The following is a 144179-nucleotide window of genomic DNA, read 5'->3' on the forward strand; positions in this document are numbered from 1 at the left end:
GGGGAGAATGTGCAGACTCCGCACAGACAGTGACCCAAGCTAGGAATTGAACCCGGGTCCCTGGCGCTGTGAGGCAGCAGTGCCAACCACTGTGCCGCCCACATTTTGGGTGGAATAAAAATTTGTGGGCTAAAGGGCCTTCTCAGGACAACTGAGGATGAGTAATAAATGCCAGCCAGCCTTGTCAGCATCTACATCCTGAGAATGATTAAAAAATAGTATTAATAAAGCAATTTTTCACCTTTATGTATTACATGCCCCTTAAATGATTTTTTTTACTCTATTTGCCACTGTCTCTAATTTTCATTACTCTTAGTTGTGTTTTTCAACAAGTCATTAAAAAAAACAGAAACATTCTTGCTGCCCCTGACTTTTCCCCTCCAGCAGCTCTGAGTGGTTGGGTGACTGGCATCATTGCTGGGTGCTGTACTGTGCTGTGCTTGTCCCCAAAGCCTTTCGCTTGGCGCGCTGAGGCGGTGTGCACGCGCATCGGAAACGCGGTGGCGGAGCAGTGCGCGCCCCCGAGACTTGGTGGCGAGCCGGAGGCTGAGAGACAGACAGACAGAGGGAGAGAGAGGAGAGGAGAGAGGCTCAAGATGGAAGGAGGTGCGTACGGAGCTGGCAAGGCTGGATCTACTGTCGATCCCATCTCTTTCCTGAGACAACCCCAGACCATTCTCCGGATCCTCAGCTGGGTAAGGCTCACACATGCAAACGGTGTTTATTTATTCAACAGGGAAAGGAAGTAGGTGTGATTTTTCTCTATTAAATTGTGGGATGGGAAATTGGAGGCAGCAGTTACCTGGTGGAGATGAGAAGCCAGGTATTTGTGTGTGATACCCATTCACCACGAACATTCATTTCCCCTCCTATTCTGTGTACCCGTGTCGTTCTGCAGGAGATAGATGTGTGAAATGTCGAGGTGATCTAATTATTATTAAAACATGCAGGGTCAGAAAAAAGCCAGGTATTGCTGTAATATCCAGTCATTGTTCGATGTGGAGGTAGACACAATGTCGATTTCTTTTCTTGCAATTTCCATTTGCCTGTGACAATGTTCATGTACTGTTTCATTGTCCAAATATAAATAGCAAGGTATCAGTTTATAATTGTTTGAGATTCAGAACATCTCAGTCTCCCAGACATGAAAAGCACCGCGTTTGCCAGTTGCTTTTATAACATTAAATCAATATTTTTGTTACATTGTGCAGATATATTCTTTTTCCACCTCTCCGGGAAATTCAGTTTCACTGCCGTATATTTCTGTGGCTGGCGACTTGTTTTTTATTTTTAAAACACGAACAGGATTTTTTTTAAAATGCCAGTTGCTTTGGGGCACTGTGCTGTGGCTTTGCGTTTCGACAAATATGTGTTACAAATCAAACGTTGGCTGAAGTCAGAACTGCATATGTTGCCATTCCATGTCCTTTTGTAGCAATGTGTGTGTTGCGTTTCCCCACCCCTTTTGGTACTCCCCACATTTGCACACATTGCTAACTATAACCTCTTCAGTGCTAGGGAAATATGATGGGAAAATCCTTATTTTTCATTCGTCTGTACAGAAAGTTATAAACCCCCAGGTTCAAACAGATGGCCTTCCAGGAAATTAGTTATAGGGTTGCTTTCTCACAGTTCAGACAGCACCATATAACTGATCAGAGATTAAGTAGCACCACTAACATTCATTTCCCCTCCTAATGCTTGTGTTCTCACAATATATCGTTTGGCTGCTTGCACAGATTGTATTTATTCAGGGGAACTTTTGAGCTATCTATCTGACATTTGATGACGTTTCCAGCCCCAATGATGTCAACAAAAAGGCTATTATTGAGATTGATTGAAGGGCACCAGGGTTTGACATTGATGGTGTGTTTTGCCACAGGTTCATTCTCAATGTTTTGTAATGCTATAAATATTTTAATTGCATCCAATGTGTTCTATTTTTCTCTGTGCCCAGTAGCTTTTTAAAAAATAAATGGACACTGTTACTAGAAAGAGAGAGGCACAAATACTTGTGATATTTTATTTGTTACAAATTCTGATATTGTTTAAGTTGTTCAAGAGTGGGCGTATCATCCAGTACATTCTTGAATACGATTTCATGCATCATTTACCGAGTATGTTCTTATTGAATGACACAAAGTTAAAATTGCTGACTGTAAAATACCAATTGGATGCCAGTTGGGCTAAAGCTAATGTGTGTCTGTATCCTGAGCAGATTGTTTGTTACCCAGACTGTGGTACACTTACACCATGTCTCACCTACTCACACAATCACTAAGCTTGCATTCAGCACAGAAATTTGGACACAGGTTTGAAACATAGAAACTAGAAGCAGGAGTAGGCCATTCGGCCCTTCGAGCCTGCTCCGCCATTCATTTTGATCATGGCTGATCATCGAATTCAATATCCTGATCCCCCATATTCCTTGATCCCTTTTGCTCGAGGGGCTATATCTAATTTATTTTTGAAATCAAACAACGTCTTGGCCTCAACTACATTCTGTGGCAGTGAATTCCGCACATTCACCACCCTCTGGGTGAAGAAATTTCTCCTCACCTCCGCTCTAAAAGGTTTACCTCTTATCCTCAAACTATGACCCCTAGTTCTGCCCCCCCCCCCCCCCCCCCGCCCCGCCACCACCATTGGGAACATCCTTTCTGAATCTATCCTGTCTAACCCTGTTAGAATTTTATAAGTCTCTATAAGATCCCCTCTCACTCTTCTAAACTCCAGTGAGTATAATCCTAACCGACTTAGTCTCTCCTCCTACGACAGACCTGCCATCGCAGGAATCAGCCTGGTAAACCTTTGCTGTACTCCCACTGTAGCAAGGACATTCTTCCTCAGAAAATGACAGATAAGAACACCAAAACTGCACACAATACTCGAGGTCTGGTCTTACCAACACCCTATACAATTGCAGTAAAACATCTCTATCCCTGTACTCAAATCCTCTCGCTATGAAGGCCAACATACCATTTCCCTTCTTTACTGCCTGCTGTACCTGCACTGTTTGATCCCCTTTCCCTTGTGTTGAAATCAATTCATTATTATTATTTAAAAGCCAAAAGTAAATCTTAATTTTCATTTATTGCTTGAAACAAAGCATGAAGTTGTACTTGATCTAACCAGCAGTAATGGGTATTTAATAAGTGAGGTGAATAGACTGTGAGGTGTGGGTTAAACAAGAAAATTAATTCTATTAAGGATACTGTTTCTACATCCAACACCCCAATCAATTAATTATATCTAACGGAGTAAACAGCAGATTGGACTGATTGAGGTTTTGTTCTTGTACCTGTTGCGATTAGTCATGGATTCTTCCTATTTCAGGGAGAACACCTAGCACAAGCTGTCACACTGTTGGCCACATTCTCTGCACGACATCCACAACAATAGGCAAAAACAACGTGTAAGGGAGAATTACTCAGAATTATTACTCACAGCTTCTGCGCACTAATTCAATTCTACACTTAAGGATTAATTTTGTTGAACAATACAGCCCCCCACGGAGAGGTACAATTTTGCAACAATCGACGGACTTACTGACATCGTCGATAAATCCCATTTTACAAAGCGTGTTTTGGAGGAAGAAAAGAGATCAGTGTACTCTCAATCTGGGATTCCGTTTGGACTCGGATCTTTTTTAATAGAATAGCGATCTTTGTTTTTGAATGGCATCCAGGATTAAGAGGTATTCTGCTCTGAGCTCATTTTGCTGCCAAGATTTGTAGGGTGATGTCAGCTGAGTGTATTTGCTCACTTGGATCCTCGCTAGCAGCCTTTCACTATAATGTTCCTACCCAGGTCCCGAAATCCAATACATTGAAAATGTTCCCCTTCCCGGGTACGGATAAAAGCAATGTTGCAGATTGTAAGGGGGCGTCGTGTGTTAGTTACACATTGGTAAAATAAAACCCAATCAAATGTGAATCCAAATACAAATTGCTGACTCCTGTTATGCACAAAGCAACAGGAACGTTTATTGGGCAAAGCTTTTATTTTGTCAAAAACTCACTGGCACGAATGCTGGGGAATTCACTTGGGGAATTATTTATAGTTTCAAAACATGACCTGAAAGAATCCCAATAGAATATCACTGTTAGTCTGAGCATAGGAACATAGGATTTATGAACGGGAGTAGGCCATTCGGTTCTTTGAGCCTGTTCCACCATTCGATAAAATCTCAGCTCCACTTTCCTGTCGTTCCCATAACCTCCGACCCCCTTGTCTATCAGTCTAACTGCTGTGAATAAATTCAATGATCCAACCTCCACTGTTTCTGGGGAAGAGAATTCCACAGATCAACGACCCTCAGAGAAAAAATATCTCCTCATCTCAGCCTTAATTTTAAACTGTCCTCTCCTTGTAGATTCCCCTACAAGTGGAAATATCCTCCTGGTATCCAACCTATCAAGACCTCTCAAGATCTTAAAAGATCACCTAAACTCCAAATTGTATCGGCCCAACCTGTTCAGTCTTCATGAAATAAATCCTCAGTCTAAGAATGAGTCAAGTAAATCTTCTCTGACCTGCTTCTAATGCAATGATATCCTTTTTTGGATAAGGAGACCAGAACTGTACACATTACTCCAAATGTGGTCTTACCAAGGCTCTGTACAGCTGCAGTAAAACTTCCATTGGAACTTTTATAGTCCATTCCCCTAGTAATAAATGTCCACATTTCATTTGCCTTCCTATTTACTTGCTGTTTTTTGTGATTCATGTACCAAGATACCTAAATCCCTCTGTACCACTGATTTCTGTAATCTCTCTCCTTTTAAATCGTAGACTGATGTCCACTTTAGCAGGAAGAATAGAACACATTTCCCACATTGTACTTGATCTGCCAAATTCTTGTCCACTCACTTAACCTATTTATCCCTTTGCAGACTTTTTACCTCTTCTTGACAAGTTAATTTCCCAGCTATCTTGGTATCAACAGCAAATTCAGTGACTGTACATTCAATCCTTTCATCCAAGTCATTGATATAGATTGTAAATAGTTTATGTCCCAGCCCCTATGACACTCCACCAGTAACAGCTTGCCAACCCAAAAGAAACCCATTTATCCATTCAATCTGCTTCCTGTTAGATAATCAATCCTTAATCCTTACCCCCTACACAGTGAACTCTTGTGTAATAACCTTTGATGTGGCACCTTATCAAATGTCTTTCAGAAATCCAGGTACACCACATCTACAGGTTCCCATTAACCACCTTCTCATTCCCTTTAACCACCTTGCTTGTTTCTTCCTGAAAGAACTCAAATACATGAGTTAAACACAATTCCCCTTCCACAAACCCATGTTCATTCTGCCTGATCCCAGGATGATTTTCTAATTATCCTCTATAACCTCCTAAAGTTTGGATTCCAAAAATATCTCTATGACAGATATTAGACCAATTGACCTATAGTTTCCTTCTTTCTGTTTCCCTCCTTTCTTGAATAAAGGTATTTTCACTGGGACGCTTCCAGAATCTCAGAACTTTTGGAAGATTATAATCAATGGCCTCTACTACATCTGCAGCCACTTCTTTTAAGACCCTAGGATTCAGGCCATCTTATCCTGGATACGTGTCAGCCTTTAGTTCTGGTGATGATAATTGTTTTAAGTTCCTGCTTCCCTTCACCTCTCAATTTTCAAGTATGTTTGGAAAGCTTTCTAAGCCTTCTACAGTGAAGACAGACCGTAAATACCAGTTCAATGTTTCCACCATTTTCTTGTTTTCCATTATTAATTCCCCAGATTCTGTCTAGAGGACCAACACTCACTTTAGTTACTTATAGAAACACGGACTATCTGTTTTTATATTTCTCACCATCTTTCTAATTTTTTCCTCTTAATGTTTTTTTGACCTTAAAATATGGCCAATATTCTGACCTTCCACTAATCTTTGTAGAATTGCAGGGTTTCCTTCAATCTGATACGATCCTTAACTTCCCTGTTTAGCCATGGATGATGCATGCTTCTCAAGACTCTTTCTTTCTCCCTGCAATAAATCTTTGCTCAGAGTTGTTAAATATCTCCTTACAATTCTGCTATTGCATTTCTACTGTCTGACCCTTTAACCTCATTTCCCAGTTGATTTTAGCCATCCCTGCCTTCATACCCATATAATTACCTTTATATAAGTTTAAAACACTAGTCTTAGACCTGCACCTGTCACCTTCAAACTGAACATGAAATTCTATTGTGTTATGATTGCTATTGCCTAGAAACTCCTTTACAGTAAGGTTATTGATTATTCCTGATGGTCCAATATCATGTATCCTTTATTCCATTCCATCCTTTCCTACTATCTCTCTTTCAATGTATTTTTTCCAGCAATTTAGAAAAAAATGTTTTTCAATGATAAACATTCTTTGAATGTTTTATAATATAGCTATGTTATATTATGTTATATTAAATGTTTGGTATGGTGTAATTTTGATTCCTGTAACAGCTTAAACTTTATTTAATTGCTTTATTTAATTTTGTTAATACCTTGAGCAAGCAATAATTAATAGTTTATATCATCATTCCTGTTTATTTTATTCCTGTTCTCTTGCTATTTGGCCCAGAGCCATGTAGCATTCTCCAGCTGAAGTCAAGCAAAGTTCCCTGTTCTCAGGCTTAATAGAATCATAGAATCGCTACAGTGCAGAAGGAGGCCATTCGGCCTATTGTGTCTGCACCAACTCTCTGAAAGGACATCTTAACCAGGCCCACACCCCCTGCCCTATCCTCGTAATCCTGTGCATTTACCATGACTAATCCACTTAACCGCCACATCTTTAGACGATGATCTTATTGATGGGCGGAGGAGGCTCGAGGAGCCAGATGCCTACTCCTGTTCAATCCACCTAACCTACACACCTTTGGAAAGTAAGGGACAATTTAGCATTGTCAATCCACCTAACCTACACATCTTTGGACACTAAGGGACAATTTAGCATGGCCAATCCACCTAACCTACACACCTTTGGATAATAAGGGACAATTTAGCATGGCCAATCCACCTAACCGAACATCTTTGGATAATAAGGGACAATTTAGCATGGCCAATCCACCTAACCGAACATCTTTGGATAATAAGGGACAATTTAGCATGGCCAATCCACCTAACCGAACATCTTTGGATAATAAGGGACAATTTAGCATGGCCAATCCACCTAACCTACACATCTTTGGACACTAAGGGACAATTTAGCATGGCCAATCCACCTAATCTACACATCTTTGGACATTAAGGGACAATTTAGTATGGCCAATCCATCTAACCTACACATCTTTGGACTTTGCTTTAGTTACTTATAGAAACACGGACTATCTGTTTTTATATTTCTCACCATCTTTCTAATTTTTTCCTCTTAATGTTTTTTTGACCTTAAAATATGGCCACTATGGGACAATTCAGCATGGTCAATCCACCTAACCGCACACCTTTGGGCACTGAGGGGCAATTTAGCATGGCCAATCCACCTAACCGCACACCTTTGGGCACTGAGGGGCAATTTAGCATGGCCAATCCGCCTAACCTACACATCTTTGGACATTAAGGGACAATTTAGCATGGCCAATCCACCTAACTGCACACCTTTGGGCACTGAGGAACAATTTAGCATGGCCAATCCATCTAACCTACATTTCTTTGGACATTAAGGGACAATTCAGCATGGTCTATCCACCTAAGTGCACACCTTTGGGCACTGAGGGGCAATTTAGCATGGCCAATTCACCTAACCTACACATCTTTGGACATTAAGGGGCAATTTAGCATGGCCAATCCACCTAACCTACACATCTTTGGACATTAAGGGACAATTTAGCATGGCCAATCCACCTAATCTACACATCTTTGGACATTAAGGGACAATTTAGCATGGCCAATCCACCTAACCTACATATCTTTGGACATTAAGGGGCAATTTAGCATGGCCAATCCATATAACCTACACATCTTTGGACTCTAAGGGGCAATTCAGCTTGGCCAGTCCACCTAAACTACACATCTTTGGACTGTGGGAGGAAACTGGAGCATCCAGATGAACCCATCTTTGGACTCTAAGGGGCAATTCAGCTCGGCCAGTCCACTTAAGCTACACATCTTTGGACTGTGGGAGGAAACTGGAGCACCCAGATGAAACCCATACAGACATGGGAGAATGTGCAAACTCCACACAGACAAGGCCAGAATTGAACCCAGATCCCTGGTGCTGTGAGTAGCAGTGCTAGCCACTGTGCCACTGTGGCATCGTCCCATGTCCCTGGAGCCATTAGCCTAGGTTTCTGGATATCAGTGAGTACAGTGACATTACTTCTATGTCTATCTTCCCCATATGAAGAACCATTACACAGCATTGTGTCACCCTTGGTACAGTAATAGTACTTTTGGATTTGAAAGGGCTGTGAGGTTCATGGCCCATTGCAAGCCTGGAGAACAATTTGGAACACCACTCAAGTAATAAATAGCTAAAGAAAGCACAACAGGTCAGTACTTGAGGGATAAAATGGACAATTTTTCTCTGCTTTGTTTTTCTTAAAGATGCTTTCTTTCTGATCACAAAACAGAGGGAAAGGTGATAGTGACCAATGATGCCAGAAATTTTCCCTCTTTGCACATGCATTTCTGTGGGTTTCACTGTGGTGTTGGAGTGTTCTGGGATAGGCATTAACAAAATAATGAGGTGGGATTGATGTTACCATAACTCCCACCTTGTTATTCTATTTTTTTTCACTTACTGGAGGCCCAACTACTGTGGCAAATTATGGGCGGCACTTTGGCACAATGGTTAGCAATGCTGCCTCATGGCTCCAGGGACCCGGATTCGAATCCGGCCTTGGGTAACTGTGTGGAGTTTGCACGTTCTCCTCACATCTGCGTGGTTTCCTCCGGGTGCTCCAATTTCTTCCCACAGTCCAAAGATGTGCAGGTTAGGCGGATTGGCCATGCTAAATTGTCCTTTAATGTCCCAAGATGTGTAGGTTAGATCGATTAGCAATGGTAAATACACAGGGTTACGGGGATAGGGTGGGGGAAGAGGGCCTAGATGAGATTCTCTGTCAGATGGGCCGAATGATCTCTTCTACACCGCAGAGATTCTATAGATTCAGCCTTCATGCTTGCCAGGCTTCCTACAAGTTCCTTCCACTTTGATGATAGCCTCTTCCTGTGTAGGGACATGTCAATGCCATTATAATGAGCTGAACCTGTAACCATGGGTGTTAGGTCCCCATGACTATCAAAGGCTAGGAATCCTGCGGTGAGTTACTCACTTCCTTTCCCCCCCCCACACCAAAGTCTGTCCACCATCTACAAGGCACAGGTCAGGAGTGTGATGGAATGCTCCCCAGTTGGAGTGCAGCTCCAACAACACTCAAGAAGCTCAACACCATCCAGGAGAAAGCAGCTGCTTGATTGGTACCCCTTCCATAAACATTCAATCCCTCCATCACCAACGAACAGTTGCAGCTGTGTGTACCACCTACAGGATACACTCACCTTCCAAACCCACCACCACTGCCATCCAAAAAGATGAGTCCTTGCATCCTTCTCTGTCCCCAGTCCCTGAATGGTATTTTTGTTGCTAATTAATGACCTGCTAATAGAAAATATATTTATGAATTAAAAAACTGCGCTTTAGAAATTTGAAATCAAATTTTTGAAATCAGAACTCTTTGCAATTTGAATTCTCTTTTATTGTGTGCATATTCGAGTTAGCAGTACTTCATCCACATTGGAAAGATATTGAGGGCGATTCTCCCAGCCCGCTGCGCTGACCAGGAGACATCAACAGAGCCCGTTTCGCGGGCATCCTGCTGGGTGCCACGGCGTCTGTTAGTCTCCGCAACTAAGCCCAGCTGATAACAATATGGAAATCTCCATTTGCATTTAATTAGCAGGCCCAGGAATGAGATTTCTGGGCCCGCTAGCGTCTCCACCCCCCGCCCCGGGTCAGGAGTGGTTCCCTCCAGTGTGATTTACTCCTGCTTTCCACTAACAGGGAACAGGTGACTCAATCCCACTGGAGGGAAGAGAGGCCATTGAGGCCGCCCCAGGAGGTCGGGGGTAAGATGGGTGGTGCCACTTGGGCAGTGCCAACCTGGCAACCTGGCACTGCCCAAGGGGCAAACTGGCAATGCCCAAGGGGCACCTTGACACTTCTCACTGGGCATCAGGCAGTGCCAAGGGGATGGGGCCAGATGGCCTATTGGAGGGGCTTGTTGGGGGAGGGAACTGCTGCCACTCTAAACTTGGGATGGCAGGGAGAGGGAGTAGATGATCGGGGCTGGCCATCTGGGTGGGGTGGGGGAGGGGGGCTTGGGGCTGCCGAGGGGGGTCAGGGCTGTTGCACGGGTAGCAGGGGGGGTCAGAACTGTTGGGGGGGAATCGGGAGGTCGGGACCTTCGGAGGGTGGGGTTGGGAAGATCAGGGCTGGCCGGGGTGGGGGGATATAGGGGCTGGCCCAGGGAGGCCCAGAAGGTCAGCGATCAGGGGGTGGGGGGGGGGGGGGTGGGGGGGGGGGGGTCGGTAGGCCAGCAATGGGGGGTTGCGGGGCTGGCCAGCAATCGAGCTGGCCAATGACCGGGAGGGTGGCAATGTGGGGCCAGTGCGCATGCGCCGATCTCCGCACTGACTGATCGACGCATGTATAGTGGCGCACTCAGCGCTATGCTGCCGGCCTCTCAGGTGGGAATAACCCCACCCCCTACTTTCCAGAGTGAATCACGCTAGGGCGCTCTGTGATGCACAGTGTATTGGTGATTCATTCTGGAAATCATGCTAAAAAAAACCAGCAGGATTTATTCCCATTTTCCGGCACATTGGGGACTTAGATTTTTTTTGGGAGAATCCTGGCCATTATGTCCCAGTGTTTCAGGAATGAGAATTCACACACACAAATGCAGTGACATTAAATAGCATTTTTGGCATTCTCATTGAGAACCAAGTAAAATTAGTTCATAATATGATAGATTAATTAATAAAATTGAGTGCTCTGAAAGTGTATCAATGCATCGGATTATGTACAGCATGACACAGAAACAGACCATTCATTCCAATAAGCCTATTACATGAACCTTCTGCCACTTTATTTCACCTAGCCATGCTTTATTCTTCTAACTATTTCTTCCTAAATGTGTTTATCTAGCTTCCCTTTAATGAATAAAATTCACTTCAACCTTGTGGTAGCAAATTCCCCGTTCTTGCCACACACTCTGGAAATAGGTTTCACCTGAATTCACCATTAGATTTATTGATGACTATTTTACATTCATGACCCCTAGTTTTGCCCTGCTGCACAAGTGAAAATATCTGAACATTCACAGCATCAGTCCTTCCATAATCTTTAATGCTCCTATCAGGTTACCCCCTCAACTGTCATTTTTCTGGAGAGAAGAGCTCCAACAAGTTCAATCTTTGCTTCTAGGTAGACCCTCCAGTAATAGCATCATATCTGTGAATCTTATTTCTGATGTGGAGATGCTGGCGTTGGACTGGGGTGAACACAGTAAGAGTTTTAACAACACCAGGTTAAAGTCCAACAGGTTTATTGGTAGCAAATACCATTAGCTTTCGGAGTGCTGCTCCTTCGTCAGATGGAGTGGAAATGTGCTCTCAAACAGGGCACAGAGACACAAAATCAAGTTACAGAATACTGATTAGAATGCGAATCCCTACAGCCAACCAGATCTTAAAGATACAGATAATGTGGGTGGGGGGAGCATTAAGCACAGGTTAAAGAGATGAGTATTGTCTCCAGACAGGACAGCCTGCAAGTCCAGGAGGCAAGCTGTGGGGGTTACTGATAATGTGACATAAATCCAACATCCTAAAATGTTGGGACAACTTCCTTTTGTGAATAAGGTATTGACACCCTTTCCAGCAGGTTTCAGTCATGTGATGGCAGTATTGATGCACACAACGGGTTACATAGAACATTACAGCGCAGTAGAGGCCCTTCGGCCCTCGATGTTGCGCCGACCAGTGGAACCAATCTAAAGCCCCTCTAATCTACACTATTCCAATATCATCCATATGTTTATCCAATAGCCATTTGAATGCTCTTAATGTTGACGAGTCCACTACTGCTGCAGGCAGGGCATTCCACGCCCTTACTACTCTCTGAGTAAAGACCCTACCTCTAACATCTGTCCTATATCTCTCACCCCTCAATTTAAAGCCATGTCCCCTCGTGCTAGCCATCACCATCTGAGGAAAAAGGCTCTCACTATCCACCCTATCTAATCCTCTGATCATCTTGTATGCCTCTATTAAGTCACCTCTTAACCTTCTTCTCTCTAACGAAAACAAACTCAAGCCCCTCAGCCTTTCCTCATACGATTTTCCCACCATACCAGGCAACATCCTGGTAAATCTCCTCTGCACCCTTTCCAACACTTCCACATCTTTCCTACAATACAGCGACCAGAACTGTACGCAATACTCCAAATGCGGCCGCACCATGACAGTTGCAGCATGACTTCCTGGCTCCGAAACTCAATCCCTCTACCAATAAAAGCTAACACTCAGTACGCCTTCTTAACAACCCTATCAACCTGGGTGCCAACTTTCAGGGATCTATGCACATGGACACCCAGATCCCTCTGTTCATCCACACTACCAAGTATCTTACCATTAGCCCAGTACTCTGTATTCCTGTTACTCCTTCCTAAGTGAATCACCTCACACTTTTCCGCATTAAACTCCATTTGCCACCTCTCAGCCCAGCTCTGCAGCTTATCTATGTCCCTCTGTAACCTGCCACTTCCCTCCGCACTGTCCACAACTCCACCGACTTTAGTGTCATCCGCAAATTTACTAATCCATCCTTCTATGCCCTCATCCAGGTCATTAATAAAAATGACAAACAGCAATGGCCCCAAAACAGATCCTTGCGGTACATCACTAGTAACTGAACTCCAGGATGAATATTTCCCATCAACCACCACCCTCTGTTTTCTTACAGCTAGCCAATTCCAGATCCAAACCACTAAATCACCCTCAATCCCATGTGTCCGTATTTTCTGCAAAAGCTGACCATGGGGAATCTTATCAAACGTTTTGCTGAAATCCATATACACCACATCAACCGCTTTACCCTCATCCACCTCTTTGGTCACCTTCTCAAAGAACTCAATAAGGTTTGTGAGGCACGACCTACCCTTCACAAAACTGTGCTGACTATCCCTAATCAAATTATTCCTTTCCAGGTGATTATAAATCCTATCTCTTGTAATCCTTTCCAATACTTTGCCCACAACAGAAGTAAGGCTCACCGGTCTATAATTACCAGGGTTGTCCCTACTCCCCTTCTTGAACGAGGGGACAACATTTGCTATCCTCCAGTCTTGCAGAGATGCTTCAGCGTGATTTGGACAGGATGAGGGTGTGGCATCTGCACGGCAGATGCAGTATAATGTGGATAAATGTGAGTGTTGGAACTGAATGATACACATTGAGAGTGGGATGGGACGGGGAGGGTTGGGGTGACAGGACGGAGATGGGGATGGGGGAGATGATTGATATCCAATCAACTTTGCACTATTTGCTCACAGATTTTACACACCTGATATTATAACCACCCCCCCCCCCCCGCCCCCCGGCCAGGTGAGGTTCCCCAATTTTCTTGATCTGGACAAGACCCCTCAATTCATCACCAACTCATCACCAATATATTTAAAAATTAACCAGGCATTCTTGAATTAAAGATAGAGCGAGTTTATTAACTATCAATATGGTAAGGAGAAAAATGGTATAACACATTCAAACAGATTAGAAGTGAGAATTGAGTCCAATAGTAAGTCAATGAAAATAAAAGGGCACTGGTGATTCACTGATGAAGCGTGTGACTGTTACCATTTGACTGCAGTAGATTTGACTGACAAATTGTTGGTTCTTCAATTCCAGTGTTTCTATGCTTTGGCAGAGAAACTCTCCAGTTCTCTTTTTTGGTGGTGAGCCTTTATCTGGCTGGGCCGACTTCCACAGACAGAGAAAGAGATTTGAAATATACATGCAAAAATGGCTATTTTGCAGAAGCACTACTGGCTGTTCCTGTCACTGTGTCACAAACCTTCGGTGTGTAAAACTTTCAGCTGTTTATTCTCACAGACCACACACAGACAGACAAACACTGGAGCAGCTTTCTTTGCTGGCTTTAAACCCATTCTTTGCATATTCCAAATGGATGGCGAATCCACAATTCCATCCAGGCATTATTCACGAGATCTCTTGAACTGTGATGGCCATTATGTCCCTTCGTCTGTACCAGAGATGGTAATCAGTCTCTGAATGCTTTTTAGAAGATCATGCTTTTAGAAGTACCTTGTCTGGAAGCAGGAAGGGGGATTGCCCAATGTAGAATCGCCCCGCTGCCATTCCTGTAAGTGGTTGACTGTACTTTCTCGGCCATCTTTGGGGTTTGTGTCCATTTAAAAAAATAAAAAGCTCAGGTCTTATTTAAATTCCAGCATTTTCTATTTAAAAGTACAATGTTCACATCCAAATTAGCTTCACAGGGCCGACGTGGTCATCACAATATTCACTAGGTTAATTTTTTTTACAAGTGATGTGTCAGAAAGTCGTGATTTCAAGCTGCACTGCAGAAACCTTGGCATCGAATCGATTCTGACACTTGAGTGTATAATCGAGGGAACACATCACTGTCAGAGGTGGCTTTTTTTCGATGAGATGTTAAAGAAAGATCCCATCTGTCCCATCAGCTGTATGTAAAAGAAAACCCCATGGCATTATTAGAGGAAGGGCAGAAGAATTCTCCTTTAGTCCAGCATTTATGCCTCAACCAAACATTTCTAAAATGGACAAATTGGCCATATGCATCAGTGCTGTTTAAAGCACCTCACTGTGCTCAAATTGGCCGCTGTGCTAACTTACGCTGCCAGCAATGTAAAAATATCTCCTTGGCTGTGAAGTGCTTAGTCACATCCTGAGATTATGAAAGACGTTATACCAATGAGAGTCTTTTCTTTCCGTGTAAGAGGAGGTGATGGCCTAATGGTATCATCGCTAGACTACTAATCCCGAAACTCAGCTAATGTTCTGGGGACCCGGATTTGAATCTCGCCATGGCAGGTCATGGAATTTGAATTCAATAAAAGAAATATCTGGAATTAAGAACCTACTAATGACCATGAAACCATTGTCGATTTTGGAGAAACCCATCTGTTTCACTTATGTCTTTTAGGGAAGGAAATCTGCTGTCCTTACCTGGTCTGGCCTACATGTGACTCCAGAGCCACAGCAATGTGGTTGACTCTCAACTGCCCTCAGACAGCTAGGGCAATAAATGCTGGCCAGCCAGCGACACACCCATGTCCCACAAATTAATAAAAAAAGGTTGCTGCATCATCTGCGTGGGAATATCAGATTAATTAATATGAAAATCCCAGAGCCCAATGAGTGGTGACCATGCAAGTCCAGCAGTTGGTTAATACTTCATTGGAATATAAGAAAGCACAGAAGGTGAAAAGTACATTCTCGCCAGTCCCGTTCACAAACCATATGCAATTTGCTCAATCGTGTCTCGATTCAATACATTTAGGTTCTTGATGGATGTTGTGCCGAAGTATCTTCCTATCTGATCTGTTAGTTGTTTATTTTACACGAAAATGAGTTTGCTGCTGCCTATCTCCCTAAGAAAGTGACTTTCCAACGTGATGTATGTTGGACTGCTTGCAAATTCTATCTTGTCGTTCTTGCGCTCATTGCGCTAGGCGACCAAAATGTCCCTTCACTTTGTTCAGCACTTCAATCACAGAGACTACATGGAATAAATGGATGGCCACTAGCAAAGGCTTGAATTTGCACTCTGGATTGAAAGGACTTCACAGAGGCTTGCTCTTGGTAAAAGAGTTCACTCAAAGTTGGTTCATAAAAGTGAAAATAAAATACAGTATTTATTAATGATAAACTAAAATCAGATTTTAATATTGTAGGATTCTTTTTTTGGCCGTTCCACTTTGAAATTATTGATTCATCTTTATGTGAAGTAGGGAACAATGTGCATTGAGGTGTTTATCGATATATTGCATTACATGCGTTAATAGATTGATGAACTATCCTGATCAATGTTCAATGGGAATGGTGCTTCAGAAAGCTAACGTTTGGATCAAGTGTAATAATAATGATGATACAGAAAATGCTGAAAAATCTCAGCAGGTCTGGGCAGCATCTGTAGAGAGAGAAAGCGAGTTAATATTTCGAGTTCGTATGACTTCTTCAGAGTGCTGAGTTTTTCCAGCATTTTCTGTTTTTTTATTTTCGATTTCCAGCATCTACAGTATTTTGCTTTTATCTTGGATCACGTATGCTTGATTTTTGCTTTTGATTTATTGTCACATGCAGCAGTGAAAAGTATTGTTTCTTGCGTGCTATACAGACAAAGCATACAGTTCATAGAAAAGGAAATGAGAGAGTGCAGAATGTAGTGTTACAGTCATAGCTAGAGTCATAGCTAGCTGGGCGGCACGGTAGCACAGTGGTTAGCACTGCTGCTTCACAGCTCCAGGGACCTGGGTTCGATTCCCGGCTTGGGTCACTGTCTGTGTGGAGTTTGCACATTCTCCTCGTGTCTGCGTGGGTTTCCTCCGGGTGCTCTGGTTTCCTCCCACAGTCCAAAGATGTGCAGGTTAGGTTGATTGGCCATGCTAAAATTGCCCCTTAGTGTCTTGAGATGTGTAGGTTAGAGGGAAATATGTAGGGATATGGGGGTAGGGCCTGGGTGGGATTGTGGTCGGTGCAGACTCGATGGGCCAAATGGCCTCCTTCTGCACTGTAGAGTTTCTATTCTAGAGTGTAGAGAAAGATCAGTTTAATATAAGGTAGATCCATTCAAAAGTCTGATGGCAGCAGGGAAGATGCTGTTCTTGACTTGGTTGGTATATGTCCTCAGACTTTTGTATCTCTTTCCCCGATGGAAGAAGGTGGAAGAGAGTATGTCTGGGATGCGTGGGGTCCTTGATTATGCTGGCTGCTTTTCTGAGGCAGTGTGAGGTATAGACAGTCTCAATCGATGGGAGGCTGGTTTGTGTGATGGACTGGGCTTCGTTCACAACAAAGTTCACCCTTTGTAGTTTCTTGCGGTTTTGGACAGAGCAGGAGCCATACCAAGCTGTGATACATCCAGAAAGAATGCTTTCTATGGTGCATCTGTAAAAGTTGGTGAGAATCGTAGCGGACACACCAAATTTCCTTAGCCTCCTGGGAAAGTAGAGACATTGGTGGGGCTTTCTTAACTATAGTGTTAGTATGGAGGGACCAGGACACTGACTGTGGTGTGCTGGTAATGTGGTGGCAAGTGACAGTGATCCAGATTAATTCTCTGAGAACATGGGTTCAAATCCCAGTTTGGCAGCTGGTGGAATTTTAAATTCAATTAATTAATCTGGAATATAAAGCTAGTCTTAGTCACGGTGACCATGACAACGATTGCTGTAATAACTCATCTAGCTCACTCATGCCCTTTAGGGAAATATGCCATCCTTACCTGGTCTGACCTACATATGACTCATGACCATGTGGTTGACTCTTAACTGCCTCGTTAAGTTGAGATGAGTGCACAGTTCAAAGGCAATGGCTAACAAATGCTGACCTCGTTAGTGGTGTCCACATCCCATGAAAGAATTACAGAGTAAATTGTGCAGTGAACTCATGCACTTTAGGCTCTGAATTTACATGGGCCTTCAGGCTGATATTTGTGAATATGTTAGTTCCCAGCCACCACCAGTTTCTGTGAGGTTCAGCGTTCGTCACTTCCTGTACAGAGAAAGATAATTCTAGACATTCACTCTTGATGACATTTTATTTTACAATCAAGCAACACAAAATGAGGTGTAGTCAGTGCAAATAGCTATACAGCTTACTTGAAGGGGCATAATGGAAATGGGGAAGCTATAGACTAGATCTTTCAGTCTCCAGATCATTGGACAATTCCCCTTCTCCCTGGGACCTGTTGCAAGTGTCTTTGACTCTGAGGTAGAGTTGGAGACTGTGGACAGTTTGTAGGACTTACCTGGATAGTTATCCAGGAAATGTTAGACAGCTTAAAACATAGTCTAACTATTGGGTAACTACGGAATTGATCCCTCCCACCACTTCCACCTACTCCAACTCGACTTGCTCCAACTACCCTCCCCCCCTTGACCTCCTACGATTACATCTGACCTCCAGACTACCCCTGACTTCACTGCCTACTCCCTGACCCAACTAATTCTCCAATTACACTGGACAGAACCTGAACATCGGCCCCACCCGACTACGTCTCCTGACTGAGCCCACTCACCCGCCGGCCCCCTCCCCACCTGCCACCTCACTTACCGGCCCCCTGACCCACCTGCCACCCTATCAACTTACCTCACCCACCCTGCCGCCCGCCCCACTCACTCATTGATCCACTCACCCATTAATCAACGTTCACACTAGACTTCTGAATTTAACATATGGCAGCAAGTGCGTGTTGTGTTTCCCCTCTGGCTCCAGTGCACTACGATGGAGCTCTCCGATGAACATGGCATTTCGTATTTCTGGAGAAGCTGGGCTCAGAAGATGTGGCTGGAAATGCGGAGCAGCATTGAGACGGGGCAAAGTTTGAGTGGAGCTGCGATCTGGGCTATTCTATTATTAGGAAATGGAGATAGATTAAGCATTGTGGGTATTAGAAATAAGACATATTTTTAAGTTTAATCTTAATTTGTGTTCTGTATTTGTGTGCTAAGAAAGAGTTAATAACTTCATCTTGGTTCAGTTTTAGTTTCACTTTAAACTTGCCTGCATTGTAACATGGCTTTACGACTGTTAAAGCAAACACAGGGTATTAAAAGCTAAGCTGTTGCTTAGCAACTGGAAGCCCATACTGGGACAGCAGGAACAATTCAAGACTCTTTGGAACAAGGCCACCTGAGGCAAGTAGCATTCCATAGGCACTGCTTGTACAGACAGGACAATGCAGAGGGACAGAAAGCAAATTGCAGAAGCCAAAGAATAGGAAGTCCCAGAAAGCAGGGAATGAGTGTTCCAGGAAGTCAAAGGAACAAAGAACAGAAATCTGGAAAAAGAGTTCTGTTCAGTGAAGTCAAGAGCAGAGAGAAAGGCTTCCAGAGAAAGATAGGGCTGCAGGATGCAGACCTGGAGACATTAGCTAGTGAGAAGCTAGATAGCCGAAGTGATCAAAAGGTTGGTGACACATTAATACAGTCTGTGAAGCAGCAGTGTTCTGGCTGGGTACCTGAGAGATTGCATGGAAGCTTGAATGGATGTGGTAATCCAAGGCAGAGGAATACCGAAAGGAGTGTTTGAAATCCTGGAGGTGGATCCTTGGTGAAGACACCCGAGTGAAAGTGTTGTTTGGGGGAAGATTTTGAAGCGTGTCCTTCAAGAGCGGAATTTGGAAACTCTCATGAGAAAGTCAGTGCATCCAGTTGGCTCACATTGTGACAAGCATCTGGGAATTGATGAGAGATCTGCAGCAGTTGTATTGGGGTGGCATCTGCCACTTGATTTCAGAGTGTGGGGGTGTCTGACCACACTTTGTCTATTGATTGATAAGGACTGTGTACCTACTGAGAACATTAGAGTAAAAGATAAAGTTTGTAACTTGTGTTATCCTTACAAATCTGTATCATAGAATCCATAGAATCCCTATAATGCAGAAGGGGGCCAGTTGTCCCATCAAGCCTGCACCGACAACAATCCCACGCAGGCCCCATCCCTATGACCCCATGTGTTTACCCTGCTAATCCCCCTGACACTCAGGGGCAATTTGCCATGGACAATCAACTAACCTGCACATCTTTGGACTGTGGGAGGAAACCGGAGTACTTGGAGGAAACCCACGCAGACACAGGGAGAACATGCAAACTCCACACAGAGTAACCCAAGGCTGGAATTGAACCGGGTCCCTGGAGCTGTGAGGCAGCAATGCTAACCACCGTGCCGCACCCCCCCCATATATATATATATATATACATATATATATGTGTGTGTATATAGCGGTAAAGGTATAGTTAGAGTGAAGGAGTCATATTATAGTTAATCTTTTCTTTAATGGTTTATTCTTTTGTTAAAAGTCCATCGGCAGTCATGTGACTCTGTTCATCCATGTATGTAAACAAAAAATAAAAGTTAGGATCCATCAAACCAGGTTTCATTCTGGGGTCCGACTTGTCCAATAGTGACATCATCTGAGATTGTAACAGTATAAAAAATGAGAAACAATTGAAACAATAGTTGTTCAGATGGGACTTGTAGAAGCAGTATGCTGTGTGTAGTATAATACTGCTTAACATTGACTCTTGTGAGTCAGCTAAATTGATAATAATGCAATATACTCAATGATAGAACCTGCAGCATTCAGCTGGGAGGCGCTAAGCAGTGACATTGACTCCCGGGAACTCTCACCTATTTAGTTCACTGGGAACCATCAGGTTATTTTGCAGTAACTTAATAATGAAATCCTTCTTATTTCACATTCATAGTTACAGCTAATTTCACTTGAGCCGCCTCCCATCTTTGCTAATCTAAATCTGCCATTGTAACCCTCTCTTCCCTTATTCCTCACATTCTCATCTAGCTTTCCCTTAAAAGCATCTATGTTATTTGCACCAAACACTCCCTCTGGTAGTTGGTAGTGAGTTCCACATTCTCACAAGTCTTTGGGTGAAGGTGTAAAACACAATAGTTCAATCGACAGTGAAATATTCTGATTATTTTTAATGAAATCTACTAATATTTCCGCTTCATGGGGATAGAATAACGGCAGGTAATTGCAACATTATATGGTAATAGTCATATTTTGTGGCAGATGTGCCTGTCTTAACCTCAGCTATGTAGTTATGGGGAGATGAAGAGTAGAGGCAGATTGTGAATGCTAAAACACCTGAGCAACAGGAAAATTATTGCTCAATTGACAGATCCGGCTCTCTGATCTAAACTGGCAATTGCACAATGTTTATTTGCACAGTATAGAGGTTTCAAGTGCTTGCAGTTTCAATTATTGTTACTTTAAAGGGTCTAGATAACTGACACTTCTATTGGCTATCGTAAAAAGGATGTTTTTATAAAAGAAAGTTCAAGAACTGACTTTTTAAAGCTTTTTTGTAGCACATCCTATTGTCACTATAAGGTTAATTGATTCTGTGCAGTTGATAGTGGGTGAATGAGCATGAAAGTGCCATAATTTTGCATGGGGACATGTAGGGTCATAGGGATTGTTATGAGGAAATACCTTGGCATGAGTGGCCAGAGGGGAGGTATAATGTGATGTGGCTGGCATGAGAGGTGGGTGGGTAGTATCTTACCTTTGAAGAGGTTCCCTCATCCAAAATATAGTTCACAGCACCTGTGAGATGCTATGAACCATGAAAACTGGTCTGACTCCAGGGAAAAAAGACAACTAGGAGATACCTGTTCCTGCAATGGAGCAGGCCACATCAGGACTGCAAGTTGCAAGCTTTTGACCTGAACTAAACCACACCCTTTAAAGGCACTTCTGAAAATCATAAACCCTGGGAATGGTCAGGAATCCCAGAATTGTGTCCTAGACTAGTTGTTCTTTTTAAAGGCTAACATAGTCTTCCTGACTCTGCAAAACTGCAGCCTGACATGTGCAGATTAAGCCTGGTATGAGCAGGTCTAAACTTAGTGGAATCCTTTGGAGAGTTAGGGTACTCTGTTGGAGAGGTAACGTATCCCTTTGGATATGGTCCCAGGACACCTTTGGGAGAGGTGAAGTGACCTTTGGGATTGTTAAAAGTGGACATGAATGTACATAAAAATGCATTAACTCATTAAAACTGTCAAGAGCAACTGTCAAGCTGTCAAGGCATTTAAAACCCTGCCCTTTAACTATGGAGTGTTTAAAAAAAGTCATTGCTCACTATTTCTCTCTGTCTGTTGACATAAGGCTGAGGGCCATCTTGACTGGATTAGTTCTGCATGACTGATTTCACAGTCTTTCATTATCACAGGGGGTGTGCCAGCCATTTTATAGCTTGATTGACAGTTACAAGTGGTTATAGCTTTTGAAGTGGGACTATGAATTCCAATGCTTATTTTTATAAGTGATTAAACACTTGAATTAATGTTTGTTTTTACAGGGGATTATGTAGTTGAAGGGATGTAAATGCAGTCAATAGATTTTTCTGAATGAGTTACTTTTTAAAAGAAACCTGCAACATACACTTAAGAGCTTTTACCTCATCTCAGCATGGGATATGAAGTTTGCCCATCGTGGACACTGGGTGAGTTGGCATGGGGTGGCACTTAGTTGCCAAAGGGGCTGTGAAAGGCCATGGGATGGATAGGAGGCAGAGGTTGGCATGGAGGGTATAAGGAGCCATGAGGGACATGTATTGGCATATATGGCATGAGAGGTCATGGGGTGTGTGGGGGGCACGAGTTAGTATGGATAAGGCACGGGGAGTGTGTGTGGGAGAGGGAGGGGTTGTGAAGGCAATTTATAATATATATATTTTCAAATTTCAATGCAGTCCCAATGCACAAAGGGCGTCCAGCCCGCCTCCGCAACTGGCAGCTTCCGTTCTTGTTCTGGGATTGCGTGCCATAACTCCCGGTTTCACCATTCACCTCGGCCATCCCACCCAGACAAGAAACCTGAGCTTCCCAGGCTATTTTCCCCAGGTTGGGTTTGCATAAACGTCCACTCCCTCCAGGGTACCGAGGCTCAGTAGCAGCAGTGTGTACTATTTACAAGATGCACTGCAGCAATTCACCAAAGATCCTTAGACAGCACCTTCCAAACCCACAACCACTTCCATCTGGAAGAACAATGGTAGCAGATACAGGGGAACACCATCACCTGCAAGTTCCCCTCCAAGCCACTCACCATCCTGACTTGGAAATATATCACCGTTCCTTCGCAGTCGCAAAGTAAAAGTCCTGGAATTTGCTCCCTAATGGAATTGTGGGCCAATCCACAGCACGTGGACTGCCATCGGGACTCGAAACATCGTCTCTTTTTTCTCCTGACAGATGCTGCCAGACCTGCTGAGATTTTCCAGCATTTTCTCTTTTGGCACGTGGACTGCAGCGATTCAAGAAGGCAGCTCACCACCACCTTCTCAAGGGCAACTAAAGATGGGCAATAAATGCTGGCCCAGCCAGTGACGCCCATCTCCCACGAATGAATAGAACAAAATATTGTCCCAACTCTGCTCCCCTGTTCCGGAAGTGAAAATTCAGGCCATATTTCTGTAAATCGGTTTCCGTCAGATTTACAGTGTGTACTAAAAACTGTCAGTATCGGAAATTGACTGAAGATCATTCCCATGTAGTTGAGGATTCAGTTACCTGCTCAGGGAATTCTCTAGTAAGCTCGTCTGCAGCAGGTGCCTGCTCTGAATTATCGGTGTGTTGCCTGTGGAGAGAGCTTATGTTGCAGTAAAGGTGTTATGCTTCCATGTGTACTTTTGGGATGTGGTTTTTTTTTTCCTGGCCTTGCTCATTTTTAAAATAAGCCTCCAGAGTTATACACTGTGAGGTAAATGACTGATAATCATATCACACGTACACTCAACTGCTGCAGATATTTGACCAAGACCTTTTGTTTCATGTCGACAGTATTTGGAAATATGTATCATGATAAAATTACAGTTTATTTGAGAACATCCCTCTCATTCCACATAACTGTGGCAAATTTTTAAGTGTTCTCCAGAAATATCTATTTTGCTTCACAATCGCCCGTGGTCCTGATCATGTGCTAGCTTGGCGCTGTCTCGTTTGCCGATTGAAAACATGAAAGAGAGAATGATTTGGTGTTATGCCAATTAGACCTCTCTTTAAGTGCTGCCAATAAATTTTGCAGGTATTAGTATTTCCAACAATAGCATTCTACAGTAAAGTTCCTGCTTTGTTTCACTGTCATTCTTATCAGAGGTGAAAAATGCACACTGAAAATTTGGTATATTCCTGCTTACCAGTGCAGCCAAAGTCCCAGGGAAGCTAGCAGATAGCCAAGTGTGTACAAAGAACAAAGAACAAAGAACAATACAGCACAGGAACAGGCCCTTCGGCCCTCCAAGCCCGCGCCGCTCCCCGGTCCAGGATTGAATCCTGAATCCAGGATCCCCGCCCAATTTTCCAGCCTATCTACATACCAATATCCTATCCACCAAGCTGTCCCTCACAGCTACGATGCTTTGTTCATTACAACCTATTAACTCACCCCCACCCCCCCATTCCAGACCATGTGATCTCCAGGGAGAGGCGAAAACCCAGAGTGAAAAACCCCAGGGCCAATATGGGGAAAAAAAAATCTGGGAAATTCCTCTCCGACCCCCTGAGGCGATCGAAACGAGTCCAGGAGATCACAATGGCCCTGATCGGAAAATGCTTCCCAACCCTAGTCATTTCCACTTCCACGAACACCATATGAATTCCCTGCCCCCGAGACAGGTTCCCAACTATCCGCAGTCACGCTCTGTACTGGCACCAGCAAGATGATCATAGAATGAAGCCTTGAAACGAGAAACCAGGAACAATTAGCCCGCGCCGCTCCCTGGTCCAAACTAGACCACTCTTTTGTATCCCTCCATTCCCACTCCGTTCATATAGCTGTCTAGATAAGTCTTAAACTTCCCAGTGTGTCCGCCTCCACCACCTTGCCCGGCAACACATTCCAGGCCCCCACGACCCTCTGTGTGAAATATGTCCTTCTGATATCTGTGTTAAACCTCCCCCCCTTCACCTTGAACCTATGACCCCTCGTGAACGTCACCACCGACCCGGGGAAAAGCTTCCCACCGTTCACCCTATCTATGCCTTTCATAATTTTATACACCTCTATTAAGTCTCCCCTCATCCTCCGTCTTTCCAAGGAGAACAACCCCAGTTTCCCCAATCTCTCCTCATAACTAAGCCCCTCCATACCAGGCAACATCCTGGTAAACCTCCTCTGTACTCTCTCCAAAGCCTCCACGTCCTTCTGGTAGTGTGGTGACCAGAACTGGACGCAGTATTCCAAATGCGGCCGAACCAACGTTCTATACATCTGCAACATCAGACCCCAACTTTTATACTCTATGCCCCGTCCTATAAAGGCAAGCATGCCATATGCCTTCTTCACCACCTTCTCCACCTGTGACGTCACCTTCAAAGATCTATGGACTTGCACACCCAGGTCCCTCTGCGTCTCTACACCCTTTATGGTTCTTCCATTTATCGTGTAGCTCCTCCCTACATTATTCCCACCAAAATGCATCACTTCGCATTTATCAGGATTGAACTCCATCTGCCATTTCCTTGCCCAATTTTTTTTTTTTTTTCTTTTTTTCCTGCACTGTAGGAATTCTGAGAACATTTCCCAAGAATGGGAAATCTGGAATGGGGAACATCATTTCTGAATAAGAAATGTACCTAACCATTTTGATTTGTACATACTATTGAGAGCAGAGCTATTGACTAGCAGAACACTGCTGGTCATCTGAAATAAAAAGAGAAAATGCTGGAAAAACCTGGCAGGTCTGCGGAGAGAGAAACAGAGTTAACGTTTCAGGGTTAATCGCTGGAAACCAGTTTTAAAACAAAACAGGTTTTTAAATGAGTGCAGAGGCGGGGGAAGGGAGGAAAGAATAAAAGGGAAGGCCTGTGATAGGGTAGAAGGCATGAGAGATTAAATGACAAATTATGGTGCAAATCAAAAGGAGATGGTAATAGGCCAAGGGATCTAGAGGAGGAGTAAATGGGAATAGCAGAACCAATGTGCTATGGGTTTTGTTAAACCTTAGAATCACCCAAGCAATAACCTATGTTGTTCTAATTTGCTAAATAAGTTACCTAGTTTCTAAGGTAATAGTTCTCTTAGCTCGCATTGCTGGTGGACATCCTTTTAATGATCAAGGGAGAACAGAATACTTTCATAAAAATATTAGTCTAAAATATTATTCTATGGGTGGCATGGTGGCACAGTGGTTAACACTGCTGCATCACAGCACCAGAGACCCGGGTTCAATTCTGGCCTCGGGTCACTGCCTGTGTGGAGTCTGCACATTCTCCCCGTGTCTGTGTGGGTTTCCTCTGGGTTCTCTGGTTTCCTCCCACAATCCAAAGATGTGCAGGTTAAGTGCATTGGCCATGCTAAATTGCCCCTTGGTGTCCTAAGATGTGTAGGTTAGATGGATGCGCGGGGTTATGGGGATAGGGAAGAGGGGTGGAATGCTCTTTCAGAGAATCGGTGCAGACTCGATGGGCCAAATGGCATCTTTCTGCACTGTAGGGATTCTATGCTTCTATGGTTAAAAATTGCATCATGTAAGTTTATTATATAAATGCTTCATAAGTTACTTTGCCCAGTATTTTATTGGAAGCATTATTCTACCTGCTAAAAACAAAGTAACCAATCCATTAAACTAGCAAAATAACTTTGTATGACTATTCTTGGGGACAACAACATTTTTGAAGTGTTGGAACAAAAAAATCTTGCTGTGCCATTGTGGACACACCTACAAAATCCTAACTGTTGATTACCTGTCCACTGACAGTAATGGCAGATTGGAGCACACAACTTTGTAGGGCGGCATGGTGGCACAATAGTTAGCACTGCTGCCTCACAGTGTCAGGGACCCGGGTTCAATTCCAGCCTCAGGTCATTGTGTGGAGTTTGCACATTCTCTCCGTGTCTGTGTGGGCTTTCTCTTGGTGCTCCGGTTTCTTCCCACAGTCCAAAGATGTGCAGGTTAGGTTAATTGGCCCTTCATGTCAGGGGGACTAGCAGGGTAAATATGTGGGGTTAAAGGAATAGGGCCTGAGTGGGATTGTTGTCAATGCAGACTCGATGGGCCAAATGGCCTCCTTCTGCACTGTAGGGATTCTATGATTCTTTGATTGTGGCTGTGAGTAATTACCAGTTAAGTGTTTTGGAACATCCTGAAGACATGAAAGCTATTTCTATGATTCTATTTAATCCACAGAGCTGTCTCGAGCACTCAATGGGTCTTAGGCCAACGTTATACCTTGCTCTGGTATAAAATTGTCAAGCATACTTTTAAAATTAGAAACTGTGAATGAATGAAAATGTAACAGCCTAACACATTTCAACATATGTTAAGTATAACATTAAATTATATATTGTGTATCTTCTCAAAAAGGAAAATCGCAAAAGGGTGCGTTCTCAACCATTCCGTTATCAGCAACATTTATGTGCACAATTCCCCTCCTTGTAACTAATTATTAGCTGAAGAAGCTTGCAAAGGTTCCATTTTTTTCAAATCAAATCCGCACAGTAGGTAGTGCTCAATTCATCCTCTTTTGGCCTCATTGACGGGTTGCTTCTTAGAAATTCATAGCTAAGAGCCTCGTTCAAAAAATGGCAAGGTGTCGCATTTGTGACTGAACGAACCACGAAGCCTGCTTGTACTTGAACCCATGTTTGATTTTCACTCAAGCCTGTTATCAACGAGTTAGTAACAGCAAACTTTATAATGTACGCAGTGACATGATATGAGGCCTTTGTAAAATTCACATGCATTCAGTTTGACTTGAAGAAACAGATACCCAGAAGACATAACTACTGCATTCTTGTCAAAGCGGTTTTGCGGATGGGATCAAAATTTGATTTGATTCGATTTATTATTGTCACATGTATTGGGATACAGTAAAAGCATTGTTTCTTGTACGCTATACAGACAAAGCATACCGTTCATAGAGAAGGAAAGGAGAGGGTGCAGAATGTTATGTTACAGTCATTTTAGTGTGTAGAGAAAGATCAACTTAAAGCAAGGTAGGTCCATTCAAAAGTCTGATGACAGCAGGGAAGAAGCTGCTCTTGAGTCGGTTACACCTTTGCATCTTTAAAACTGTTTGCAATCATTTGCACTTAAAATATTGCACGAGAATGCACTACTTTTGTCATTTTAATACTGTCAGTTAGATCATTTGATGATGGTTGGAGTATTATATTTCCAGTTTTGAGGCCTGCATGCATCAAAAGTTCTGGAAAGGGTGAAGCAGAGGTGGATTAGAGCTGTGAACTCTTAGTCACAAAGATGGGCTCCAAGAGTTAGGGCTATAGGGCAAGAAGATTCATGAGAATATGATCCATACATTGCTGGGGATTAGTTTCAAATGTAAAATATGTATTCCCCCAATTTTCAGGCCTAAAGCTCTAGGATTCAGGATCCATTGACACAGGTTGGAAAGGAAACTCGCATTTAAGGTTGGGAAGTGGTGTTTACGGCATTAGTAGCAAATTTCTACCAGATTTGAGATGGGAGTTCGTAGGTTAATCTCCACTGTTTTGGGGCCACATACCCAAGCCTTAGAGAGACTATTACATAGGTTCTCAAGGTGATGAAACAATTGAACACATTCATGTTAGGTTAGGTTAGGTGAGATATTAAGACTAGAGGGTTTGTATATCAAATGCATAGCCAAGGAGTTAAGTTAGATACCAGTTGGTTATTTTATTCACAGAAAGCCCCTCTAAGTTATTAATTCACTACAGACTCTTAATGGGGAATTCGACAGTTCCAGTTATAGAGGGGAAGTTCTGACTAAGGAGCCACTTTACTGTTGCCTCCTGGATATCTACTTGATGGTGCTGGGGGTTGTAAAGAAATTTTCCAAAGTTGGGTTGCAAGTTTTTTCTGTGTTTTAAAAAAAATTCCGTTCTGCTGGAGATTGTGAGATTAGGCGTTAGTGGTTATACGTGTAGGTAAGGTGGGTTTGATGATTTATTTTTCCATATTCCTTTTTCCATCTTCGTACATATGTTTGTGAGTGGTGGAAAGCACGTTTGGAAAGTTAGTTGAAGGTGATGCAATCTGTACTGCTGGCACACTGACGGTTGGCACATAAACATACATGGGTTGTGGGATAAACATGCCTTATACTGTCATTTAATGTTTTATTTCAAGAACTGTTTGCAATTTGTCACTGTATTGTTTCACAGTAAGCAGTGTGGCAATCAGGTCATATCTTTGGATCAGAAATAGGCCAACAATGATTCAAAACAATGACAGGGAAGCCTATAGCATTAGAAATGGATTTTCCAGGTCCTGAAGCTAGGCATGTTAGATCACTTTGGCGTACCTGATAGAGCAAAACTGCAATAGAGAGGAGGGAGTAAGCCCAGTTTTATGTCCACGGTAGCACAGTGGTTAGCACTGCTGCCTCACAGCGCCAGAGACCCAGGTTCGATTCCCAGCTTGGGTGATTGTCTGTGTGGAGTCCTCACGTTCTCCCCGTGTCTGCATGGGTTTCCTCCGGGTGCTCCAGTTTCCTCCCATAACTCAAAAGACGTGCTGGTTAGGTGCATTGGCTGTGCTAAATTCTCCCTCAGTGTACCTGAACAGGCATGGCGACTAGGGGATTTTTACAGGAACTTCAACGCAGTGTTAACGTAAGCCTACGTGTGACAATAATAAATAAACTTAAAACTATTTAAATATTGGGAAAACCAGCCATGGTTTCCAATGGGCCTGAACTCCTCCACACCAATGCCCAGCCAATCCAATATGCCCAGGGCCAGCAACACGAAAATCTGTCCAGACAACTATTATGGATTCTAATCCTGAGGAAAAAAATGCTTGGTCTCTGAAAATGGCCAAGCAAAACATCAAATATCAATCCATCCTCTCATTTCCACGGTTCAGTCCCTAAGTAACCTCTTGCTTCAGCCAACATTTTCTTTTGCTCTGTCCCCCCTCCCGCCCCAGCAGCCATTTTGCCCAGCCCAAAGCTCATAATTTATTCCGTGAAAGGTAAATTATAGATTCCTACAGTGCAGAAGGAGGCCATTCGGCCCATCGGATCTGCACTGACAACCCACCTTACCTATACATATATCCCATCTATCCCCGTTACCCCACATATTTATCCTGATTTCTATTTTTATCTTACTAGAATTTATGGCCACAAATCCATGAGGTAAAAGTATGTTGTGTAAAGCAAAACTATATATTAAAAAAAAATAGATGCCATCACAGAAGGGGGGAATTGATTTGAGAAACAAAAAGGGATGAATGTTGGACTTTGATTAAAGAACAGTGCGATCTGTGTAACTTCAGGCCTAGTTGATGACCAAATTGAAAGGATTAAAACTGCAAAGTCTGTTCAGCAACCAAATCTAAGTAACTAGAATTGGCAAAGATTTGGGAAAATTCTCAGTAATGCTTGTGTTTCTGCGGAGAATGTTGACACTAATTTGTTGAGGGCATAGGGGCTTATGTTGCCAATTCAATCGCAATTCCAAAGAGGGAGGAGAATTAATTCAGCACTGGTGAAGAAACACCAGGGCAAATTAAATGAAAAAAAAACAAAACTAATGATGAACAATTGACACCGAGGTGTAAATTTAGCACTCATTATTTTCCTTGTGACTGAGCCGGATGATAGGAACTGAAATTAAGTTGACTGGCAGAATCCATCTCTAACATTTACATTTCAGTATTCCAATTATAAAGAAATACATTGACTAGGTAGCACAGTGGTTAGCATTGCTGCCTCACAGTGCCCGGGTTCGATTCCCGGCTTGGGTCACTGTCTGTGTGGAGTTTGCACATTCTCCCCGTGTCTGTGTGGGTTTCCTCCGGGTTCTCCGGTTTCCCCCCACAGTCCAAAGATGTGTGGGTTAGGTGGATTGGCCATGCTAAATTGTCCCTTACTGTCCGGGGGACTAGCTAGGGTAAATACATGGGGTTAGGGGGAAAGGGCTTGGGTGGGATTCTGGTCAGTGCAGATTCAATGGGCCGAATGGCTTCCTTCTGCACTGTAGGGATTCTATGATTCTAGATCAGCACAGAAATGCTATTTAAGGTTGCAGAATAAAATCCTCCCATGATGTGCGTTCTGTTCTAAAAAAAAATAATTTATTTTGAGGCATTGAACAACAAGTGTTAGAGATTAGTTGCAGATTGGACGCGGGTCATGATGCAACATCGGGGCATTCTCATGTGAACATGTGACAAAACATTGCTGTTTGTAAATCTTTTGCAAACATCTGTCACAAGACAGCTTGGTGTGGTTAAAGTAATTTTCCTTTGATGAAACATGCGGTAATGGTGTGAAAATATCTTTGCCCTCTTATTCTCAGCTGTGATAGTCCTGAGCGCAATACCAGAAAAGGGGTGTGACAATGCCACTGACTGCTGGTTTGAATGTGTGCAGACCCACATGCCATCTTAAATCGAGTACTGCTCCACCTCCATTATGATTGTGGCTGCTGTTGTCATTGAGACTAACACTAAAACTGATAATTGTTCCACTGCGTGCTTGGCTCTCTCCTGTGGAACAAAATGGGCACACATTTGCACCATTATTGGAAGAAATGTTCTACTGAACTTTTGTTTCAACGTATTCTAAAGCTGACATATTTAAAGGTTGGAGGCTCATCCTGATTGCTGTGCATTTTCACACTGCAGTGCTGTACTTTCACACTGCCCACTCAGCTTCGAGGAAAAATCCCAGGGAACCAGGAATCTTTCACATATCTTGAGCTGACAAGAAAATTTGCAATCACTCAGACTGCCTGTGGGAAAGGCTGCGCAAGCCTTTTGCTCGATGAAATCTAGCCTAATAAAATTCTATTGTCCTTTGTTTAAGATTCTGCAGTGGTTTCACCTTTGTCATTACCATTATGCTTCATCCCACTCTGCATGCCACTGATATGAGCTGCTGGCTTCCTCTTCAAGATGGAAAAGATGATGTTTTGATTGGTTTACACTCGAGAAAATGCTTAATTGGACTTAATGACAATTTTCAAGCTAAAGAGTTCCGTTGCTATACATTATTAGTTTGTATTGTGTTTTCCCCTCACAATTGATATGGCATCCCTATCTTTCTCATGGTTACCATGGAAACAAAGATCCAATATTGTGCTTCTGGAGATACTCCAGGAACTTCTACTGAACCTTGTTCAGTAATATTTTTTTCAATTGATTAATGCAATCACAGTATTGAATTAAACAGTATCCTCGAACTCTAATTCAATATATGATGACAAATATTTTTTACCTTAAAGTACAAGTATTACTTTGATGTCTTTCCACTGTTATTAATATCCATTTGATATGATCTTTACATGAATTTTAATGTGACATGCAAGATAAAATACAATTTTCAACAAATAAAATCACACTAAATAATGAATAATAATATATCTGGGTTTAACATATTGTATTTGTGAAGTGACTGCCTGCCAATACTGCATGCGCCACATGCAATCATTCATTCAGGAAGCCTCCAAAATTTGCAGCATCTTGTTATTAATTCAATTAAATACAAATTTAAAGGTTTTTTTGGTCGCAGGAGGTTTTGCAAGATTTGCAATATACCCAAAATTAATGCAGATTTATTTAAATTTGGTCAATGATAGTCTCTGTAGGTTTTCCCACCATCTAAAATGGACAGTTGGCTATTTTGCTGCTTTTCATTAAAGAATGTTCCTTCTTGATGCTGGGTCTGACTAGGATTTTCGTGACTTGCTATTTCTGCATCATTGCTTGTACACTCTGTTTGCTGTTGGTTTTTCACAGGAAGCATCCTTTGCGTCGACCTGCAGCCACATTGCTGTTGTTGCCTTTAGCTGCCAACTGCAGCTCTAACCAAATCGATCAGCACAAACGTTTCGTTGAGCCTTCCTGAAGCCTGTCATGGGGATAAGCACAGTAAGAAGTCTCACAACACCAGGTTAAAGTCCAACAGGTTTATTTAGTAGCATGAGCTTTCAAAGCGCTGCTCCTTCATCAGATGAGTGGGAGTTCTGTTCACAAACAGGGCATATTTAGACACAATAATAATATATCTGGATTTAACAATCCAATTACAAGATAGTGGTTGGAAGGCGAGTCTTAACAGGTAATCAAGTCTTTACAGGTGGAGAGAGGGTTAAGCACAGGTTAAAGAGATGTGTGTTGTCTCCAGCCAGGACAGTTAGTGAGATTTTGCAAGCCCAGGCAAGTTGTGGGGGTTACAGATAGTGTGACATGAACCCACGATCCCGGTTGAGGCCGTCCTTGTGTGCAGAACTTGGCTATCAGTTTCTGCTCAGCGATTCTGCGAACGGCAGCTGCGTTTCATCTGGGGTGCATTGTACATACTCAGGGATAGCTCCAGCACTTGTTTCCCACACCCTGGCATACCTATTAGGCCCTCACTCAAAAGGCCAATCTTCATAAGGGAGGCTGTGCTGGAGTTATACCATCTACCGAAGCCTAACTTGCAGATAGGAATGATGCAGGTATGGATGCAATACCCCAGCATCCTCATTGTTGTCTAATTCATAGGGTCCCTACAATGCAGGAGGAGGCCATTTGGCCCATCATGTCTGCACCGACTCTCTAAAAGACCATCCCACTCAGGCCATCCCACGCCGCAACCCGTAACCCCATGCGTTTACCATGGCTAATCCACCTAACCTGGACACTAAGGAGAAATTTAGCATAGCCAATCCATCCAACCTACAATTCTTTGGCATTCTTTGGGAGGAAACCCACGCAGACATGGGGAGAACATGAAGACTCCACATAGACAGTGACTCGAGCCGGGAATTGAACCCAGTTTGCCGGCACTGTGAGGCAGCAGTGCTAACCACTGTGTCACTGTGCCGTCCTGATTGCCATGTTGATTCGCGTACGCAACATGCTTTTCGATCATAGAGATTGTAAATGTTGGAGTCCTGGTTAAGCCAGTCCCTAATGTTGTCCATCTGCTTCCTCCTTTTTTTTTAATTCATTCGTGGGACATGCTGGCTGATCCAGCATTTATTGCCCATCCCTAGTTACACTTGAAACTGAGTGGCATTTCAGAGGGCAGTTGAGAGTCAACCACATTGCTGTGGTTCTGGAGTCACATGTAGACCAGGCCAGGTAAGGATGGCAGATTTCCTTCCCTGAAGGACATTGGTGAACCAGATGGGTTTTTCTGACAATTGACAAGGTTTCACAGTCATCAATAGATTCTTAATTCCAGATACTTTCTTTGAATTCAAATTCCACCATCTGCTGTGGCGGGATTCGAACGCTGGTCCCCAGAACATTAGCTGAGTTTCTGGATTAATAGTCCACTGATAATACCACTAGGCCACCGCTCTCCCCTCCCCTTGGTCTGTTGCTCTTCTTCTGTTAATCCTTTCCAGTTGGTGATTAGACACTCCAACCCTTCCGTATGGACTCCAAAGAACTTTCATTTGTCTTCTTTTGATGTTAGTTAAGAGTTCTCTTGTTCTTCCAGCCTCAGTCGGTATTGCTTCATTAATTCTTCTCTCCACCCAGCTTATCTAGAGCAGCACATTTCAAAGCTGTTGATTATCTTTCCCAGTGCTCCAAGTTCGCATACACACTTTATTTCTGACAAGAACCGAACATTTGCATCCACAGGTTCTCGTTTCAAGTCTCAAGCTGATGTTTCTGAGAATGTTGCTTAATTTTGTAAAATCACTCTTGGCTTGAGCATTCCTTTTTGAGGTTTCCATACTGATTTTAACATCGGATGTTACCGTGCTTCCTAGACAGTTGAATTGATTGGCATGTTCTAACTGGGAAATGTCATAACTAGAAGGCATAATGTCAGAACTATTGATAGATGGGCAGATTGGGTGAATGCTCTGACTAGACCTGTCCACATTTTGCTGCCCTTCTGCTGCCACCGCTTTGCTCTTTTTACTTCACCCATGATACCCCCGACTCTGATTCCCCAAGGCCAGGATTTAATGGCCCTTTCCGCCCAGGAAGATATTATGGTCCCGCTGAAATAAATGATGAATAAAAAGGCCCAAATCCACCGGGGTGAGATACCGTGGCGAGGTCGTAAAACCCTGGCCCATAGGTGAATCTTTCCATGCTAGTGCAAGCATGTTGAGGATTGATTTATGGACATAATGGGACTTCCTTAAGTGCTAACTGCATCATTGTGGGACTGTTGCATACAGAGAATTGCACGCGAGGCCAATAGATGCTTTTGCTGGGCAAATTTACTTACTTATTTATTATTCATTTATTTATTAGTGTCACAAGTAGGCTTACATTAACACTGCAATGAAGTTTCTGTAAAACTCCCCTAGTCACCACACTCCGGCGCCTGTGTGCACTCAGTGTTCAGGTACACTGAGGGACACTTTAGCATGGCCAATGCACCTAACCAGCACGTCTTTCGGATTGTGGGAGGAAGCTGGAGCACCTAAAGGAAACCCACGCAGACATGGGGAGAACATGCAGACTCCGCACAGTCAGTCTGACCACAATCAGTAAGGATAGGCAACAACACGTCCTCCACGATCATCCTCAACATCGGTGTCCCACAAGGCTGTGTTCTCAGCCCCCTACTATACTCCTTATACACCTATGACTGTGCGGCCAAATTCCCCTCCAATTCGATCTTCAAGTTTGCTGACGACACCACCGTAGCGGATCGGATCTCAAACAATGATGAGACAGAGTACAGGAGTGAGGTAGAGAATCTGGTGAACTGGTGTGACGACAATAATCTCTCCCTCATTGTCAACAAAACTAAAGAGATTGTCATCGACTTCAGGAAGCATAAAGGAGAACATGCCCCTGTCTACATCAACAGGGACGAAGTAGAAAGGGTCGAGAGCGTCAAGTGTTTAGGTGTCCAGATCACCAACAACCTGTCCTGGTCCCCCCATGCCGACACTATAGTTAAGAAAGCACACCAACGCCTCTACTTTCTCAGAAGACTAAGGAAATTTGGCATGTCAGCTACAACTTCACCACCTTTTACAGATGCACCATAGAAAGCATTCTTTCTGGTTGTGTCACAGCTTGGTATGGCTCCTGCTCTGCCCAAGACTGCAAGGAACTACAAAAGGTCATGAATGTAGCCCAATCCATCATGCAGACCACCCTCCCGTCCATTGACTCTGTCTACACTTCCCGCTGCCTCAGCAAAGCAGCCAGCATAATTAAGGACCCCATGCACCCCGGACATTCTCTCTTCCACCTTCTTCCTTCAGGAAAAACATACAAAAGTCTGAGGTCACATACTAACCGACTCAAGAACAGCTTCTTCCCTGTTGCTGTCAGACTTTTGAATGGACTTACCTTGCATTAAGTTGATCTTCCTCTACACCCTAACTATGACTGTAACACTAAATTCTGCACTCTCTCCTTTCCTTCTCTATGAACGGTATGCTTTGTATAGCGCGCAAGAAACAATACTTTTCACTGTATGTTAATACATGTGACAATAATAAATCAAATCAAATCAAGATCAGTCACCCAAGGCTGGAATCGAACCCAGGTCCCTGGCGCTGTGAGGCAGCAGTGCTAACCATTGTGTCACCCTGCTACCCCTTCTGTGTAACCTGTTTCTTAGTGTGCATTGCGTACGGTAAGGTGGACGGTGTGCGCTCAGGGATGACCTGAGTGGCGGAGTCCAAGCTGCCAGCATCAGAATTGCAGTGGGTCATGCGGCTGTCTGTCCCATCCACACGGCACCCCCCGCGTCCCCACCCTCCCTGCATCTCTCAAGGTTTCGTCATGACTGACCCCTCACCCGCCCCCCTGCTCTGGCGAAATATCTCTTTTTTTCACTCGGAGTTGGTCACCCGGCTTTGAGTTGCCATCTTTTATACGATTTGCAACTTGTAGACTGGTATCTATAAAGCTGATATTGTTCAAAGAAACTGCTGCCAAATTCTGTGTCTCAAGTTGGTGCCAGTAAAGATGATTTAATGCTTTCAAATAGCAATAAATAGCTTATTATTGTGATCTTACTCACAGTGGGTGCCATACGTTGGATTAAATATTGACATTAAAGATAATCTACTTTTCTCAAAGTCTTTAAGATACTGGATTCACTGTGCAGGAATTACTTATCACCAAAAATAATCACCCAAACAATGATGAAATTGTGAAGTGCCCATTATAAACCACTCAACTACACTTCTGGAGATCACAGGATCTTTCCAGTGTAGAAGGAGGCCATTCAGCCCATCTAGTCTGCACTGGCTCTCTGAAAGAACATTCTCTCCAGTGCCACTCCCCTGCCTTATCCCCATAACCTTGTACATGCTTTCTTTTCAAATAGCAACCCAATTCTCTTCTGAATACCTCCTGAACCTGCCTCCATCACCCTTTCAGGATGTTTGTTCTAGACTCCAACCACTCCCTGGGTGAAAAAAAATTTCCTCATGTCACTTTTACTCCTTTTGCTGATTATTTTGAATCTGTGCCCTCTAGTTCTTGTTCCTGTCTTGAGTGGGAACAGTTTCTCACTATTATCCTGTCCATTTTCCCTGGAATCTTGAATACCTCCATCAAGTCTCCTCCCGGACGTCTTTTCTCCAAAAAAAATGCAGTCCCAACCTCTCCAATCTATCCTTACGGCTAGGGTCCTTTGTCCCTGGAACTGCTCTTGTGAATCTCCTCTGTACGCTCTCCAATGCCTTCACATCCTTCCTCAAACACAGCTCCCAGAACTGGACACAGCCCTCCATATGAGGCCTAAGGAGTGTCTTATCCAAGTTTAATATGACCTTCTGAATGCCCCAAAGACAAAGTTGTTCCTGACTTTTTTACTATGCTGTGTTTAAGTCCCATTGCAAGAATAGTGCACATAACTGGGGGATAGTGGCATTGTGGTAAAATCACTGGGGATGCTTGGGGGAGCGGGGGGGGGGGGGGTCTCCCAATCTCCTTGCCAACATTTATCACTTAACCAATTCTACCAAAAATAAATAATTGGTAATCAATCAGATTGCTATTTGTGGGACCATATTGTGCATATTGGCTTCCACATTTGCCTACATAACAGCTATGGCCACACTTGAAATTAGTTCATAGAATAGATCCATGAAATCCCTACAGTGCAGAAGGAGGACATTCGGCCCATCGAGTCTGCACCGACAACAATCCCACCCAGGCCCTATCCCTGCAATCCCAGATATTTACCCTGCTAATCCCTCTGCTACTAAGGGACAATTTAGCATGGCCAATCCACCTAACCCGCACATCCAAGGGGCTGTTGCAAAGAACAAAGAACAGTACAGCACAGGAAACAGGCCCTTCGGCCCTCCAAGCCTGTGACGCTCCTTGGTCCAACTAGACCATTCGTTTGTATCCCTCCATTCCCAGACTGCTCATGTGACTATCCAGGTAAGTCTTAAACGATGCCAACATGTCTGCCTCCACCACCCTACTTGGCAGCGCATTCCAGGCCCCCACCACTCTCTGTGTAAAAAACGTCCCTCTGATATCTGAGGTGTACCTCGCCCCTCTCACCTTGAGCCCGTGACCCCTCGTGATCGTCACCTCCGACCTGGGAAAAAGCTTCCCACTGTTCACTCTATCTATACCCTTCATAATTTTGCACACCTCTATTAGGTCTCCCCTCATTCTCTGTCTTTCCAGGGAGAACAAGCCCAGTTTACCCAATCTCTCCTCATAGCTAAGACCCTCCATACCAGGCAACATCCTGGTAAACCTTCTCTGCACTCTCTCTAAAGCCTCCACGTCCTTCTGGTAGTGCGGCGACCAGAACTGGACGCAGTACTCCAAATGTGGCCTAACCAGCATTCTATACAGCTGCAACATCAGACTCCAGCTTTTATACTCTATACCCCATCCTATAAAGGCAAGCAAACCATATGCCTTCTTCACCACCTTCTCCACCTGTGCTGCCACCTTCAAGGATTTGTGGACTGATCCTTGAAGTCTTTGGACTGTGGGAGGAAACCAGAGCACCCGAAGGAAACCCAAGTAGACATGGGGAGAATGTGCAAACTCCGCACAGACAGTGACCCAAGCCAGGAATCGAACCCGGGTCCCTGGCGCTGTGAGACAGCAGTGCTAACCACTGTACCACCGTGCCGCCCACAACAGTTGTCTGATATATTTTGGGATTTCCTGCTGGTCCTTCTTTGCATCTGTTTTGATTGTCCTTTGTGGTGAAGATGAGCATTTTCGGCACTAGGGTATTTGCTCGGTTTCCACTGGGTACATAGGTGACTGTTCAGGCCAATCTATATCCGGAAGGTTCTGCTACATATAGGACAGGATACCGCAGACGTTTGAGCTTAAGTCGAGCTGCTGGTTCGAGATTCATTCTCCTTGCAGTTTCTCTCCGCCTCTGATCGGCTTTTGCTTTTGAAGGAGGCCACACCGTTTTTTTATTTTGTCACGCTGAGTGCAGCGATCCTCACCCAGCTTCTCCCAGGATTCAAAGTCAATGTCAAGACTCCTAAGTGAAGTCATCAGAGCATTTATGTAGCTTACTTTGACCACTGTGACCACCCAGACGCTAGATTTCCATAGAAGATTCACTTTGGCAAGCGAGTATCAAGCATTCTGAGCACATGACCAGCCCAGCTCAGTGGGGGGGTCCCGGGCTGGCCAGCGATCAAGCTGACCAGCAAACTGCAGTCTGACAGCTCAGAGCCATTGCGCATGCGCAGAATTCTGGAATTGTCAGACTCCAGCGTGAATAGGTTGAGGACTGGAACAGTTGAGGACTCTGGGTCTGTACTCGTTGGATTTTAGAAGGATGAGGGGGGATCTTATTGAAACTTACAGGATACTGCGAGGCCTGGGTAGAGTGGACGTGGAGAGGATGTTCCCACTAGTAGGAAAAACTAGAACCAGAGGGCACAATCTCAGGCTAAAGGGACGATCCTGCAAAACAGAGATGAGGAGGAATTTCTTCAGCCAGAGAGTAGTGAATCTGTGGAACTTTTTGCCGCAGAAGGCTGTGGAGGCCAGGTCATTGAGTGTCTTGAAGACAGAGATAGATAGGTTCTTGATTAATAAGGGGATCAGGCTATGGGAAAAGGCAGGAGAATGGGGATGAGAAAATTATCAGTCATGAATGAATGGCAGAGCAGACTCGATGGGCTGAATGGCCCAAAATCTGTTCCTATGTCTTATGGTCTTATGATCTAGTAGGCCCCGCCCCCCCCCCGAGCTTTTAATGATATTCTCGATTGTGACCTTTGCATTGCACAGAGTGTGGGAGATCCGAATCTGAATGCCCACTGAAAAACAATTGTGAATTACACCATTTTTCCAGCCAATTCAGCACTTAGAATTTTTTTAGGAGAATTGGGCCCATGACTTTCTTGGATCAGATTTTCCACAGTCCTTACAGTTCATCAGCCCTGAAGCCTACACTCCAATGACCAGTAATCCTGCAAAGCTGCTGTCCAGTTTTGCAGCTGATGATTTCTTCTAAGGAAAAGAAAAACACCTACATGTCTCCAAGATGTCTTCCCAAGGAGCTGAGAACACTGTGGCAGACTGAATCCCTCATAACAGTGATTTGCTGGAGGCAGCAGGAAATGAGTAGGAATTGGGTAAAATCTGTAGCTGCAAAAGGGAGTTACAGAAATACAATGCAAGCAGGTTAAGACTTAGAGTGGGATTTTCTGGCCCTTCACACTGATGGGATCCTCCGCTCCCATTGAAGGCAAACACCACGACCTCCCCCCCCCCCCCACACCCCATCCCATTGCGACAGGTTCCCCAGTGGCAGGGCCGGTGAACCATGCAAACCACCGCAGACTACAGCAGGACTGGAAGGTCCCACTGGCAGCCAATGGCAAGCCAAGCTGTTTCTGCCACAGGAAAATCTCGGCTTTAGTTTAATATTGTTACTATGGGAGGGAGGTATTGTGTAACAGTATAATCAAATAGCTATAATAATGAGTGAAGTAGACCTTGATGTAATGGTGATATCAACAGTCAATGTAGTGCACTCTTGGGAGGAAGGATGGGACAGTCAGTACTCCTGAGAGATGTACCTACTCTACAGCCTATCTCATAAACAGTGTTAATAAACCAGCTATAAACCAGAGTAAGACTTCTCTTTAAGGTAGGGCTTGCATAGCAGAAGCCAGAAATCGCACCACCAGAAAAACAAATATAGTGCGAGAGCCCAAGAGAATGTGCTGCTGAAATAAGTGAACTTAACCACTGCTGATGGGTTGTGGTCATGGACTTGAGCCTCGAGGGAGTTGAGATAAGGCTTTTCACAAACATGGTGTATAAACATATGCTGTGAATACTTTACGCTGAGGAGGCACAACTTCTGGCAGCTCTGGTTGGTACTGCTTTTGTAGTTTGTCTGAACGCTGATCTGAAGTAGGGTCCATGAAAAGCCGTCCAAAATGTTCAGCAAAGGCATGTCATTTGTAAAGTTGACAGATCTATTGTAAATTGATTGTTCTGGGTTACTTACTTCAACTACGCTAAGAAACAGCTACTCTCTTGCGACAAATACAATTTGATAGCAGAGGTGATTGATCAGTCGAAGTGCCCTTTAACACACATGAGAGTTGTCAATCCTGTGCGTTTGGCAAGCTCCAAACCTTTAAACACCACTAACATTATGACTCATGGAAGCGACAGTTTCAAATGCCACTTGTTTTATTTACTTATTTAGCTCCGTGAGTCATTTACATCCTGCACTTTGAGTCTCTAATGATTTACAATATGTTTAGAAGAACTCACTGTACTACACTCTCAGTCCATTATAGCAATAACAACGTTTCCATTCCAAAAGACGATAGTGAGCATCAGTTAAACCACATTATCATTATTTCAACGGTCATTATCTCAGTGCTGTTGGTGGGACTTTGCTGTGTGCAGACTGGCCGCTGCTTCTCACTACATTACAACAATGACCAGACCCAAGAGTTTTAAAGGGCCATTTTGGGATGGGCTCTCAGGTGGCAGAGTGGCATGGGAGGGCCTTCCTGCCCAAACTCCAGTTGAACCATCTAAGTGACCAATTGAGGGCCTTTTCCTACCTGTGTTGGTATTTTACCAGTGGCAGGTGGCAGTCTGTCACATGGGGAGACTACCTGATAAAGAGTAGTGGTTTCCATGCAAGCTCCAGGTCGGGGGGGGGGGGGGGGGGTGACATTTTGGGAACCCTCTGGGCCATGAAGGGCCTCACAGTGCCAATAGCAGCCCTCGTGGCAATAGTGCCGCTTGCCCTCAGCAACCACCTTTACCAGGGCCCACCTGAATGGCTCCAGTAGTCCCAGGTCCCAGTTACTTTGAAGGCACGTATCCGTTGATGTGACCTCATCCTGCAGGTGCTGTCCCAGCAGTGGCCACCACTAGAAGAGGCGCTGCTGAGCTCCCAGCCCTCCAATTGCTCCTGCAACTGTTGGGAGCGGGCCACTACCTTCAATGGGATGACAGCTTTGTGACTTTTTAAGCCCATGGAAGGCGTGAAAGAAATTCAAGTTCTTTTTGGGCATTGAAAGTCTTTATTGGCTGTAAAGATCCCACTTGAGTGAATTAGCCAAGTGTCGTACAACCAGCATTGATTATAAATGAGCAATAAATTGACAATCTGACTCAAATGGGTTATTATGGTTGATTTGGAAAATTTAACTATTTGGAGTGGGCGATGAGTGGGGGCGGCGGCGTGGGAGGAGGTGGGGGTGAGGCTGTCGAGAAGGTGGAATCAAAGAGAAAACCCAAGACCAGATTTTACCACTCTGCTATATGTGTGCCCACCACCCCCATCCCACGTGGATGCCATGGGCCATTTATATCACTGATTACTTCAGCAGGACTGAGATATCCAGACACGGTGGCACAGTGGTTAGCACTGCTGCCTCACAGCGCCAGGGACCCGGGTTCAATTCCGGCTTTGGGTCACTGTCAGTGAAGAGTTTGCACGTTCTCCCAGTGTCTGTGTGGGTTTCCTCTGGGTGCTCTGGTTTCCTTGCACAGTACAAAGATGTGCAGGTTGGGTGGATTGGCCATGTTAAATTGCCCCTTAGTGTCCAAAGATGTGTAGGTTAGGTAAATATGTGGGGATACGGGGATAGGGCCTGGGTAGGATGCTCTGTTGGAACTCAGTGCAGACTTCTGCACTGTAAAAATTCCAGGGCATCAAGTTGGCACAGTGGTTAGCACTGCTGCCTCACAGTTCCAGGGACCCGGGTTCGAGTCCCGGTTTGGGTCACTGTCTGTGTGGAGTTTGCACATTCTCCCCGTGTCTGCGTGGGTTTCCTCCGGGTGCTCCGGTTTCCTCCCAAAGTCCAAAGATGTGTGGGTTAGGTGGATTGGCCATGCTAAATTGTCCCTTAGTGTCAGGGGAATTAGCAGGGTAAATATGTGGGGTTACGGGGATAGGTTCTGGGTGGGATTGTTGTCGGTGCAGGTTCGAGGGGCCAAATGGCCTCGTTCTGTACTGTAGGGATTCTATGATTCCACCACCACCCCCCTCTCCCCATCCTGATCCACATCGCTCAGTTCCATCTTCCAGGAGAGAGCTACCAGATGTTATCGTCTTCCTTATAACATTGAGTCATTAAAGAGTCAGGAATATAAATGGAACCTATTTTGGAAGTTTTATTTTCTAATTAAATTGTGGTTCATCTGATGATTTATAACTCTGTGGAACATTATTGTTCTATAAATGTTTTATTTTTACAATAAACTGGCAAAGGATGCAGAAACATCTGATAATATTTCTAGAAACATAAAGCCTTTGTAGGCTGCAGCCACTTAACTAAAATTAAAAAGGACAGTTTGTCCATTCAGCTATACATTGTTGACTTTAATTTTCTTTTGGTTTCACATTGCACCCATTGTATTTATTTATTAGTGTCACAAGTGTGCTTATGTTAGCACTGCAATGAAGTTACTGTGAAAATCCCCTAGTCGCCACACTCCGGCGCCTTTTCAGGTACACTGAGGGAGAATTTAGCATGGCCAATGCACCTAACCAGCATGTCTTTTGGATTGTGGGTTAGGTGCATTGGCCACGGTAAATTGCTCCTTAGTGTCCTGGGATGAGTAGGTTAGAGGGATGAACATGTGGGATTACAGGGATAGGGCCTGAGTAGATTTATTGTCAGTGCAGACTCGATGGGCCGAGTGGCCTCTTTCTGCACTGTAGGGATTGGATGATTCTATGAAACCGGAGCATCCGGAGGAAACCCATGCAGACACAGGAAGAAGGTGCAGACTCCACACAGACAGTGACCCAAGCCGGGAATTGAACCCGGGGTCTGTGGCACTGTGAAACAGCAGTGCTAACCACTGTGCCACCGTGCCACCCATTTAACCTCAGGAGAAAGACCTTGGGTAATTTTTGTTACAAAGAAATAAGAGGTAGCAATAAATTATATATGGAATTATATTGTTGGAAAGAACCAAGGAAATTATAATTATTTTGTCGGATTGTAGAATTGAAAGAATGAACTGATCTTTGGTATTTCCAGCATCAATGCACATAATATTGATTAGAGGGAATGCTTTCTTCGTAGTGTTAACCCCACTGATGTTAAATGTGAGGATATCCCAAAACCCAGAAGGGTAACTTGAAACACCGGTTCTTTGTGGTGTATATTTTCAATTTAGCATAATATGAGGAAAGGTGTGCAAACCAGTGAGAAACAGTATAGTCTTGTAATCAATTAATTAGCTTAAAAGAGAATACACAGCAAGAAAAAATATGATACACTGCAACAATACAATTAACTCGTAAAAGACTCCCTGAAGAGGGAGTGAAGCCACAGACTGCCAATCAGGATTAGACTCTATCTACGTTGTTGTCAGGATCAATGGGGTACTTGAGGTGCAGTCAAGCGTGAGGGGAAATCAAAATAAACACAGGTGGCTGGAGGATGATAGAAATCCATTGATCTGACAGCTGAATGAGATATTGAACTTGTTACAGGTCAAAGGCTTCAAATGCAATGGAGAGGGTTTCAACCATTTCTGCTTGCTGGGAAGCCTCAGCAACTTCAAATCAAAGCTGTGTGCACAGCTGAGCAGATGTGGGATGTCTTGTTGAAGTTGTACAAGATATTGGTAAGGCCACACTTGGAATACTTGGAATACTGTGTACAGTTCTGGTCACCCTATTATAGAAAGGATATTATTAAACTAAAAAGAGTGCAGAAAAAATTTACTAGGATGCTACCAGGACTTGATGGTTTGGGTTATAAGGAGAGGTTGGATAGACTGGGACTTTTTTCTCTGGAGCGTAGAAGGCTGAGGGGTGATCTTATAGAGGTCTATAAAATAATGAGGGGCACAGATCAGCTAGATAGTCAATATCTTTTCCACCCATTTAACCTTAGAAGAAAGACCTTGGGTAATTTTTGTTACAAAAAATAAGAGGTAGCAATAAATTATATATGGAATTATATTGTTGGACAGAACCAAGGAAATTATAATTATTTTGTCGGATTGTAGAGTTGAAAGAATTAACTGATCTTTGGTATTTCCAGCATCAATGCACATAATATTGATTAGAGGGCATAGGTTTAAGGTGAGAGGGGAGAGATACAAAAATGTCCAGAGGGGGGAGGGGCAGGAGGATATCCCTCTTTGGTGATGGGTTGATGGTGTTCCCCTGGTCACTGTGGGGGCCACCATTTATATTTTTGGTCGGGGGGTGCTGCCTCCGAACATGGAGATCAGGTTGCCATTTTTGGAATAGCGGGGCTGGCTGGTGGTTTGTCTGCTATGAATAAATTAGCATATATTAACACCACCGGGAAACCCTCCAGGTTGGCATGAGCACATCGTCCAAATTCAGGAGAATTACGGCCATTATTTACAATAGACAAATTAAACTGCTTGCTCTATGAAATAAAGCCACAAGATTCTACATGTTTAGAACAAAAAAAAAGCTTTAATACCCAAGGTCAGAAAGCTAAAACAATTTACAATACCTATCTTATACTCTGACATTCAGAGTAATTATAAGGTACATGTGAAGAATCAAGTCCACTGTGGTCCAACGCATCATGCTGTACAATAAATGGTAGATGCGACCAAGGCAGATTCCACGGATTTCTCAACAATCCACCCAGATGTCTCCCTCGCGAGAGATTCCCTCCTTCAACTTCAAAAATCTCACCTTGGAATTGTCTCCAAATGTCACTCCAACACAGATAGCAAAAATGACGGCCCACTTTGCAGGCTTTGAATCTCCTCTCCCGAGATTCTGTTCCTCTGGATTTTTAAGTAGGTAGTCAAGCACCAATGCTTAAGTACGCTTGATAAAAAGGAGTACCTTCACCCCAGCGGCCCACATAACAGAGTCACCAAACCTCAGCTGCTTTCTTGGATCTTCAGGGCTTTTTCTGAGCTCTCTTTGATTACCACAGTTTTCCTTGGGTCCTCTCAAAGCCTGCTACCCACAACCTTTTCTTATTTGGAATCTTTTTTTCAGTGCTCCTCTCTCTCTATCTTAATTGGGACCTCTTACTAATCCTGTCCCCTGTCTGGGACTTCTGCTTTGGGACCTCTCCCTGTCCTCTGTCTGGGACTTACCCTGTGGGACCTCTCCCTATTCCCTCTCCCTTTGGGACCTCTCCCTGCTCCCTCTCCCTTTGGGACCTCTCCCTGCCCCCTCTCCACTGTCCCCTGCCTGGGTCACATCTTCTCAATAACGCTTCACTCCCGGTTATCTGAGCTGGCTTTTCGCGCTATTTTTCTTCCTGCACAGGCGCGCTGGCCACACTGCATGTAAAAATTACAGAGCTCTGCACGAGTGGGCTGCACATGCGTAAAAGGCTCCGAGGTCCATTGAGAGTTGAGTTTGCTGACTTCTGCCCCCCCCATTGAGATCCCCAATGAGTTTTCATGACAAACTGATCTCCATCTTATTCACATCAAGATGCAAAACATCCTTCCCCCCCCCTCCCTCTTCCCCCACACACAAAAAACAGGGGATATTCAGCCCATTGAGAGTCAGCGATCAAATATTATTTGTTTGAAATATGGTGGAAAAGGATCTTCTTACCCTCATGTTTAACATATCCAGCCAGGTTACAAAGCATGGTACCCTGTTATCAGATGACTCTGCAATCGTGAATGTGATTATAGGTTTCACAGAAATCTTGGTTCATTCAGTGCTAATTAGACTGGACACAAGTGATACACGGGAGTGATTTATAATTACAAGCTAAGGAACAGTAACTCACAGAAAGTTAACTGTATTTTGAAAGCTGCAGATGGCAATTAATGTTGGGAGGATTGCAGTTTCAGAGTAGCACTATTTTCTGGGAAATTTGCTTAATTGTTTAATTCCTGTTTGTTTCTTTGTTGAGGCCTCCAGTATTTAGAGGGTCACATGGCTCACTGTATCTGGAACCATAGCTTCTCCATTTTAATCTGCAAGTGAGTCATACTGGCGTCTGCAATTGGGAAATTTTAACACAACCTTTTGACACTCAACCGCCAGTCACATGTGGATGATCATTACCCCACTGACGTGAACAGTCCTTTTAGCATTATGTGGGTGAGAATAATGCAGCCGTTGATGTATTTCTTCAGAATGAGCAAGTCGGTACATCAAGCAACTTGAGTCAGTACTTGAGTCAGTACTCAGACTTGAGTCTGAGGATCGTGGGATTATATTCATTGGAGTTTAGGAGGTTGAGGGGAGATCTAATAGAAACTTACAAGATAATGAATGGCTTAGATAGGATGGACGTAGGGAAGTTGTTTCCATTAGCAGGGGAGACTAGGACGCGGGGGCACAGCCTTAGAATAAAAGGGAGTCACTTTAGAACAGAGATGAGGAGAAATTTCTTCAGCCAGAGAGTGGTAGGTCTGTGGAATTCATTGCCACAGAGGGCTGTGGAGGCCGAGACGTTGAGCGTCTTCAAGACAGAAATTGATAAATTCTTGATTTCTCGAGGAATTAAGGGCTATGGGGAGAGAGCGGGTAAATGGAGTTGAAATCAACCATGATTGAATGGTGGAGTGGACTCGATGGGCCGAATGGCCTTACTTCCGCTCCTATGTCTTATGGTCTTATGGTCTTATAGTACCAACCGACTCAAGAACAGCTTTTTCCCTGCTGCCATCAGACTTTGAATGGACCTACCTTCATTAAGCTGATCTTTCTCTACACCCTAGCTATGGCTGTAACACTACATTCTGCACTCTCTCCTTTCTTTCACTATGTACAGTATGTTTTGTCCATAAAGCGTGCAAGAAACAATACTTTTCACTGTATACTCCATATGGCGCCACGGTGGCATAGTGGTTAGCACTGCTGCCTCACAGTGCCAGGGACCCGGGTTCGATTCCGGGCTTAGGTCCTGTCTGTGTGGAGTCTGCACGTTCTCCCCGTGCCTGCGTCCTTTTCCTCCAGATGCTCCGGTTTCCTCCCACACTCCAAAGATGTGCAGGTTAGCTGGATTGGCCATGCTAAATTGCCCCTTAGTGTCCCAAGATGTGCAGGTTAGGCGGATTAGCAGGGTAAATACTTGAGGTTATGGGGAACAGGTCTGGATGGGATTGCCCCTTAGTGTCAGGGGGATTACGTGGGGTTACAAGGATAGGGCCTGGGTGGGATGGTTGTTGGTACAGACTTGATGGGCCGAATGGCCTCCTTCTCCACTGTAGGGATTCTATGATGATGTGACAATAATAAATCAAATCAAATCAAAAACCTGAGAGCAAACATCACTAATTAAAATAGAATCACTGAAAGTTTACGGCGCAGAAGGAGGCCACTCTGCCCATCTTGTCTGCACTGACCAAAAAATGAGCCACTGTAAAATTTAGGGCAAACACAATGTGTTTATTGACAGGTTAAAACTATACAGAGGCTGGCAGCCTCGTGGCTTCAACAGCTCCTGAGATGATTCTGAGTACAGATGCCCACGGTTACCAGGGTGATCACCTCACCCGGCTCCCTGATTGATTCCCCGGGTTGTGTGACCCTTACCCTGCAGATTGATCCTTAAAGGGACAATCACCACAGCCACCCAGCTTAATCGCACTTTCCAGCATTTGGCCCATAGACCTACCGGCAGGTTGCGGCACTTGAGGTTCACATCCAAGACACCTTTTTAATGAATTGCCTCTACTACTCTTTAGAGGCAGAGTTGCAGACTCCCAGAACCTTCTGGGTGGATGTTCTTTTCTTTGTCTCCCCTCTAATCTTTCTACAAATCACCTTAAATCTACGCCCCTAGTCATTGACCGCTCTACTAAAGTAAATAGGCCCTTCCCATCCATTCTATCCAGACTCCTCACAATTTTGATCAAATCTCCCCTTAGCCTCCTCTGTTTCAAGAGAACAACCCTAGTCTCTCCGATCTTTCCTCAGAGCTGCAATTTTCCAGTCCTGGCAACATCCTTGTACTCTGCGTGGGGCAGCACGGTGGCACAGTGGTTAGCGCTGCTGTCTCACAGCGCCAGGAACCCGGGTTCGATTCCCAGCTTGGGTCACTGTCTGTGTGGAGTCTGCACATTCTCCCTGTGTCTGCGTGGGTTTCCTCCGGGTGCTCTGGTTTTCTCCCACAGTCCAAAAGACGTGCTGGTTAGGTGCATTGGCCATGCTAAATTCTCACTCAGTGTAGGCACCGGAGTGTGGCGACTAGGGGATTTTCATAATAACTTCATTGCGGTGTTAATGTGAGCCTACTTGTGACACTAATAAATAAAAGTTTTTTTAAAACACTGAGAGTTGGGAAGCAAGCCCCTAATATAGTTGGCCACACGTTTCTCCATCTTATCCCTGAATCAGCTGGAGTACAGAATTAGACATTGGTTTATGACACTTGTCATTGTATTGCTGCCTGGGGATTGGGTCTGGACTAAAATTAACTGGATCAAAAAAAAGTGTTCTTGGATAATAAAGTATGATCAGGACAGAAATCAGCATCACAAATATCCCCCCGCCCTCCCACGCCATAAAACTCGTGCATCAAGAGAGGCTGCTTTGCATTTTAGAGTGTATTTATTTCAGTGATTTATTTATTTTGAGTTGTTGTTCTATAGTTTTAATCCAACAGGACCTCAGCCAGACATCTCTGTTCACTATCGATTAGATCAGACACCCTGCAGATTGCTGGATGTGATAAACAGTGAACAAAGACGTCTGCCGCTTTCCTGTGGGCAGCTCATGAAATAGGTTACAAGCAAATGAGAATATGCATTTATAGGGAGCTCAGCCTGCCCTTATTTTTAAATGTATTGTTTCATGGGTCATGAGCACTGCTGGCAGGCTTGGAAAGGGCAGTATTTATTGCCCATCCCTAATTTCCCTTGAGAAGGGAACCGCTGCAATCCATGTGGTGCTGAGACATCCACAATGTTTTGATCTGCACCCCATCCAACACCTTTAACACTCACTTCCTCCATCTTTGACGCAAAGGACAACAGGGACACTTATGTCATACTCCTATTTATTGACTACAATCGTCAACACCATTATCCCAACAAACCGCATCTCCAAACTCCATGGCCTAGGGCTCCGTTCGTCCCTCTGTGACTGGATCCTAGACTTCCCAAACCACAGGATAAGTGCCCACACCTCTGTCAGACGCGCAAGGCTGTGTCCTCAGCATCTTACTATACTCCCCATCCACTCCTGACTGCGTGGCCAAATTCCTCTCCAACTCCTTTTTTAGGTTTGCTGATGACACCATCGTAGTGGGTAATGTCTCAAACAATGACGAGACGGAGTACAGGAAAGAGATAGAGAATCTGGTGAACTGGTGCGACAACAATAATCTTTCCCTCAATGTCAGTGAAACGAAGGAGGTAGTCATCGACTTCAGGAAGTGTAGTGGAGGACATGCTCCTGTCTACATCAACGGTGATGAAGTAGAAATGGTTGAGAGCTTCAAGTTTCTAGGTTTTCAGATCCCCAACAATCTGTGCTGGGTCCCTCCATGCCGATGCAATAGTTAAGAAAATCCACCAATACCTCTACTTCCTCAGGAGGCTAAGGAAATTCGACATGTCCACTACAATTCTCACCAATATTTGCAGATGCACCATAGAAAGCATCCTTTCTGGTTGTGTGACAGCTTGGTATGGCTCCTGCTCTGTCCAAGACCGCAAGAAATTACAAAGGGTCCTGAATGAATCTCAGTCCATCACTCAAACCAGCCTCCCATCTGTTGACTCCGTCTACAGTTCCCACTGCCTCGGAAAAGCAGCCAGCATAATCAAGGACCTCACACACCACGGACATACTCTTCCACAAAGATAAGTGGAAAAGTGAATCGTGTGGAGGACGGAGAAGATCTGCAGAGAGATTTGGACAGGCTGAGTGAGTGGGCGAGGATATGGCAAATGGAGTATAACGTTGATAAATGCGAGGTTATACACTTTGGAGGAAATAATAACAAATGGGATTACTATCTCAATGGAAGCAAATTAAAACATGCCACCGTGCAAAGGGACCTGGGGGTCCTTGGGCATGAGACGCAAAAGCCCAGTCTGCAGGTACAACAGGTGATCAAGAAGGCAAATGGGATGTTGGCCTATATTGCGAGGGGGATAGAATATAAAAGCAGGGATGTCTTGATGCACCTGTACAGGGCATTGGCGAGGCCGCAGCTGGAATACTGTGTGCAGTATTGGTCCCCTTATATGAGGAAGGATATATTGGCATTGGAGGGAGTGCAGAGAAGGTTCACCAGGTTGATACCGGAGATGAGGGGTTTGGATTATGAGGAGAGGCTGAGGAGATTGGGTTTGTACTCGTTGGAGTTTAGAAGGATGAGGGGGGATCTTATGGAGACTTATAAGATAATGCGGGGGCTGGATAGGGTGGAGGCGGAGAGATTCTTTCCACTTAGTAAGGAAGTTAAAACTAGAGGACACAGCCTCAAAATAAAGGGGGGTCGGTTTAAGACAGAGTTGAGGAGGAACTTCTTCTCCCAGAGGGTGGTGAATCTCTGGAATTCTCTGCCCACTGAGGTGCTGGAGGCTACCTCGCTGAATATGTTTAAAGCACAGATGGATGGATTCCTGATCGGTAAGGGAATTAAGGGTTATGGGGATCAGGCGGGTAAGTGGTACTGATCCACGTCAGATCAGCCATGATCTTATTGAATGGCGGGGCAGGCTCGAGGGGCTAGATGGCCTACTCCTGCTCCTATTTCTTATGTTCTTATGTTCTTATGTTCCACCTTCTTCCATTGGGAAAAAGATACATAAGTCTGAGAACACAGACCAACCGACTCAAAAACAGCTTCCCTGCTGTCATCAGACTTTTGAATGGACCTATTATATGTTAAGCTGATCTTTCTCTTCACCCTATCTGCAATTGTAACACTATATTCTTCATCCTAACCTTTCCTTTTCCTCTATGTACGCTGAACGGTATGCCTTGTCTGTATAGTGCGCAAGAAACAATACTTTTCATTGTATTCCAATAAATGTGACAATAATAAATCAAATCAAAGTGACGGCAGTGTGTATTGCCTACAAGGTGGACTTACCATACCTCCTTCAACCTTCCAAATCCACGACCTCTACCACCTAGAACAGTGCTTTCCAAATCCTTCCCAGTGTGACCCCGTTTTAAAGCTTCAGACTGTGTGACCTGGGGTGGGGGAAGTGGAGTAGGCGAGTGGGAGTGGTGGGGCGGAGTGGGTAGCTTCCTGAGTGGGTGGGGAGAGGGAGAGGTTCAGGGTAGTAGGAATGATTTAGTTGCAGAGCTTTTAAAAAATGAATTCCTACCTCTTACCTTTTTGTTGCAGCAGTTATCAGGCCTCACAGATCTGTTTGTTGGACCATGTTCACCAATAGAGCCTGGTTGGAAATCAGTCTATGCTCCAAGGCACCCATGACCCACAATTTGGGAAGCACTGACCTGGATGGATAAGGGTAGAAGATACTTGGGAATACCACCTGCAGGTTTCCCCAGAAGCCACTAATAGAATCATACAGTGCAGAAGGACACCATTTGGCCCATCAAGTCGACACTGACCACAATCCCACCCAGGCCCTATCCCATAACCCTAGCTAGTCCCCCTGACACTAAGGGGCAATTTTGCTAGTTACCCTAGCTAGTTCCCCTGAGATTAAGGGGCAATTTAGCATGGCCAATCCATCTAACCCACACATCTTTGCACTGCGGGAGGAAACCGGATCACCTGGAGGAAACCCATGCGGACACGGGGAGAACGTGAAAACTCCACACGGACAGTCACCCAAGCAGGGAATCGAACCCGGGTCCCTGATGCTGTGAGGCAGCAGTGCTAACCACTGTGCCACTGTGCCGCCCCACTCACCATCCTATATTGTTGTTCCTTCACTGTCACTGGGTCAAAATCCTGGGACTCCTTTCCTAACAGTACCGTGGGTGTATCTACACCACATGCTCGACAACAGTTTAAGATAGCTCACCTTAAAGACAGTTCAGGATGGGAAATAAATACATGACTTCCCAACGATGCTCACATCCCATAAATGAATTTTAACAAAGCATTGTTGGGCTCCCAGTGTGTGTCTGCTTGACCTTTGTTACTGATGTGACCTGTGTCTGACTGGATAGATCCCATGGAATGGAAAGGAAGGGCAGTTGTGACCCTGTTAGACATTGACGGAGCATTATCTGTAGTATGGTAATTGACAAAGGGTCATCTGGACTCGAAACGTCAGCTGTTTTCTCTCCTTACAGATGCTGCCAGACCTGCTGAGATTTTCCAGCTTTTCTCTTTTGGTTTCAGATTCCAGCATCCGCAGTAACTTGCTTTTAACCTGTTCTTCAAATGGATTGCACGGTAGCACAGTGGTTAACACTGCTGCCTCACAGCTCCAGGGACCCGGGTTCGATTCCAGCCTTGGGTCACTGTCTGTGTGGAGTTTGCACATTCTCCCCGTGTCTGCGTGGGTTTCCTCCGGGTGCTCCGGTTTCCTCTCACACTCCAAAGCTGTGCAGGTTAAGTGGATTGGCCATGCAAAATTGCCCCTTCGTGGCCAACGATGTGTAAGTTAAGGGGATTAGCAGGTTAAATACGTGGGTCTATGGGGTAGGGCCTGGATGGGAAGTTCTGTTGGAGAGTCAGTGCAGACTCGACAGGCCGAATGACCTCCATCTGCACTGTAGGGATTCTATGGTAAAGTCTGTTTGTGGTGATAAGTAGCTGGCAGCTTCCTTTTTAAAGTCAGAGATCGCACGCTGCCACCATTGTTTATTGATCTTTATCATCACTTTATTTCTGTGGGTACTGGGTTCTGTTACAGCGGAAGACCTACTCGTCTGACTTCCTGTTACAGTCACTTTTTTTGACTGGAAACTATAACCAGTTTCATTGTAACTGATGTTGGTCTCATAAAGCTATAATTCTTTCCATTCACACATTTCCATTCCTTCCTCCACAGGTGTTCTCCATCGTTGTGTTTGCTTCGATAGTGAATGAAGGCTATGTCAACAAAAGCAGCGAATATCTCTACTGTGTTTTCAACAAGAACAACAATGCCTGCAACTATGGCATTACCATTGGCATCATAGCGTTTTTTGGATGCATCCTCTTCCTCACCCTGGACCTCTACTTCCCACAGATCAGCAGCGTAAAGGACAGGAAACACGTTGTACTCGGAGATCTGGGATTTTCAGGTAGACGTGCTTCAGAAAAATTTATTTTTAATGAAACCATAACCAGTTTCTTCTAGATCCAATTACATTCCTTATACACTCAATTATTATACATCTCTTGTAGATAGGGGACAAGAGAAATCTTCCCCCAAAATGGTCTAAATTTTGAATGTTTATGACGGGCAGTCAAACAGTTAAGAATATTGGACTTGTTTATAAAGGCATTATTAAAAATCCTGCGTGGGAAAAAGAGCACCAGACTCAGAATTTTGAGGTTATGAGTTCAAATCTCACCATGCCAAGTTGTGAAACTGAATTTAATAAGACAGGTTATTTTTTGTGTATTTAAGGGGGGCGGGAAGTGGGAAAGTGCCAGACTGTCATGAAAGTCCAAATTGTTCACAAATGTCCTTCAGCAAAGGAAATCTAGCACCCCCTTCCTGGTTTGAACTGCTGTGAACTCCAAGCCTACACTGATTATAGAATCCCTACAGTGCAGAAGGAGGCCATTTGGCCCATCAAGTCTTAACCAGATGCTCCAGCAGAGCATCTTATCCAGGCCCTTTCAAAGAACAAAGAAAATTACAGCACAGGAACAGGCCCTTCAGCCCTCCAAGCATGCACAGATTATGCATGCCCAACTGAACTAAAACCCCCTACCCTTCCGGGGACCATATCCCTCTATTCTCATTCTATTCATGTATTTGTCAAGACGCCCCTTAAAAGTCACAATTGTATCTGCTTCCACTACCTCCCCTGGCAGCGAGTTCCAGGCACCCACCACCCTCTGTGTAAAAAACCTGCCTCGTACATCTCCTTTAAACCTTGCTCCTTGCACCTTAAACCTGTGCCCCCTAGTAATTGACTCTTCCACCCTGGGAAAAAGCTTCTGACGATCCACTCTGTCGATGCCCCTCATAATCTTGTAGACTTCTATCCAGTCGCCCCGCAACCTCCGTTGTTCCATTGAGAACAAACCAAGTTTCTCCAACCTCTCCTCATAGCTAATGCCCTCCATACCAGGCAACATCCTGGTAAACCTTTTCTGTACTCTCTCCAAAGCCTCCACATCCTTCTGGTAGTGTGGCGACCAGAATCGAACACTATATTCCAAGTGCGGCCTAACTAAGTTTCTATAAAGCTGCAACATGACTTGGCAATTTTTAAACTCAGTGCCCTGGCCGATGAAGGCAAGCATGCCGTATCCCTACTTGACTACCTTCTCTACCTGTGTTGCCACTTTCAGTGACCTGTGTACCTGTACAGCCAGATCCCTTTGCCTATCAATACTCTTCAGGGTTCTGCCATTTATTGTATATTTCCAAAATGCATTACCTCACGTTTGTCCAGATTAAACTCCATCTGCCATCTCTCCACCCAAGTCTTCAACCTATCCCCATAAACCCACACCACCCTGCTATTCCCCCTAACCTATATATCTTGGGCACACTAAGGGGCAATTTAATATAGCCAATCAACCTAACCCACACGGAGACACGGGGAGAATGTGTAAACTGCACACAGACAGTGACCCAAAGTTGAAATTGTATCCGGGTCCCTGGCGCTGTGAGGCAGCAATGCTAACCACTGTACCACTGTGCTGTGTTTAGTAACCCACTTTGCTGTTGCACACTTATTCAAATGGGCCCAGCACCTAAGCTCTCTTGGCAGCCAGAGGGATAGGTACCAACATCAGTCACATTCAGTCAATCAATCAAGCCTGCTCCATCCAGAGTTAGAGTCATAGAGGTTTATAGCTTGGAAACAGGCCCTTCAGCCCAACTTGTCCATGCTGCCTTTTTTTTAAACCCCGAAGCCAGTCCCAATTGCCCGCATTTGGCCCATATCCCTCCACACCCATCTGACCCATATAACTGTCTAAATGCTTTTTAAAAAACAAAATTGTACCCGCCTCTACTACTACCTCTGGCAGCTCGTTCCAGACACTCACCACCCTCTTTGTGAAAAAATTGCCCCCTGGACACTTTTGTATCTCTCCCCTCTCACCTTAAACCTATGCCCTCTAGCTTTAGACTCCCCTACCTTTGGGAAAATATATTGTCTATCTAAATGATCTGTGTCCCTCATTATTTTATAGACCTATATAAGATCAACCCTCCTACGCTCCAGAGGAAAAAGTCCCAGTCCATCCAGCATAGAACCATAGAAAATTACAGCTCAGAAACAGGCCTTTTGGCCCTTCTTGTCTGTGCCGAACCATTTTATGCCTAGTCCCACTGACCTGCACTTGGACCATATCCCTCCACACCCCTCTCATCCATGAATCCGTCCAAGTTTTTCTTAAATGTTAAAAGCATTTACCACTTTATCCGGCAGCTCATTCCACACTCCCACCACTCTCTGCATGAAGAAGCCCCCCCTAATATTCCCTTTAAACTTTTCTCCTTTCACCCTTAACCCATGCCCTCTGGTTTTTTTCTCCCCTAGCCTCAGCGGAAAAAGCCTGCTTGCATTCACTCTATCTATACCCATCAAAATCTTATATACCTCTATCAAATCTCCCCTCAATCTTCTACGCTCCAGGGAATAAAGTCCCAACCTATTCAATCTCTCTCTGTAACTCAGCTTCTCAAGTCCCGGCAACATCCTTGTGAACCTTCTCTGCACTCTTTCAATCTTATTTACATCCTTCCTGTAACTAGGTGACCAAAACTGTACACAATACTCCAAATTCGGCCTCACCAATGCCTTATATAACCTTACCATAACACTCCAACTTTTATACTCGATACTCCGATTTATAAAGGCCAATGTACCAAAGGCACTCTTTACGACCCTATCCACTTGTGACGTCACTTTTAGGGAATTCTGTACCTGTAGCCTCTCCTTATAACTCAAACCATCCATCCCGGTAGCATCCTAGTAACTCTTTTCTGCACTCTTTCTAGTTTAATAATATCCTTTCTATACTAGGGTGACCAGAACTGTACACAGTATTCCAAGTGTAGCCTTACCAATGTCTTGTACAACTTCAACAAGACGTCCCAACTCCTGTGTTCAATGTTCTGACCGATGAAACCAAGCACGCTGAATGCCTTCTTCACCACTCTGTCCACCTGCGACTCCACTTTCAAGGAGCTATGAACATGTACTCCTGGATCTCTTTGTTCATGATTCTCTTAGTTCATGATTATTCTGTAATGAAGTTTTGAAAACAGTCAGGTGAAGAATTTTAAAACCTTTCCGGTGATCCATTGAACCACCATTAGCATCAAATGTTTAATAATAAAGAAGAAATTGCTCTGCTTGTCATCTTCCTAAATGGACACCCACACGGGTGTTTTAATTGCCACCTGTTTGGTGTCCCACAGGAACAATGTCCTGATTGAGTGGGACATGTTGGACTGTCATTCTCTTCCTCCCAAAAGGTGAAGAACATTCATTTCTGCTTCATGATCTAGCCAGGGGAGTTATAAAATGCATAATGACAAACAGAAGTGAATCTCAGTAAATCTCATGTCCTCCTCCTTGGGATTAGTTCCTCGACCACTGTTAGCTGCTTGCTAATTAGCAGTTTTAGCCTGCCCAAATCTTTCAAGCCGACTACTCATATAATCTTCATGATTGCTAAAAGCAGTTAGAAAAGCAACTGTTTTTAATATCAGAAATGCCATTTGATTAGTGAAATGCATTGGCCTCAAGTATCTGCAGACATTGTTGAAGGGCTGACGTTTAGGCTTGGATGCTTGGAGCTCCAGTCTTCCATGGGAATTCCTGGCTTGCCATGCCAGGACAGTGCCTCAACTCATAAGGCCAGGGACATATCTGAACCAAAATTCCTATATCTCCAAGCTCACACCTAGCACTGAGAGGATTTCTGATCAGTATACCTCGCGAGATTAGGCCACTAAATGTTGAAAGTTGGGCAATACCTCTTCGTCCAGACTGGGATTATGGCCTGGATCCCAGAAGTGATCTGCTTTTGAAAATATTTTTACATGTGGCCTACTTTACCTGGGGCAGCTTTCCGATGATTCTGGAGAGAACTCCACTTCCTCCCTTGTTTCAGGGGCCACTCATCGACTGGACCTTTTGAGCCATTTTATTGGGTGGAGTGAGATTAAAAGATCCTTCATCTGAGCCCAGAAAATTTGGCAGGTCATGTGCAAATCGCGCTAGGGCCGGAGAATTGCAGAAGAGGGCCATAGCATGGTTAGCGTCAATGAGAACCCTTTTTGGGATTCTCCCAATCCCTGCGGCCCGACATATTCTGGTCCACATCCTGTATACCAGATTAGTATATTTAAATAATCATTTAAATATGCAGGGTCGGGTGCGGGGTGGTGTGGCGGCCTTTAATGACCACATTGTGGGTTGCTGCTCACTGGGGGATGTGGGGTGCTAGTACCAGCGAGTGGGGGGAGGGAGGAGACTGATGCCAGCGAGGTGGGGGGCTTAGCCTGCGAGTGGGATGCAGGGTGTTTGCAGGGTTAACTGGAGCTCCAGTGTCCGAGGGGCCAGTCTTGCCGGCATCTTGAGGTCCCTATGTCAAAAATTGTGGGGGATTTCTGTAAGAATTTCCCCAGGCTCCAAAAGAATTTCTCAGTGTGGTTGAATTGTGAACTGAATCACTCCAAACCACCCAGAGGGAATCTCACCCATTTTCCCCTTGGGGACAATGCTTTGAAATCTTTGAGTAGAATTCCGTCCAAGACTAAAAAAACCCATTTGGATGGAGAGAGGGTGCGTTGGGTGGGAGGAGGCACGGGGGGAATAGGAGAACATACCACAAAGAGCTAATATAATGATCAGAAACATATGATTTCAACCGGCCTATACTCATCGCCAAGAGCATAAAGCATGAGACATTTCTCTTTGAATTTCCGTTGAATAACTTCTTTCTCTTTTTATTCTGACATCAGCTTTGGCCACCTGGGTTTCATTTTAACCTGTTAGTGCTCCCTATATCTTCAATCGATGCCTTTGAGTCACTTTTACCACTCAGTGTATGGGTTCTGCGTGTGCTGGAGATCATCAGCATCTTGAATTTGTTGTCACCGTGTCTTATTACTTGGGTCTAGTTACGTAAGATGCAGGCGGTGTGATATGAATGGAAGTCCTCTTCTGTCGTAAGAGCTTTGGACAGAAAGGATGGTGATAGGGGGAGATTTTCACGGAGCGTTGAGAATACTTTGTATCTTATTATACATTTCAAAAGCAAAGAATACTTTCATGATAACTACGGGACTGGAAAGATGCCAGGGACAGAACACGCAGTACTTTTTTAAAGTCAACTGACTCATCATCCTATCCTTCCTTTTTAAAAATAGACTTCTAACCATTAAGTGAAGAATATTATTTTGCAGCTTTCAAAGTGTAGGTTTTTCTGATTTTTACTATGACAGTGCAACAAAGAAAGTAATAAGTTGTACTTCAATTAAACTAAAGAGTAATGAAATTGTGCTCCTTAATTGTGTTACAGAAATTCTGCTGTATATCTCAGTGAGTTTGAACAATCTCACAGTTTATGATCATGTTCTGGCTTTGTGCCACAGTGAGTCAGTGGGTCGAATAGGAATGAAATACTTTGACGTCAAGCAAGAATCATGATTAAATACCAAATCCTACACAGTTCATTTTTCCAATAACACATATCCATATTTACTGGAGAAATGTTATTAGACATGTTCACAGTCTTCAATTCAGAATACAAGATCTGACCTATAAAAAGATATTTTTAGTGTTTATTGGAGAGCTAGCTACTCCTTACATAAATTAGGCTCACAGACTCACTCCCACACACCGAATTCAAACTTGCACAGGTGAAGATTCAAGTCTCAGGCACATTAATTTCAAGCTGCTATTCTGCTAGGCTCCACTGCAAACTGTTGTCATCCCTTTATATAAAAGCAAAATACCATGGATGCTGGAATCTGAAACAAAAAGCTGGAAAATCTCAGCAGGTCTGACAGCATCTGTGGGGAGAGAATAGAGCCAACGTTTCGAGTCTGAATGACCCCTCGAGCGGGATTTACCGGCCGCGCTCGCCCCCAAAGCCGGAAAATCCCGCCCGAGGTCGACTGACCATTGCGTGATCCGTGCGTGTCCTGCCCGCTATGATTCCCATGGCGGACAGGACGGGCAAATTCCACCCTGAGTCATCCAGACTCAAAACTGTTGGCTCTATTCTCTCTCCACAGATGCTGTCAGACCTGCTGAGATTTTCCAGCATTTTCTGTTTTTGCCGTCCACCCTTGTTTGTTCTGGCATCTTCCATTTGGTGTGGTCATTTCTGCTTTTGCATTGCCTCCAGTTTCCCAAGAGGTTCTATCAGAGTTATAGCAGAGACACACTATAGGATTTCAGGACCAATTGCTGTATTTCTGCAGATTGTTATTCCTGGGATCGATGCTCCCAGCAGCAATATTTTAATTTTTCACCTGGTAGCAATGATAACTCAGCAGTGTAATATTACATTTGCAGTGAAATGTTCTTCATAAACATTCTAATATCCCTCTATCCCATGGAAATTTGGAAATGCTGATGGTATTTCTGTTGTCGAGGGGAAGATACCTGGAGCCACCCTAATCCTCAATTGGACAAATTAGAACTTTTCGTTAGGATAACACAGGGCCTGATTTTACCATTGCGTTGCGTCCGTTTTCGGGCACGAAAACTTGGTAAAGTCGGACGTGAGGCGAATAGCATCCATGCAGATGCTCACTTCACCAAGGCCCGAAAATGGACGCGATTGGGACTGCGCCCAGAACAGGCACGACGTCAATTTAAATACATTTGCATGCATTTAAATTGACTTAATGGGCTTGACACCCAAACTTGCCTGCATTTCCCCCTTTACCATCGCGTTCGCCCATCCAGATTCGGCGCAAAACAGACATGCTCGGCAAAAGTCTGTTTTGGGCGCTCCAGCTTCTGAGGAGGTAAGTTCAGAGCTTCCGGCGGCTTTCTGACTCAGATCAGTGGTGGGAGTGGGGGGAAGGAGGCAGGCCAGATTATTCTCTGGTGGGGGGGGGGAGGGAGGCAGGAGGCCAGATCATTCTCTGGTGGTGGGGGGAGGAGGAGGGAGGGCCAGATCATTCTCTGGTAGGGGGAGAGGAAGAGGGCCAGATGGATCTCTGGTGGTTCGAGGGGTTGGGGGGGGGTGGGGAGGACAGGGGCAGTGTGGGTCCGCTGCCACTCTGCGGGCAATCGGTGGGGGGTGGGGAAGTGGGGCAGGGGGTCGTGATTGGTCTGGGTAGCGGGGAGTGGGTCGATAAGGGGGACAGTTATGTTGTGGGGGCGGGGCGATATCTGGGGGGGCCATCGCTCCCGGGCTACTTTATGTGACCCGGGAGTGATGTGGCATGCGCAGTTGAAGGCTCCAATTGGAGCAGCAGCGTTTTGGGCACGATAAGCCCCGCCTACAGTGCGATTCAGATTCGTGACTTTTTTTTCAGGCTGAGTGTGTATGGGGGCATCCGAAAGCAGGGTTCCCAAGTCGGATCTGAATCACGCCCAGATTCAGCACTTAGAATCAAAATGGTAAAATCGGGCCCACAGTCTGAGCTATACAGATCTGAAGGAGCCAAGTTTGATTCCAGGCTAGGCTATGCTATCATAGTTAAGTGACAGTACATGTATTATTTTTGTGATTTATGCACAATCACTCCCAAATCCCTCACTGCTGCAACTTTCTGCAGTCTTTCTCCATTTAGATAATATTAAGCTCCTTTATTCTTCCTATCCTACCAAAGTGCACAACTTCACTTTTTCCGACATTATATTCCATCTACCAGGTTTTTGCCCACTCTCATAATCTGTCTATATCCCTCTGTAGACTCTTCATGTCATCCTCACTACTTGGTTTCCCAGCTATTTTTGTGTCATCTGCAAACGTGGCAATAGTACATTCACTTCCTTTGTCCAAAGATGTTCGGGTTAGGTGGATTGGCCATGCTAAATTGCCCCTTAGTGTCAGGGAGACTTGCCTAAACTAAATGCATGGGATTATGGGGACAGGGTCTGGGTGGCATTTTGGTCAGTGCAGACTCGATGGGCCGAATGATCTCCTTCTGCACTGTAGTGATTCTGTGATTCTATAATATATTGTAAATAATTGTGGCCTCATCACTGATCCCTGTGGCACTCCGCTTGTTACAGGTTGCCATGCTGAAAATGCCCCTCTTATCCCAACTCTCTATCTTCTATTAGTTAGCCAATCCTCCATCCATGTTAATATACTACCCCCAACACCATGGGCTCTTATTAAGTAGCCTTTTGTGCGGCACCATAATCAAATGCTTTTTGGAAATCCACGTATATTATATCTACTGGTTCCCCTTTATCTATCCTGCTCATTACCACCTCAAAGAATTCTAATAAATTGGTCAGGCATGATTTCCCCTTCTTGAAGGCATGCTGACTCTGCAGGAAGACTATCGTTTGAATATTAAGATTATGCCTGAAGAGTGGCCACTTGAACAAGTTGATGTGTGATCAGAACATGTGGAGCTGTATCTCAGTAAGGCCAACGCACACCAAAGTGGAGAGGAGGGAGATGCTGAACAGCCTCTCTGTCAGACAGTTACTAGCAGGGCCATGTTCTAATTGGTGTGCTGCTCCTTGTATTCCACTCCTGCCCAAATCCAATTCTTCAAGCAATAATTTTGGTACATGAAGCTTTGTCTTTTACCACTCACTAGCACCACCCATTCACAGAGAAAGCATCCCCACTCTCTTGAATTGTATCATTGCCTTCTGGGTTGATTATGCACAACTTTTGAAGGAAAATGTCAAAGTCTTATTTTACACAGAGCAGTAAATGGCATTAGTATTAACAAATTCATGTTAATACAGAAAATTATCATTTAATATGAGTTACGTAAAGAACATGCTTTCCAAAAAGCATTTGATTACGGTACCACACAAAAGGCTACTGAATAAGATAACAGCCATGGTGTTGGGGGTAGTATATTAGCTTGGATGGAGGATCGGCCAACTAAAGAAGGCAGAGAGTTGGGATAAGAGGGGCGTTTTCAGCATGGCAACCTGTAACAAGTGGAGTTCCAAAGGGGCCAAATTGATAGGGCCACAATTATTCATAATATATATTCATGACTTGGACAAAGGAAGTGAATGTACTGTTTGCTAGGTTTGCAGATGACACAAAAATAGCTAGGAAACCAAGTGGTGAGGATGATATAAAGAGTCTACAGAGAGATATAGACAAATAAATAAGAGTGAATGACAAAGGGGTAAGCTATTTGAAAGGTTCCATTCATCAGCAACATAAGTAAATTGGAAGCCATTTATGACTATAATTTGATTATTAAGATAATAGTATAGTTTTGAAATCAAATATGATTTATTAAAATGCAAAGTAGATATTATTTGAACATAATTCACCTTGGATAATATTTTAACGAAGGTTTTATTTTAATCCCTTTTTGGATTTGAGAAGTAAATTGACATCAGATTGCCTTTTGACATTCACTCTAACCCTATGGCTATTGAATCTAATTAAGCTTGGAAAATGATTAATCTTTTATTAGTACAAGACCCACACAACCGATAATGTAACATTCTAAAAATACAGCTGTGAGGTTGAATAGTCTGGGACTTGTCACATTCCAGATTGATGTGTTCTTGGGTTAGACACAGAGGAGATACCATGTACTTGCACTCGGGAGAGAGAAATTCAACTAAGGGCAACTGTTCCACTCTTCTTATTTGTTGTCCCTGTTGTGATCCAGTTAGGGACCATTAACATTTGAAGAGAAAGCTGAACACTTTGGGCGGGATTTTCCAGCCGTGCTCGCCTCAAAACCGGAAATTCCCCCCCCCCCCCCCCGCCCCCCCCCACCCACCCTCCGAGGTCAATGGACCTTTACATGTTCCACTTTCCACCCACTATGATTCCCGTGGTGGGCAGAACAGGAAAATTCCCCCCTTTATTTTAGCCAATAGAATATTCCACAAGATTTGGGGGTTTTCTTTGGTCAAAACAAAAGAGTTAATCTATTTACCCTCTCTTGACTGTGAACACCCTATTCCCTTACTCTAGTTACTTTTAAATACTTCCAAACTAATCTGCATGCTGCTTTCTTTGGCACAAGACTCCATAGAGGACCACTGTAGATTCTTCCACTCGTTTCAAACTAACCTCCCTCGCAAAATTCAAATAGAGATTGAGCTTCATCTGCCCGCCACATGGTGACTGATGGAATTTAATTTTTTTACTCTGCTTACAACACAGGCCTAGCTAACTATCATTTACTTTGACTATCTCTCAGTGAGCTGTAAACCACAAGAGGTCCAAACTACAACTAACTCTCCCAGAAAACACACACTTAATTTGAAACCAGAGAACCTCCCTTAACTCCACCCATCTCCATGATGACATAGCCTGCTTTGGGATGTTCTCAAACTGACCTGTAGCTTAATTATCTCTCATTCATGATTTCTTCTTTGACCTGATGAACTAATAGGTTTTACAGCCTTTCAGAGTTTGCTGCATGCTTTTAAACTAATTTAGCTCTAACTCCCTGAACAAAAACACTTTTCTCTGGAATGCCCATGTTGTACGTTTGACAGGCATCACGTCTCCAGATCTTTAGTCAAGTAAGCCCACCTGCTGTTTCATAGATCGATCTCTTCTATTCTAGACTATTTTTTAAAAATGGATCACCTTTTCAACTGCCATTTCTTGAGATATTCTGGCAAACTCTGAAGCCCAGCATTTTAATAACCTGACCTTTATAATCTTCCCAGAACTAAAATCACCTGTGGAATATTAACATGAACAACATTTCAGACATTGTATTTGCTAGGGTGCGACATTGGCACAGTGTGAAATAGGTGCCAGCTAAACCATAGAATCCCTATAGTGCAGAAGGAGGCCATTCGGCCCATCGAATCTGCACTGACCACAATCCCACCCATGCCCTATTACCATAACCTCACATATTTACCCTGCCAATCCCCCTGACACTAGGGTCAATTTAGCATGGCCAATCAACCTAACCCACACATCTTTGGGCTGTGGGAGGGAACCCACGCAGACACAGGGAGAAGGTGCAAACTCCAGACAGACAGTGACCTGAGGCCGGATTTGAACCTTGGGTCCCTGACGTTGTGAGGGACGGTAGCACAGTGGTTAGCACTGCTGCTTCACAGCTCCAGGGACCTGGGTTCGATTCCCGGCTCGGGTCACTGTCTGTGTGGAGTTTGCACATTATCCCCGTGTCTGCGTGGGTTTCCTCCGGGTGCTCCGGTTTCCTCCCACAGTCCAAAGATGTGCGGGTTAGGTTGATTGGCCATGCTAAAATTGCCCCTTAGTGTCCTGAGATGTGTAGGTTAGAGGGATTAGCGGGTAAAAATATGTAGGGATATGGGGGTAGGGCCTGGGTGGGATTGTGGTCGGTGCAGACTCGATGGGCCGAATGGCCTCTTCCTGCACTGTAGGGTTTCTATGATTCTATATGAAACCCTTTCAAATTCAAAAATTCTGTGAGGCAGCAGTGCTAACCACTGTGCCACCGTGCCGCCCCATTATCCTTATTCTCTCCTAAAGTAGAGAATATGGATAAATTAGTGGAGTTAATTGAAAAGCTAAGGTAGGAAGAGGCTCATATGGAACATAAATACCAACATAGACCTGTGGACTTGTTTGTTGCAAAAAAAAACATTTATAAAAATACTCTCTGCATTATTTTAATATTTAATTCATATCATTACTTGTTCAAAACATTTTTTTATTCATTCATGAGATGTGGGAGTTGCTGGTTAGGCAAGAATTTATTGCCCATCCCTAATTGCCCTCGAGAAGGTGGTGGTGAGCTGCCTTCTTGAACTGCTGGAGTCCATATGGTGTAGGTACACCCACAGTGCTGTTAGGGAGCAAGTTCCAGGATGTTGATCCACTGACAGTGAAGGAACGATGGTATATTTCCAAGTCGGGATGATGAGTGACTTGGAGGGAACTTCCAGGTGGTGGTGTTCCCATGTGTCTGCTCCCCTTGTGGTAGGGTGTGACATTGGTACGGTAGTACCATGTCCTAGTTGGTAGAGATCGCAGGATTGGAAGGTGCCGTCTAAGGAGGGTGAATTGATGCAGTGCACTGAGATACTGACCTGTCTGACCCCTGAATGACTGAGATGCTAACAATGTCAACAATTTACATTTATATAGCACCTTTAACATAATGATATTTCGCAAGGTGCTTCACGGGACTATTATAAAACAAAGTACAGCAAGTGCGTGAGTCAAATGATCAAAAGAGTGGTTAAACATGGTTTTAAGAAGTGTCTTAAAGGAGAAAGGCAGATATAGAGGCAGGGAAGAAACTCCAGAGTGTCCTTGTAGGTGATACATACATCTTTAGTACACATGGCTGCCACTGTTCTTTGTGGTGAAGGGAATGAATATTTGTGGATGTGGTGCCAATCAAACGGGCTGCTTTGTCCTGGGTGGTGTCGAGCTTCCTGAGTGTTGTTGGAGCTGCACCCGTCCAGGCAAGTGGAGAGTTTTTCAATACACTCTTGACCGTGCCTTGTAGATGGTGGACAGGCTTTGGGGAGTTAGAGATGTGTAACACCCCTACAGGATTACTGACCTCTGACCTGCTCTTGTAGCCACCATATTTCTATGATGAGTCCAAGTCAGTTTCTGATCAATGGTAACCCCCAGGATGTTGATATTCTACATTTGTATCTAACTGCATTTTAGATTTTAATGTAAAAATGCGACGATAGACCTTGAAACAAGTTAATGGCGGTGATATGCTATAATCACTGCATCATCATGTAGACATAATTTAGAGCTAATTACAGGAAATTTCTATAATTTATATTTGATAACTAATAGGAACTGAATTATTTTCCTGGTGTACAGTGTTGTGGACACTGATAGGAGTGGTAGTTCTTCACCAAGTCGGGGTTGAATGTGAAGGGGAGGTGCAGTATCAGCGATCAGCATGGGTTGCCTGTTATGAGGACCTCCCTCCTGACCCTCTACCACCATAGGTTCAACCACCACCCCCTTCCTCCTACAGGCTCCCCCCCCCACCCAGCCCCATCCCGCCCTATTCATCACTCATACAGGTTCGCCACCCCCATTCCCCCACCACCTCCCCACACACACTTCCAGCACCCGCCCCGCTCTTATAGATTTCCCAGCAATTGTACCAGCCCTGCCAAAGTGGCCCTTATTTCATTGCCCTGGGAGTTAGTCACCCTGGTGGGAGGAGGGATGAGAACAGCAGGAGAGGGAGGGCCCAAACATGGTTGGCAGGAGCACTATAGCAGCTGGAGAAACACTGCTACTCTTCCTGGCTCCTCGTGAAAGAACTTTTATTTTGAAATGGACCTCATAGTGGGAGCAGTGCCTGCAGAAATTGGGCTCAGACTGTTCAGTTTATATCCCAGAGTCTTATCAATTCACACTTCCTTATAAGTGAACTACTTTAATGCACTTCCTTAATTTAGAATCAGGCACAGTATGATGGTAAGTCCCTGATCAGGTCATTGTGCCCAACAATTTTGGTTTAACTAGAAATCTAAAAGGAGCAGTGCAATGAACATGATTCTTTTCTGAGATGTAAAGGCGAAGGAGAGTGGAGTGAGAGGACTCAGGAAGAGAACCCATGGCTCTCAGGAAGAATGTAAGACCAGGAGTAAGCCATTTTGCCCCTCGAACCCGCTGCGTCCGTCAATAAGCTCATATCTGATCTGATGCTGGCCTCACTTACCTGGCAGGGGAGAGTCAACGATCAGGCAGGGGACGAGGCTAGCCCATTGGCACTGGGGGTGTGCTGATGCCCGCAATGCCACTAAAGGACCAGGGTAGCCAATGAGGTTAAACTGAGGCTTTACCGAATGCAATTTTTCAAAGCCATTTTGGCCTTTTGGCTAAAATGAAGCTCAGATCAAGCCCGGGAGTTGGCGGTGCAATGTCTTGTCAGCTTGGATCTTGTTTGTCCCTCATGTGGAGACCATGATTGGACTTAATTTGAATTGGCTTTTATGATTAGAATTAAAATACCAAAAGATACTATTAAAAACAAACTCCAGTTTACTGCGTGCCCTCCAAAACAGTCCTTTGGTAGATCAAATATTTGTTTAAGGTGCTCCCTGTCCACCATGAACATTTTTATCAATAAAATCAATATTTTTATCAATAAAGCCGACAGAAAAAACACTCTTTCACCAAAATGTGCAGACTTCTTTTACAGAGTTGCATCAGCCTCTCTGTTTTTCCCCCTTTCACCACGCAGATTCATGATATCACTTCCACTGGGAGCAGCTTCATCTTTTATGCTGACTCTGAGGAATCAAATTGTGGAATAACAGGTTGCACAGGGTGAGGAAGAGATTCCCTCCCTGTTGCGTCACACAGCCTAGCTCTGCAGACTACTCCTAACAGGGCAGCACAGGGGGTGGCACAGTGGTCAGCACTGCTGCCTCACAGCTCCAGGGACCCGGGTTCGATTCCCGGCTTGGGTCACTGTCTGTATGGAGTCTGCACGCTCTCCCCGTGTCTGCGTGGGTTTCCTCCGGGTGCTCTGGTTTCCTCCCACAGTCTGAAAGACGTGCTGGTTAGGTGAATTGGCCATGCTAAATTCTCCCTCAGTGTACCCGAACAGGCATCGGGGTGTGGCAACTAGGGGATTTTCACAGTAACTTCATTGCAGTGTTAATGTAAGCCTACTTGTGACTAATAAACGTACCTAGCAGCAAGTATGATGAGGCTGTCAGGATCTCACCAAAGGAATTTTTGTTATTTAATAGCAAAAATAACCTATGCTGTTTTTAGACCCTTTCCTTTTCTTAAAAAAAAATCTTCAAACTTAATTATTCTTTTTATTCAAAAATAATTAAAAACTGGTAGATGTAGGGAGCTTGCACTAGACACCAATTGTCACAAGCTCTGTATTAGATTAAAATAGATTATACAAACTATTGGATTTGATCATAAGGGAGGAAGTAACTTTGAGACATGGCTCAGTGGAACTAGACTGCTGACATGCACTGAGAGAGAAATCTAGACTGATTAAACTTCTTCATGGAAGTATAAGAAAATAATGTTTTGCAGTGCTAACCACTGTGCCACCCTGTTAGGAATAGCCTGCAGAGCTAGGCTGTGTGACACAATAAACAGGGAATCTCTTCCTCGCCCTGTGTAGCCTGTTACTCCACAAATGCAAAAATCATTGCCTCCTGGTTTAAGTATCACCACAGTATGCCAATACAAAACAGGGAGAGTGGAACTCCTGTAAAATGAGGATAGGAAAAGGAAGATTTTGATTTGATTTGATTTATTATTGTCATACGTATTAGTATACAGTGAAAAGTATTGTTTCTTGTGCGCTATACAGACAAAGCATACCGTTCATAGAGAAGGAAAGGAGAGGGTGCAGAATGTAGTGTTACAGTCATGCCTAGGGTGCAGAGAAAGATCAACTTAGTGCGAGGTAGGTCCATTCAAAAGTCTGATGGCAGCAGGGAAGAAGCTGTTCTTGAGTCGGTAGGTACGTGACCTCAGACTTTTATATCTTTTTCCCTACGGGAGAAGGTGGAAGAGAGAATGTCCGGGGTGCGTGGGGCACTTGATTATATTGGCTGCTTTTCCGAGGCAGCAGGAAGTGTAGACAGAGTCAATGGATGGGAGGCTGGTTTGCGTGATGGATTGGGCTTCATTCACGACCCTTTGTAGTTTCTTGCGGTCTTGGACAGAGCAGGAGCCTTACCAAGTTGCGATACAACCAGAAAGAATACTTTTGATGGTGCATTTGTGAAAGTTGGTGAGAGTCATAGCGGGCATGCCAAATTTCCTTGGTCTTCTGAGAAAATAGAGGTGTTGGTGGGCTTTCTTTATTATAGCGTTGGCATGGGGGGACCAGGACAGGTTGTTGATGGAAAGGAAAGAGTGCATACCTTTGGAATGGAAATCAGCAGGAACCAGGGAGATTCCGGAGGGAAGGTGGAGAACACTGGGAGATCTGTCATAGACATCAGAGTAAACAGAATGAAGAATGGGTTGCAAGCAGTCAGAAGGTTGCCACCCTACTCCAGAGATTGAATCACATCGGAGGCAGGACTGAATGGGGTGGTCTGGAAAATTGGCTTTGGACAGTGGCAGGCAGGTTTGTTGGCATATTCCCAGCGATGTTGGGAGAGGCAGGGTAAAGACTGCAAGTAACAGGTAGTGTATTAAATCCATTAAAGGGCATATTAAGGTCAGTATTCTGAGGCCTACTAGATTAGGGTGTCTCTCCCCTCCCCCTCCACCCCTCGGCAGCTGAAGCCTGGCCAGTGTATGTAGGCAGTTTCCGAATGGCAAATCTGGACAGGTGGGGTACATGGCGGGGGGGGGGGGGGGGGGGGGGGGTGCGGGGAATGCCTCATCACCGAATTAAATCCTCCCAGAGTCGTCGATAGGTTGTGATTGTCACAGAAGTAACCACTGGCAGCCCTCAGCAATGACAGTCCTGCCACTTTCTGTTTTAAGGTCCTTCATAAAGTACTCGGAAGGTACAGCTGCCATCTTGAGACACAGCCTGTCTCTCCAGCCTCCTTCAACAGATCCAACATTTGGAACTTTGGGGCTGGTGATATTTCAGTGCTGGAGGGCCACCTATTGGCCTTCCTGCCTCCGGAGCTCACTATTAATCCTACACGCAGGTCAGCAATGCTATTTTTATCACCAATCGGCTAATCCCAGCCCCAATGGGACCTAAAAATCAAGCCCATGTTCTCTCCTTTCCACCTTCCAGACTAAGGGCTCCACTGCATCAGTGGAGGATCTGGGAGCCCTCTCTCTGGGTCCTAGTGCACCAACACTAGCCATCGTTCTTCCTTTCAGACTGTTCCAGCAGCTGCTGTAACTGCCCTTTAAAAGAAGGAGGCAGTCGTTCAGAATCACAGAACCCTAGAGTGCAGGAGGAGGCCATTCGGCCCATCGAGTCTGCACCAACAACAATCCCAATCAGGCCCTATTCCTGTAACCCCAAACATTTACCCTGCTAATTCCCCTGACACTAAGGGGAAATTTAGCACGGCCAATCAACCTAACCTGCACATCTGTGGGAGGAAACCGAAGCATCCGGAGGAAACCCACGCAGACACGGGGAGAACGTGCAAACTCCACACAGACAGTGACCCAAGCTGGAAATCGAACCTGGGTCTCTGACGCTGTGAGATAGCAGTGCTAACCACTGTGCCACCATGCCACCCAAAGAAGTCTGGCTGCACATTATGCCAACCATGCACACACCTGCCCCTTCCTGCCCAGCCTGCAGCCAGTCAGCAGCAGATGGGCTGCACACTGCAGACTTGTTGATGCTTCAGTGGGAGTGAGTGTGGGAAAACACGCATTGTGATCCCCACACCCACTAACCGGCCTAATCAGTTCCTTCACCCGTGATATTAGTTCCCACGTGAATCAGCCACCAGAGTTTTAGAAGAGCAACTGAACCAATCACCCTCTAGCTTTTAATGTATTCCATGTCAGTTTTGGAGCCAGGACTGGCAACATTAGAATAACTCATAAATCAAAGAAAAACTGCAGAGGGTGAAACAAAAGCAAGAAATGTCAGCAAATTGGACAGAATCTGCGGTTTGAGGTGAGTCAAAAGTAATGGGCTGGAATTCTCCGGTTGTTCATGTTGGCGGGATTCTCCAGTCCTGCCGGCAACGCATCCCCCCTCCCCCCACCCACAGGTTTCCCGCCGACGTGGGGTGATGTCAATGGGAATTCCCATTGTCAGCGGCAGGACCAGAGACTCCCGCCAGCAAACACCGCGCGACCTCCTGACAGCAGGAAACACGCGGCTGGGAGGCCGGAGAATTTCACCCATGGTGCCTCATGAGCATAGTAGATGTTTTAATGGTTTCCTGAACAGAAGAACAATGATAACCTCATCGATGGCACGGTGGTTAGCACTGCTGCCTCACAGCGCCAGAGACCCGGGTTCAATTCCTGGCCTCGGGTCACTGTCTGTCTGGAGTTTGCATGTTCTCCCCGTGTCTGCGTGGGTTTCCTCCGGGTGCTCCAGTTTCCTCCCACACTCCAAAGATGTGCAGGTTAGATTGATTGGCCATGCTAAATTGCCCCTTAGTGTCAGGGGGACTAGCATGGTAAATATGTGGGATTATGGGGATAGGGCCTTGGTGGGATTGCGGTCGGTGTAGACCCGATGGGCTGAATGGCCTCTTTCTGCACTGTAGGGATTCTATGATATAATACAACTGCTACGAACGTAAATCTTCAGCATCTTTAAATGGAGGGGTTAAAAATCACAGCATCTCACCAGGAACACCCAGTTTTTTTGGATGGAGAAGGATTCAGCCATTATACGTGTTTATCAATAAGCCAGTCACAAGAGGTCATCAACCTGAAATGTTGGCCTGGATTTTCCAGCCCCGTCAGGGCAGGACACCACGGGAGATTCAGCAACCCAGCCAAACACTCATTGACTTTCAGCGGAGCCGGATGATCCCTATGGCAGATAGAGTCAGAAAATTCCACCGGTAACTCTGTTTCTCTCTCAGTTTCTGCCTGACCTGCTGAGTATTTCCCGTGTTTTCTATTTTTATTTTAGATTTCCACTCTCTGCCATATTTTGTTGTTGTACCAGAAATTTCCTCCAATTAAATACTGGGAGGACTGAAGGCATTGTTTTCGCTCCCCGCTTCAAACCCTGTTCCCTCGCTACTCACTTTGTCCCTCTCTTTGGTACCAGTCCTGGATCAAGTCAGTCTATTTATAAGCTTGGTGTCACATTTGACTTCCAAGGTGAGTTTTTGATCTCCTATTCATGGCATCGCTAAGACCTCTTATTTTCACCTCTGTAGCAACACCCGACTTCACCACAATCTCAACTTATATCCGAAAACCCTCATTCATGCCTGTGTTACCTCTAGACTTCACTATTCAGCACACACTAACGCCTCTACTTTCTCAGAAAACTAAGAAAATTTGGCATGTCAGCTGCGACTCTCACCAGCTTTTACAGATGCACCATAGAAAGCAAGCTTTCCGGATGTATCACAGCTTGGTATGGCTCCTGCTCTGCCCAAGACCGCAAGAAACTACAAAAGGACGTGATTGTAGCCCAGTCCGTCACGCAAACCAGCCTCCCATCCATTGACTCTGTCTACACTTCCCGCTGCCTCGGAAAAGCAGCCAGCATAATTAAGGACCCCATGTACCCTGGACATTCTCTCTTCCACCTTCTTCCATCAGGGAAAAGATACAAAAGTCTGAGATCACGAACCAACTGACTCAAGAACAGCTTCTTCCCTGCTGCCATCAGACTTTTGAATGGGCCTATCTTGCATAAAGTTGATCTTTCTCTGCACCCTAGCTTTGACTATAACACTACATTCTGCACTCTCTCCTTTCTTTCTCTATGAACAGTATGCTTTGTCTGTATAGCGCGCAAGAAACAATACTTTCACTGTACACTAATACATGAGACAATAATAAATCAAATCAAATCAAATCACTTCTAGCTGCTCTCCCACATTCTACCTTCCAAACACTCGAGGCCACTCAAATCTCTGATGCCAGTGTCTTAACTTGCACCAAGTACTGTTCCCCTACCACCCCCTGTGCTCACTGATCTACATTGGCTCCAAGTCGAGCCTTAAGTTTTCATTCTTATTTTCAAATCTACCCATGGCCTATCTCTGGAATCTCTTCCAACCTCACAATTCCCAGGGACATCAGCACTTCTTTAATTTTGACCTCTTGAGCATCCCTGATGTTATTTTTCCACTTTTGGTGATCATTTGCCTGGATCTCAAACTCTGAAATACTCTCCCTATATCTCTCCCTCTCACTTTCCTCCTTTTAAAAATGCCCCTTAAAAACATACCTCTTTGAGCAAGTTTTTAGTCATCTGACCTCATCTCCTTATGTGGCTCAGTGTGAAATGATATTTTGGAATTCCCCTGTGAAATGCCAAGGGGCGGCTGGGGAAGTGGAATCCACCCTGTGCCCAATGCTGACTTCCCCCACCCCATGATATTCACCCTCCCCCTCCCCCCACGCCCTGCATGCATCCCCTATCCTGCTCTCTCCCCTCCCAGGCCCCAGTCACACTGTTGTTTTTTAATCCCTGACAAGCAGGAGACTCCGAGACAAGTGTGGCAGGTTGGTGCAGGCATGCTGATTTACCCAACTGCACAAATAGGACCCGCTTGAGGTCCAGGCTGGGTCAAAGGTTCATTTTCTCCCTAGTATTGCCTCCTTATCAAGTGGACAGATAGGCACATTCCACATTCCCATGACCCTTTATGGGGGGCAGGGGGGGGTGGTGTGCGTGGGGGACTGGGTGGTCGTGCAGGGTGAGTGGGGGTTGTGCAGGGCGAATGTGGGGTGGGGGATGTGCGGGGCAGTGCTGGTGTGTGGGGGAAGTGTGGAGGTGTGTGGGGGAAGTGGGGCAATGTGTGGGTGGAATGGGGGAGTGGGGGGCATGCGGGGGGGAATGAGGGGAAGGGGGCATGCAGGGAGAATGGGGGGGCATGCGGGGGGCGTGCAGAGAGAGGGGGGAAGGGGGTGGTCATGCGGGAAGTGTGGGCGGATGCACGGGGGTGGGTGGGGGGGGTGCGAGGGGAGTGGGGGGGCGCGGGGGGAGTGGCAGGGTGCACAGGGGGAGTGCGGGATGCACGGGGGGAGTGGGGCGCAGGGGGAATGGGGGCCATGCGGATGGAGTGCGGGGATAGTTGGTGCTAATAGTGGCTCCAATTGAATTTAGATTTTGGAGGTTGTGTTACTTGTATAAGTGAGCGCTGTGTGCCTACCACCCACGGTAAACACTCAGAAGCCAAAGTGTGTTTGCCATGTGATCGAAACCTGCCATTGAGCTTTCTCCCCTTTCCAGGGAGCTGCTCGGGCTGTGGGAGTCTCACCACGTGTGACCTCAGGGAATCTCATACATTTGCATTGAGGCCAGATGGTTATCTGAAGGTGTCTGAGCCAGAGTAAAGTCAGCAGAGTTAGACCGTGCTGGGTGCCCAGCTGCCACTGATATTTCCTGACTGCGATAAGCCTTCCATTCAACATGTAGGCTTGGATCAGCTGCTGGGGAATCCGACAGATCAGCTCCCAGGCACGCCTGTAACTGAGGTCGTCGGCAAAGTTCTCCTCAGTAAGGGGAGCTTTAAACAGTGGGCTTCTACAGGGCTGAATAACAAATGAAATGAGAATATCCCCTCACAGGTAGCAGACCATTATAGTACTTGGATAGAGGATTACATCATGAAAATATTTCCCCATAATCTCCATGGCGACGTGCCTGTTATCCCAGTCACACATAGAGCTCTGCTCCTTGAATACTATATGATGTCAATATTGTGGTTAAGCTTTTTGAAATGCTGGGGATTGCTGAATCTATTTGCAGTATTTGCTCCCTTTGAGTTGACAGAGCAGGAAATTATGTTTGTGAGACATGGAGGGAACTATCAAACAAAATCTTGCTTCAAATCTTTTGTGGCAGCTTTTTTTTTACGTATTCAGTCTCAAGGTGTGGGTGTGAGTGGTGTGGTAAACCACTGTTAGCTTATTACCTGTATATGTGGCATGCCCGGACACATCCCTGCCGGCCCTACACAAGACTCCTCCCCCCCCCCCCCTCCTGGTCCAGGTATAAAGGCGACTGCTCCCCACCCCCCCTGCCTCAGTCTGGACCAGTTCATTGGCATGGGTGTGCTCCAAGTTTTTTGCTAATAAAAGCCTATTTGGCTCGATTGATGGTGCATCAAGTGGCATGGCTGTCATTGATTTGATTTGATTTATTATTGACACATGTATTAGTACTCAGTCAAAGGTATTGTTTCTTGCGCACTGTACAGGCAAAGCATACCGTTCATAGAGAAGGAAAGCAGAGCATGCAGAAGGTAGTGTTACAGTCATAGCTAGGGTATGGAGAAAGATCAACTTGGTGCGAGGCAGGTCCATTCAAATGTCTGATGGCAGCAGGGAAGAAGCTGTTCTTGAGTCGGTTGGTACATGATCTCAGACTTAAGTATCTTTTTCCCAACGGAAGAAGGTGGAAGAAAATATGTCCGGGGTGTGTGGGGTCCTTGATTATGCTTTCTGGTTCTGAGGCAGCAGGAAGTGTAGACAGTGTCAGTGGATGGGAGACTGGTTTGCGTGATGGACTGGGCTTGATTTACGACCCTTTGTAGTTTCTTGCCGTCTTGGACAGAGCAGGAGCCATACCAAACTGTGAAAGAATGCCTTCTATGGTGCATCTGCAAAAGTTGGTGAGAGTCGTAGATGACATGCCAAATTTCTTTAGTCTTCTGAGAAAGTAGAGGCATTGATGGATTTTCTTAACTGTAGTGTCGGCATAGGGGGACCAGGACAGGTCATTGGTGATCTGGACACCTAAAAACTTGAAGCTCTCAACCAATACCACTTCATCCTCATTGATATAGACAGAGGCATGTCCTCCACTATGCTCCCTGAAGTCGATGACTATCTCTCTCCTTCATTTTGCTGACATTGAGGGAGAGATTATTGTCTCCGCACCCGTTCACCAGATTCTCTCTCTCTTTCCTGTACTCCGTCACGTCATTGTCTGAGATCCGACCCACTATGGTGGTGTCATCAGCAAACTTGAAAATCAAGTTGGAAGGGAATTTGGCCACACAGGAGTATAGTGAGGGGCTGAAGACACAGTCTTGTGGTGTTGAGGATGATCCTGGAGGAGGTATTGTTGCCTATCCTTATTGATTGCCAATATGGGTTAGGTAGTCTAGGATCCAGTCGCAGAGGGAGGAGCCAAGCCCCAGGCCACAGAGTTTGGAGATGAGTTTCGTGGGAATAATGGTGTTGAAGGCTGAGCTGTAGTGAATAAATAGGAGTCTGACATAGGTGTCCTTGTTATCTAGGTGTTCCAGGGTTGAGTGTAGGGCCAGGGAGATGGCGTCTGCTGTGGACCTATTGCAGTGATAGGCGAAATGTAGTGGATCCAGGCAATCTGGGAGGCTGGAATTGATTTGTCCCATGACTAACCTTTCGAAGCACTTCATATTGATGGGTGTCAGAGCCACCGGCCGATAGTCATTAAGGCACACTGCCTGGCTTTTCTTTGGTACCGGGATGATGGTCATCTTCTTGAAGCAGATAGGGACCTAAGATTGGTGTAAAGAAAGGTTAAAGATGTCTGTGATTACCTCCGCCAGCTGGTCCGCGCAGGATCTGTGCGCTCGTCCGGGTACCCCATCCGGGCCAGTAAATTTCCGTGGGTTGACCTCGAGAAGGCTGCTCTGACATCAGCAATGGTGACCTCAGATACAGGTTCATCTGAGGCTTCCGGGGTGGAGGGCTTGCTCTCGATGACCTCTTGCTCAAAACGGGCAGAGAATGAATGAATTGAGCTCATCGGGGAGCGGTGCATTGGTGCCAGCGATTTTACATGTCTTCATCTTGTAGCCTGCTATGTCTTGCAGATCTTGCCATAGTCGGCGGGGGTCAGTGTGGCCAGCCTGGGACTCTAGCTTGGTCCGGTACTGTCTTTTGGCATCTTTGATAGACCTCCTCAGATCATATCTGGCTTATATTGACTATTTCGTGCCTATCCCAGATTTCCCTTACAGGATGGGCAGCATGGTGGCACAGTGGTTGGCACTGCTGCCTCACAGCACCAGGGACCCGTGTTCAATTTTGGCCTTGTTGACTGTGTGGAATTTGCACGTTCTCCCCATGTCTGCGTGGGTTTCCTCCAGGTGCTCCGGTTTCCTCCCACACTGCAAAGATGTGCAAGTTAGGTGGATTGGCCATGCTAAATTACGCCTTGGTGTCAGGGGGACTAGCAGGCTAAATCAATGGGATTACGGGGATAGGTTATTGTCAGTGCTGGCTCGATGGACCAAATGGCTTCCTTCTGCACTGTGGGAATTCTATAGCTTCTATTGTGGTGAGCCTTCAGAGAATACTAGAATTGATTTGATTCAAATAAATGGCTTGTCATGTCACTTTTTTTATTCATTTGTGGGACATGGGCATCGCTGGCTGGCCAGCATTTATTGCCCATCCCTAGTTACCCAAGAGCATTTGAAAGTCAACCACATTGCTGTGGCTCTGGAGTCACAGGTAGGCCAGACCAGGTAAGGATGGCAGATTTCCTTCCCTAAAGGACATTAGTGAACCAGATGGGTTTTTCCAACAACCGTTTGGGATAAAGCAGCCTGCTTGATTGGCACCCAATCCAACACCTAAACATTCACTCCCTCCACCATCATTGCACAGTGGCACTAGTGTGTACCATCTGCAAGATGCACTGCAGCAACTTGCCAAGTCTCCTTTGACAGCACCTCCCAAATCCATGACCACTTCCATCTAGAATGACGAGGGCAGCAGATGCATGTGAACACCACCACCTGCAAGTTCCCCTCAAAGTCGCCCGCCCTAACGACCTGGAACAATGATCGCCATTCCTTTATTATCACTGGGTTAAAATCCTGAAACTCCCTAATAACTCTATGGGCAGCTACATGACATGGACTGCAGAAGGAGACTCACCACGAGCTTCTCAAGGGCAATAAATGCTGGCCTTTTCAATGACGTTCACATTTCATGAACGGATGAAAAAAGAGGTGAATGAGTTACTGTCGTAATTTACACTGAGAAACTGGATCTGTGTTTCCTGTAGAGTTGCAGTCGACAAGCAAAGAAATCTTCCCTCATTTGTTCTGAACAAGTCCTGTTATTTCAGTAAAAACCACCACATATGATGGAATACAGAAATATAATGGCTTCTCACTAATAACAATTCAATCAAACATGAGTTCAAATCCTACCACTGAACTTTGAGAATTAAAATTGGTTTTATTTTTTAATCTGAAACAGAAAAGCTCAGACCAGCAAAGTGACCATGAAACAATCAGATTGTTGTCAAAACCCAACTGGTTCAATATTGTCCTTTAGGGGAGGAAACCTGCCATTATACTTGAACTAAAGTATATATGGCTCCAATTCTACACCAACACAGTTGACTCTTAACTGCCCTCGGAGTTTTGATTTATTATTGTCACCTGATGCCATAACACTTCACCGGGTCTGGACTCAATATTGAGGACTCACAGGGCCATTCCCTCCTGACTGGATATATGCTGCCATCTCTGATGGGTCTGTCCTGCCGGTGGAACAAGGACATAGCCGGGGATGATGATGATGGTGTCTGGGACATTGTATGGTATGATTTGGTTAGTATAGTTAGGTCAGATTGAACTGATCTGTGGGACAGTTCTCCCAATTTTGGCACAAGCCCCCAGTGAGGAGGACTTTGCAGTGTGGACTTGGTCTGGTGTACATCTGTTATTTGATTTGTCTAGTTCAGTACTGAGTTATCCATCGGTTTTATTCTTCTTTGACTTTTCTTGTATTGGATTGCACAGAACAGTTTGCTAGGCCATTTCGGAGGGTAGTTAACTATCAATTGCCTTGCTGTAGGTCTGGAATGACATGACTTCCCTGAAGGACATGAGTGAACCAGATAGGTTTTGATGACAATCTGTTTAAGTTTATTTATTTATTAGTCACAAGTAGGCTTACATTTACACTGCAATGAAGGTACTGTGAAAATCCCCTAGTCGCCACACTCCGGCGCCTGTTCGGTTACACTGAGGGGGAATTTAGCATGACCAATGCACCTAACCAGCACGTTTTTCGGACTGTGGGAGGAAACCGGAGCACCCAGAGGAAACCCATGCTGACATGGGGAGAACATGCAGACTCCTCACAGTCGGTGGTTCAAGCCGGGAATCGAACTCGGGTCCCTGGCACTGTGAGGCAGCAATGCTAACCACTGTGCCACCGTGATAGTTTAATGATCATTGTTATTTTATTGTTATTATCTTAGAGAGTTAACAGCAGCAATTTGATCCACCATATTGCATATTCTTGAGCACATTCTTTCTAAACACAGTTGCCGCATTGCTGCAAATAGAATAGAGAGGAACCTTTTCTCCCAAGATACTTGTCTTCAGCCAAGTTTTGTCTTTCTGGCTCCTCACAAACCCACGAGGCGGTCTAGTTCTATGGGCGCCAGGGCCATCGATAAGTGGTGAGAAACGAGAGCTCTCAAAGCTAAACAAAAGGTTGTCCTATACAGACCCATTCGATGGACCGAGTGGCCAAATTCTGCCCCTCTGTCTTATGGTCTTATTGACCCATATTCAATACATCTGTGAAAATCTTGCCCTATCAGGAATAACCACTCTGTTAGTGTAGGTGGTTAAGATTTGGTAATACTTTTTTTAAAAAGTTACTTTAAAAGTAAAGCTGAAGTGGGCCACGGGGTGAGCTGGGAAAGGTTTTTTTAGCGCGTAAAGTTTAAAAGCATTATCCAGCGGGCAGCGTCGTTAGCGGGCAGCGGAGTGAGCAGGTAGCAGAGTGAGAGCTAAAGGGCTTTGACTCATCGGGCTTAGGCGGAAATGGGCGAGGCAAGTGGGATTATTTCTTAGTTTGTAATAACTTAAACTGGGCAATTGGGATGGAGGGTCATGTGATGTGTTGTTTCTGCATGATGTGGGAGCTGGTGGACCCCACTGTGGTTCCCAGTGAGCATGTCTGCAGTAAGTGTTGGTTGCTTGAGGAACTCCGGCTCAGGGTTGATGAGCTGGAGTCTGAGCTTCGGACACTGCGACATATCAGGGAGGGGGAGAGTTACCTGGTCACTGTGTTTCAGGAGGCAGTCACACCCCTTAGACTAACTAATTCAGCCGGGGGTCAGGGACAAGAGGGTGTAGCTGCGAGTGAGGCAGGAAGTGGGATCCAGAAGGTAGAGTTGCAAGAGCCTCAGTCCCTGAATCTGTACAACAGGTTTGAAATTCTTGCTCCCAGTGTGGACGGGAACGGGGACTGCAAGGAGGATGAGCAAACTGCCCACGGCACCGTGGTACGGGGAGCCGTTCAGGTGGAGGAAGAAAATAGAAATGTAGTGGTAATTGGGGATGGTATAGTTAGGGGCAGTGACACTGTTCTTTGTGACCAGGATCGAGATTCCCGAAGGTTGTGTTGCCTGCCTGGTGCTCGGGTCCAGGATATCTCATCTGGGCTGCAGAGGAACTTGGAGTGGGAGGGTAAGAATCCAGTTGTAGTGGTCCACGTAGGTACCAACAACATAGGTAGAACAGGAACAAAGGTTCTGCAGAGGGAGTATGAAAAGCTAGGAGCCAAATTAAAAAGCAGAACTGATGCACCATCAATCAAGCAAAGACTAGTTGTATGCAAGAACAAATAGGCTTTTATTAACAAGAACTTGGAGCCATCCCTGTTGGAGATCTGGTCCGTACTAAAGGCTAGGGGAAGCAGCCATCGCCTTTATACCCGGACCAAGGGGAGGAGTCTTGGGCGGAGCCGACAGGGATGTGCCACATATACAGGTAATAACAGATACTAACTAACAGTGGTTAACCACAACAGATAACAGATAACAGTGGTTTACCACAAGAACCAACAAGGTGGTAATCTCTGGATTACTACCTGAGCCACAAGCGAATTGGCGCAGGGTCAATAAGATTAAGGAGGTAAACGCGTGGCTCAAAGATTGGTGTGGGAGGAATGGGTTTGAATTCATGGGACATTGGCACCAGTATTGGGGAAGATGGGACCTGTTCAGATGGGATGGTCTTCGTCTGAATCGTGCTGGGACCAGAGTCCTGGCGAATCGTATAACCAGGGCTGTAAATAGGGCTTTAAACTAAATAGTCGGGGGGAGGGTTCAGGGGTAAGGGGAATTACAAAATCAAAGGTAAAGGAGAGGGTACGAGTGCAGGATAATGATGAGGCCATTCATATCGTTAAAGGAGTCAAGGGCTCAGGCAGAGTAAAAAAGGTGACAAACACAAGGAGGGAGGTGGTCAACGCAGTGCAAGGAGACGGTCTGGGGAAGGATAACCAGTTTGCGACAGGTAGGGACAGAGCGTGCAACCAAAAGAATGCACTAACAAATCGGGTCCATAAAAAGGCTAGCATAAAGACACTTTACCTGAATGCACGTAGCATTCGAAACAAAGTGAATGAGTTGATGGCACAAATCAGTACAAATGGGTATGATCTGATGTGGAGATGCCAGCGTTGGACTGGGGTAAACACAGTAAGAAGTTTAACAACACCAGGTTAAAGTCCAACAGGTTTATTTGGTAGCAAAAGCCACACAAGCTTTCGGAGCTGCAAGCCCCTTCTTCAGGTGAGTGGGAATTCTGTTCCCACTCACCTGAAGAAGGGGCTTGCAGCTCCGAAAGCTTGTGTGGCTTTTGCTACCAAATAAACCTGTTGGACTTTAACCTGGTGTTGTTAAACTTCTTACTATGATCTGATGGCCATTACAGAAACGTGGTTGCAGGGTGACCAGGACTGGGAACTGAATATCCAGGGGTATCAGACATTTCGGAAGGATAGACAGGAAGGAAAAGGAGGTGGGGTAGCTCTGTTAATTAAAGATATCAGGGCAGTAGTGAGAGATGATATAGGCTCTAAGGAGCATAATGTGGAATCGTTGTGGGTGGAGATGAGGAATAGTAAGGGGAGAAAGTCACTGGTGGGCGTGGTCTATAGGCCCCCAAATAATAACTTTGAGGTGGGTCGGGCTATAAACAAGCAAATAATGGATGCGTGCAAAAACTGAACAGCAATAATCATGGGGGATTTTAAACTGCATATTGATTGGTTGACTCAAGTCGGACGCGGTGGACTTGAGGAAGAGTTCTTAGAATGCTGTTGGGATAGTTTCCTTGAACAGTATGTTATAGAACCTACGAGGGAGCGAGTTATCTTGGATCTGGTCCTGTGTAATAAGACAGGTAAAATTAATGATCTTCTTGTGAGGGATCCTCTTGGAATGAATGATCACAATATGGTTGAATTTCTAATACAAATGGAGGGTGAGAAAGTAGGGTCCCAAACCAGTGTCCTCTACTTGAACAGAGGGGAGTACAATAGGAAGAGGGCAAAATTGGCTAATGTAGACTGGGAGCGCAGACTAGTTGGTAGGACAGCTGAGCAACAGTGGGGGATTTTTAAGGAGATTTTTCTCAGTACTCAGCAAAAATATATTCCTGTGACAAAGAAGGAATGTAAGAAAAGGGATAATCAGTCGTGGATAACCAAGGAAATAAAGGGGAGTATTAAATTAAAAACCGATGCACACAGAGTGGCCAAAACTAGTGGGGAATTAGAAGATTGGAAAAGCTTTAAAAAACAACAAAGAACTACTAAGAAAGCGATAAAGAAAGGAAAGATAGATTATGAAACTAAACTAGCACAAAATATAAAAACTGATAGTAAAAGTTTTTACAAATATATAAAAAGGAAGAGTAGCTAAAGTAAATGTTGGACCCTTAGAAGACGAGAAGGGGGATTTAATAATGGGAAACGAGGAAATGGCCGAAGCCTTAAACAAGTTTTTTGTGTCGGTCTTCACGGTAGAGGACACAAATAGCTTATCGAAAATTGATGGTCGTGGGACTGTAGGGGGTGAGGTCCTTAAAACGATTACTATTACTAAAGAGGTAGTGCTTGGTAGGCTAATGGGACTAAAGGTAGACAAGTCTCGGGCCCGGATGGAATGCATCCCAGGGTACTGAAAGAAATGGCAGAAGTAATAGCGGATGCGTTGGTTGTAATTTATCAAAATTCGCTGGACTCTGGGGAAGTGCCAGCTGATTGGAAAACAGCTAATGTGACGCCACTGTTTAAAAAAGGAGGTAGACAAAAGGCGGTAACTACAGGCCGGTTAGCTTAACGTCCGTAGTTGGGAAATTGCTGGAATCCATCATTAAAGAAGAAATAACAGGACACCTGGAAAAAATGGTTCGATCAAGCAGACGCAGCATGGATTCATGAGGGAAAGTCGTGTTTGATGAATTTACTGGATTTTTATGAAGATGTAACGAGTGCAGTTGACAGAGGGGAACCGGTGGATGTGGTGTTTTTAGATTTCCAGAAGGTGTTCGATAAGGTGCCTCACAAAAGGTTGCTGCAGAAGGAGTTGGGGGTAAAGTGTTAGCGTGGATTGAGGATTGGCTATCTAACAGGAAGCTGAGAGTTGGAATAAATGGATGCTTTTCTGGTTGGCAGTTGGTGACTAGTGGCGTGCCATAGGGATCGGTGCTGGGGCCTCAACTGTTTACCATATACATAGACGATCTGGAGGAGGGGACCGAGTGTAGGGTAACAAAGTTTGCGGATGACACAAAGATGAGTGGGAAAGTGAATTGCGTGGAGGATGCGGAAAGTCTGCAGAGAGATTTGGATAGGCTAAGTGAGTGGGCGAGGATCTGGCAGATGGAGTATAATGTTGACAAGTGTGAGGTTATCCACTTTGGAAGGAATAATAGTAAAATGGACTATTATTTAAATGGTGAAAAATTACAATATGCTACTGTGCAGAGGGTCCTTGTGCATGAATCGCAAAAACTCAGTTTGCAGGTGCAGCAGGTGATCAAGAAGGCAAATGGAATGTTGGCCTTTATCGCGAAGGGGATGGAGTATAAAAGCAGGGAGGTCTTGCTGCAATTGTACAAGGTAGTGGTGAGGCCGCAACTAGAGTACTGTGTGCAATTTTGGTCCCCTTGTTTGCGAAAGGATATATTGGCCTTGGAGGGAGTACAGAGAAGGTTCACCAGGTTGATACGGAGATGAGGGGGTTAGCTTATGAGGAGAGATCGAGTAGATTGGGCCTGTACTCGTTGGAGTTTAGAAGGCTGAGGGGAGATCTTATAGAGACATATAAGATAATGAAGGGGCTAGACAGGGTAGAGGCAGAGAGATTCTTTCCACTTAGAAAGGAAACAAGAACTAGAGGACACAGCCTCAAAATAAGGGGGAGTCAGTTTAGAACAGAGTTGGGGAGGAACTTCTTCTCTCAGAGGGTAGTGAATCTCTGGAATTCTCTGCCCATTGAAGCAGTGGAGGCTACCTCGTTAAATAAGTTTAAGTCACAGGTAGATAGATTTCTGATCAATAAGGGAATCAAGGGTTTGGGGAGTGGGCGGGTAAGTGGAACTAAACCACTATCAGATCAGCCATGACCTTATTGAATGGTGGGGCAGGCTCGAGGGGCTAGATGGCCTACTCCTGCTCCTATTTCTTATGTTCTTATGTTCTTAATACTGTAGTTTAACAGGTGTTCTTGTGGTTATTATTTTGAACACAGCTGTTGTTTCAATAACTCGCTGTTTATTCAAAAACATATATATGTGAGTGGGCATATAATTGCAATTTGCCATCCTCATTCTGACAGCAGTATTGTGCAGTCTTTAGTAAGTCAAGGTTGACAAAATAAATAACCTCGTGAATGTGTTGCTCCTACAGATGTTGGCAAGTGGTTCCGGAATTTTAAGTCTGCATTGGCAATCATTAATTTGCTTTGATTTATTTTTGTCACATGTATTAGCATACAGTGAGAAATATTGTTTCTTGCGCGTTTTACAGACAAAGCATACTGTTCATAGGGTACATAGGGGAGAAGGAAAGGAGAGAGTGCAGAATGTAGTGTTACAGTCATAGATAGGGTGTAGAGAAAGATCAACTTAATATGAGGTCGGTCCATTCAAAAGTCTGATGGCAGCAGGGAAGACGCTGTTCTTGAGTCAGTTGGTACGTGTCCTCAGACTTTTGTATCTTTTTCCCCAACGGAAGAAGGTGGAAGTTTTCCTCCATAGCCCAAAGATGTGCAAGTTAGGTGGATTGGCCATGCTAAATTGCTCCTTAGTCAGGGGGATTAGTAGGGTAAATACGTGTGATTACAGAGATAGGGCTTGGGTGGGATTGTTGTCGGTGCAGATGCAATGGGCTGAATGGCCTCATTTTGCACTGTTGGGATTCTATGATTCTAAGAGAGTATGTCTGGGGTGCGTGGGGTCCTTGATTATGCTGGCTGTTTTTCCAAGGCAGCGGGAAGTGTAGACGGAGTCAATGGATGGCAGGTTGGTTTGCGTGATGGACTGGGCTAATGGGGAAAAGCTCGCATTTGTTACATTTTGCCGAATGATTACGGTGTCACAAAAGGCCCTTTTGTGAGACTTTGGAAATTGTCTGTACAGAACCTTCAGTTGATGTTAATTTGAACAGAAAGGGAGTGAGGTTGAGAGGAAGCGCAGGCGTGTGGTTTGAGATGTCAGAGGAAGATGCACGCTCATTAAGGGAGAGATTGTACAGATCGCGAATAGAATAATCAAAACTGAAAGCACTGTGCTTGTACATGACACTTCAAAGCCCCAAATAACTGCATTTTCTAAACATAAGGGAATAGGGCAAGTTAGTGAATTGTTCACTGAGAAAATCTGCTATAAAATGAAGGCAAGCGGCAGCTCTTCCTATTAAGAGAATAAAGGATAAACAGTGATATATTTTATCTTGAATTAGGCATGTTCAGACTATACCAAAGTTCAAAAATGAAATGAAGACTTGCATTTTTATAGCACCTTTCATGGTATCCCAAAGCACTCTGCAGCTAATGAAATATTTTTGAAGTGTAGTTACTGCTAAAATATGGGAAACATGGCAGCCAATATGCACACAGTGATTCCCTACAAATGGTTATCTGATAATGACCATATAATCTATTTCTTTTAAATGAGGGATATATGTTAACTAGGATAAGACACCTCCACTTATTCAGGATAATAACAGGGGATCGTTCATGTCCTTTTAAGAGAGTAGACATAGGGCGCGATCTTACCGCCTGTTCCCACCGCACTCTCGCTGCAGCGAGCTGGGAGAATTTGGCAGCCAGCCAAATCTTCATTCACTGCAGCAGGATGGGAAAATTCTGAAACACTCCCTCCGTGTTGCAGTGGAGGGGCAGCCTAGGTTTTTGTGCTCAGGTCTCTGGAGAGGAACCTGAGCTGCAATCCCCTGACTGAGAGGTAAAAGTGTTACGACTACCCTGACACTAACATGTCCATACCATGTTAGTGCATGACATTTCTGTAGCTGCATGTGACAAACCTGACCCAACCACACACACACACACACACACACACCTCACACTCACAGCTCACACCTCACACTCATGTCAACACCAAAACCCCCAAGTTACTGAACTGCTCATTAACTTACATTCTTTTAAACTCTGTTCCAGGACTATGGGCATTCTTGTGGTTTGTAGGATTCTGTTTTTTGGTAAATCAGTGGCAGAAGACTTCATTAGAAGACCTTCCTCTCAACCAAGGTGCTGATGCTGCCCGAGCTTCCATCGCCTTCTGCTTCCTCTCCATTTTGTCCTGGGTAAGTTTGACAAGGTATTTCCAGCACCAAGTAATCTTGCATCTGGAGTTAAAACTGGGGCTCAGTCCACCTGTTTCTGGTATTCAAATGTAGCATGGTATCGGAATTTTCCGTCCCATTTTTCTGCCATGAATTGAACACGTGCTATTCTGGGTTTTTATGTCACTTTAAGTTCTACAATTGTTTATTTTTATTCTTTCACGGAGCATGGGCGTCGCTGGATAGGCCAGCATTTATTGCCCTATCCTAATTTCCCTCGAGAAGCTGCTGCTTTGAACCCCTTCAATCCATGTGGTGTAGGTATATTCACAGTGCTGTCAGGAAAGGAGTTCCAGGATTTTGACCCAGCGACAGTGAAGGAACGGCGATCTATTTCCAAGTCTGGGAGTGACTTAGAGGGGAACTCAATCATAGAATCCCTACAGTGCAGAAGGAGGCCATTCAGCCCGTCAAGTCTGCACCAACCACAATCCTACCCAGGCCCTATTCCCGTAACCCCACATCCCCCTGACACGAGGGTGAATTTTGCATGGCCAATCAACCTAACCCGCACATCTTTGGACTGCCCATGCATCTGCTGCCTTGGTCTTTCCAAGTATTGGAAGTCTTGGGTTTGGAAGATATTGCCAAAGGGGCCTCAGTAAGTTCCTTCAGTACATCTTGTAGATGGGACACACTGTTGCCACTGTGCATTGGTGGTGGAGAGATTGGATGTTGAAGGCAGTGGATAGAGTGCCAATCAGCGGACTGCTTTGTCTTGGATGATGTCCAGCCTCTTGAGTGTTGTTTGAGCTGCACTCACCCTGACAAGTGGAAAGTATTCCACCACACTGCTGACTTGTGCCTTGGGGAGCCAGGAGGTGACCCAGACAGTGACCCAGACTCTGACCTGCTCTTGTCACAATTATTTTTAGAAACTTAGCAAAGGTTGTTGACGCAGTTGCCAGTTTCAGTTTTAAGGTGCACACAGGTAAGTGATATAGAGTACCATAGTACATCACACAATGTACAGCAATGTGTTTTGAATCTTCCAAAACTAAAACTGCAATGACAGCTTGAACCATTTAGCCGACATAACCATCGCCATTTCCCATCATGATAGGATTTTCCATGCAATCCACATTGTATTTCGCAGTGGCAGAGGCAACCTGCCATTGGCCGGCAATAGGATGTTCTGGTCCCGTCATTCTCAATGGGGCCTTCTGTTGTATGCACTCCTTGCTGCTAGGCAACCTGTGGCACCCCCTCACTGCTAGGCAACCTGTGGCACCCCTTTGCTGCTAGGCAACCTGTGGCACCCCCATGCTGCCAGGCAACCTATGGCACCCCCTTGCTGCCAGACAACCTGTGGCATCCCCTTGCTTCCAGGCAACCTGTGGCATCCCCTCACTGCCAGGCAACCTGTGGCACCCCTCGCTGCCAGGCAACCTGTGGCACCCCTCGCTGCCAGGCAACCTGTGGCATCCCTCGCTGCCAGGCAACCTGTGGCACCCCTCGCTGCCAGGCAACCTGTGGCATCCCTTGCTGCCAGGCAATCCGTGGTGAGTCTGCAAGATCCCACCAGCGTGAACGGCTGGCGAATTCCAGCCTATATTTCTACAGTCAGTTAAAAAGTGGTAATGTCCCACAAAAACCAGAGCCCTTTTCATCCGATGAATCTTTTAATATAAATCGTGGGTGAGATTTTCCGGCCTCCCAGCCGCATGTTTCCCGCCGGCGGGAGGTGGTGCGTTGTTTGCTAATGGCAGGATTCTCTGATCCCGCTGCTGCCAATGGGAATTTCCACTGACATCACCCCATCCAGGCAGGAAACTCGTGGGCCGGGTTGCGCTGCCAGTGGACATTTTCACAGGGCATTGTTAGTCTTCCAACATACTGGTAATGATCAGCAGTGAGGGTACAGGCTGCTTCCTAACCCAGGAAGCCAGAGCCATTTGCAGTGCTCCTTATTGCGGCCAAGACTGGAATCAGACAACTTGCCACAGGCTGGGAAACAAAACAGGGGCTTTCCTTTAAAGTTTACTTATTAGTGGCACAAGTAGGCTTACATTAACACTGCAATGAAGTTACTGTGAAAATCCCCTAGTCACCACACTCCGGCGCCTGTTCGGGTACACTGAGTTTCGGGTGCTCCAGTTTCCTCCCACAGTCTGAAAGACGTACGGGTTAGGTGGATTGGCCTTGCTAAATTCTTCTTCAGTGTACCCGAACAGGAGTGTGGCAACTAGGGGATTTTCACAGTAACTTCATTGCAGTGTTAATGTAAGCCTCCTTGTAACACCAATAATTAAAAATAAACTGAGGGAGAATTTAGCATGGCTGATGCACCTAACCAGCATGTCTTTCAGACTGTGGGAAGAAACTGGAGCACCTGGACGAAACCCACACAGACACGGGAAGAACGTGCGCAGCCTCCACACAGACAGTGAGCCAGGAATTGAACCCGGGTCCCTGGCGTTGTTAGGCGGCAGTGCTAACCACTGTGCCACCATGTCACCTAACTAAGTAATAGATTGGGCAGTGCATGTAGTGACTGATCATTGCCCAATTCTTTATGTTGTACCAATTGGTCCAGCTTAGAGTCACAGTATTGTATCAAAAGAGTCACATGAAACTCAACCCTTTAATACTGGCATACCTCAGTCATGTTTATTTGAAGAATAATTAATTTATGCAAGTTGCAGTGGTCAGCCATTCTGAGAGTGGAAGAATGGAACATAAAGATTGAAACGCAAACTGGGCACTCTTATCTATATATGTTTTAAACATATTTCTATTATTTGCAATTGTTACCAACTCCTCTATTTTTTTTCAGGGCTACTTGACTCTCTTTGCCTTCAGCAAATTTAAAAATATAGGGTTTGCGGAAGATGTGCAAAGAATTGTACCTCAGCCTTCAGTATCTCCACAAGTATAGAGCAGTCTTTGTGACTGTTAACAAAGTGACTGACTCACTTCATCCTGTCAATTTTAACGTCATTAACACGAGATAATAATCATTAAATTATTAATAACTTCTTATTTCATTCCGTGCTCTAGTGAGACCAGGTAATTAGCTGCTCAGTGCCTGAGATTATGCCAAACCCAGACACTTAAAAAATTAATTGCCTCGACGGCCTGTTTTTATCACTTTTTACAAAATGTCAACTTAATTTCCTATGAGCAGGGATACAAAGTTAACCACATCTGTCTGCCACTGAATGTTTTGGAATTCAGAACTTAATTTAGCTGGTGAGAGATACAGGGAAAAAGTATGCATTTCTTTAAAAATGTCATAGTTTTATGTCACCAACCTTCACCAAATTAAAATAATGCCCAACATGACTGGAACGTCATTGGAGCGGGCCGCACGGTGGCACAGTGGTTAGCGCTGCTGCCTCACAGCTCCAAGGACCCGGGTTCAATTCCCAGCTTGAGTCACTGTCTATGCGGAGTCTGCACATTGTCTATGTTGCTTTACTTCAGTGCTCCAGTTTCCTCCCACAGTCTGAAAGATGTGCTGATTAGGTGCATTGGCCATGCTAAATTTTCCCTCAGTGTACCCGAACAGGCGCCGGAGTATGGCGAGTAGGGGATTTTCACAGTAACTTCATTGCAGTGTTAATGTAAGCTTACTTGTGACACTAATAAATAAACTTTAAGATCATGGCTAATCTGATTGTGTACACTGTTTGGGTACACTGAGGGTGAATTTAGCATGGTCAATGCACCTAACCAGCACTTCTTTCGGACTGTGGGAGGAACCGGAGCACCCGAAACTCAGCGTACCTGAACAGGCGCCGGAGTGTGGCGACTAGGGAATTTTCACAGTGACATCATTGCAGTGTTAATGTAAGCTTACTTGTGACACTAACTTTAAACTCATGAATGTAACTAAATTGCACATAATAAAGATTTCGGTTATATAACCAAAAGATTCATTTCTAATTTTTGCACCTTGCCAGGATGAAAGTTTGGACTCTAATTTTCACCATTTTTAAAAAATAGTTTCAGACTGAAATTGGAGCAGCCGAGCTTAGATTTGGTTCACTACAGTTTTTTATTCATTCACAGGATGTGGGTGTCGTGTCTCTCTTTTCAGGAGGGGATGAGGAGAAGTTTTCTCACTCGGAAGGTCATTAGTTTGTGGAATTCTCTTCTCCAATGAGCAGTGGAGGCTGGGTCATTGAATTCTTCAAGGCTGAGTTAGACAGATTTTTGATTAACAGGGGAGTCAAGGACTATGGTGGAGGAGGCAGGGGGTGGAGGGGCAGGGGGGCAGGCAGGAAAGTGGAGTTGAGACCACAATCAGATTAGCCATGATCTTAAAGTTTATTTATCAGTGTCACAAGTTGGCTTACATTAACACTGCAATGAAGTTACAGCAAAAATCACCCTCCGGTGCCTGTCCGGGTACACTGAGGGAGAACAGAGAATTTAGCATGGCAATTGCATCTAACTAGCATGTCTTTCAGACTGTGAGAGGAAACCGGAGCACCCGGAGGAATCCCATGCAGACACGGGGAGAATGTGCAAACTCCACACAGACAGTGACCCAATCCAGGAATCGAACCCAGGTCCCTGCCTTTGTGAGGCAGCAGTGCTAACCACTGTGCCGCCGTGTCACCCCGAATGGCGGTGCAAACCCGAAGGGCCAAATGGCCTACTCCTCCTAAGCCCTATGTTCCTATGCCCATCCCTAATTGCATTTCAGAATGTGGTGGTGAGCTGACTTCTTGAACTGTTGCAGTCTGTGTTCTGTGGGCACACCCACAGTGCTTTTAGGGAGGGAGTTCCACGATTTTGACCCAGTGACAGTGAATGAGTGGCAACATATTTCCAAATCTGAATCTTGAATGGGAACTAGGAGGTTGTGCTGTTCCTCTACACTTGCTGCCCTTGCTGTTTTAGGGAATAGAGGTTACGGGTTTGGGAGATGCTGCCAAATATATTTATCAAGTGGCTCCAGTGTACTTTGTCCATGATAAACACTTAAGCCTTAGTTCACCAATATGAAAGGAGCACATGCATCAAGTGGTGAATGGGGTGCCAATCAAGCAGCTGCTTTGTTCTGGATGGTGTTGAGTTTCTTGAGTGTTGTTGGAGCTGCACCCATCCAGGGAAGTGGAGAGTATTCCATCACACTCCTGACTTGTGCCTTGTAGATGATGGACAGGTTTTGGGGAGTCGGGAGGTGAGTTATTTGCCACAAAATTCCCAGCCTGTGACCTACTCTTGTTGCTACAGTTTTTATGGGGCTAGTCCAATTAAGATTTTGGCCAATGGTAACCAACAGGATGTTGATAGTGGGAGATTCAGTGATGGCAATGCCATTCAATGTTGAGAGAGGTGGTTAGATCCTCTCTTGTTGGAGATGTTCATTGCCTGGCACTTGTGTGGCATGAATGTTACTTGCCATTTGTCAGCTCAAGCCTGGACATTGTCCAGGTCTTGCTGCGTATGGAGCTTCAATATCTGAGGAGTCGCAAATAACATTGAACACTACACTCATGAGTGAACATCTCCACTTTTGACCTGATGATGGAAGACCTTGGGTTTTTTTCAATTTTGGGGTGAGTGCAGCTGGAAAATCCCACCCGACATAACCAAGGATAGTCCTGGAGGAGTCTGGGATGTTGGCTGAAAGGTATAATTTTGTGAGTATGACTATGTCAGGCTGTTATTTCATCAGTCTGTGGCAACTCTCTCCCAATCTTGGCACAAGTTCCCATAGTTTAGTGAAGAGGACCTAGGAACGACTGGGCAGGGTGTGCTTTTGTCATGGCACATACAATAGTATGTATTTGAAGTTAGTAATATCTGCATGTCATTTCCTGACCTACCTTGCCCAGCTAGGATAGAATTACTTCTAATCAAACATCCCTCATTCCAGCATTTAAAAGGAAAAGCAAATGTTTAAAAATGAGTTATTGTTAAATTCTCATTGCTATAACAACACATCTTATAACAATTGTATTATTTTTTGGACCAACATGATTTGAAAATTGTGATCACTCTAATGTCCCATGTTTGTGAGATCATCGAACACATTTGGTAGAATATTTCCAGTGACTAATAAGACATAACAAGAGTTTCCAAGGGCGGGATTTTCCGACCACGTTTCCCCCAAGACCGGAAAATGCATGGTCCATGTTCCGTCTGTTCTGATTCCCGTGGTATGAGAGATTTTCCTCATTGCATGTGATTGCAGATTGATTTATACGAGCAATTATTACATGCGGATGTAAAACATGATTGAATACCTAAAACTTGCAAACACTGTGAAGGAACACTATAATCTCCACAAAGTCAGTGTCTGTGGAACAATGCTGCACTGCAACATGCAACAAAAATTAACTAACGCAATAATCTCCTTCAAATTAACTATGTATGCCATAGTGTGCCTGTTCATTTCTTGTTATAGTACACTAACAAAAATAACTTGGTCCTTATTTTAATTAATTTCATTCAAGGCTGGCCTAACTCTGAAGGCATTTCAGAGGTACCGCTTGGGGGCTGACTCATCCCTCTTCTCCCAAGATCATTTGGACACTGGTCATCCTCCGTACAGTACTGGAATTGAGAACACAGAAACCTTCCAGAGCCCACCGTTTGCTGAAAACCTGGATACAGCTCCTACAGGATATCAAATGCCCCCCTATTAAAGGCTGAAAGTTCCCCCCCCCCCCCCTCACCCTCGACATTTAGAGAAATACAGTATTCCTTATGTTGGCCTAGATAGTTTTCTAATCCAACCTAATCAAGAATCTGAGGCTCCTAGCCTCTGTATATCCTGCCAGCCCCCTCTACCTTACCCAAGCTACTAACTGGAGAAACTGTCAAAAGGTATGACATCCAGAATCAATTGTGTGAGCGTACAAAAATTAAACATTATTCAGCACTTGCAGGTGATTTTCAGAGATTAAGTAAAAACTTTTTGATGGCTGAAGGATCTTGTAAAGACGCATTGGGAGATTGGATATTCAAAACTGAAACCTATGTGGGCTAATAGAAAAGGGATACTGTAATGCAGATATTTTATCTGTAATGCAGTATTGTTCACTGGTTGGTTAGCTGCGAGTAATAAAGTGCTGTCGAAGATCATTAGGCTTTTCATGTGCTAGACTGTTATTAGATACCCTTTATTTAAAAGAAAATTAGTGCAGTGTACTCACTATATTAGTGGTATTGTCATTCTTGTATTAATATGTAGTATGTGAGTTGGAAAGGCAACCTCTTCCAGCAACAAAGCAACTATTTCGTGTTTTTGAGGAACCCTCTTCGATTTACTTGACGTACCTGTGAACTCATGGTGAACTGTTCCACAAGATGTGCCAGGTTTTCTAGTTGTGTGTAACTGTATAAAGCTTTAACTTGTAAATGTTCAGAGCTAAGTGGGGATGTGAATTTAGTCTGTATTCCTGCTTCAGTTTAATTACATGGGTGCAAAACATATAAACATGAGTAGAAGCAAGTCAGCTGAACTTTTGAATTGGTACCATGGAAATATTTTAAAATCCTGTTTTATACACGTGGTTGCAGGTGTCTTATTGTATGAACGAGTAGGATACTGCTCAAAATAGTATTGGTTGTAATCATAGTAAAAGCTTGCCTGTCCCCCCCCTATATAACCCAAGGTTTATTGTGTGTCTTTTGCATATTAACCTCACTCTTATCGTATGGAACTGGACATAAGCAAATTTAGAATAGACAACCAGAGGGGGAAATTCATTGCATACAAAGAGGAGGGTCATTTAAACCTCTCCAGCCCAAACTGTGCATTGAGCCAACATATCAAAGTCTTGTTGAACTCTTCTGGCTAAGAATATCAGAATGTAATTAAGTACAAGTCATCCGTTGGCGATGTATGTATCTACTGCCAGTCAGGTAAGTCTAGACTTACTAATTGAACCTTAACCTTTTCACCAGCATGAAACCTTTGTATATGCTTAACAAAACAATGCCAGGGCAGCAGGAAGTGCAATTCTGTATTTGTTACAATCCCCGGGGGGACCCCAAACCTAAATACCCAAATTCACCGAATGACCGCCCCCCCCCCCCCCCAAAATGAAAAAATTACCGACAAGATTTCCGTTTTTGTAGTTTTTACTTTAACACGAATCAGAGCCGACGCAAATTGCAGCTGAATTCACAGGCAAATGATACTTCAAATAAAAGGGTACATTTTACTTTAAGTGGTCAATACAACAAAGATACGTACCTCCCCGTAAGCATTCGCAATTCCCACAACCTCCCACCTTTAACACTACGGGCGGAATTTTACCTGCACGTCCGCCCGAGATTTGTACGATCCTGCCCGAGGTTTCTACGATCCCACCCGAGGCCAACGGAGAATGCCGTTCTCCGAGCCTCGCCCGCCCCCAGAATCGGGGCGGACGTGCCGGTAAAATGCCGGCCAATGTAGCTACACAGTTCTACAATATTCTGTTCCTTAATCATGCAGTGGAAGGTCAGGAATCCTTTCCAATAACAGATTTCACCTTCAAGTTTCCTGGGTAGGATTGTCACCAGCAATGCACATTTCTACGAACCCTTTCTCCCTCAAGTTATGACAGTCCTGATGGTGTTGCTTTCCAGAGTGCCTTTTCAACCGACCAACCAATAACTTTGCAATGCATAGTTTGGCCATTTCTGTGGTGACACCGAGCTCTTTAGCATCTCTGAGCTACGCACACAGTTTTAAACCTTTTAAGCCAGCTCATACATACCTCCAAGTGCTCTTGTCTCCTTATCTCCCAAACATAAAAAAATCAAATTCTCAGGCATACCACAAAGGTTTTGATTTGTGGATAGTTTTTATTTACTTTAAAAAAGTTAAACATTGTTTGACTACATTAATGTTTTATAAAGGATAGAAAATCACTGGTGGACAAGGGCAGCACGGTGGCACAGTGGTAAACACTGCTGCCTCACAGCGCCAGGGACCCGGGTTCAATTCTGGCCTCGGATCACTGTCTATGCGGAGTCCGCACATTCTCCCCGTGTCTGCGTGGATTTCATCCGGGTGCTCCGGTTTCCTCCCACAGTCCAAAGATGTGCGGGTTAGGTGGATTGGCCGTGCTAAATTGCCCCTAGTGTTAAGAGGATTAGCAGGATAAATGTGTGGGGTTACGGGAATAGTGTGGGATTGTGGTCGGTACAAACTCCATAGGCCTCTTTCTGTACTGTAGGGATTCTATGATAGAGCTTGATTGTTTTTTAGGAAAAATTGTTAAGAACAAGTAGCTGGAGCTGTTTGCACGTGTTAGCCGTAATGCACTCCTATGAGAAGGTATAAACCTATGCACCACCATCTCCAACGTCTGTAATCCAAACCCCAGAGGAAAATAACAAACAGGAAAAAATACGTGTCAATCTCAGGAGATTTCGCCTTGACTCCATCAAGCATTCAAGTGAACTTGAGGAGCCATTGGTTACAGCTAATACAGATAAATAACACACTTAAATTCTTTAAGCCATATCCTTTCCCATGTAGCAGCTTAGTTTGGAACAGGGTTGTAGAAGAGTTTGAAAGCTCTTTTCCATCCTTGGATCTTACCCCCGTGTCACCTGAAATACACTCCATGGCCATTTGTGCCAGAATTTTATTATTCACTCCCTTAACATTGGTAATACCCCCTGCTTCCAATCTCAGCCTGGATAAGGTATTCCAGATGCTTCTGCACAAATAAGTTATATTTAACTGTGTTTCTACCTTACCATTATTGTGCAATCATGTTTTCTCATCTAATCTGAATCCAAGCCCCCCCCCGCACCCCACCCCCCCCCCCCCCCTGCCCCAACCCCTGAGACAATGGGTGGGATTCTCCCGCTGTTCATGCCGGCGGGATTCTCCGGTCCCGCTGCATGAAAGGAGATTTGGCTGAGCGTCAAATTCTCCGTCCTCTCTGGCAGCGGTGCTGGGGCGTGAATGGCTGGGTTTCTCTGAGGGGAAACAAAAGCTTTTAGAACTTGGGGCATCACTTTGGCACGATGGTTAGCGGCCTCACAGCGCCAGGGACCCGGGTTCGATTCCAGCCTCGGGTGACTGTCTATGTGGAGTCTGCACGTTCTCCCCGTGTCTGCGTGGGTTTCCTCCAGGTGCTCCGGTTTCCTCCCACAGATATGCAGGATAGGTGGATTGGCCACGATAAATTGATCCTTAGTGTCGGGGGATTAGCAGGGTAATTACATGGGGTTACGGGGATAGGGGGGCCTGGGTGGGATAGTTTTTGGTGCAGGCTCGATGGGCTAAATGGCCTCTTTCTGTAGGAATTCTATGATTTAAAAGACATTTGGACAGGTACATGGATGGGAAAGGTTTAGAGGGATACGGGCCAAACGCAGGCAAATGGGACTAGATCAGTTTGGGAAACCTGGTTGGCATGGATGAGTTGGGCCGTAGGGCCTGTTTCGGTGCATCTCTATGACTCCTCAGAGTTGACATCACGATTGAATTGTAAATAATCCACATTTTACAGTGGTTGCTATCACTTCCGAATTTACTAAATCTTCTGTTCGTTGATATTCTTCCATATCATGGAACTGAGGAAATGAAGCGGTTCCAGTGAACAGAAACTAACTGCTTCTGCTCGACATGCAGTGAGCTGTTTGCCTGTAATTACATCCCATTTTTGAAGTTTCAGTTGTACTTTCAGAAACCAGGGGAGAAACAGTCTCCAGAAATAGCAGTGGAGAAGATTAGTCAAGCAGAATGCCAGCGAGTGTGAAGTCAGGGGAAAGTTTGCTAAGAAGCTAACATCAAAACCTGATTCTATACAAAACCATTTATAGATTGCAGCTGGAAGGTGCCAGTTACAATTTGTACGGTTTTAAACAAAGCAGCAGATTAACATCACGGTGAGATTTGAAATGAATAGCGGTTATTATCATGACACAGCGTTTATTCCTTAATTTTATTTCCTCATTTAAATCTGTGGGTTTTTTAAATAGATTATTTCTTTCACCCTATGCAGAGGTGGTAGATTGATATCTCTGTCAGTCAATAACGTTCCTGGAGCAAAGTGACCTAGGGCGGCATGGTGGCACAACGGTTAGCACTGCCACCTCACAGCGCCAGGGGCCCAGGTTCGATTCCAGCCTGAGGTGAGATTCATCATAGGAGAATTATCATAGAATCCCTACAGTGCAGGAGAGGCCATTTGGCTCATCTAGTCTGCACTGACCCACTGACAGAGTATTTTACCCAGGCCCTCTCACTTGTCCTACCCTCTTAACCCCATACATTTACCATGGCTAATCATCTGACTTAGACATCTTTGGGCACTAAGGGGCAATTTAGCATGGCCAATCCACCTAACCTGCACATCTTTGGACGCCAGTGAGTCACATTTGAATTGATGCCCTGTGAAGATTTAATTCTGCTCTCCCACCATTGACCTCATGTCCCAGGTACATTGAATTTCAAAATCTTTATCCTTGTTTACAGATCCCCCCCTCCCAACAGACTCCCCATCTCAACAGTCCTGACATTCCTTCCGCCCGCCACTTTCAGAAAACTCTCAAAATTGAACTTCCTGATGCCTTCCATTGATTTTCTACTACTACCCAATGTCTTATTTCTTCCCCCCTGCCCTCCCCTTCCCCCTCTGCCTTCTGTTCTGTGAAGCGCCTTTGAACATATACTATAAGTGCTATATAAGTGCAAGTTGTTGATGGCTACTTGAAGTTTCTTTTGCTTGTCATTAAATTTCATGTAAGTGGTTTACCGCAGTGCCAAAAAGAATCCATGCGCCAAGGGACACCTTTGAGTGAAAGTCCACATAAGAAACGTTTGTTTATCGCGGACAAATTCTTGTGGGCAAAAATTCTGCTGCGTGTTACACTTATCCCAGGGACAGGGTCACTGTGGATGCAGAACTACCCAGCGGATAATTGTAACAATAGGAGGGTTTTTTGCTCCCCTTGACCTCTCATTTGTACAGTTGTGCTTTTTTAGGTACAATGTGTTTTTGTACAGCGTTCTCTGAACTCTTTTTGTTATGTTTCTTGTGTAGATAGCTGACACAGGTCACTATGAAATGTTGTTGCCAAACTTGTACACTTGTTGATATTTTGCATTAGAATCCACTTATGGCTGAGTCCAAACTTAGTTTTTTTTAAAATTGTCCCCGCATTCTCAAACAGCAGTGATGTACAAAATGGTCACATCGCCGTGAACAACTTCGTAGCTTCACTTTTTGAAACTTGTATTGTGCCGTCCGTTGTTTTAAAATTGTTTTTGAGGTAAATTTAGGGTTTCTCTTTTCAAACGATTAAACCGAAGTTACAATTTTGCAAAGTACCGGTCTAACTAAAAATCTGCAGAATGCTCCCGCTGAGAATTGGATATTGGGGGAAAAAAATATTAAATTGAGGTCTTTTTCTTTTGAAAAGAACACAACCAAATTGTCACCTGGTGAGTGGAAAATTACGTGAAAGAATTAAACCCCAAAGGAGGATTCCAATGAAGCAAAATGGTGCATTTTATAGTCAAGCTTTCTTCATTGAAGTTCAGTCATATAGTACAATAACAGTGGTGTTTATACTGTGTGTTAAAATAATGTACAAAATGAGTGATGTATGGAAAGTTCAAAGTGAATCTACTGTATTTACATCTTTGTGTATTCTGAAAGAACAATGTTCTGTTATTGTGATTATCGGTAACCTTGTACTGATGTACAATAAATTCTCAATAAAGACGTGTCAGTCCACATGAATGATGTTGGCTTCCATTTATTGCAAATCTCTTGTGTGATATTTCTCGTGTTTGGAGAACAGTTAAAATGAGTTGGTAACCTAGCCCTTCTGTTTGAGGTCAATGTTCTCAATGGGCAAATCCATGTAGTTATAATTACCTCCTGAGGTCAATGAGAAGACAGTGAGTAAACTTCAGACTCCAGGTCAATGACTGGATTTCTTACCCATTTTTACTTAGAGACACAGAAGGAGACCATTTGGCCCATTGTGTGCATGCCAGCCAAACAGGAGTGATCCAGTCCAATTTCACTTCCCAGGTGTTGTTTGATGTGGAGATACCGGTGTTGGACTGGGGTGGGCACGGTAAGCAGTCCCACAACACCAGGTTAAAGTCCAACAGGTTTATTTGGAATCACGAGCTTTCGGAGCGCTGCTCCTTCATCAGGTGAGTGGAGAGGTGGGTTCACAAACACGGGATATAGAGGCAAAGACACAATTGCAAGATAATGGTTGGAATGCGAGTCTTTACAGGTAATCAAGTTTTTACAGGTACATCAGCCTTATTAGCCAGACTCTTGGCGTTGAATTATAACCCGCTAATAATAGAACAACTCCTTTGTTGTCTGTCTTCCAGCCTTTGTTTACTCTGTTCTCCACACTTGCTCACTAGTTTCCTGCCTTCCATTCCCAGCTCTGCTTTTCTCCTGTTTGAATCTACGCTTCAGTTCCCATTCCCTAGTCAAGTGCATTTAAACCCTCCCCAACAGTACCTGCAAACACCAATGCCTTTACTCTCAGCCTCATGAATGAACCGCAGTGACGCTCCCAAACTGCAGCGACACTTCCTGTGCATGTGGTTATCCAAGGCACAAGGAGCTGCAGGACATCCTTTGGAGGGAGGGGGAATCAACCGGAAGTCGTAGTCCACATTGCTACCAATGACATAGGTAAGAAAAGGCATCAGGTCCTGAAAGCAGATCTCAGGGAGTTTTTTTATTCGTTCATGGGATGTAGGCATCACTGCCTCGGCCAACACTTATTGCCCATCCCTGATGGCATTTAAGAGACAACCACATTGCTGTGGCGCTGGAGTCACATGTAGGCCAGACCTGGTAAGGACGGCAGATTTCCTTCCCTAAAGGACACTCGTGAACCAGATGGGTTTTTACAACAATCAACGATTGTTCCATGGTCATCATTAGACTTTTAATTCCAGATTTTTATCGAATTCAAATTTCGCCATCTGCCGCGGTTGAAGTTGAACGCAGTTCCCCTGGACATTACCCTGGGTCTCTGGATTACTAGTCCAACAACAATACCACTACGCCACTGCCTCCCCTGAAGCCACTCACCTGATGAAGGGGTAGCTCTTCCGAAAGCTCGTGCTACCAAATAAACCTGTTGGACTTTAACCTGGTGTTGTGAGACTTCTTACTGTCCCCTGAAGAAGGACATTAAAAAGCAGGACCTCAAGAGCAGTAATCTCAAGATTACTCCCAGTTCCACATGTTTGTGAGCACAGGAATAGGAGGGTTGACTGATTCAATAGGTGGCTGTGGATTTGCTGTAGGAGGGAGGACATCAGATTTTTGAGGCAGTGGGATCAGTTCTGAGGTAGGTGGGGCCTGTACAAGCTGGACAGGTTAGATCTTAACAGGCCTGGCACTGAAGGACTCACAGGGAGATTTGCTAGTGCTGTTGGGGTGGGTTTAAACTAACTTGTCAGAGGGGTGGGAACCTGAGGGGTGGGCCAAAATGGAAGGAAGTAAAGTTGGTAACAGGAGCTAGTAGTGGAACCTAAAGGTTGGAGAAACAAAGCAAAGCATTGAGTATGTGTCAAATGCGGAACGGTGTCAAAAAGACAACATTAGGGGCACTCTACCTGAATGTGCGCAGTATTGATGACAAGGCAAATGATCTAAAGACACAAATGGAGGTAAATGGGATATGACTGTCATTGCGGAAACATGGCTGCATGGTGACTGGGAACTGAATATTAAAGGATATTTGACATTTAGGAGGGACAGACAAAAAGGGAAATGAGGTAGAGTTGCGCTGATAAGGGATGGGATTGGTGCAGGAGAAATGAACAGACGCAGATCAGAAGAACAACATGTGGAATCCATTTGGATGGAGCTAAGAAACAGCAAAGGGCAGCGGACATTGGTTGGAGTTGTTTATAGACCACCGAATGGTAATGATAATGTGGGGCATACTATTAAGCAGCAGATGAAATAGGCATGTAGCATGGGCAATAAAGGAACCATGGGTGATTTCAATCTGTACGTAGATCAGTTTCACCAAGTGAGCACCAACGCTGAGGAAGACAAGCTTCTGGAAAGTGTGAGGAATGGGTTTCTATAGCAATCTGTTGAGGAGCCAACTAGAAGACAAACTGTTCTAGATCTAGATCTAATATTTAGTAATGAGAATGGGCCAATTAATAATCTAGTTTGTAAAAGAACCTTTAGGGATTAACGACCACAACATGATAGAATCTTACATTTTGTGTGAAAGTGAGAAAGTTCAATCTGAAGCCAAGGTGCTAAAGTTGAATAAAGGAAATTATGAAGACACAAGGGACAATTGGCTGAGGTGAATTGGGAAAATACATTAATTGATACAACTGTGCATAAGCAATGGATAGTCTTCATAGCTTACAGCACCTATACATTCCTTCAAGGTGCAAAATCTCCAAAAGGTCAGTCAAACGTGGCTGACAAAGCAAGTTAAGGATTGCATAAAAGAAAAGGCTTATAAAGTTGAGAGGATTTTAGAATGCAGAAAAGGAAGGCCAAGAAAGTGGTAAAGAAAGGGAGAATAGAATATGAATGCAATCTAAGAAAAAACATAAAAATTGATAGTAAAAATGTCTGTGGGGTGGCACGGTGGCACAGTGGTTAGCACTGCTGCCTCACAGCGCCAGGGACCTGGGTTCAATTCCCGGCTCGGGTCACTGTCTGTGTGGAGTTTGCACATTTTCCCCGTGTCTGCGTGGGTTTCCTCCGGGTGCTCCAGTTTCCTCCCACAGTTCAAAGATGTGCGGGTTAGGTTGATTGGCCATGCTAAATTGCCACTTCGTGTCAGGGGGATTAGCAGGGTAAATATGTGGGGTTATGGGGATAGGGGCTGGGTGGGATTATGGTCGGTGCAGACTCAATGGGTCAAATGGCCTCCTTCTGCTCTGTAGGGGTTCTATGATTCTAAAAAGGAAGCGTTTGATTAAGACAAATGTGGGTCCATTACATACAGAGTTAGGAGAGTTTATAATGGGGAATAGAGAAATGGCAGAGAAGCTAATGATCAGGCTGAAATTTTCTGGCCATTCCTGTCATCAGGATACTGGTCCCGTTGACGATGACCACCCGGCTCCTTCTCTCCCCTAACACCCTCCTCTAGTGGAGGGTTTGAACAATGGGAAAGTGGCAGGGCTAGAAGATCCCACTGTAGCAACTGGTGGGCCACCTCTGCTGCTGCAAAATATGCCATGGGTGGCGGTGGGAGGTTGTCCTCCATTTTGTGTCTGTTTTCACTGAGAAAATTAGAGATCAAGAGTATAGGGAAAATGTGGAGTTGAAGGGAATTAGTAAAAGTAAGAAGGTTGTATTGGAGAAATTAATGGGACTGAAAGTTGATGGGGGAATTTTCCTGTGCCACCTGCCACGGGAATCGTAGCGGACCATGGGCAGGCTACGCAAAGGTCCATTAACCTCAGGCAGGATTTTCCATTTTTGGGTGAGGGCGGTTGTAAGTCCCCGGGATCTGATATTTTACATCCCAGAATGTTGAAAGAGGCTGCTATGGAGATAATGGATACATTGATGATCATTTTCCAAAATTCTGTGGATTTGGGAATGGTTCCTGAATATTGGAAGGTTGCAAATGTCATCCCACTATTTAAGAAGGGGCAGAGAGAGAAAGCAGGGAGCTGTTAACCTGACATCAGTAATAGGGAAAGTGCGAGAATATATTATAACGGATGTGATAAATGGACACTTGAATAATGATGATCTGATTAGGCCTAGTCATAGAATCTCTACAGTGCAGAAGGAGGCCATTCAGCCTATCGAGTCTGCACCGACCACAATCCCACCCAGGCCCTAACCCCGTAACCCAATGCATCTACCCTAGCTAGTCCCTCTGACACTAAGGGGCAATTTAGCATGGCCAATCAACCTAATCCGCACATCTTTGACTGTGGGAAGAAACCGGAGGAAACCCAGGCAGACATGGGGAGAATGTGCAAACTCCACACAGACAGTGACCCAAGCTGGGAATCGAACCCAGATCCCTGGCACTGTGAGGCAGCAGTGCCAACTACTGTGCCACCGCGCAGTTTACAAATGGGAAATCATTTTTTACTTGTTTTGGAGTTTTTTGATGTTATTATTTTTAAAAATTGACAAAGGAGAGTGATGAACGTAGTATATTTGGATTTTCAGAAAGCTTTTGATAAAGTCCCCCTTGGAGGTTGATTCACAAAATAAAAGCACATGGGATAGGAGGCAATATTCTGGCATGGATTGAGGATTTAAATCTTTAAAGTTTAAAACCGATATTCTCTCACTTTGCAGAAGCCAATTTAATTATTCTCATTATTTATCCTAAATCCCTACCTCAATACTTACCTTTTGGACTGAGTTGAGTTCCCCAGGGTTCTTCTTCTCTTTGTTCCTGCACCTTAATTGTAGCGTCACTTTCAAATTCTGCAATCTCGCTGGCAGCAGTTGCGGGGTGAACAAGGTTGGAGAATCCTGCCCTTATTTGGGTTTAGCCTTCAAACCGGGCTGCAGTGGTTAGCACTGCTGCCTCACAGCGCCAGAGAACTGGGTTCGGTTCCTGGTTTGGGTCACTGTCTGTGTGAAGTTTGCACATTCTCCCCGTGTCTGCATAGGTTTTCTCCGGGTGCTCCGGTTTCCTCCCACAGCCCGAAAGATGTGTTGGTTAGGTGCATTGGCCTTGCTAAATTCTCCCTCAGTGTACCCAAACAGGCGCTGGAGTGTGGCGACTTGGGGATTTTCACCGTAACTTCATTGCAGTGTTAATGTAAGCCTACTTGTGACACTAATAAATAAACTTTAAACAAATCACTGCATGTATTCTCATGGTCAAAATCAGAGAGGACATGAATTCTGCAGAGTTGCCCTCATTAACCTAGTCCTAATTAACATATGTTGTCGACATGGGCATCGGAATTTTCCCACCCTGCCTGCCACAGCACCACAGGAATCGTAGTGGGCGGGATGGATCACGCAAAGGTCCGTTGACCTCGGGAGGGATTTTCCAGTTTTGGGGCGAGTGCGTATGGAAAATCCTGCCCGGGTAGTCATGACTTTCCCTCGTGGCTTTATCTGGTGCAGGTTAGACAAATCGATTGTAAAAGCAGTCTATCTCAGCAACTATCTCAGTAGCAAACAGGTTAGCCCCATGGTAATGCTCTGGGGACATGGGTGCAAATCCCACCACAGCAGCTGCTGGAATTTAAATTCAATGCATAAAAATCTGGGATTGAAAACCAGTCTCAGCAACCAGGAAACTATTATCAATTGTCAGAAAAACCCATCTGGTTCACTAACGTCCCTTTAGGGAAGGAAATCTGCCGTCTGTTTCCTGGTCTGGCCTACATGTAACTCCAGAGTCATAGCAAAGTGATTGACTGCCAACTGCCCTCTGAAATGGCCTAAGCACACCATTCAGTTGAAGGCCACTAAGGATGGGCAACAAATGCTGGCCCAGCCAATGATGTGCACATCAAATGAAAGAACAAAAATGAACGAAGGGCAGCATGGTGGCACAGTGGTTAGCACTGTTGCCTCACAGCATCAAGGACCCAGGTTCAATTCCTGGCTTGGGTGACTATCTGTGTGGAATTTGCATGTTCTCCCCGTGTCTGCGTGGGTTTCCTCCGTGTGCTCCGGTTTCCTCCCACACTCCAAAGATGTGCAGGTTAGGTGGATTGGCCATGCCAAATGGCCCCTTAGTGTCAGGGGGACTAGCTAGGGTAAATGCATGGGGATAGGGACTGGGTGGGATTGTGGTCGGTGCAGACTCGATGGGCTGAATGGCCTCCTTCTGCGCTGTAGGATCCTATGATTCTATCTTAATCCTTGTCACTGGAACAATTTGATATTACAATTATATTTGATATAATTTCTGCATTGCAAAATTTAATAAACTATTTCAAATCACACTCTGCTCTACAGCTATTCCTGAGTTTGATAAATTTGTATTTATTTCACTTGCTCGAACAAAGACAGATTTTAAAGTCTGTGATATAAATGTAAGACAGGGTAGACTCAGAAAGAATGTTCCTAATGGTGAGGGAGTTCAGAATTAGGGGGTTATTGTTTGAGGATAAGGGGTAAACCTTTTAGAATTGAGGTGAGGAGAAATTTGTTCACCCAGAGGGTGGTGAATGTGTGGAACTCACTACCACAGACAATGTGTGATTTCACAAAGAAATTAGATATAGCTCATGAGGCTAAAGGGATATGGGGGGGAAGGCAGGATCAGGATATTGAATTCCATGATCAGCCATGATCAAAATGAATGACAGAGCAGACTCGAAGGGCCGAATGGCCTACTCCTGCTTCTAATTTCTATGTTTATGTTTCTCCCCACTCTTATCTGGAGAGAGGACTCTGACGTTTATTTCAAGAACTGTTGTGATGTGATGAAGTAACACTTTCCACAATTTAATCTTGAATAATTATACATTGACACGAATAAATTATGCATCTGATTTTAAAATGATTGATGATTAATCGGAGAAGATTAAACAGAATTTTGTTCTTCCTCACCGAGCATTTATTCATCAATCAGGGAATTTCTTAGAATGTTTTTCAGCTTATCGAGAGTGGCGGGGGTTCATTGCAGGATAGCGATATATAGGCTCCCGGGTTTTATTAATTATTCACTACATAAGGCATCTGACTCAGTACTTAATATGAGGTGGAAGCTAATTATGGATGTTACAATATGCATTTTAATTTCTAATTAGATTTTCTAAAGTTGCCTAATTGCAAAATCCTCTGTGAGCTCAGCATCATCTACACAATATATTAAAAAGCTCAGGTATTATTTTAAAGCAGCTGAAGGAGCCGAGGGACCTCGGTGTATTATGTTCATAAGTCATTGAAGATGACAGGACTGGTTGAGGGAGCAGTTAATAAAGCATACAGTATCCTAAGCTTTATTATGAGGAGGAGTTAAGTACGAGAGCAATGAAGCTATGTTAACTTGTATAAAAGACAATTTCAAGAGGGGAGGCGGTGGCCTAGTGGTATTATCGCTGGACTATTAATCCAGAAACTCAGCTAATGTTCTGAGGACAAAAAGAGAAAATGCTGGACAATCTCAGCATCTGTAAGGAGAGAAAAGAGTTCATGCTTCGAGTCCAGATGACCCTTTGTCAAAGTGTGATTTGAAATTGTTTATTAAATTTTGCAATGCAGAAATTCTATCAAATATAATTGTAATATCAAATTGTTTAATTGGCAAGGATTAAGAAAGAATCATAGAATCCTATAAAGCATTGACAAAGGGTGATTGAAACGTCAGCTCTGAAAGCTGTGCTGGTTAGGTGCATTGGCCATGCTAAATTCTCCCTCAGTGTACCCAAACAGGCACCAGAGAGTGGCGACTAGGGAATTTTCACAGTAACTTCATTGCAGTGTTAATGTAAGCCTACTTGTGACACTAATAAATAAACTTCTGTGCTGTAATAATTCTGTCACTTTCTAACCTATTGCAATAAAAATGTTAAGGTCTGTATTTATAGTGGAAAGTGTCTATGTAAACTTGCTGCACTGGAATTATACCATCTGCTAGTTACTGAGGTTATTGCACAAGATCAGGGCTCATGTGATTGGGATTTGCATATTAGCGTTGAGAGGATTTGTTAATAGACACAAAACAGAGAGTAGGAATAAATAGGCCATTTTTGGGATGGCAGGGTGTAATTACTGGAATTCCCCAAGGACCAGTATTTGGACCTCAGCTATCTGAAATCTAGTACCAATGACTTAGGTGAGAGAACCAAGTGTAACATATTATGATACAAAGCTAAAATAAAGTTAAAGTTTATTTATTATGTCCCTTTGAGAGGACAGGTCAGGTGACCCGGGATTCAAGCTCCACAAGCTCCACCTAGCCAGTCTTGTGTTGGAGAATAAGCATGTTAATAAACTGTTCCACTTGGTTTACTTTCACTTACCTCATGGTCTTTTATTAGTCTCTACATCAGACCTCAAACATAATAAGAGAGACATGTTTTGAGGAACCGCTTAGAAGAGGAAATTGAAATGGAGATGGAGAATTTTAGGGAGGGGATTCCAGAGTTTGGCTCTCAGTAATTGAAGGCATGGCCACCACTGACAGAGTGAATAAAATTGCTTATTCGGGAATGTCATATATGTGGTCTGATATTGAGACTAATAATAAACTACAAGGTAAGTGGTAATAAACTAACTGGAACAGTTTATTAACAAGTCTTTATCCTAGCACAGTCAGCATAAGACTGGCTAGGCAAGTTCCACCCAGAGTGAGATTGTGTCCTGGGTTACCTGACCTGTTGTCTTAAAGGGACATGCCCCCTCCTCCCCCCCCCCCCCACATCATACATAACAGGGGATACTGCTGGTCAGCAAACACAGGCATGGCGGGTGAACGAGATTTAGACACAGGAGGCAGTGTTTCGAACAAACTTAAGAGGAGGGGGTGGGGGAGGGCTGAAAGATAGGACATCTGACAGGAGTGTGCTGGAATAGTCAAGTGAAGAGGTGACAGAAGCATTGTGAGTAGTTTCAACAGCAGGTGAGTGGAGGAGACAGGTGCCGAGCCTGGCAATGTTACCAAGGTGGACCTCGGTTGTTTTAGCACAGGTAGGTGGTTAGAAGCCCATCTCAAAGTCTATTATGACACCAGATTGCCAACTAGAGACTAATAAAAGACCATGAGGTAAATGGAAGTAAACTAACTGGAACAGTTTATTAACATGTCTATTCTCCAGCATAAGATTGGCTAGGCAAGCTCCACCCAGGCTTCAGTCCCGGGTCACCTGACCTGTTCCCTTTAAGGGGCGCGTCCCAACATACATAACATCTTTGACTAAGTTTTTGGTCAACCCTTTTAAAATCCCCTTACATTCATTAGTGTAAAATTGTGTTTGATGACGATAAGCACCTTGGTATATTCTAGATAATTGAAATTATATTAATTTATGTGAATGCAAGTTGTTTTCTTTTCAAGGAAATCTTTGCTTCTTGCCTCCTGAAATTTCAGAGCAACACAAGGAAAACACTGCAGATACTGGAGATCTGAAATAAAAACAGAAAGTTCTGGAACAAACTCAGCAGCATCTTGGGGGAGGAAACAGAGTTAATGTATTGAGTCCAATATGACTCTTGTTTGGAAGTAACAATTCCATTCTGGTTTATAGTGACAGCCTGTACCTTTCTCCAGCCTTTACACTGAGCTTGGACTAATCTCTGAACGCTGCTCTGACCTTAGCCATCCATCCCCTTGATGTTGAAGAAGAATGAGAGAGCTATCCCTGGTGCCCCAGCCAATGTTTATCCCTCCATCAGAAATAGATTCACTGGTTGTCATCACATTGCTCTCCGTGAACCCTCTCTCTGCACTAATTGTCTGCCACCTTTCCTTCTGCAAAGCAGTCACTACACTTCCAAAGCACTTTGAGAAGTCTAGTGGTCATGGTAGGCACTGTATAAGTAGAACCATAGAATCATAGTGCAGAAAGAAGCCATTCGGCTCATCAATTCTGCACCAAACCTCTGAAAGAGCATCCCTGGCCTCTACCCGATCTTTGTAACCCCACACATTTACCATGGCTAATCCCCTAACCTACACATCTTTGGACATTAAGGGCAATTTGAACATGGCCAATCCATCTAACCTACACATCTTTGGACACTAAGGGGCAATTTAGCATGGCCAATCCACCTCACCAACACATCTTTGGACTGTGGGAGGAAACAAGTAGTCCCAGTATTCCAGCTGGAACTACTTGGATCATGCAACCCAGTGACAGTGATTTTTCAAACTGAAAGATAAAAGTCACTGGTCTTATGGCAGTAAAATGCAATCAAGAGGGATCAGATTATCTCCGTAGAACAGCCGCATAGCTCAGAACATGTGGCCTTCTGTAAGTGAAGAAACCCACACAGACACGGGGACAACATGCAGCCTCCACACAGACAGTGACCCAAGCCAGGATTCGAACCCGGGTCCCTGGCGCTGTGAGGCAGCAGTGCTAACCATTGTGCCACCACCTTTCTTGCTTTACCTGGCTTAGTAACATCTTAATCATCGAAACCCTACAGTGCAGAAGGAAGCCATTCAGACGATTGAGTCTTTACTGACCACAATCCCACCCAGGCCCTATTCCCGTAACCCCACATATTTACCCTGCTAATCCCCCTGACACTAGGATCAATTTAGCATGATCAATCAACCTAACCCGCATGTCTTCGGACTGTGGGAGGAAACCGGAGCACCCGGAGGAAACCCACGCAGACACGGGGAGAATGTGCAAATCCACACAGGCCAGAATTGAGCCCGGGTCCCTGGCGCTGTGAGGCAGCAGTGCTAACCACTGTGCCACCGTGGCGCCCAGATGATACCAGTGTCAAATTTTATTTTGTGATGCTCTTTGTAAGGGAGCTGTGGCTGCTATTATTGTGTGTAAATCTGGTCAACTTGCACTGAGTTCTGAAGTTGTAAGTGAAATCAGTTAAAAAACAATGAGGTTAGTTGAATTTGCAAACGAACTGTCTGCATGTTGTATCATTAAAACTTATTGTGTGCTCCTGTTGATAACATTGATATTTATTCCATATACGGATATGCAGTACTATAAGAATCTGTCCCACTGTCAGTTACATAATGTTAGAAGCCTTTAGTGATTATTTCACATCTGGTTATAATACTATTGTGATAAATATTGTTTCGATTAATAAAAACATTCTTTTTTTCAGAATGTTTAACCGGGCCAAGGAATTTGGGTTTCTGAGAAATATCATTTTCTCTTTGTGTGTTGCGGAAAGTGATGAATAAAATGACCTCATCTTGAGGGAGTGGTTCAAACACTCATTGCTGCTCATATTTTACTTGTAGGCTGTAGTAGCTTGGCCCTTTAAGGGTGGGGTGGGGGTGTTTCCCGAGGGCCACATGACTGGAGAGGACCCTATGGATCATCCCAAAAGGGATAGAATATAAAGGTAAGGAAGTATTGTTGTAACTCTACAAGGCATTGTGAGGCTGCACCTGGAGTATTGTGCACAGTTTTGGTCCCCTTATTTGAGGAAAGATGTTGTGGCATTGGAGGCAGTTCAGAGGAGGTTCACTCGATTGATTCCAGAGATGAGGGGTTTGTCGGATGAAGAGAGATTGAGCAGTTTAGGCCGATACTCTCTGGAATTTAGAAGAATGAGGGGAGATCAAATTGAGGTACACAAGATGATAAAAGGTATGGATAAAGTAGATGTGGAGCGGATATTTCCTCTTGTGGGGCATTCTCGGATGAGAGGTCACAGTCTTAGGATAAGGGATAGCAAATTTAAAACAGAGCTGAGGAGAAACTACTTCTCCCAAAGGGTTGTGAATCTGTGGAATTCACGACCCCAAAGTGTGGTGGATGCTGGGACAAGGAGTGAATTTAAGGAGTTAGACAGATTTTTAATTGGTAATGGGTTGAAGGGTTATGGGGAGAAAGCAGGAAAATGGGGATGAGGAACATATCAGCCATGATCGAATGGTGGAGTGGACTTGATGGGCCGAATGGCCTAATTCTGCTCCTATATCTTATGAGCTTATAAATCCAAGCCACTCAGCAGGACGGTGAACCACAGGTCGAGGAGGGACTGGCAGTTGGAGCTCGGGGGTGAAGAGGAGCTGTCACACTTGTAGTCTGGCCTCACCTTGCTGTACATGCATTTATTTATTCTGTCGGCAATAAAGCCTTTATTGTTAAAGTCCCACTGAGTCACCCTCAACCTAGTACATTGGCAATGCTGTCAAGAGAAAACAGTATGAGTGCTCCCACCGACAGTGTAGATGAGTTTCCCGCTGTTGGAAGGACCATTAGCTGTAATGGCTCTCCAATAACAGGATTGGGATCGAAGTTTGCTTTGAGTGGTGATTATCTGTGTGATGTCAGGCATCTGGGTGGCCGCACTTAATGATCTTTATACCAAAAGCAGCATAGTGCAAGAGTGAGAGCCTGCTGCTTCACTGCTTCAAAGAACAAGAACAAAGAACAAAGAAAATTACAGCACAGGAACAGGCCTTACGGCTCTCCAAGCCTGCACTGACCATGCTGCCCGACTTAACTAAAACCCCCTACCCTTCCGGGGACCATATCCCTCTATTCCCATCCTATTTATGTACTTGTCAAGATGCCTCTTAAAAGTCACTACCATATCCGCTTCCACTATCTCCCCCGGCAATGAGTTCCAGGCACCCACTACTCTCTGTGTAAAAAATCTGCCTCATACGTCTGTTTTAAACCTTGCCCCTCGCACTTTAAACCTATGCCCCCTAGTAATTGACTCTTCCACCCTGGGAAAAAGCTTCTGGCTATCCATTTTGTCCATGCCTCTCATAATCTTGTAGACTTCTATCAGGTCTCCCCTCAACCTCCGTCGCTCCAGTGAGAACAAACAAAGTTTCTCCAACCTCTCCTCATAGCTAATGCCCTCCATACCAGGCAACATCCTGGTAAATCTTTTCTGGACCCTCTCCAAAGACTCCACATCCTTCTGGTAGTGTGGCGACCAGAATTGAACACTATATTCCAAGTGCGGCCTAACTAAGGTTCTATAAAGCTGCAACATGACTTGCCAATTTTTAAACTCAATGCCCCGGCTGATGGAGGCAAGCATGCTGTGTGTCTTCTTGACTACCTTCTCCACCTGCATTGCCACTTTCAGTGACCTGTGTACCTGTACAGCCAGATCCCTTTGCCTATCAATACTCTTAAGGATTCTGCCATTTACTGTATATTTCCTATCTGTATTAGACTTTCCAAAATGCATTACCTCACATTTGTTCATTAACATGATTCATCCATTTCACTCCGTGTCACAGCCAGTGGGCTGAGACTTTATGGTGCCTAACAGTCAAAGTGTAATAAATAACTTCAGGCTCTGTAGCTCAGTTAGTCATGCCCAGCTCAATTGTAGCGATTCCAGCTCTGTGGTGGTACATCATAGGCTCAAGTTCCATCCCACAATCTCAGCACATACACCACACTGGCATTCCAACTGATTCCAAGGGGGTGTTAGGATTGACATCTTTTAAAACTGAGACTCTACATGACTGCAAAGGAGGGGAACGGCATAGAATGACTCAACTCGTGCAGGGTACAGGCGAACTCCCACGGGCGAATTACCATTATGAGGCCTCTCAGGAAGTCTGGTGATTGTTATTTGGTAACGATAATGATGTAGCTTCCCGGGGAATGTAAATTATCCCACTTTACCAGTATCCTGACATACATTTGTCCCTCAATCAATAATAGCAAATAGTATCTGTAGAGTGTCTTTCATGCAATATATCATCCCAAGGTGTTTCACACGGGCGGCACAGTGGTTAGCACTGTTGCCTCACAGTGCCAGGGACCCGGGTTCGATTCCCGGCTTGGGTCACTGTCTATGTGGAGTTTGCACGTTCTCTCCGTGTCGGCGTGGGTTTCCTCCGGGTGCTCCGGTTTCCTCCCACATTCCAAAGATGTGCAGGTTAGGCGATTTGGCCATGCTAAATTGCCCCCTAATGTCCTAGTGGGTTGGGAGGATGAATGGGGTGAATACATGGGGTTGTGGGGATAGGGCCAGGGTAAGATGCTCAGTTGGAGAGTTGGTGCCAAATTGATGGGCTGAATGGCCTCCTTCTGCACTGTGGGGATTCTATGATAATAAAGCAAAATATTGCACCGAGCCATCTAAGGACTGGGTGGAGCAGATAACCAAGCTTGGTCAAAGAGGTTTCAAGGAGCATCTTAAAGGAGGAAAGCTAAGTCATAGAAATCATAGAATCATAGAAACCCTACAGTGCAGAAGGAGGCCATTCGGCCCATCGAGTCTGCACCGACCACAATCCCACCCCACATATTTACCCACTAATCCCTCTAACCTACGCATCCCAGGACTCTAAGGGGCAATGTTTAACCTGGCCAATCAACCTAACCCGCACATCTTTGGACTGTGGGAGGAAACCGGAGCACCCGGAGGAAACCCACGCAGACACGAGGAGAATGTGGAAACTCCACACAGACAGTGACCCGAGCCGGGAATCGAACCCGGGACCCTGGAGCTGTGAAGCAGCAGTGCTAACCACTGTGCTACCGTGCTGCCCACAGGTTTAAGAAAGAAATTTCAGAGCTTAGGCCCCAGGCAGCTGAAGACATGGCCGCCATCAGGAATATATCAACTAGTCACTTATCTCACTGCTGTTACTATATTGTATGGGCGGCCTGGTGGCACAGTGGTTAGCACTTCTACCTCACAGTGCCAGGGACCCAGGTTCAATTCTGGCTTCGGGTAACTCTCTGTGTGGATTTTACACGTGCTCCCTGTGTCTGCGTGGGTTTCCTCGGGTGCTCCGGTTTCCTCCCACACTCCAAAGATGTACGGATTAGGTTGATTGGCCATGCTAAATTGACACTCGTGTTCGGGGGATTAGCAGGTTAAATGCATGAGGTTATGGGGATTGGATCTGGGTGGGATTGTGGTCAGTGCAGACTCGATGGGCCGAATGGCCTCCATCTGCACTGTAAGGATTCTATGATTGTTGCTGTAAGTAATTACCAGTTGAGTGTTTTGGAGCATCCTGAAGACATGAAAGCTATTTCTCCCTTGCGACATCAATCTTAGAAAGTTATCAATGAGAATTAAAATCTGTACTTTGATTTCTATCTGCTGAGTTAACTTTTTCCTTCTGTAAATTTTGTTGGTGGAGGGAGGGAAATAGTTTGCTAGATTTTTCTTCCAATTCCGAGGAATCTGGCCCTGAAATTTCAATGTGTAATCACCTGGTCTCCCATTGTAACCTTGGCAGAAACACTGAGGGATATTTATATTGTTTTTGCAGAACCTCCATTAATTGTAAAGCATCCAATGTTGAAGCGTCTAAAATACAGAAGCAAAATCTCAATATCAGTCAGTAAATATCCACTGGCCAGCAAACTCAATAGATTATTTGATGATCAGGCCGGCATAGGGAGGTATGAAATTGTAAGAATTCCATAAAATTTCAAAGGTCAGGAGTATCATAGAAATCATAGAAACCCTACAGTACAGAAAGAGGCCATTCGGCCCATCGAGTCTGCACCAACCACAATCCCACCCAGGCCCTACCCCCATATCCACCCACTAATCTCTCCAACCTACGCATCTCAGGACACTAAGGGAAATTTTTTTTTAGCATGGCCAATCAACCTAACCCGCACATCTTTGGACTGTGGGAGGGAACCGGAGCACCCGGAGGAAACCCACGCAGACACGAGGAGAATGTGCAAACTCCACACAGACAGTGACCCAAGCAAGGAATCGAACCCAGGTCCCTGGAGCTGTGAAGCAGCAGTGCTAACCACTGTGCTACCGTGCCGCCCCACAGAACCACAGAATTCCCTACAGTGCAGAAGGAGGCCATTTGGCCCATCGGGTCTGCACCAACCACAATCCCAACTGGACCCTATCCCAATAACCCCATGTATTTACCCTAGCTAGTCTCCCTGACACTGAGGGGCAATTTAGCATGGCCAATCCACCTAACATGCACATCTTTGGACTGTGAGAGGAAACCCACGCAGACACGGAGAGAACGTGCGGACTCCACACAGACGGTGACCCGAGACTGGAATTGAACCCGAGTCCCTGGTGCTGTGAGGCTTTTTAAAGTTTAAAGTTTTAAAGTTTATTTATTATTGTCACAAGTAGACTTACATTAACACTGCAATGAATTTACTGTGAAAATTCCCTGGTCGCCTCCGGCGCCTGTTCGGGAACACTGAGGAAGAATTTAGTATGACCAATTAGCATGGCTAATCAGCACGTCTTTTGGACTGTGGGAGGAAACCGGAGCACCCGGAGGAAACCCATGCGGACACAGGGAGAATGTGCAAACTCCACGCAGTGACCCGAGGCCATAATTGAACCCAGGTTCCTGGCGCAGTGAAGCAGCAGTGCTAACCACTGTGCTGCCCTTATATATGTAGCAGCCAGTCTCATATTCCAGTTACATATTTTGTATAGGAACACGGAGCCAGAGTAGGCCATATGGCTCTTTGAACCTGTTCCACTATTAAATAAAGTCATGGTGATCTGATTGTGGTCTCAACTCCCCTTTCCTGTTTACCTTTGACTCCCTTCTCCATCAAGAATCCATCCAACTCTGACTTGAATAAACTCAACAACCCAACCTCCACTGCTTTCTTGGGAAGAGAATCCCACAATGTAAATGATCCTCAGAGAAAAACCTCTCCTCATCCCCATCTTAAAAGGCAGCCCTTTTATTCTTAAACTGTGTCCCCCTAGTTCCAGTCTCCCTCACAAGAGGAAACACTCTCTCGGTAGCCACCCGATCAAGATCTTACCCTCTCACTCTGAGCATCTTATATGTTTCAATAAGATCATCTCTCATTCCTCTAAATGCCATTGAGATAAGGCTCAACATTGTTCGTAAGATATGCCCCTTATCCCAGGAACGAGTGGAGTGAACCTTCTCTGAACTGTTTCTAATGCAAATATATTATTTTTTCAAAGAAGACTGACGATTCTGTACCTTTAAGAAATGTATTTTAGTCATGTTTCGCTGTAGGGTATTTTAGCAGGCCCTGGAATTTTGTCGGCACCATGTTGTCTGCGGCCGGTGTCCTTTATTGTTACTGAAGCAGTATAATTGACATCATGTTGGTTTTAATCTGAACTAATGCAGTGTTCTTTTGTTTAAGTGTCCCCTGGGATTGCAGAGGGGAGCTTGATTGGGGTTGATTGACAAGTCAGGTCATATGACAGAGAAGTCCAGTTTTAGTTTAATTTTTCAGAAGCTGCTTGGAGCTGAGAGACAGCAGTGCTTTTCCCCTCTCTCTGAAGTCAGAGTTTCTGCTGTCTAGGTGTTGCTGTTTTGGAAGCCCTGGGAGCCGAGTGGGAAAGAGCAGCGTCTCTCTTCTTTTCTCCTCTATGAAATCTGGAGACTGAAAGCTGCCAGAGGCTGGGTTTACCTCTCTGGGAGTTTGCTGTTTTGAGGATATATCTGAAAACTGTTGGTGGGATCTCTGTCTAGAAGTATTAAAAAGCTGAAAATCCAGCATCATGTGCACATACTTATTTCAATGCTGAATAATTCCGAAGGGTTATATCTATGGGGTAGTGCTCAAACTGGAACAGCAGAGATAGCTAGCTGTTAAGAATTATACTGTCATGTTTTAGTCTTGTAATTGGCAGAAGTTATGCTAATTCTTTTTGTTATATTTTAACAGTGTTCTTAAATAAACTTTGCTTGATAAAGGCTTCCTAGTGGGTCACTTGAATCATACCTGGAGTGAAACACCTTATGCTCACGAATGCCAAAATCAAATGTAAAACTTAGGGTCTAGGCTAACTTGACAAAACACTTTGGAGTCTCTGGCCTGGGTCTTAACAAGAACAAACCTGTACAAAGAACTCCAAGGCTGCAATTTTACCACGCCATCCGCCACAGAATCGGAGCGGGTGAGGGGCGGACAACGGAAATGTCCACTGACCTTGGGTGGGATTTTATGCTTTCGGGACAAGCAAGGCTGTAAAATCCCACCCCAGATGTGGTCTTACCAAGGCTGGGTACAGCTAGAGAAAAGCTTCTCTCATGGATTCCAGTAACTTCCCTATGACACTCATTAGGCTAACATTTTGTGATTTATACAGCATTACAGCACCCGGGTTCGATTCCCGGCTCGGGTCACTGTCTGTGTGGAGTTTGCACATTCTTCTCGTGTCTGCATGGGTTTCCTCCGGGTGCTCTGGTTTCCTCCCACAGTCCAAAGATGTGCAGGTTAGGTTGATTGGCCAGGTTAAAAATTGCCCCTTAGAGTCCTGTGATGCGTAGGTTAGTGGGATTAGCGGGTAAATATGTGGGGGTAGGGCCTGGGTGGGATTGTGGTCGGTGCAGACTCGATGGGCCGAATGGCCTCCTTCTGCACTGTAGGGTTTCTATGATTTCTATGATTACACCCAGAAACCTCTATACCACTCAGTTCTACAACCTCTCTCCACTGAAATAATATGCAGCTTTTCTATTCTTCCTGCCAACATGAACAAGTTCACATTTTCCCACATTGTACTCCACCTGCCAAAGTTTTTGCCCACTCATTTAATCTATTTATGATCCTTTGTCGACCGTCTGAGCTCCTCTGCCAGTCTGTGCTATAACAAGATGGCGTCACGGGGATCAGGTGACCTCCCTCCTTGGCTGCCAATACACAGAAAGTGTGCAAGGCTGAAAGTACCCTGTTTGTCTGGCCAGGACATTAAAATGTAAATGACCTTTTGGAACTTTTCCGTGAGAAGGCACTCAAAATGCAATAGATCTCTCCATGGAATGTAACAGCTACTTTTGTCCAAATGCCTACAGAAACAGATGGATAATGACCACACAAAGTGGCAGCAGAATGAAATTCCGGTGTGAAGATAAATTATTCTATCACAAGAAGCTACAACTGGACCAGATTCAAACCCCCTTGTGTGTCAATGGTAACGTCATCAGGGACATTTTAGTGTGGAAAATGGGAACACCTATAAAGCGGAGGCGATGGCCTAGTGGTATTATTGCTGGACTATTAATCCAGAAACTCAACTAATGTTCTGGGGACCCGGGTTCGAATCCCGCCACGGCAGATGGTGGAATTTGAATTCAATAAAAAATATCTGGCATTAAAAATCTACTGATGACCATGGAACCATTGTCGATTGTCGGAAAAACACATCTAGTTCACTAATGTCCTTTAAGGAAGCAAATCTACCATCCTTGTCTGGCCTACATGTGACTCCAGAGCCACAGCAATGTGGCTGACTCTCAACTGCCCTTGGGCAACTAGGATGGGCAATAAATGTTGGTCAGCCAGTGACGCCCATGTCCCATGAATGAATGAAAACCTTTACTATGGTCACTTGACAGAAACTGGCTGGTGATAAATTTATTCACACCCATCTTGAAAGAAGCTCCAGCTTGTCAGTTAGGCTAGGAGACAAAGAGACCACAGGGGGAAAAGATCCTGCCAGCAAAGGAAAAACCGCTTTGCTTTGTGGATTCAGAACTGGCTTGCCCAGTCCAACGCCGACATCTTGCCCACAGAAGGCAGAGAGTGGTTATAGATGGGTCTTTTTCAGAGTGGAGGTCGGTGACCAGTGGGGTGCCCCAGCGATCTGTTCTGGGACCCTTGTTCTTTGTGATTTTTATAAATGACCTGGATGAGGAAGTGGAAGGATGGGTTGGCAAGTTTGCTGATGACACAAAGGTTGGAGGTGTTGTGGATAGTTTAGAGGGATGTCAGCAGTTGCAACGAGACATAGATAAGATGCAAGACTGGGCGGAGAAGTGGCAGATGGACTTCAACCCAGATAAGTGTGTGGTGGTTCATTTTGGCAGGGCGAATAGGATGGAAGAATATAATATTAAGGGTAAGACGCTTGGCAGTGTGGAAGAACAGAGGGATCTTGGGGTCTGGGTTCATAGGACGCTCAAAGCGGCGTCGCAGGTAGAGGCTGTGGTTAAGAAGGCGTATGGAATACTGGCCTTCATCAATAGAGGAATTGAGTTTAGAAATCGTGAGATAATGCTGCAGCTGTATAGGACCCTGGTCAGACTCCACCTGGAGTACTGTGCCCAGTTCTGGTTGCCTCATTACAGAAAGGATGTGGAAGCCATAGAATGGGTGCAGAGGAGATTTACGAGGATGTTGCCGGGATTAAGTGGTGTGCCTTATGAGGATAGGTTGAGAGAGCTAGGTCTATTCTCCTTGGAGAGGCGAAGAATGAAAGGTGACCTGATAGAGGTGTAGAAGATGTTGAGAGGTATTGATAGAGTGGATTCTCAGAGGCTTTTACCCAGAGCTGAAATGGTTGTCACGAGAGGCCACAGGTTTAGGGTGCTGGGGAGTAGGTATAGAGGAGATGTTCGGGGTAAGTTTTTCGCTCAGAGGGTGGTGGGTGTGTGGAATCGGCTGCCGGTAGTGGTGGTGGAAGCGGATTCGAGTGAGTCTTTTAAGAGACTTTTGGATAGGTTCATGGAGGTTAGTAAGATAGAGGGTTATAGATGAGCCTAGAAGGTAAGGAAATTGTTCGACGCAACTTGTGGGCCGAAGGGCCTGTTTGTGTTGTAGTTTGTTCTATGTTCTAATCCTACCTAGAATCCACCAAATATGCAGAGAGGTGGGACTATCTTGTTACCTACTGATTTGCAGAACTAAGCCAGATACTTGCCACGGGGGCTCAATCACACCTTCAACTGGCGCAAAACCAGAATCCTTGCCAGAAACTTACAACCTCCATTTTCATCAGAGAATCTAAAATCATCAGCCTGCATATGTTTCCAGCTTCCATTTTGAAAGACAAGAGTCACCTTGTGGACTTTGCCAAGAAAAGCCTCAGTGCATGCTACCTCTTTCGTAATCATCTTTCCTTGTGCATGTGTTCGTAGGGCAGTTTGTGCTGTTGCGATTAAATTCGGGTGTTAGAAACATAGAAACCCTACAGTGCAGAAGGAGGCCATTCGGCCCATCGAGTCTGCACCGACCACAATCCCACCCAGGCCCTACCCCCACATATTTTACCCGCTAATCCCTCTAACCTACGCATCCCAGGACACTAAGGGACAATTTTTAACCTGGCCAATCAACCTAACCCGCACATCTTTGGACTGTGGGAGGAAACCGGAGCACCCGGAGGAAACCCACGCAGACACGAGGAGAATGTGCAAACTCCACACAGACAGTGACCCGAGCCGGGAATCGAACCCGGGACCCTGGAGCTGTGAAGCAGCAGTGCTAACCACTGTGCTACCGTGCCGCCCATGTTATGAAATGAACATTTATTTTCTATTTTTAAACCTGTAAGAAAACATGTCTTGTGTTTAGAGTCACAGCACTCAAGGAGTTAAAACAGTATAGTTTAAAACATACCCTGTTGCGGTTAGTCAAGAGGTAGAGAAAAGGAGAACCGTCTTATCATCTCTCCGCTGTCTGTAACACTAATTCCCTTTTCAAGGTTGCTAATCCGTTTCCACTGCCCTTTCAGGCAGTGAATTCCAGATCAGATCAACTTGCTACACAAAAATATTTCTCACCTCACCCTGTATTTTCAGCTAACGATTTTAAAACAATGACCTTTGGATACTGAGGGACCCGCCCACAGAAACAGCTTTGCTTTTTCAAAATCCCTCATGGTTTTGAATATCTCTATTAAATTTCCCTTTAACCTTCTCAGGTCTTACGATAAAAATATCAGCATCGCGAGTAATTTCTGCACGACAGAAGTCCCTCATCCCTGATAAAGGACAATCAATCTCCTCTGCAGGGCCTCGACAGAAATGCCTTGGGATGACTCACCAGCGCTCTTTAGGAAACATTTGTAACGTGCTGCTGAGATTTCTTGCATGCCCTGAATTGCAATCCACAACTGTCTGAGGCAAAGGGTTTCGTAAGGTTAAATTCAATGCACTGCAATTTGATCGATTGCAAACAGAGGATTTTGGAAGAGGAGCTGTTGCAATTCGGGCTATAAACATGTTGAACATTAGGTAATGAGTGAGGTGTTAATAACCAGATATATTCAGTGCATTAAAGAGGCTTACCTCGGTTTAGACAAACAATAGGCCATCAGTCAGAATTGTTTGAGAGCAATAATTAAACAATGCATGTCCGTATGCTATAGAAACAACCAGGCATTTTGGCAGTCACTGTGCTTTGTACCTACTGGAAAACACAATTAGTTGCATGTAACTGTTAAAATTAAAATTTATTAGTGGGTAAATGTGCAGGGTTACGGGGATGGAGCAAGGGGTGGGCCTGGGTCAGATGCTCTATCGGAGAGTCGGTGCAGACTCAATGGACCGAATGGCCTCCTTCTGCAATGTAAGTTTTAAGTTTAAGTGTAGTCCTGACCTAGCAGGACTACACAAAGCACTATATAGTTCTGCTCCCACTATTCCAGGATCATTCTAGAATGCAAAGGTAACCTCATGCTTTCTCTATTGCAAGCTTTAACCCCAATATCTTGTCGGCTCCACCCTCACCAACAACAGGAGCAAGGAACCCAAGGCAAAGCTCTCCTAAGCAGTGACACTGATACTTGGACTGTTGCTGCACTCAAATTCCCCTCATTTGGCGCTACTTCTAATTTTTTCCAGGACTTTCCGAGCTCAGCTTTCACAGAAATGTGCAGCGTCCCTTGCTGCCCTCAAACTTCTACATAACATAGGTCATGTGTTTAAGTGTTTAAGTTCAAAGTTTTTTTGAAGTTTATTTATTAGTGTCACAAGTAGGCTTACATTAACACTGCAATGAAGTTACTGTGAAAATCCCCTAGTCGTCACACTCCACCGCCTGCTTGGGTACACTGAGGGAGAATTTAGCATAGCCAATGCACCTAAACAGCACATTTTTTGGACTGTAGGAGGAAACTGGATCACCCGGAGGAAACCCACGCAGACACGGGGAGAACATGTTCTCCCTGTGTCTGCGTGGGTTCCCTCCCACAGTCTGAAAGACGTGCTGGTTAGGTGCATTAGTTATGCTAAATTCTCCCTCAGTGTACCCGAACAGGCGCCGGAGTGTGGCAACTAGGGGATTTTCACAGTAACTTCATTGCAGTGTTAGTGTGAGCCTACTGTGACAAATAAATAAACTTCAAAAAAACTTTAAACTTAAACACTTAAACACATGACCTATGCTACGTAGAAGATTGAGGGCAGCAAGGGACGCTGCACATTTCTGTGAAAGCTGAGCTCGGAAAGTCCTGGAAAAAATTAGAAGTAGCGCCAAATGAGGGGAATTTGAGTGCAGCAACAGTCCAAGTATCAGTGTCACTGCTTAGGAGAGCTTTGCCTTGGGTTCCATGCTCCTGTTGTTGGTGAGGGTGGAGCTGACAAGATATTGGGGTTAAAGCTTGCAATAGAGAAAGCAAGAGGTTATCTTTGCATTCTAGAATGATCCTGGAATAGTGGGAGCAGAACTATATAGTGCTTTGTGTAGTCTTGCTAGGTCAGGTGACGGATGAATAAACCACATTTTTGGGACATAAGCGTTGCTGGCTGGCTAGCATTTATTGCCCATCCCTAGTTGTCCTTGAACTAAGTGGCTTGCTAGGCCATTCCAGAAGGCAGTTGAGAGTCAACCACATTGCTGTGATCTGGAGTCACATGTAGGCCAGACCAGGTAAGGATGGCAGATTTCCTTCCCTAAAGGACATTAGTTAAGCAGATGGGTTTTTCCAACAATCGACAATGGTTTCATGGTCATCAGTAGATTCTTAATTCCAGATATTTTTTATTGAATTCAAATTCCATTATCTGCCACGGCTAGATTTGAACCCAGGTCCCCAGAATATTAGCTGAGTTTCTGGATTAATAGTCTAGCATATAATAATACTAGGCCATCACCTCCCCTTGTCCATCATTTCCTTCCAAGCGCCTCTAGTAGTTAAAGGAGAGAAGGGGCGGCACGGTAGCACAGTGGTTAGCACTGCTGCTTCACAGCTCCAGGGTCCCGGGTTCGATTCCCGGCTCGGGTCACTGTCTGTGTGGAGTTTGCACATTCTCCTCGTGTCTGCGTGGGTTTCCTCCGGGTGCTCCGGTTTCCTCCCACAATCCAAAGATGTGCAGGTTAGGTTGTTTGGCCAGGTTAAAAATTGCCCCTTAGAGTCCTGGGATGCATAGGTTAGAGGGATTAGCGGGTAAATATGTGGGGGTAGGGCCTGGGTGGGATTGTGGTCGGTGCAGACTTGATGGGCCGAATGGCCTCCTTCTGCACTGTAGGGTTTCTATGAAGTTTGGAGAATGGCCAGGGTGAGAGAAAGTAATGGTTTTATTGGGGACTAGGGGGGTGAGGAGGTCTTGTGACAGAGGTAGCAGCCCTACATCTTGTCCAGAAACTCTAGGTTCAAGTGTCACTCCAGGACTTGATGGCCCTGGAACGTGTGTTCATAACATGACCAAAAAGGTTATCAGACTGAACTCAGAGGAGAGAGGACATAATAAGTTGAGATGGAAGTTACAGAATTAGAGGTCTTTCTGTGCAGAGGCTAAGAGAGGAAAGCAGTGAAGAGACCTCAGTGATAATGACGAAACCTCAGTGATGACATTTTTAATCATACTTGGAGGGCAGTAATGAATGATGGTTTTGAATGAGTGGTGAGGAGGATGGAACAAGGCGAGATGCTCAAAGGAAGAGAGTTAACAAGACTTCCAGCATTTTCTAAATCTGCAAACTCCAGTGGTGGGAGGAGAACACCACCAGCTGCAAGTTCTCCTCCCAGCAACACCTTCCAGACTTGGAAATATATTGCCATTCTTTTAGTGTCACCACATCAAAATCCTCAGACTCGCTACCCAACAGCACTGAGTGTACCTCCACCACACCAAATGCACATCCTAAAACCCTAAGAGCAGAATTAGGCCATTTAGCCCATCGAGTCTGCTCCATCATTCAATCATGACTTAGAAGTTTCTCAACCCCATTCTCCCGCCTTTTCCCCGTAACCCTTGATCTCCTTCCCAATCAAGAACTTATCTATCTCTGTCTTAAAGACACTCATTGACCTGGCCTCCAGTCTTCTGTGGTAATGAGTTCTACAGATTCACCACCCTCAGGCTAAAGAATTTCCTTCTCACCTCAGTTTTAAAGGGTTGCCCCTTTACTCTGAGGCTGTGCCCTCGGATCCTAGTCTCTCCACGCCCACTCTATCCAGGCCTTTCAATGAGATCTCCCCGCTCCCCCCCCCCCTCCCTCCCCCGCATTCTTCTGAACTCCATCGAGAGCAGACACAGAGTCCTCAAATGTTCCTCATATGTCAAGCATTTCATTCCTGGATCATTCTTGTGAACCTTCTCTGAACCCTTTCCCAGGTCAGCACATCCTTTCTTAAATATGGAATCCAAATTGCTCACAATACTCCAAATTTGGCTATGACTGTAACACAACATTCTGCACTCTCTCGTTTCCTTCTCTATGAACGGTATGCTCTGCCTGTACAGTGCACAAGAAACAATATTTTTCACTGTATACTAATACATGTGACAATGATAAATCAAATCAAATTATAGTCTGACCAGAGCCACATCACCACCTTTTCAAGGGCAATTAGGGATGAGCAATAAATGCTGACCTTGCCAACAATGTTCTCATTTCACATTTTTAAAAAATGATACTCTAGTTGAGGCCTAATCAGTGTTTTATAAAGGTTTAATATAACCTCCTGGCTTTTGCACTATATTCCTCTACTATATTGTTAAAAAAACTGTGCCTAATCTTTGCTTTTAAATAGGCATATCACTTTGTCCTGCCATCTTCGAAGATTAGTGTATGCGATTGCCCAGGTCTGTTACCACTCTCTCTTTAAAACTGCGCTATTTATTTATATTGCCTCTCCTCATTTTTCCTCCAAAAATGCATCACTTCGTACTTCCCAGTATTAAATTTAATCTGCTACGTGTCCTTCACCAAGCATCCTCACTGTTTGTAAAACGTGTATCACCTGCAAACCTTGAAATTATGACCCCTATCCAGGTCAATCACATATTAAAAAGAGCAATGGCCCTATTACCTATCTCCAGGGGGGAATACCACCACCCACTCCAGCCTGATAAGTAACCGCAACACTTTTGTATCCACACTGCCACTGCTTCTTTAATCCCTCTTTTATTAATCAGTCTATTAAGCGGCATTTTATAAACATCTTTAGAAAACCCATATCAACTGCATTACCTTCATCGACAATAGACTCGATAATGTAACTTCCAACATGACCTCCTCCTTTGTAGCTTTAAATCATCGTTACCGATCCTCTCACAATGAACAAATTCCTTTTTCCAATCGCTGAAGTTTCCAATTGATGCAAACTTTTCCTCCTCCTCAAAAGGACATGTTTTAAAAAATTATCTTGTTACAATGTGTGGAGTTTGCACATTCTCCTCGTGTCTGCGTGGGTTTCCTTCGGGTGCTCCGGTTTCCTCCCACAGTCCAAAGATGTGCGGGTTAGGTTGATTGGCCAGGTTAAAAATTGCCCCTTAGAGTCCTGAGATGCGTAGGTTAGAGGGATTAGCAAGTAAAAAATATGTGGGGGTAGGGCCTGGGTGGGATTGTGGTCGGTGCAGACTCGATGGGCCGAATGGCCTCCTTCCGCACTGTAGGGTTTCTATGATTTCTATGAAGACTGTTGCAGGAAATGAGTTCTTGATGCGTTTAAAGACAACTCAAAACACTTGGTGGTATGGTGGCACTGTGGTTAGCACTGCTGCCTCACAGCACCAGGGACCAGGATTCGATTCCCGGCTTGGATCACTGTCTGTGCAGAGTCTGCACATTCTCCCCATGTCTGCGTGGGTTTCCTCCCACAGTCCGAAAGACGTGCTGGTTAGGTGCATTGGCCATGCTAAATTCTCCCTCAGTGTACCCGAACAGGCACCAGAGTGTGGCGACTAGGGGGATTTTCACAGTAACTCCACTGCAGTGTAAGCCTACTTGTGACACTAATAAATAAACAACCATTTTCTCACCGCTAACGGGGAAATAAATTCACAGGTTTCGACATGGATCAAAGTTCGTATCATCACTGGGTCAAAATCATGGAGCTCGCTGCCTCATAGCATTGGGCAGGGGGGAGAAAGAGAGAGAGAGAGCTTCACCTGATGGTCTGTAGTGGTTAACTGGAATTGCATGCAACTCATTTCAACCAAGAGACAAGATACGTACATCAAGAATTTACTGAATGGGATATTTATTCAATGGCTGGAATCAAGTAAACAATGATAAGCAGCAAAGCTGTGAAGCATTCAGTGGGTTTTACAAACCTGAGATATAAATAAGAAATATCTTTGCTCATTTTCAAATCTAACAAAAAAGGCCCAAAATAGACATACAATTGAGAGGATCGATTGTGACTTGTTCAAAAAGAAGTAGAACTAAAAGGGGCAATTCTACCATTACTTCACTGCCTGTCGTTCCTGGTCCCTATTAATTGTTTAAATCATTGGTGCTCATTGGTGGTGGTATGGTTGCTAAGGAAACATTTGCGTGGGTGAAACAAAGCGATTACAATAACTGAATTACAAAGCCCGTGTACGTCCATTCTAGAAATGAAAATTGCTTTGTAGAAAACTAATTTTATCAGCAATACTTCATAAGTGAACAATAGTCTGCATGATAAAACTTCCTACATGGCTTCCCCTTTGTACCTTCATTACCAATCCTCTCACTTGTGAATGTATTCTGCTTTGCAGATACGGAAAAAAAAAAGTTTCCAACCAATGTGCATAACAAAAGGAGATTTTATTTTTAATTCTCTCTTTACCATGAAGACTGCAACAAGAAAGGAGTTATTAATGCTGGACAAGTGAGCTCTCATCTTCTTCTTAAGTCGAGGAGATGCCAACTCAGAACATTTCCTTGCCATTAATGAAGAAATATATTTACAGGCTTCGACATTTCTAAGATTTTGACATGGAATTCTCTAAATACTCACCACCTTCATCAGGCAAACTAGGAATAGACAATAAATGTTAGCCTTCTAACCTGGATCATTGTGTACAGTTTTAGCCCCCTTACTTGAGGAAGGATGTAGTTGTATTGGAGTGTAGTTGTATTGGAGGCAGTTCAGAAGAGATTCACGAGATTGATTCCAGAGATGAGTGGTTTGTCTTGAGATTGAGCAGTTTAGGCCTATACTCTCGAGTTTAGATGAGGGGAGATCGAATTGAGGTACGTAAGATGCAAAAGGGGATTGACAGTAGATATGGAGAGGATGTTTCCTCTTGTTAGACAAAATAGAGACTACAGTTTTCGGATAAGGGGTAGCAGAGTTAAAACAGAGATGAGGAGGGTTGCGAATCTGTGGAATTCACTACCCCAGAGTGTGGTGAATGCCGGGGCATTGAGTAAATTTAAATTTGAGTAGATAGACAAATGTTTAATTAGCAATGGGTTTGAAGGGCTATGAGGAATGGGCAGGAAAATGAAGTTGAGGCCAAGATCAGCCAGGATCGGATTGAATGGGGGAGCAAGCTTGAGGGGCTAAATTGTCTACACCTGCTCCTAGTGTTGATGCACATATTACGAGAATGAATTTTTAAAAAGCTTTACAGAAAAGCAGGCTATGATTCCAGGTCACATTTTAATTTGCATTATATATCATTTTAAAATTGAAACACAAATGTTAACAAACTGCAATAATGGATTAAAGATGTTCCTTTATACATTAGAGGGATAAGGTTGAAAGGCCGTAGGTCTTCAGTATGGAGGATCCAGCTGACAATGTTAGGTGCACTGGAGACTTCCACATTTGTCCTATTCCATGAGGATATGCCGTGCCGCGGGGAAAACATGAGAAAATGCACGCAGATTTGTCCAAGGCAACACAGCATCAAAAAGAGCTGCATCAAATTTGTTCCTATCTTTTGAGGTGAGATGTGATAAATTTGCCAATGTTATTGCATCTGTTATCTTCAGAAAGCAGGAAATAAAAATCGAGATTATTACTGCCCTTGAACAAGATACAATAAGTGTAATGTCGAGGTAGCCTACCAACTTCTAAGATTCAACAAATATAAAATGATAGGGATGGGAGTCTCCCTTCCCTTGGCCGAATAAAGGAAACAACCGTACGATTTTTACCTCATTTTTTGAAGGCTGTAGAATTTTATGCTGCGTTTAATGACTAGTGTTTTAGTGGGGTGGCCCATGGAGCCATGCTGGGACCAGCCCTCTTTCTGCCCTATCTTGCAGTCTCAATCCAAGGCCTATTCTTTAAGGATATAAAGCTGCTTTTTTGTGAACTCAGTAGGCAGCATGGTGGTGCCAGGGACCTGGGTTCAATTCCGGCCTCAGGCCACTGACTGTGTGGAGTTTGCACATTCTCCCCGTGTCTGCGTGGGTTTCCTCCGGGTGCTCCGGTTTCCTCCCACACTCCAAAGATGTGCGCGTTAGGTGGATTGGCCATGCTAAATTGCCCCTTAGTGTCAAGGGGATTAGCAGGGCAAATACGTGGGGTTACGGGGATAGGGCCTGGGTGGGATTGTTGTTGGTGCAGACCCATGGGGCCGAATGGCCTCCTTCTGCACTGTAGGGATTCTATGATTTTAGCAGGTAAATCTGGTCGGATTCACACTTGAGCTGACTGTGATAAGTGAGTGACAGAAAAATGCAAAGAAAAACACTGACTCACTCTGAGTGACATAAAATTCACCAAGGGAGAGATTGCAAGACACCTCGGGAGACTAGTTAACTTGTTGCTCATCTCGTCCAACAGTGCAAGATGAGAATAAACAAAGCAAGCAGGATTCTGGGTTGTATTGCTATATCAGTTGAGAGCCTAACTCATGACCAAGCTGCACATGTTCACCATTCTTATTGGCACAACATAATATGGAGATGCAGAAAGGTGATGGGGTGGGGTAGATGATAGAAGACTGGTCTCCAAGCGATCTTCAGAGGACACTTTAGGATTAATATAATGTACCCAACAGGGCAGAGCAAATAATACTTCCTGATACAGCCACATAAGAGGGGCAAGAGGCAAAACAGCTACAGGATTGGGAAGGGAAAATAGGAAAATATACAGAAGATGGTGAATGGCTGGTTTTGAGGCACAAGAGGTTGGGTTATCTCAACAGTTAGATGTTGCATTAGGGAGTGGGTAGGGTGGCATTGTAAAAGAGTCCGATCAAATGGTAACAGTCTCTGTCCACCTAGTGATTCAAAGTTAATTATCCGGTGTATAAAATTTAAACCCAGCATTATTTCAATTATTTACAACCCCCTACCCATCAAAATCTCAGAAAAGTCTCATTTAATTTGATTGTAAGTAGAACAAATAAACTCCGTGATTCAACATAAAAACCTTCCATTTGCTAAGGCAGATCTTGGAATTGAAACAGCATGAGGAACTGTCGGCGTACTGGCCATTGTAGTGGGAGTTTTCCCTTGCACCACAGGGTACAGAGTCTAACCTGATGGCTTCATTATTGAATACGCTCCTGCAGCAATGTGAGTTAAAGCCAGCAGCCATTTCAGTGTGCGCTATTCTTGATTATTTCTTTATTTTTACAAAATGACATCTAGAAGGTGCACAGGCAAGGATCCCTTTAAAAAAACCTCAAACCTCTTCACATCATATCCACATAGTACAGTATATTTAAATATACACAATCCTGTGTAACAAGAATGCCATTTGCCATAGCAGCCACTTCCACATTTGGAGTCAACTTCTTCAAAATTAGTGCAATATGGTTTATCTTACCCTCTTAAAACATTTACTACTCTCTGAACAAAAATCTTGCAATAGATTCCAATCACACCTGACTGATCAACACGGGATACAAGATGAAAATTATTTTTACGTGGATGACATCGTTAAAACCAGGATAACGCAGTGGCGGGAGCGCCTAATACAAAACAGTGACAATAGTAAAAGGTTCAGGGCTGTCAAACTTTTCAGTATTTTAGCCACTCTGAACCCAGAGGATGTTCCAGCCTTAAAAAAAATGAATTTGAGAGCAGCTCATCTCGTCCAACCTTAACAGCATGATCTTGGTGAACACTGATAGATGGCAAGCTCCCATAATCTGATTATTTGGTTTGAAATGAAGGGACATCACATTTATTTTACCAGATGCTGCAAGGTCCTTCCAATATATCAAATTGCCATAGTTATTTAAACTCCCTCATGGTTATATTGAATATTCAAATTCTTCCATTGCCACTATTTCCAATGGTAATCACATAATGTGATGGTGGTACAGTTCAGGCCTGATGGTGCCCTATCATAAATGGCTAACCCTGCTGTATGTATGACTGTTTGCACCATTAGTGAATCTGCAAGAAATGGGCAGATTGCAACCTGAACAGCAATCCATCGTACTAACAATCAGCACATTTACATTTCACTATATGTTTCATGCCTCAATTCAGAATGGTGCTCAGTCTTCAGATTTAAATAAGAGTAATTGAACTAATTCATTAGGGCACTGCATATACCTAGGCTTAGCACAACATGGCTCACAAGTAAAAATATTAACCAAAGAAATTAGCAAAATTACAAACCTTAGACATCCTTTGAGTAGTTGAAACACAAAATATCACACTTAACTCTGTTCTCAAATATTACAAAAAGGCGTTTGTATCTCTGCACTACTTAAAAAAGTTGAATTTGAAACTTTATTTCTGTTCTGCATCCACAGATGTGTGGTCATGATTAGCTGATAAGAATCAGTCAGTGTGGGGTGACAACAGTTTGCACTTTCTCCCTGAAATGAGACTTTGCAACAGTAGTATGGCCCACCGAGGAGCCGACAGATATAAATATGGCCATTTGAGGAAATAAGTCTTCCATGATGATTGACAACCCAGTTATTCAAGCTCGGAATGTTTGCAGATACTCTACAACCAGGTTCCACTTTGTACAAATTTAGTGCAAATGTTCAATTGCACCTTTGAGTTTTGTTTTAGTTCTTAATTCCTTTGTTCAAATTAAAATGATCTGAGTGTCTCACAGCCACTTCCAAAAGCCTGAAGCTGCCGAGATCAGACAAATATTAAGCTGGAGGCTTCGGGAAGCATTGCCCGAGACTAAGGACCTTCGACAGTTCCAACATGAGACATATTTTAGACAGATTCTTCAAGTGTTATAATTACTTATTAAAGCTTCCCTTTCCATGAACAGTTTCTAAACTATTAACGTAGGGTTGGTGCGATGGGTGACAGAAAGCGGTGAATTGCATATTTTATATACTGCAGTGTACATGCACACCACAACGTCACAAAACTGATATTCAACACTGCGACCAACTTTTGTAATTGCCATTTCAACACGCCTCAATACTTAATCCAGTCAGTCCAGTACCAGATTTGAAAATACATTAATACAGCTGTGATGGCGCTTGTGCTAAAGCACCAAGTACAGAACATCCCACCTTGGATACTATACTGGTTGACATGTGGGCGTAATTTATTTTGTTTGCCAAGTTTTGCTAATGACATTGCTCAAAGATCAGAATTACCATATCCCCATCATTTACACAATTAATTTGTTTTTTTAAAAATTCCTTCTGACAGGCATACTGAAAGCCAATTGCCCTGTACTCGGTTTATTAGTTCATAGCCTGGTGACGGTTTATTGTGATTCACCCTATGACGGTGCGGCTCAATGTTAGACGCTTGATGGAATGAGATATTTGAAATCACCACCAGTGCATCTGGGTGGAGAGAGTCTGAATTGAAACCTGGCAAAAAATCTCCACTTCTTGCAACTGAGGGGAGAAATGCAGAACCAAAACATCTGCTTCTCCAACGCAAATTTGGTTTGTGGATTAAAATTAAATATCCTCTTTTTTTTGCCTCACCCACCTGTTGGCGCTACACCTAACCAGGAAGAAGTGAAAGGCCACCACACAGGCAAATCACCATCCTGAAGCAATTGCACCCCCTAAAGGATAGAGAGACAACAGCAATTGTTTAAAGTGAAATGATTCCATTACCTGTCTCCCATTTCCCCAGGTGAGGAGGCACGTCGAGAAAGCACTGATTTTAATTTGACAATTGCGAAATGAGGATGTAGAAATGTGCACAGAAAAATTAAGGTAGCACGTACAGTCATTTGCACGTAATCAAAACCGGGTGACAGCACATCGGCAAGGACAGGAAGTAAATGATCAAATAGGACAGAGTGGGAATAAAACACGTGAAGTTTAAAAATCAATCACATGACCCATCCTTCCATCCATCCCTCCATCGTTCATCCACCTTGGAGCAGTCAAACTCTGGTTTCCCCACACGTCTGTTCACATCGTTATGGAGAAGGCACATCCACTGTGAAAATTTATACCTGTTGCTGGTGTCTGGAGGCAATGTCTCCAATCTACAACAGTAGATTCAAAAACACAAGATTAGCATCAAGACAGGATCCCAAACTGAAGTCTCCCCCAAATGTTTCACCGTGCAAAATCTATCTTATCTTGCCTTGACATTGCCACATTGTACAGGGACAAATCTCCAGGGTTTGCTGACAGGGCCGGAATAGCAAAGCACCTCTTTTCAGATGGATAGCAGTGTTCAGGTTGACAATAAAAAACAAAGCAGTGATGTTGCAACCTGCAATTGCCTCCCCGATGCCACCCAGCTCGCAGCCGGCCTCTCTATCCACTCCCAATTTAACATTAACACCTGATTCATCCGTCTACCCACTTCGACTGAGGGTCTGGCTGCAGCCTGCTCCCTCTGTTCAAATCCTTTAAATCAGCAGCCCGGGGGCCAGCCTTGCCAGAGGCCAGCCTTGCCCGACACACTGTCCATCCCATGCCACCCTGCTGTTGTCATGACCTCGACCTGCCTGCTTGACCTGGGGGCTGGTCTAAAATTCAGTTTCAGGACACAGCCTCCAATCGCCAAATGTCATCCATCCAACTACATTAGGCTGAACTCATGGTCCATCAACCCCATCGGCCTCAGATCCTGCCTTAAACATCAGCCCAGTAAGAGTTTTAACAACACCAGGTTAAAGTCCAACAGGTTTATTTGGTAGCAAATGCCATTAGCTTTCGGAGCGCTGCTCCTTCGTCAGATGGAGTGGAAATCTGCTCTCAAACAGGGCATACAGAGACACAAAATCAAGTTACAGAATACTGATTAGAATGCGAATCTTTACAGCTACTTTACAAATTTTTAGGCAAGACTGTTCTCTTCCTGTGGGGGAGCACTTCAGCAGTCACGGGCATTCAGCCTCTGATCTTCGGGTAAGCATTCTCCAAGGCGGCCTTCACGACACACGACAGCGCAGAGTCGCTGAGCAGAAACTGATAGCCAAGTTCCGCACACATGAGGACGGCCTAAACCGGGATCTTGGGTTCATGTCACACTATCGGTAACCCCCACAGCTTGCCTCCTGGACTTGCAGAATCTCACTGGCTGTCCTGTCTGGAGACAATACACGTTTCTTAAACCTGTGCTTAATGCTCCCTCCATTCACATTGTCTGTATCTTTAAATGTAGCTGTAAAGAATTGCATTCTAATCAGTATTCTGTAACTTGATTTTGAGTCTCTGTATGCCCTGTTTGAGAGCAGATATCCACTCCATCTGACGAAGGAGCAGCGCTCCAAAAGCTAATGGCATTTGCTACCAAATAAACCAGTTGGACTTTAACCTGGTGTTGTTAACACTCTTACTGTGTTTACCCCAGTCCAATGCCGGCATCTCCACACCATGATTAAACATCAGCCTCCAGCACTTCAAGTATTCCATATATTAAACAGCACGGTGGCACAGTGGTTAGCACTGCTGCCTCTCAGCGCCAGGGACCCGGGTTCGATTCTGGCCTTGGGTGACTGTGCGGAGTTTGCAAGTTCTCCCCATGTCTGCCTGGGTTTCCTCCGGGTGCTCCGGTTTACTCCCACGCTCCGAAGATCTGCAGGTAAGGTGGATTGGCCATGCTAAATTGCCCCTTAGTGGCGGGGGCGGGGGGAGAGGGGGGGGGAGGAGTTAGCAGGGTAAATGTGTGGGGTTACAGGAATATGGCCTGGGTGGGATTGTGGTCGGTACAGACTCAATAGGCCAAATGGCCTCCCTCTGCATTGTAGGGGTTCTGCGATAAACAATTCTACATAGTGCCCGAACACACCGCAAGGCTGGGGACATTCTGGGTTCAAATTGCGTTGTGCGCCAAACTGCAGTGGCTGCTGCAGCACTTACCCATCAGTTTCTGCTGCAGGAAGGAAGAGGGGAAAGCAGCCAAGGACCTGCTTCTTATCGTTATCCAGCAACATATGCTGTTCAAACCTGGGGAAAGTTGAGGATGAGCTCAGCTGTGATGGCCTTTCTGATTACGTACCATAAATAATGATGACTGTTTGGTATTTTCCAGCTGCTCTTCAGGAAGGCACGGAATGAGTGAAAACCAGAGGAGAAGTAAACTAAAGTGGCAAAACTTGATGTGCTAGCCATGTCCATCTTTGCTTTTCCATTTAATAAATTGGATCAGGTTTTGGTCAAGCAAGTTTCGCCAAAGTTGATTAAACCAAAATTCACAGCAGGAGAGTTTGTAAGTTTAATTTTATTTATCAGTGTCACAGGTAGGCTGACATTAACACTGCAATGAAGTTACTGTGAAAATCCCCTATCCGCCACACTCCGGTGCCTGTTCGGGTACACTGAGGGAGAATTTAGCATGGCCAATGCACCTAACCAGCACGTCTTTCGGACTGTGGGAGGAAACCGGAGCACTCGGAGGAAACGCATGCAGACACGGGGAGAACATGCAGACTCCACATAGACATTGACCCAAGCTGGGAACTGAACCCAGGCCCCTGGCGCTATGAGGCAGCAATGCTAACCACTGTGCCACCGTGGGGACAAAATTAAAAAAAGCCAATTTAACCTATTTTAAACCTATCCAAAAAGATAAGGGGAGGGAGGGAGAGGCAGGGAGGAACAGCTTAATAAAAGAAAAATAATTAAAACTCTCAAAAAGGGCAAGTGAATAATGTGAATTAAGAAAACAGAGATTGTTTCAAGTTATTACTATTGTTTTGGTGCTCATTTTTGTAGGATTAAAACTCCGGTGTGAGATTTACTTTTGTTGTTCAGGTAGCTTTGATACAATTTTAATCCCAGTTAGCTCAGAGAGAAAGGACCCTGCAGTCAGTCAGTCAAAGGATTCTCCCAGTAACCAGCTCACAAAATAAAATACGAATTAGCAATACACACTGACCTCTCTCTCAAGTCCTCTGCACACTCCTCACAGGGAAAGAACTTTGAAAACAAAGAAACAAACTGCTTCATGTCCTCCTGTTGATTATTGCTGGGCTTGTCTGGGTAATAAGCTGCCATTGTATGTAGAAAGGACCAGGTGTTTCTTCCCAATTCCTCTCGGTCTAAAGGGCATTCGACAGGACGCTCTTTAACCAGGTCTTCTGCAACATCCTGTAGTTGAACAAGTATAGCGAATCTAAGTTATAAATCTTAAAGCATTAAACAGAATGAAGCAAACACTTTGTATTTAGACATGAGTGGTTCACAAGCACTGAAACACATTCAACTTTTAAAAACCTGCCACATCTGTGCAAGAACTATTTGTTTAAAACAAGTACTGCATTGCAAAGTTGCGTTTTTCCAAGGGGGCATATTGGATTAGGGTCTATTCACTGGGTTCGGTTTAAAATTCAAATCAATGTCGTTCGTGAATTCATTAAAGGTCTCAGGAGAGTGAAATTGAATGATGAAGGGTATCTCACTTTAGGAAGACTGTCACGAACATCTATAGAAATGCGTCAGGGACTTCAGATATGTGGAGGGACTACAGATGCTGGGCATGTTCTCTTTAGAGCAGGGAAGGTTAAGGGAAGATTGAGCAGGAGGTGCTCAAAACCATGAGGTGTTTTGATAAGAATAAATAAAGAGAAACTGCTGTTAGTGGCGGAAGGTCAGTAACCAGAGGACACATATTGCAGATATTTGGCAAAGGCATCAGAGGGAAGATGAAAAGACTTGTTCCCTGGCTGAGTTTTCAACGGTGTCGATTTAACCTGTGCTTAATGCTCCCTCCACTCACATTGTCTGTACCTTTAAGACTTGATTAGCTGTAAAGACTCACATTCCAATCATTATTCATGTAAATTGAGTTTGTGTCTTTGTGCCCTGTTTGTGATCAGAACTCCCACCCACCTGATGAAGAAACAGCCTGTTCCGAAAGCTAGTGGCTTTTGCTACCAAATAAACCTGTTGGACTTTAACCTGGTGTTGTTAGACTTCTTACTGAGTTTTCAATTGCAGAGGCGCACGACCCACAAACGTAGCTGAAATATCTGTGACCACAAAACCAGCGATATCCTAGGCAGCTGCACTCATTAAACTCAAAGGGGGCAGGGGGAGATATACAGCTATCGAGTTCAATCCAGCCAGAAGGCGCAGTACAAGCAACAAACTCCAGGAGCAATAGGAAGTGTTGGAAACTCCTCTGGAGCATTTAGAAAGGAGAAATAGGTATTGGTTAGGGAGAGACTGCAAATGAAGGAGAAATACGAGGATACAACGGTAAGAGAGGGGCAGCAAAGGGAGTAGGAAAGTGACAGAAACAGCTCTGAGCTGCAGGTACTGAGTGTGACAATATTTGGATGAAAATTAGCGTTGGCACTAGTAAACAATTGCACACCGTCAGCAGTAGGAAAAACTGCACATGCATCGGTGGAGACAAAATGTGACGACCCATTTACTGGCAAAAGCCTGTATTTTATTTTGTGCAATGTCCCTTTAAGCACAAAGTGGACGGGGGGGCGGGAATTTTGAAAGAGGGTTAATTGGTTCCTTTTATTCATTTATGAGATGAAGGCGTTGTGGGTGAGGGCAGCCTTTATTGCCCATCCCTTATTGGCCTTGAGAAGGTGGTGGTGAGCTTCCTTTTTAAACTGCGGCAGTCCCTGAAGTGTAGGTACACCCATTGTGCAGTTAGGGAGGGAATTCCAGGATTTTGACTCAGCGACAATGAAGGAACAACAACATATTTCCAAGTCAGGATGGTGTGTGGCTTGGAGGGAAACAGGGATTATGAAAAGTGCAGACTAATGCAGATGCGCTAATCGGTGTCAGAAGTATAGGACAATGCTGCGAGATGCCTATTAAAAAAATCACCGTGACATTAAATAAAGTTTTTTTAAAACAATTTTCTGTGACATAAAATCTTTCCGCTTTCTAATTGGTGTGGGAAGGAATTAGGCTGCATGCATGGACATATCATGCAACCAATGACAGAAGTATGAGGGAGGATGAAGTGTATGGAGATCAGTTGTAGCAATCTTACCTCCAATTCAGAAGGCTGAGAGTTAAAGTCCCATTGCAGAGACTTTCACACAGAAATCGAGGCTCATGCTGTACTGCCGGAGATGTTATTTTCAGATGGGATGTCAAACTAAGGCCTGCCCGCACGCTCAGATAAACATAAATGATGCCATGGCACAAATTCGAAGAGCAGCAGAGGTCATCTCCGCAATGCCCTGGCCAATGTTTATCTCTTAATTAATGTCACCAAAATCAATAATGTCACTTGTGAGGGCTTCCGATGTGTAAATTGGCTGTCACAGATCCTGCATTAAGACAGCGACCACCCTCAAAATACTTAATTGGCTGCATCCTGTGGTTGTGAATGGCCTGACAGAAATTAAGTCTTTCTTTCATTAGTGGCATTTCCAGCAATACATCGAACCAAGTTCAGCAACCTCAATGTCAGCTTGCAAAATGTGGAAAACCTGACAGCTCAAAAATACACAGCACTGCCGGGAAACATTGCTGGATAAAACACCAATGACCAAGGCTGCTGCTTCATGTTGAGAAGAACAAATTGAATCCCTTCTTACTTTGGATTTCAGAAATTTTAAACAACATTTTGAGATCGCCAATCCAGCTAACTTTTCCTGTGAAAACTGAAACCCGTGGACCTTGCATTTAAATATAAAAAGCAGGCACCTGGTTTGTTTTTCAAGTGGGCATCAACATTCCCCCTACCCTATTCACACTGTTCCTGGGGAGGCAAACCTGCACTGTCTGAACTTTGTGCAAACTGTGACCCTTGAATGGGTGATCTTTAAACAGCTGCCATGGCTCTGATCAGCAGGCTGGTCTTTAGACCCCACAACCTTTTCCCACCAGAACACCAACCTCATCCCCCCCCCCCCCACCCCACCTCATCCCATCTCCCCCCACCCCACCCCATACCCCCTCCAAACCTCACCCCCCCCCTCCAAACCTCACCCCCCCCCAAACCTCATCTTCCTCAGACCTTCCCTATCAACACTTCTCTCTGCCCATTCTCCCCCTCCCCGGGTCACATTTCTCCCGCTCACCGCCGCCAGCTCCTGTTTCCTCTGCTGCCGGATCCAGCTGGTGAAGTCCACACAGGCCCGGCACGGTCTCCGCGGCTTCTCGCCGTCATTTCCCGCGGGATCCGGGATTCCGCCCAACGGTACCAGCCTGGGCGCCGCCATCTTGGACCCACAGCATTCTGGGAGCAACCGGCACACACCAATCACAGTGCAGGATCCGCTCCCCACACTAACCAATCACAGTACAGGAGCCATTCCCCACGCCAACCAATCAAGTGCAGGATCCATTCCCCACACTAACCAATCACAGCACAGGATTCACTCCCCACACTAACCAATCAGTGCAGGATCCACTCCTCACACTAACCAATCACAGGGCAGGAGCCATTCCCCACACCAACCAATCTCAGCACAGGATCCATTCCCCACACTAACCAATCACAGTGCAGGCACTGCTCCCCACACTAACCAATCACAGCACATGATTCACTCCCCACAATAACCAATCACAGCACAGGATTCACTCTCCACACTAACCAATCACAGTGCAGGATCCGCTCCCCACACTAACCAATCACAGTGCAGGAGCCATTCCCCACACCAACCAATCAGAATGCAGGATCCATTCCCCACACTAACCAATCACAGCACAGGATCCACTCCCCACACTAACCAACCACAGTGCAGGATCCACTCCCCACACTGACCAATCACAGAGCAGCACCCCGGTGAGCACTCAGATCCTGCATGGATCAGCTGGGTATTCGCAGACATCTTCAACCTCTCTTTACAACAATCTGAGGTCCCTATCTGCTTCAAGAAGACGACGATCATCCTGGTACCTAAAAAAAAGCCAAGCTGTGTATCTTAATGACTATCATCCGGTGGCTCTGACATCTATCATTATGAAGTGCTTCAAAAGGTTAGTCATGGCACGAATCAATTCCAGCCTCCTGGACTGCCTGGATCCACTACAGTTTGCCTACCGCTGCAACAGCTCCACAGCAGACGCCATCTCCCTGGCCCTGCACTCAACCCTGGAACACCTAGATAACAAAGACACCTATGCCAGACTCCTATTTATTGACTGCAGCTCAGCCTTCAACACCATTATTCCAACGAGAGTCATCTCCAAACTCTGTGGTCTGGGGCTCGGCTCATCCCTCTGCAACTGGATCCTGAACTTCCTAACCCATATCAGCAATCTGTAAGGATACGCAACAACACCTCCTCCACAATCATCCTCAACACCGGTACCCCACAAGGCTGTGTCCTCAGCCTCTTACTGTACTATACTTATACACCTATGACTGTGTGGCCAAATTCCCCTCCAACTTGATTTTCAAGTTTGCTGATGACACCACCATAGTGGTTGGATCTCAAACAATGATGAGATGGAGTACAGGAAAGAGAGAATCTGGTGAACTGGTGCGATGACAATAATCTCTCCCTCAAAGTCAGTGAAACAAAAGAGATAGTCATCGACTATCTGCAGTGGAGGACATGCCACTGTCTAGATCAACGGGGGTGAAGTAGAAAGGGTCGAGAGCTTGAGGTTTCTCAGTGTCCAGATCACCAACAACCTGTCCTGGTCCCTCCACTCTGACACTATAGTTAAGAAAGCCCACCAATACCTCTACTTCCTCAGAAGGCTAAGGAAATTTGGTGTGTCTGCTACGGCTCTCACCAACTTTTACAGATGCACCATAGAAAGCATTCTTTCTTGTTGTATCACAGCTTGGTATGGCTCCTGTTCTGTCCAAGACTGCAAGAAACTACAAAAGGTCATGAGCGAAGCCCAGTCCATCACACAAACCAGCCTCCCAAACATTGACACTGTCTACACATCCTGCGGCCTCGGAAAAGCAGCCAGCATAATCAAGGACCCCACGCACCCTGGACATACTCTCTTCCACCTTCTTCCGTTGGGAAAAAGATACAAGAGTCTGAGGTCACATACCAACCGACTCAAGAACAGCTTCTTCCTTGTTGCATCATTAGACTTTTAATTCCAGATTTTTATTGAATTCAAATTTCAAAATCTGTCGTGTGGGATTCGAACCCAGATCCCCTGAGCATTACCTTGGGTTTCTGGATTACTAGCCCAGTGACAATACCACTACTTTACCGCCTCCCCTTTCTGTCTACTGTTGCACAAAGGAGAGAAAAAGATACAAAAATCTGAGGTCACGTACCAACCGACTCAAGAACAACTTCTTCCCTGCTGCCATCAAACTTTTTCCCAACGGAAGAAGGTGGAAGAGATCCCTCGCACTACCTACCTCGCACTAAGTTGATCTTTCTCTACATCCTAGCTATGACTGTAATAATACATTCTGCACCCTCTCCTTTCCTTCTCGATGAACGGCATGCTTTCATAGAATCATAGAAACCCTACAGCACAGAAAGAGGCCATTCTGCCCATCGAGTCTGCACCAACCACAATCCCACCCAGGCCCTACCCCCATATCCCTACATATTTACCCACTAATCTCTCTAACCTACACATCTCAGGACACTAAGGACAATTTTAGCATGGCCAATCAACCTAACCCGCAAATCTTTGGACTGTGGGAAGAAACCGGAGCACCCGGAGGAAACCCACGCAGACACGAGGAGAATGTGCAAACTCCACACAGACAGTGACCCAAGCTGGGAATCGAACCCAGGTCCCTGGAGCTGTGAAGCAGCAGTGCTAACCACTGTGCTACCATGCCGCCCTATGTCTGTACTGTACACTTTGTCTGTACAGTGCACAAGAAACAATACTTTTCACTGTATACTAATACATGTGACAATAATAAATCAAATTAAAAACAAACGTGATCCACTATTCACATTAACTAATCCCATTGCAGGATCCATTCTTCTTATTCACTAATCACAGTGCAGAATCTACTCCTCACGATCACCAATCCGAGTTCAAGGACCAATCCACTCACTCCCCAATCCTGGTGCAGGATCCACGTCTCACACCTGGTACAGGATCCACTCCCCATATTCCCCAATCAAAACACAGGATCCATTCTCCACACTTCCCAATCGACACACATGATCCATTCCTCACACTCTACAATCAGCACAAGGATCCACTCTTCACACTCCCCAATCAGCACATGGGATCCACTCCCCAGACGACACATAGGATCCATTCCTCACACTCCCCAATCAGCACACAGGATCCACTTCTCACACTCGAAAATCGACACACAGGATCCATTCCTCACATTCTCCAATCATCACACTGGATCCACTCTTCACACTCCCCAGACGGCACACAGCATCCACTCCCTGCACTCTCCAGTCAGCACACAGGACCCACTCCTCACACTCCCCAGTCGACACACAGGATCCACTCCTTACACTCCCCAATCGACATGCACGATTCACTCCTCATACTCTCCAATCAGCACATAGGATCCTCACACTCAAAGGGACCTCCTGCACTCCTCACACAACACCAGTTGTTCTCCACTTCCCAGGCAGCAGCTTTTCCATCTCCATCAAACTGAAAATTCCTCCTCCATTCAACTCCCACCCAATTCCGGGTTTGAGATTTTATAACCAAATATTGCAACTTGCAGTTTCTGAGCAGAACATTTCATTGACAGGGTGGCTAGTTATGGAGAATACCAATAATTCTTTAATTTCCCATCCTTGTTTACATGTCTTAATTGTGAAATTGTAATGCATTAATTTTAATTGAGAAGTTAAACTTCAAGGTTAGAGCAAAGCATCAGAGCCAAACACAGATAATGTATACAAGATGTCATAGATGTTTTCAGGTCATTTCATTGAAAGAACAAATATGTGTGCATTTATGTTATTCATTTGTGGGACATGGGCATCGCTGGCTGGGCCAGCATTTATTGCCCATCCCAAGTTGCCCTTGAAGGTAGTTGAGAGTCGACCACATTGCTGTGGCCCTGGAGTCACGTGTAGGCCAGACCAGGTAAGGACAGCAGATTTCCTTCCCTTAAGGACATTAGTGAACCAGATGGGTTTTTCCCACAATTGACAATGGTTTCATGGTCATCAGTAGATTCTTATTCTTAATCCCAGATATTTTTCATTGAATTCAAATTCCACCATCTACCGTGGTGGGATTTGAACCCAGGTCTGCAGAACATTAGTTGAGTTTCTGGATTAATAGTCTAGTGATAATCTAGTGATAGTCTACCTGTAGGCCATCGCCTCCCATACCTTTGATGTAGCACCTTTCATGGCCACAGGTTGGCAAAAGGCAATTTACCATCAATGAAATACTATTGAAGTGTAGCCACTGTTGGAATAAAGTTAAGTTTTATTTATTAGTGTCACAAGTAGGCTTACATTAACACTGCAATGAAGTTACTGTGAAAATCCCCTAGTCGCCACACTCCGGCGTCTGTTTGGGTACACTGAGGGAGAATTTAGCATGGCCAATGCACCTAACCAGCACGTCTTTCGGATTGTGGGAGGAAACCGGAGCATCCGGAGGAAACCCATGCAGGCATGGGGAGAATGTGCAAACTCCACACAGACAGTGACCCAAGCCGGGAATTGAACCCGGGTCCCTGGCGCTGTGAGGCAGCAGTGCTAACCACTGTGCTACCGTCCCTCACAACGTCAGGGACGGAATGTAGGGAACCACAGCAGCCAATTTGTGCACAGCAAGCTTCCACAGACAGCAATGACCTGGTCACTTGCTTTCCAGTGATGGTGAGTGAGGGATAAATATCTTGGCCGGAACACCACAGATAACTCCCCGGATCTTTGTAATGGTGTCAGAGGATCTTTTACATCCAATTGGACAGGCAGTTAGTGCCTAACATCTCATCTGAAAGATGTACCTCCAACAGGACAGCGCTCGCTCAGTACTGTACTGGGGTGTCAGCCTTGACTACCTTTCATGCTCAACCCTGGAGTGGGGCCTTGAACTTGGAACCTTGTGTCTCCAAAGTGAGAGGGTTACCCACTGAGTCATGGTTGATGGCATAAGA

General features: G+C 44.7%; 2 protein-coding genes across 2 annotated transcripts; one reads left to right on the top strand and one right to left on the bottom strand.

The window, feature by feature from the left end:
* The first annotated feature begins 565 nt into the window (after nt 1-565).
* Nucleotides 566-94241, top strand: syngr3a (synaptogyrin 3a). Its single transcript, XM_078240081.1, has 4 exons — nt 566-695; nt 54036-54270; nt 87309-87454; nt 93907-94241. The coding sequence occupies exons 1-4, from the start codon at nt 597-599 to the stop codon at nt 94096-94098; spliced, it is 672 nt and encodes a 223-aa protein (XP_078096207.1). The 5' UTR covers nt 566-596; the 3' UTR covers nt 94099-94241.
* A 36166-nt stretch (nt 94242-130407) lies between these two features.
* gfer (growth factor, augmenter of liver regeneration (ERV1 homolog, S. cerevisiae)) lies at nt 130408-139378 on the bottom strand. The gene is made up of 3 exons (XM_078240083.1): nt 139219-139378; nt 136095-136306; nt 130408-133248 (listed from the first exon to the last, which is right to left on the bottom strand). The coding sequence occupies exons 1-3, from the start codon at nt 139357-139359 to the stop codon at nt 133086-133088; spliced, it is 516 nt and encodes a 171-aa protein (XP_078096209.1). The 5' UTR covers nt 139360-139378; the 3' UTR covers nt 130408-133085.
* Between the last annotated feature and the right edge of the window lie 4801 nt (nt 139379-144179).

The sequence above is a fragment of the Mustelus asterias genome, chromosome 23 (assembly GCF_964213995.1).
Source record: "Mustelus asterias chromosome 23, sMusAst1.hap1.1, whole genome shotgun sequence".
Taxonomy (NCBI): domain Eukaryota; kingdom Metazoa; phylum Chordata; class Chondrichthyes; order Carcharhiniformes; family Triakidae; genus Mustelus; species Mustelus asterias.

What these genes read in the sequence shown, in the direction of transcription:
- syngr3a (XM_078240081.1), top strand. Translation starts at nt 597, where the DNA reads ATGGAAGGAGGTGCGTACGGAGCTGGCAAGGCTGGATCTACTGTCGAT. An exon ending in CGGAGATCTGGGATTTTCAG is followed by an intron (nt 54,271 to 87,308) that starts GTAGACGTGCTT and finishes ACTCTGTTCCAG; the next exon opens with GACTATGGGCATTCTTGTGG. An exon ending in TCCTCTCCATTTTGTCCTGG is followed by an intron (nt 87,455 to 93,906) that starts GTAAGTTTGACA and finishes ATTTCATTCAAG; the next exon opens with GCTGGCCTAACTCTGAAGGC.
- gfer (XM_078240083.1), bottom strand. Translation starts at nt 139,359, where the DNA reads ATGGCGGCGCCCAGGCTGGTACCGTTGGGCGGAATCCCGGATCCCGCG. An exon ending in GGAAACAGGAGCTGGCGGCG is followed by an intron (nt 136,307 to 139,218) that starts GTGAGCGGGAGA and finishes GTTCAACTACAG; the next exon opens with GATGTTGCAGAAGACCTGGT. An exon ending in GCAGAGGACTTGAGAGAGAG is followed by an intron (nt 133,249 to 136,094) that starts GTCAGTGTGTAT and finishes CTACTGTTGTAG; the next exon opens with ATTGGAGACATTGCCTCCAG.